This window comes from Trichosurus vulpecula, chromosome 4 (assembly GCF_011100635.1).
Source record: "Trichosurus vulpecula isolate mTriVul1 chromosome 4, mTriVul1.pri, whole genome shotgun sequence".
NCBI classification, from domain to species: Eukaryota; Metazoa; Chordata; class Mammalia; order Diprotodontia; family Phalangeridae; genus Trichosurus; species Trichosurus vulpecula.
The window spans coordinates 170675204-170819382 of NC_050576.1; the positions used below are offsets into that span (position 1 = coordinate 170675204).

The 144179-nt window shown below is 41.6% G+C and overlaps 3 protein-coding genes across 5 annotated transcripts in view; 2 read left to right on the forward strand and 1 right to left on the reverse strand.

The window, feature by feature from the left end:
- Positions 1-16827: 16827 nt before the first annotated feature.
- LOC118847993 (myeloperoxidase-like) lies at positions 16828-34022 on the forward strand. Its single transcript, XM_036756703.1, has 13 exons — positions 16828-16924; positions 17202-17295; positions 17865-18040; positions 18229-18352; positions 18541-18670; positions 19090-19278; positions 20381-20699; positions 23937-24097; positions 24746-25001; positions 28438-28608; positions 31785-32022; positions 32916-33127; positions 33853-34022. The coding sequence occupies exons 1-12, from the start codon at positions 16828-16830 to the stop codon at positions 33121-33123; spliced, it is 2163 nt and encodes a 720-aa protein (XP_036612598.1). The 3' UTR covers positions 33124-33127; positions 33853-34022.
- A 6459-nt stretch (positions 34023-40481) lies between these two features.
- Positions 40482-64078, reverse strand: LOC118848310 (lactoperoxidase-like). Its single transcript, XM_036757155.1, has 11 exons — positions 64013-64078; positions 63659-63668; positions 56464-56581; positions 54930-55059; positions 54201-54407; positions 50648-50972; positions 48355-48515; positions 46264-46516; positions 44369-44542; positions 41703-41943; positions 40482-40689 (listed from the first exon to the last, which is right to left on the reverse strand). The coding sequence occupies exons 1-11, from the start codon at positions 64076-64078 to the stop codon at positions 40482-40484; spliced, it is 1893 nt and encodes a 630-aa protein (XP_036613050.1).
- Positions 64079-135232: 71154 nt separating this feature from the next.
- MKS1 (MKS transition zone complex subunit 1) overlaps positions 135233-144179 on the forward strand; it is a 15353-nt gene continuing 6406 nt past the window's right edge. Inside the window, exons 1-7 of one of the 3 annotated variants that reach the window (XM_036758053.1) lie at positions 135233-135336; positions 136755-136864; positions 139345-139415; positions 141230-141385; positions 142760-142857; positions 143589-143717; positions 143995-144099. In XM_036758053.1, coding sequence (XP_036613948.1) covers positions 135257-135336; positions 136755-136864; positions 139345-139415; positions 141230-141385; positions 142760-142857; positions 143589-143717; positions 143995-144099 — 749 coding nt within the window. In that variant the 5' untranslated portion in view covers positions 135233-135256. Of the gene's footprint in view, positions 135337-136754; positions 136865-139344; positions 139416-140914; positions 140919-141229; positions 141386-142759; positions 142858-143588; positions 143718-143994; positions 144100-144179 lie in introns of those variants that run through there. The other 2 variants (XM_036758054.1, XM_036758055.1) reach the window with 2 other exon arrangements.

Consider the following 144179-nt stretch of genomic DNA (forward strand, 5'->3'; position numbering starts at 1 on the left):
ACCCCATAGTGTTCCATCCCTTCTTCCATTTGACCCCAGACAGCCAGGTGGGCCTCTCTGCATGCTTCCTCACATGTGTTGGGAGGTTGGTTGATCGATCACCTCCATGCCCACCTCCACTACCCCAAGCTGTCCCTGGGTCACAGTAAGGGGTGAGTGTGTTTGTGTATGAAATTGTTTAAAAAGACATTTTATTATAATAAAGTCTATTTTCACAAAACCTTTACCAGATTCAGCTTGGGGAGGGGAATGGAGAATTTATCCTCCTCAAGTTGGTTGACTTTGACTTTTCCTGAAGTCTTTCTTTGGAGTCACATGGAAGCAATCTTGGGTTCTTGATGGCTATGCAGTAGAACACAAGTCTTAGCTGGTCCTCCCAAGCTGGAAAGGCCTAGACTATAGCCCTCAGACAGATGGTGGGCCCACTACCCGAGGACTAACTCTAGTTAAGTTCTGAGCAGTTCTCATCACCAGGTTGGCTATAGGACAATGAACTTTTCAGCCACAGCTATTCTAAAAAAATAGACTTTGTTGGTATTATTTGATTTCATATTGCTTACAATTCCCCCTGTATTTCTCCATCACACAACTCTTGAAGAGACCTGCTGAATTGTAATCTGAGGTGTTGGAGGGATTCCTTACTTTGACAAAATCGAAGTCCCTTGAAGTATTTAAGTTGGATCAGGGAGTTCAAACTCCAGGCATCTAGACTCTGAACCTTGTTGTCCTGGGTCTGTCTGAAAGAACTGAATCATTTTCTTTGGAATCCTGGAAGGGGACGAATGGGAAGTTTTTTCACTTGGGTCCTTTCTCTTAGGTAAGTTCCCTCCCACCCTCCATTCAGTTCCATGACTTGTTCTTGGGGTGAGGGTGGCATTACAACCAGGCTACAGAAAGGTGACTGGGAAAGATACTCATGGGGTCAAGCGGTGGGTCTGTGGATGAGACAAGATGACTTGTTGATGTCCTTGGGTTCATAGGGCTTAGAAATGGAAGAAATTAAGGATTCTTAACTTGAGATCCTTGGGAGTCTGTGGACAGGTTTCATGGGGTCAGTGAACTTGGTGTGGTGGTGGAAATTACATCTTTATTTTCACTAACCTTTAAAATTTAGCATTTCCTTAAATTATTTTAAAACATTCTTCAGGGGAGTCCATAGATTTTGCTAAGGGGGGTCCAGGACACAAATTTAAGAACCCCAAACTAGTCCAGCCACTTAACTTTCACTTTTAAATTTATTTTTAAAATTCTCTTTGATATCTTTTGTTCTTACATCATCATTTCTTCCCCCCCACCATTTCCAAATATATCCCTTCCCAGAGAGCTATCTTTTATATCAAAGAATAAAAACGAAAGAGAAGAAAAAAGCAGTTCAGCAAAGCTAACCAACCCATCAAAAGAGTCTGATGGTGCATGTAATGTTCCATATCCATAGCTTCCACCAGCTCTGCAAATAAGGGAGGACAGTACATTTTTTATCTGTTCTCTTGGGCCAGACTCGGCCATAATAATTGCACAATGCTGTGTTACATGTGTTTGTTGATGATGATGATGATGTTGCTTTCCCCTATTTTCATTACTGTAATAATTTTCCAAGCCGTTATTTTATAGATGAGGAAACTGAACCACATATAAGTGAAGTGACTGGCTTAGGGTCACAGAGCTGGAATTTGAGTTCAGGTTTTTTTAAAAAAATGAATAAATTTGTTTATTTTTAGTTTTCAACATTCACATCTGTAAGTTTTAAATTTTCGCCCCCTCCTCCTGCATGATGGCATGCAATCTGATATGGGCTCTGCACATACATTCCTGTTAAACACATTTTCACATTAGTCATGTTGCATAGAAGAATTATGATGAATGGGAGAAACCATGAGAAAGAAAAAACAATACAAAAAAAGAAAATAGTCTGCTTCACTCTGCATTCAGACTCCATGGTTCTTTCTCCGGATGTGGATGGTATTTTCCATCATGAGTCCTTTGGAATTGTTTTAGGTCCTTGCATTACTGAGAAGGGCTAAGTCTATCAAAATCAGTCATGGCACACTGTGGCTGTTACTGTGTACAATGCCCTCCTGGTTCTGCTCACTTCACTCAGTATCAGTTCATTCAAGTCTTTCCAGGTTTTTCTGAAGTCTGCCTGCTCATCATTTCTTACAGCGCAATAGTATTCCATTACATTTATATACCACAACTTGTTCAGCCATTCCCCAATTGATGGGCATCCCCTCAGTTTTTCAGTTCTTGGCCACCACAAAAAGAGCTGCTATAATTATTTTTGTACATGTCTGTCCTTTTCCCATGAGTTCAGGTCTTCTAACACCTTATCCCCTATTCTTTCCGCAAAGTCTAGCAAGATAACTTGGGGCAAGGTGAGAGGTATTGAGAAAGCAGGGGGTAGGGAAGAGAGAGGAGGAAGATGAGTAAAGCTGGAACCTCGATGGCCCTTTCTGTTCCCTTCCTCCATAGCAGTGGTGGGCTCAGCTGTAACCCTTGCTCCCCCATCCTCCAGGCACATGAAATCCCCTCAGGAAGCTGTGTGTAATCCTAACTGAACTCTTCTCCAGAGTGGATTTGGAAAGACTCACTGTGTTGAAATCACCTTTAGTGAAGGCTGTTAGCCCAAAAGGCAGATGGGCTGGCATCTGTGAGGGGGGAGGAAGGAAGGAGGACTGGGTCAGCATGGTGCTGGCTAATTTCAGGTCCCTCAACTGAAGTAGGGTTGCTCTGGTGGAAAATGACTCTAGAAATCCCAGTATTGCCATCCAGAAGTCATGTTATCCTGGGGGGGGGGGGAAGGAGTTAAGTCTTTACTAGAAGGAAACCTGGCTCAGAAGTCAGAGGACTACTAATCCCATGTTTGACTCACCATCTGTGTCACTTTGGGCGAATCACTCAAGATCCTTGAGACTTGGTTTCCTCACTGGTAATAGGAGAGTTGGACTATGTGGCCTCTGAAGTGCCTTCCAACTCCAGATCTAAGATCCTGACTGGAAAAATATATGTAGGAAAGAGGAATGCAATGAAAGAGCTAATAATTCCAAGCCTTAGGCTTCATAGACCTGAGTCAGTTTTCCAGGGTTTCCATTGTTTTCTTTTTGATTTTCTGGAATCTGAGTCTCTGTCTCATCCAGGTTGGCAGTATAGCAGGTACCCACAGCCCTGATCTCACTGATGACTGATTTGACCTGCTTATTTCCAGCCTGGGTTAGTTTACTCCTCCTTAGGTAGCCTGGTGGATCCCTGCTGTCTATATTGGGGCTCACCATATTTGTGACAGTTTAGTGCAGCCACCTTATTTGCTTTAGGCTCGTTGTAGCTTTCAAGCTCAGGTAGTCCACCAACTTCAGCCTCCCTGAGCAGGGATGATTACAGGTGCACAAACCATGCCTAGCTTCATTATGTTCTAAACTTCATTGCTCCTAACGACTAATTATCTGTTCCTTGCTCTCCTGGCACTGCTGTCATTACCAGATAAACTTTGTCCTCTCCTTCTTGCCCTGCCATGACACACTCTGAAAGGAAGTAATGAAACTGCAAATTCCAGAACTCTGGATTCTGGAAGTCTCTTCCAGTGGGAGAGCAGGTTCTACTAAGCTAGAAATGTATGGTCCTGACAACAGACTGTGGTTGCCATCCAAAGAATGTCCACCTAAATGAAGCTCAGCAACTTCAGAGATTGTTGAGGAATATTTACTAGTTAATGGTATGTGTATATATATAAATATATATATATATATATATATATATATATACATATACAGAGAGAGAGAGAGAGAGAGAGAGAGAGAGAGAGAGAGAGAGAGAGAGCGCTCAGCATTAGGTTCAAAGTACAATTTTCAGAGAAGGAAGATGAAGAAATTCTCTCTTCATCCTTCCATGAGCCTTCCCAAGACCAGAGAGAGGTCCTTTAAATGATTAATTTTTTGGTCATGTGACCTATGAAACAGATTCTTTTTGGATCAGACCTGTGATTCCATTGGCTTATGGAGGTAGCTAGTTGACTCACAGATAAAATGTGGACTTGGGATCAGGAAGATCTGAGTTCCAATCCTTTTTTAGACAGTAGCTATGCAATCTTGGGCAAGCCACTTAATTGCTATATGCCTCAGTTTTCTCATCTGTAAAATGGGAATAAAAATAGCACCTACAAGGTTGTCTGGATCAAATGAGATAATATTTGCCAACCTCAAAGCATTAAACAAAGTTTTGCTATTGTTATTACATCTACTACTGTGGATTCAAAAGAAAAGATACATTATTGTGGGCAATTACACCCACTCCAACCTGACCTAGTCAAAGAAACTATTGAAAAAAGTTTAGGAGTTGAGTAGAATTATTAGAAAAGTTAGAGATCATAGACTTCTGCAGAATATTGAATGGGAATAGAAATAAGTATGTCTATTGCTCAGCTGTGTATGGAACCTTCACAAAAATTTACCATGTCTTAGGGCATAAAAACCTTACAAACTAATGCAGAAAAGCAGAAATATTGAATGCATCTTTTTCTGGCCATAACGTAATAAAAATTATATTCAATAAAGGGCCTTTGAAGTGTTGATTAAAAATTTATTGAAAACTAAAAGAGTTAATCCTAAAGAATGAATAGGTCAAAGAACAAATCTTAGAAAAAATAATTTCATTAAAGAGAATGACAACAATGAGACCATATAGCAACATTTGTAGGATGAAGCCAAAGCAGTACTTGGGGGAGAATGTATATCTCTAAATGCTTATATCAATAAAAGAGCAGATAGTGAATTGAGCATGCAACTAAAAAAAACTAGGAAAACAACAAATTAAAAAAAAAACAAACACCAAAATAGAAATATTACAAATCAAAGGAGGGATTAATTAAAAAAAATTAGCAGCTGGTTTTATTTAAAAAAAACCCAATAACATAAACAAACCATTGGATGATTTGCTTAAAAAAGAAAGAATAATTACCAGTATCAAAAATGAAAAGGGTGAATATATAACAATAAAGATGAAATAAAAGCAATTATTAGGAGATATTTTGCCCTGCCATATGCTGATAAAATTGGCATTCTAAATGAAATGGATGAATATTTATAAAAATATAAATTGTCTACATTAACAGAAGAGAGAACAAAATAGTTAAATAACCCTATCTTAGAAAAAGAAATTGAAAAAGCCATAAATTAGCTCTCTCAGAAAAACACGACTACCACCACCACTTAGGACGAGATAGATTTACTAGCAAATTCTACCAAACACTTGAAGAACAATTAATTCCAATACTATATAAGTTGTTTGAAAAAGTAACAACCAGGTAAATACCAAATTTCTTCTATGACACAATTATGGTTTTGATACCCAGGGAAAGCCAAAACACACAAAGAAAACTAGAGACCACTTTCCCTACTGAGTACTGATGCAAACATTTTAAATAAAATACTATCAAGGAGATTGCAGCAACATGTCACAAAGATTATATACTATGACAAGGCTGGATTTATACCAAGAAGGCAGGACTGGTTCAATATTAGGAAAATTCAAAGCATAATTGATCATATGTGTAACAAAAACAACAAAAAATCATATGATTATTTCATTAGATCCAGAAAAGGCTTTTGACAAAATACATGATCCATTCCCATTAAAAACACTAAAAACACAGGAATGAATGGAGCTTTTCTTAAAAGTAGTATACAAGTAACGTATATCTAAAATAAAGGATAATATTATCTGTAGTCAGGATAAACTAGAAGCCTTTCCAATAAGGTCAGAGGAATATTGTCCTAGAAATGGTAGCTATAGCAATAAAACAAGAAAAAGAAATTGAAAGAATGGGTTTGGGCAATAAGAAACAAAACTATCACCTTTTGCAGATAATATGATGGTTTATTTAGCAAACCCTAGAGAGTTAACTAAAAAACTCATTGAAACAATGAACAACTTCAGCAAAGTTGCAGGATATAAAGTAAAGCCACACAAATCATCAGCATATCTATATATTACCAATGAAACCCATCAGGAAGAGAAAGAGAGAAATTCCATTTAAAATAACTTCAGACAGTAAAAAATACTTGAGACTGTACCTGCCAAGACATACACAAGAAGAATATGAACACAACTACAAACACTCCTCAATCGAATAAAGATAGATCTAAGTAATTGGAGAGAAATATTCATTGCTTTTGGTTAGGCCAAGCCAACGTGATAAAAAATGACAACATAATTTAAATTAATTTACTTATTCAGTGCCATACCAATAAAACTACCCAAGAGTGCTTTCATAGAACTAGAAAAATAATAGTAAAATTAATCTGGAGGAATAATAGGTCAAGAATAATGAGGAAATCAATTTAAAAAAATGTGAAGGAAGGGGGCCTAGAAGCACCAGATCTCAAACTATACTACAAAGCTGAAATCATCAAAACAATTTGGTACTGATAAGAAAAAGAGTGGATGATCAATAGGACCAGTTAAATACACAATATACAGAAGCAAATGAACATATAACCTTGTGTGTGAAAAGCCCAAAGATCTCAGCTACTGGGACAAGAACTTACTATTTGACAAAAACTGCTGGGAAAACTAGAAAGAAGTCTGGCAGAAATTAGGCATATTCCAACATCTCAAGCTGTATACCAAGATAACATCAAACTGGGAACATGATTTAAACATTACAGAGGATGTCATAAGCAAAATAATGAAGCATGGAAGAAATTCCCTGTCAGATCTATAAATAGGGGAAGAATTTACAAGCAAACAAGAGACAGAAAGGTTCACCACAGGTAAAATGGATAATTTTTGATTACATAAAATTATAAAGTTTTTGCACAAACAAAACCAATGAATCCAAAATTGGAAGAAAAGCAGGAAACTGGGGTGGGGAGAGGTGGAGGATCTTTGCAGCAAGTTTCTCCGATAAAAGTCTAATTTCTTAAATATATAAGGAACTAAACCAAATTTATAGGAATAAGAGCTACTCACTAATTGATAAGTGGTCAAAGGATATGAACAGGCAGTTTTCAGAAGAAGAAATCAAAACTATCAATCGTCATGAAAAATATGAATTTAAACAATCCTGAGGTATCACTTCATACCCATAAGATTGGCTAACATGACAGAATAGGAAAATAAGTGTTGGGTGTGGGGGCAGTGTTGGAAAAATAGGTATGCTAATACACTGTTGATAGATCTGTGAGCCAGTTTAAACATTCTGAAGAAAAATCTGGAACTATGCCTAAGAGGCTATAAAACTGTACATACCATTTGACCTAGCAATATCATTACTAGGTCTGTACTCCAAAGAGATTTTTTTAAAAAAGGAAAAGGACCCATATGTACAAAAATATTCATAGCAGCTCTTTTTGTGGCGGCAAAAAATTGGAAATTGAGGGGATGCCCATCAATTAGGGAACGGCTGAACAAATTGTGATATATGAATGTGATGGAATATGATTGTACTAAAAGAAATGGTGAAGGTGATGGCTTCAGAAAAAACCTAGGAAGACCTATATGAACTGATACTGAGTAACGTGAGCAGAATCAGGAGAACAATCTACATAGTAAGGAGCAATATTGCAAAGATAATCAAAGACTTAGTAACTCTGATCATCACAATTATTGACTACAATTCCAAAAGACTCATGATGAAATGTACTATACATCTACAGATAGCTGATGGACTCAGAATGCAGATTGAAGCGTATTTTTCCTCTTTCCTTCTTTTGTCTCCCCCCACCCCAGAATATGGCTAATATAGAACTATGTTTTGCATGACTCCAAATGTATAATGGGCATTATATTTCTTACCTTCTCAATGGGTCAAGGAGGGGGTGGAGGGAGGAAGAGAATTTGCAATTGAAAATAAAACAAAATTGAATTTAAAAAAGAAACTGTGGACACCAAGGACTAGATAAAGAAGGATACCACCATGGACAAACACTGATTCCTAGGATGGTTTGATACATGTAAAGCAACTGCCACAGGGAGGAGACCAAAAAACCTCAGCTAGCAAATACTTGCTCTCCACAAATGGAGACGCCTGGCAACCATAGGCAATATCAATTTAGCCTATAGACTAATTTTCAAAATCCTACAGACCAGGAGAGTGTAAGATTTTGAGCAGAATCACCTCATTATAAAACAACAACAACCACCACAAATGGAGTGAAGAATGCTTGGTGTAAGACACAATTAAGCCACATTATCTCCAAAGCATTTAAAGGTGAAAAAGGAAAGAGAACAACAAATAGATTAAAAATGGAACAAATCAGTGAGAATTTCTATAACAAGCTCTTTTCTCCATTGTTGACAGTAGAGACATTACATTTGAATTCTAATATCTCAGTCCCCAGTATGCTATATGAGAAAGTGGGAAGATGAAGATGGAGAGAACACCGGGACCAGATCAAGACTAATAGAAGATCAGATGAGTAGAAGAAGTTTTGATTGGTTACAGAATAATCCACGTTCTGATGTTCCCAGGGGAAACCCCACAACAGCACATGAGCCACAGAGATAACTATTTGAGAAGCCTTCAAGACTGAACCTGGTCAATGCCAAGCCACAATCTTGAAAGCAGAGGGAGATTCTCTCTCTCTCTCCCCCTCCCCCCCCTCTCTCTCCTCTCCCCATCTCTATCTCTATATCTATCTATCTCTATATTTCTCTATCTCTCTATCTATCTCTACCTATCTCTATCTATCTATCTCTCTATTTATGGAAACGGCAAGATATTAAATATTCAGAATCATAGATATAGATAGGCAATCAAAAAGACATCAATAAATACTAACCTCAGATTGCTACTTCTTCATCTCTATAAAATATTTATAAGAATGATCTACATAGGTTTTAGGGAGCATATTTTGTTTTTTAAAAATAATTTATCATTTTTAAACATTCATTAAATTTTTTTTTTTAATTCTCTCCTCTCCTCCCACCCCTCTCCCACCCACTGAAAAGGCAGGAAATATGGTATCAATTATATATGTGAAATAATGCAAAACATATTTCCATATTAGCTATGTTGCAAAAAAAGCAAGAAAAATAAAGTGGAAAAAATACTTCAATCTGCACTCAGACTCCATTAGTCCTCTGTCCAGAGATGAATAGCATTTTTCATCATAAGTCCTTTGGAATTGTCTTGTATGATTGTATTAATCAGAACAGCTAAGTCATTCACAATTGATCTTTGTTATAATATTGCTGTTTCTATATGTTCTGTGTACTTCTCCTGGCTCTGCTTACTTCATTTTGTATCAATTCATAAAAATCTTCCTAGATTTTTCCTGAAACTGTCCTGTTCACCATTTCTTATAGCATAATAGTATTCATCACAATCATATGCCACAACTTGTTTAGCCTTTCCCCAATTGATAGGTAATTAGTAATTTTTTGCTACCACAAAAAAGAAGTGCTACAAATACTTTTATACATATAGGTCCTTTTCCTTTTTCTTTGATCTCTTTGGGATACAGACCTAGTAAGGTATTGTTGGTTCAAAGAGTATAGCTTTTTTAAATTAAAAAAATTGAATAGCTCTTTGGCCATAGTTCCAAATTGCTCTCCAGAGTGGTTGGATCAGGTCACAACTTTACCAACAGTGCATTAATATACCTGTTTTTTCTGCATCCTTTCCAACATGTCATTTTTCCTTTCTGTCATATTAGCCAATCTGATAGGGGTGAGGTGATTCCTCAGAGTTGTTTTAATTTGCATTTCTCTAATTACTAGTGATTTAGAACTTTTTTTGTATGACTATAGACAGTTTTGATTTCTTCTGAACATTTCTTGATCAGATCCTTTGACCATTTATCAGTTGGGGAATGGCTTGTATTCTTATAAATTTGACTCAGTTCTTTATATACTTGAGAAATGAGGCCTTTGTCAGAGAAACTTGCTGTAAAATTATTTCCCAGCTTCTCCCTTTTCTTCTAATCTTGATGACATTGGTTTTGTTTGTGCAAAACCTTTTAAATTTAATGTAACCAAAACTATCCATTTTACTTCTTGTGATTCTATCTTTTGTTTGGTCATAAATTCTTCCCTTATTCATAGACCTGACAGGTAAAATTTTCCATGTTCCCCTGATTTGTTTATGATATCCCCACTTAATGTCTAAATCATATACCCATTTTGACCTTATCTTGGCATGTGGCGTGAGAGGGTTTATACCTAGTTTCTGTCAAAACACTTTCCAGTTTCCCCAGCAATTTTCGTCAAACAGTGATTTCTTGTCCTCAAAACTTTGATTTTTGGGTTTCTCAAACACTAGATTACTACAGTCATTTAATACTGCGTATTGTGTACCTAATCTATTCCACTGATCCACCATTGTGTTTCTTAGTTGGTACCAAATTGTTTTCATGATTTCTGCTTTGTAATACAATTTGAGACCTGGTACTGCTAGGCCACCTTCCTTTACATTTTTTTCATTGATTCTTGGAGTATACCCTCCTATATTTGATGAAATAGGTAGGATTTCACAAACAGTCTTCTACTGTATCTCCAGCTACACAATCAACAGAAAGATGCAGAGAATATAATATCCCACTGTTGAATTCTTTGTTCATTATAAAAAAGCATTTGACTCAGGAGAGGATCTCCTCCAACAAGATATTTTCCAGGTATATGTTAAACAATATGAGATGCCTTGATGGATTCAACAACAAAGATAATTTATTAGGGGATCTTCTGATCATCGATATCAAGCAAGACACAAAACACAATGACACACCCAACAGCTCGGCAGCTAGGTGGTACGGTGGACTTGGAGCCAGGAAGACTTGACTTTAAATCTGACCTCAGACACTTGTAAGTGGTGTGACCCTGGGCATGTCACTTAACATCTGCCTACTTCACTTTCCTCATCTGTAAAACGGGTGCCATAATAGGGCTGAAATCCCAGGGTTGTTGTAGGGATAAAATGAGATGATATTTGTAAAGCATGTAGCACAGTGCCTGGCATATCATAGGCACTTAATAAATGTTTATTACATTTTTTAAAAATAAGAAAGTACTCTGCTATCATGTACACTCTTCAGTGCTAGACTTTTCAGTATAGAGTTCAAATGGAAAAGGGATTCCCTATAGATGTTGAAGTCCTCCGGGTGCATTGTGTTGGTATCTTCTTAATGAGATAATGCCCTCTCAACAAAGTTCAGCCCATGATCCTCAGAGGAAAAACTAAGTCAATAAACAATGCCGACTATCCGCTTTTCTTGGATCACTTCTTTATACTTAACACTTACTCTCTTGTATCATCGTTTTAAAGTATAGATCTAAACTGATACTATGGATAAATTATGTGTTACCCCTGTTGTTAAACTGTAAGCTCTCTGAGGGTAAGGATTATGCCGTTTTCATCTTTGTATCTTCAATACTGCGTACATTATACATTCTTAATTGTTGAAGTGAAGAATTCAGAATTGGAAGAGGCCATTTTAGAGTTCCCTCTCATTCTGACTTATCCAAAGTCACAGAATAAGTCAGAGGTAAAGCTAGGATGAGAAAACTTGATTCCTAGCCCACTGTATCACAATCTGTTCATAGGGAGGTTTTGGCGTATCACAAAGGCCTGCTGGGTATTGTCATATGTGCCTTATTTTCTTCACTACCCTTTCTCAATTTTGTGACCAGACAGTTGAGGCTACTGGAGTAACCATGACAGGAGAGATGGGGGGAGGAAAGCAGTTTGTGTGTGTGTGTGTGTGTGTGTGTGTGTGCGCGCGCGTGTGCATGTGTGCATAACTGTCATTTAGTTGATGGAGGCAGGAGAATAGATGGATAAACTAACAGTTTGGGGAACACCGGGAAGGGTCAAGTTTCCTGTTCTTTCAAGGCCTGAGAGAGTTGTTAAGTTGTCTCCTCACTCTGGGTCTTTCTGCACTAGCCACAGTGCCATTTTCTCGCCTCCATACAGGTGGCTTCTCCCTATCCCTGCTTGGGCTAGGCAGTGATCATTCTGTTCTTAAGGCTTTCATGGGCGGGGGGAAGATTCTCTTCCTATTATTTCTTCTCTTCCTTTTCTGAGTCTCGTTCTTGAAAGGAAGTTCCTCCTCAACTCTAAGTTAAATCCTTCCCCCTATAATTTAAAATCTCCCTTGTTTCTGAAGGGCAGCTCACAACATGCATTAGAACTGGAGTTCAGAAGACCTGAGTTTCTATCCTGGCTTCACCTACAAGCTGCGTGGTCTCTGTCAAATCACTTATTTTTTTCTGAGCCTCAGTTTCCTTACCTGTAAAATGAAGATCACAATACTTTATTATCTGACAGGACTGTGGTCCTGTTTCAAAGGTTTTAATGAATGTGGCTGAGCTTTGTAAAGTATGAAGTCCTTGCACATGAAAGCTATTGCTCACTGATCACCACAATCAGCATTTGTTATACTCCTGGCAGGTTCCTGAAAATCCACTCTCATGCTGAGATGGTCTGCCTTATCCCAGAAAGCTGGGGTGGGTGGGGCAGGACGGGGTAGAGAAGGAGAGAGGAAGTCCAGGGTAGTCCTTGAAACCCCCAGGCCCCAGATCCCTTCCTGCGGGTGCCTAACCGTCTCATGCCAGACTTCCTGCCTTATTAGCTCATATGGAAAGTTTGGCCAGGCTGAGGCATGAAAGGGCAGATCCCTACTCTAGGAGTCCAGCTCTTCTGCACTCCCTGCTATCCTTAGGATATGATGAATTAAATAGGTCCTGCTCCCCCACATTTTGGAGGGGAGCACACTGCTTTAGGAAGCAGACATTCGAAGTGTCCCCAAAAGAACTCAGAGAGAAGGAGGTTCCACAAGCATTTACTAAGCACCTGTGTGCTCACAGTGTGGTAGTAGAAAGAACCCTGGCTCTGAAATCAGAAGACCTGGGTTCAAATCTCAATTCTGTCATTGATTACCTGTATGACCTGAGGAAAGTCATTTAACCTCTCTAGGCCTCAGTTTCCTCATCTGTAAAGTAAGGAGGTTGGACTAGGTGACCTTGAAGCTGGAGTTCTGTGATCCTACTATGTGCTAGACTCTGGGGATATAAAGACAGTCTTTGCTCTCAAAGAGCATACTACATTCCTGGGTGTGAGTTGGGAGACAGTGGGCAACATGTACACAGGTGAGTAGATACAAAGTAAATTAGAGATGGCACTGGCAGATGGGGAGACTCAAGGGAGACCTTGCGTAAAAGTTTGAACTGAGCTTTGAAGAAAGGTAGAGATTTCAAGAAGCAAAGATAAGGAAGGAGGGCATTCCAGGCAGGCGGAACAGCCTGTGCAAAGACATGAAGGTAGGAGATAGAAAGTGATGTGTAAACGTCAATTGGGAATGTAGTATATGAAGGGGAGTAGTGGGCAAAGAGCCAGGTTGTGATGGTTGCTTCTCTGCCTGGTGCTAAGAAGTATATGAGAAATACATAAATTATCCCATCAATTCCCCTTATGCACATCACTACCATGAGCAGGGCAGATTAGCTGGCTCCTCTTTCTTCCCCTCCACCCCCATTCTAGGCTGCACACTGTCCTTTCCCATTCAGAGCTACCCAGAGGCTCACTGTAATCTGATTTCACCTGTAGCGAAAGGTTGCAGGGAGACACAGTGCCTCTGTCCCTCATCCCGAACTTCATGAGGCATGGTCCTATAGCCCAGTATACCATACGAAGAGGTTGGACAGCAACCTCGTGGAGAAGAGCTGAGCAGATGGAGATCAGGGTATTGGGGCCAGTCCCCAAGAGACCCAAAGCTGGGTGACATCTTCATCACCCTTCCTACACCATTCTTACCAGAGGAACAGAGAAGCCATTTCTCTTTGTCCATTTTGTCTATCTGAAGGGGAGAGATGCACTGTCCTCATACTCAGCACGTAACCAGCATACACAGGTCCTGTTAGATCCCTGTTGGGTCTCCTTCTGGAATGGTGATGGAGGCAGCTTATGGGGGCTGAGCTAGGGAAGGAGTACAACTGTTTAATTTTTCATATGTAGAAACTGAGTCCCAGAGAGGTTAAGAGACTTTTGCTTAGGGGAATGTAAGGCTAATGGGGAATAAGATCTTCCCCACCCATTAATAGGCCTCAGGTGGAGCCCATTAAGGGAAGCTTGCTTAGGGGAAGCTTGCTTATAGGAAGGCTTCCACACCTTTGGGTACTAAGCTAATTAGGCACGGAATCAGAAGGATTGTGATGCCTTCTGGCTGTGAGCCTATTAACCAAAAGAGTATCTATTCTGAGAGATGAGCTTTTGCTTTGGGAGGCTTGTTTAAGAGAAGGATCTTATGATTCTCTAGTTGAGACTCTGAGTGGCTGTATGTTCAGAGCTCCCCAACTGCTCAGAGGTAAAGGCTCTCGATTCAGTGGTGGATGTAAAGTATATAGCAATATTGCTTTGATTCAGGCCTTGTCTGTCGGTCCGTATTTTCTCTGTCTATATTTTATGTAATTAAAGAAGATTGTTGACACATGAAACAGCTGTCTTTCCTAGTAAAGCAGATAAAAGAAGCTACACTAGCAGCCGTCCTGGGTATGCCAGTGTGGCTGTCATTACAGGGAGCCCATGCTGTTGTGGGGTTAGGTTGAACCATGAGTTTTGGAAGGAATGAGGAGGACACAATTCTGGATCCCTCCCTCCTCATATCAATGCCCAACATTTCCACTCCCTTGAAGATTAGAAAGAGCTCTTGGCCTGGGTAATAGGGTCACAGATCCAGAACTGTGAGGGACCTCTGAGGCCATCTAGTTTGCCTCTTTTGATAGTTGAGGCCCAGGGATGTTAAATGACTTGTTCGAAGTACTGAATGTCAAGTGAGATTTGAACTCAATGTCTCGGACTCTAGAGCCACTCTTTCCACCCTGTGCCTTGCTTTTTGGGAGGGATCTTAGGGCACAGAGTCTCCCTACATCCTCCTTCAGTCTCTGCCCTTCATGTTTCTACCCTTCTGATGATATGCTGTCCTCCTCCCCAGCTGAGGAGGGAGAGCTGCCATCTTTGGAGCAGGAGCAGCAGGGTAGGGGACTCCTTTGGTTAGGGTTTTTGGGTGGGATCCTTGCCCAGACACAGAGAAGTTTTTCATGGAACCCAGGTCTCTGCCAGTCTGTGCCCTCTCACAAACCCATCCATATTTCATGGTTTGAGAGCTTGGGCATGGAAAGGAATGGTTTCAGGGTTGAGGAGATTGAGAGGAAGGGGTTGGAGGGAACCAGGGCCAAGGAAGACTATGGCATTGGTATGAATGAGACTGGCCAGTAACCATTTTGGGGAAAGATGGGCAGATGTGAGGGGTTAGGGGAGTAGGAGGAGGGTAGGAAAGAGGGATGATGTAGCCTACATGGTATAGAGGGAATAACACCAGATTTTGAGCCAAAGGCAGTGGGTTCAAATCCTTACTTCCTATGTGATCATGGGCAAGTTAGTTTCTTTCTCTGAGACTCAGTTTCCTCACCTGTAAAAATGAGGGGGTGGGTAATCTCTAAAATTCCTTCTTCACTTTTGATAAATTTTATTTTGACAAATCCAAGTCATGAATGACAAAGTAATTTGTTAGATGAGGTCCTTCCAATGTAATTCTCTGATTCAATAGACCTCGCAACTGCCTTCCCTACCCCCCTATTACTGCACCCAGGACTTCTACTCAGAAGGCCTCTCATCCATCACACTAGTAGAGGTCTTGTTTTCAGGGGTGGAGCTGTTCTAGTCCCCAGGGGGACTCCAGGAAATCTGAACTTTGCCCTGCTCACAGGGAAGGGCTTAGGGGGAAGAGCCCCCAGGTGTGGTTGATTAGGTGGCTGAGGCTAGAGTTCTGTTATTGGGAGGGGGGAGTCACCTCCAGATGTCTGGGGGCCCTTGTAAACTGAAGCAACCATATATGTTCTGTGCAAGGGGGCAGGGGGAACAAGGCTCAGTTCCCCACCCCCAGCTCCCATGTCCTTCCAACTACCAAGGCTGGTAGCCTGTAGCTGGAAGGGGGTTCCTAGGAGGTGTCTGAGTGAGAGTCAGAAATTCCTGACTGAGGCAATGAATGGGAGCTTCAGGTGTGGCGTGAGGAGAGGAGTGACACAGAACAGAGATGGGCATGTGCAAGGAGACCCTGATCAGGAAGCAGCATCGCCGGGGGTGGTGAGGAGCTGGGACAGACTCACAGCTCTCAGAAAACAGGAAAGGGGGAGCTTGCAGCTCCACCCCAAGAGGAGGGGCTACCTCAGACTCTACCCAAGATCTCCATCCTCCCCATCTCCTGTCTGAGGACATAAAAGCCTCTCTCCTAGCCTCCTTAGGATGGAAGAGGAGGAGAGCAAAAGATGAGAGGTGAGTTCTTGGGCTCCTGATCTCAAGGACAGGCTGGAGGAAGAAGATCCAGAGTCAACCTGTTGTAGGGGATAATGTTCTGGCTTTGACATCAGGAAGATCTAGGTTCAAATCCTGCCTTAGAGGTCTTCTAGCTCTGTGCCCTTGGGCGAGTCACAAATTCTCTGAGCCTCAATTTGCTCATCCTCAAAACGGGCATGATAGTAGCACCCAATTCATGGAACTGTATGAAGATCAAATGAGATGCCACGTGTTTTGCAAACCTTAAAGTTTGTAAGTTTGTAAAGCATGTAAACCTTAAAGCCTGTCTTTATATAGGCTAAAATGTAGGCGGTTCCCACCCAGTGGAGGGCAGGAGCTAGGTTCTAGTCTTGGTTATGCTACTAAAAAGTTGGGGAATTGGTTGTCACTTCCCCCTCTGGGCCTCATTTTCTGATTCTGTAAAATGGGGCCAGGGTTGGGGGTTGGGAGAGGTTGATTAGACTAGAGGATCTCTCAGCTGTCCTCTGGCTCTTAAGCCTTATGCTTCCTTGGCTCCACGTGAGGTTTCTAATCCAGCCTGTGGGGGTGGGATGGGGGTGTTTCTTACAGAGATGAAGCTGTTGCTGCCCCTCACTGGGTTCCTGATTGCATTGATCCTGCCCCCATTGTTGTTGGGCACCTCCTCTGGTAACTGACAGAATTGGGGGGAAGGATTCAGTAAGGAGGGAGAGGGGAAGAAGGTATCAGGCTGAGGTGCCTTAAGGAGGGAAGGGGGCCAGTCAGAGACCTCAAGGACTTTCACCTTCTCTAGGGTTTTTTAGGGTAGGGAGAGAGGGTGATGGGGTTCCAAGCAGAAGCAGAGAGCCAAATCCCCAGACTGGGGCAGAGGTGTGGGGTGATGGCATTTCTTGGACAGGGCTAGATATGTGGCCTGATTCCCTTTTCCCTCTGGCTATCTGGGCAGCCAACCCTAGGGAGGTGGATGACTCTGTGGTGCTGAGCAGCATGGAGGAGGCCAAGAAACTGGTGGACAAAGCCTACAAAGAGAGGCGAGAAAGGTGGGACTGTACCCCTGTAAGAGTGTCTTGTGGGGGGGGGGGTGCTGCTGAAGGCAGGAAGGTTCCAAGGCCAGAGTCTAGTTAGAGGTCTGTTTTTCTGAATCATAAATGTGTGGGGGCAGAGAGTTGGGGTACAGGATCTCTCTTGGGTTATCCTCTGCCTCAGTGCATAATGTCCCCTAGCCTAGTTGGATGAAGGTCCAATCTTGTTTGCAAAGATCTCAGAGAAGTTTCCACCTAATGATCTAAGGACCTATTTAGGGGGAAGCAACCAGGTGCAGTAAAAAGTGTCTGATTAGGACTCAAAGGATCTGGGTTCAAATCTTAACTTTGTTACTTCCTGCATGTATGCTTGTAAGACCTTGTACAAGTCCCTTAATTTCTCTGGGTCTGGTTCCTCAAAAAATCAAGAAGTTGCACTGGATAACCCCTAAAGTCCTGACTAGCACTAAATCTATAATCTTATTAACACCCTCCCAGGGAGTTGGGGAGTCAGGGAGGCCCTTCCTTCCAGTTCTTCTTCCTCTTCACCCTACGTTCTCCCTCTCTTCTTCCTTTACCTTGAGCAGAATTAAGGAGAAGATGAGGAGTGGGACAGCAAGTACCAGGGACTTCATGTCCTTTATCAGGCAGCCGACGGCAGGGACCCGGACAGCAGCTAGAGCTGCTGATTACCTGCACGTAGCCTTGAATCTACTGAAAAAGAAGTTTTGGCCATGGCACCGGGGCCCCTTCAACATCACAGGTATTTCCCTGAAGCAGCCTGACTGACCTCAGACCTCCCAGGACTTTGTTGCTGTGGGTTCTGACCTCATTCCTACCTCCCAGAAGTCCATGGGAGCTGTAGGGTGAGAGTGTAGGCAGGAATTGGGGTCAGGGAAGGTAGACCAGTGCCTCCAGTCTTTTTCACAGCTGTGTTCCCTATCACTTCAGATGTGCTGACCCCTCCCCAACTGGATCTACTGTCCAAAGCCAGTGGCTGTGCCTACCAGCATGTCGGGGTCAAGTGTGATGACAAGGACAAGTACCGTACTATCACAGGAAAATGCAACAACAGGTGGGAGACCAGAGCCTGCTAGTCAAGACCTCGTCCTGTAGTGATGACCTATCCCTCCCCTGTTCCCCTCTTCCCACAGTGGGTGACCACTTCCTCTGGAGCACCCCAGGTCCTACCCAATACTGGGTTGCCCTAGATTCCTCCTTCTCTAGCTCAGCCTCCCTAAGCTGTCTCTGTTCACATTCCAGGAGGAGACCCACCTTAGGAGCATCAAACAGGGCCTTTGTACGCTGGTTGCCTGCTGAGTATGAGGATGGAGTCTCCCTCCCCTTTGGCTGGACAAAGGGGACAAAGAGAAATGGTTTCCCTGTTCCTTTGGTAAGAATTGGATGGGTAGGGTGATGGAGAGTCATATGGCCCTGAGTCTTCCACAGATTAGCTCCAGTAACCTCATTTCCATATTCCCTGAGCCCAAGTTTAGACAAGCCTAGTGCCCAGCTTCTCTCTCATTCTACAGAGAGAGACCCCTGTTTATACTGGTGGGACCTCCAGAGCCTGGGAATGGGGAGTCCGGAGGGGCTTTCAGAAGGTCAAAGATGGGATAGCTTGCCTCCTATCATTGCGTCTTCTCATTCCAATACTCCTTTACCCTCCCATTCCCCATCTGTCCTGCTTTCTGTCCCCCAACTCTGTCCTCTACACTAATATCTTCACCCTTTCTCTCTTTTCTACAACATCCCTATCTTCTCTCTCCTTCCTCCTCTCCTCTGCCCTCTTTCTTTCATCCTCACCTCTAGGCCCGAGAAGTCTCCAACCAAATTGTCCGTTTCCCCAATAATGAGCTGACAGAAGACCAGGAGAGAGCTCTCATGTTCATGCAGTGGGGCCAGTTCATTGACCACGACTTGGACCTCACCCCTGAGCCTGCCATGACTGAGAACTGTGAGCACACCTGTGAGCAGCAGCCATCCTGTTTCCCTCTCAAGGTACTGGCTTGGGAAATGGGAAGCTTGTAGATTGTGAAAGAATATTAAAGACCTTCTAGAACAGGAGTTCTTAACCTGGGCTCCACAGGTTAAGGATCCTCTGCATAAACTACAAGAGGTCTTTGAAATTGGATGGGAAGAAAATTTACATCTTGATTTTCATTAACCTCCAGTTGAAATTTAGCATTTCCTTCAATTATATAAAAATATTATTCCAAGAAGGGGTCCATAAGCTTCACCAGGCTGCCAGAGGGGTCCATGACACACAAAAATGGTTCAGAATCCTTAATCTAGACCAAATCCCACACTTACAAATGAGGCAACAGAGTCTTGTAGAGTCTAAGTAATTACCCCAAGTCACATTGGGAGTAAATGCCTGAATTTGAAACCTGTTTGCCTGATTCCAAATATCTTTTTCCTGGTGCCATTCAACATGGCTTTCTGTATCTCTTTTCTTCCCTCTTGGAAAAAGAGGAAAGGGAGAAGAAGAGACACTGATAATGAAGAGAGGTTTCCAAAGGGCTGCTCTCCTCAGGAACTTCCCATCTCCACTAATGGAGGGCCCTTTCTGCTCTTCCCTCTATCTATCTCCCTACTTATTACATTCTTCCCTTGAGAAGGAAATATATTTAGAGAAACTCAGAGCCATGACATAGCTTAGAGAGATGACCTGACTGGAGGTGGAGAGAATGGCCTTTAGGTCTTATACTTCCTCCTTCTGCCCCATCCATTCAAGGCCTGCCCTGGTCTTCTGAGCAGCTAAAGAAGAGGGTTATGTGTGGAGGCATACAGAACAAGGAGAAGAGATGGGGGTGGGTAAAGGGGTGTTTCCTTCCAGCTATAGATAAGTCAGTAAGGCCCCTTTCCCTGGAGGGAACAGGTAAAAAACTGAACAACCAAGATGGTAACTTTTGGTAGATTGTAAACTCCTTGAGGGCAGGCACTATTTCATTTTTGTCTTTGTATCTCCATGCCTAGCACAGTGCCCAGCACAGAATGGTTGCTTAATAAATACTTGTCGGTTGTTGCTTGATTAATTGGGGACAGAGAGAGGGTAGCCTCTGATGGAGTCTCAGCCTAGCCCTGCCTTTCTTTTCATCAGATCCCACCCAATGACCCCCGGATCAGAAATAGGAGTGACTGCATCCCCTTCTTTCGTTCCTGCCCAGCCTGTACAGAAGGCAACATCACCATCCGCAACCAGATCAACTCACTCACTTCCTTCCTGGATGGCAGCATGGTGTATGGCAGCGAGGACCCCCTTGCTCGCCACCTCCGGAACAATTCCAATCAGCTAGGACTGTTGGCTGTGAACTCTCAGTTCAAGGACAATGGGCGGGCCCTCCTGCCCTTCGACAGTCTCCACGATGACCCTTGTCTGCTCACCAACCGCACCGCTCGAATCCGATGTTTCTTGGCAGGTCAGGAGGGAGGGGAAAAGTTGGGAGGAGGAGGAGGCTGAGAGTTCACTTCTGAACCACTGTCCTAGAGATCCTAGCTCCAGGAGTCATCTCCAAAGAATATGTTTATCTGTGGGAACGTCAGTTTTGGATTTGTGTTATAGATAATCAGTGATTTTTCACTTTTCCAACTTGATATTATCCGTTGTGTTTCTCCTTCATGACTTAAGACTTGCAACCCAAGATGCCAAAGGATGGCATCAGTCAGAAAGAGACTCCTTAATGGAAAAGGGCTTAGCATGGTGTCTGGCACATAGTAAACGCTATATAAATGTTAGTCATTGTGATTATGACCATGCCATTTCCTTCTCTTTTTCCCCCCCTTTTTCACTATGGCCAACTGAGGAGGGCAGAATCAATTAATCAACAGATATTTTTGAGGCCCTACTATGGGTGAGGTTATGGAGTCAAAAGGCAGGAGAAAGGAATAGATCCTGGCTAGTCTGTATAAAATTATTCGACTGAATAAGGATTCCCAAAGTGATTTTCATGAGATTTAGTGCTGGGAGGGAGCTGGGAGATTTTTGAGTCCAGAGATCAGCAAACTATGGACCAGGCCAAAATTGACAGCAGTCTTTTCGAATGACCCACAAGCTAAGAATGATTTTTAACAGTTTTAAATAAAACTTTATTGTCATTAAAAATGTAAAAACCATTCTTAGTTCAGGCTCTACAAAAACAGGCAGCAGATTTGGCCCTTAGGCAGTTTACTGAGACCCCCCCCCCCATCTTGTTAAACCTCCTCATTTCAGAGAGATCCAGGGAAGAGAAGTGGGTTTTTTTTCAAGGTCACACAGGTGGCCAAGCCAGGGCTCAAAGTCATGTCTGGTGAATTCTAAATCCAATGTGTTTTCCATGATACCATCCTACCTCATCATTGGGGAAGAAAGGGGAATAAGTATTTATATAGCCCCTACTATGTGCCAGGAACTGTACTAAGCACATTACAAATATGATCTCATCTGGGCATTTACCCATGTCTCCTCCAGATTGTAGACATTTACAGGGAGTTTCCTCATGTTGAATTTCCTTCCTACCTTCCAAAGCCAGGCTGCTGGTATCTGGGGATCTGTCCTCCCCAGCACTGGGATGTTGAGTGAGGAGAAGTAATCACAGCAGGGGCTTCCTCTAGTCTCCTGGGGATCCTAGCACTGGGTCTATTTAGCATGGATTTGAAATGATCTGGAGAAGGAAATGGCAGACCACTCCAGTATCTTTGCCCAGAAAACCCCAAGTGGGTTCACTAAGAAATGGATGTGTCTGAAATGACTGAACAACAACAAAATTGACACTTCTAGAACACAGGTAATAGATTTAGAATTGGATGGGAATCCAGAGACTATGTAGTCTAACCTTTTATTTTACAGATGAGGAAAATGAGACAGGTAGAGCTTGTGACTCAACCAGGGTTACACAGCCGCAAACGCATCCCCTGACTTTAGAGTCGGAGCTCTTTCCCTATATGATGCTGCTACCCTACTAAGGGAATGGAGGGATGCAAGGGATAACATACTTAGGAGTGATGCAGTCTAAAGCAATGGGGTCAAACTCAAATACAAACAGGGGCCACTAAATGATACATAAGGATTCCTGCTAGCTGCATATTAACTTGGAAGACCACATATTAATGTTATCTATGTCTATTGTATTTTTATTTATTTTGTTAAATATTTCCCAATTATAGGTGGCCCAGTGGCTGGAATCAGGAAGGCTCAACTTCATGGGTTCAAATTCGGCCTCAGGCTGTTACTAGCTGTGTGACCCTGGGCAAGTCACTTAAGCCTGTTTGCCTCAGTTTCCTCATCTGTAAAATGAGCTGGAGAAGGAAGTGGTAAACACTCCAGTATCTTTGTCAAGAAAACCCCAAATGGGGTCATGAGGAGTTGAACATGGCTTAAAATGAGTGAATAGCAATCATGTATTTTACTCTGGTTCTGGTGGCACTTAGGGGTGTTGCTGGATATATATGGCCATGTTTGACACCTCTGGTGTAAAGAATACTGAATGTGGAGTCAGAGGACTTAGGTTCAAAACTCAGCTCTGCTGACCTTGGACTTCTATGGATCTTAGTTTCCTGTTCCATAAAATGGACAGTTTGGACCAGTAGAGCTTTGAAGTCCCTTTTAGCTCTAAATCTATGATATACAGCTGTAGAGTCGGATGTGGAAGAAACCAAGTGTCTTGCCTCCATCCAGCTTCCCACCATCATTCCCAAAGCAAGTTCTGAATCAGAATGTGGTTCTGTGGGTTGCTGAAAATTAATATGAATAGCTAACATGTATTGCAATTTCAGGTTCACCAAGCATTTTACATACATTATTCTATTTGGTCCTCATAATAGCACTATGAGGCAGGCTTTAAAATATTATCTTCCTTCTTTAGATGAGGACACTGAGGCTCCAAGAAGTTCCCTGACTTGTCCACAATCACACTGCTAATTAAGGGTCGAGTAAGGGTTGGATCCAGGTCTTCCCTGATTCCTAGTCTAGCCTCCTTTCCCCTGTTTGACCCATCCATGGAGCACCTACTGTAGGAGAAGTACTTGGTTAGGCATCGTGGGAGCTTTTACCCTTAAATCTAATTGTGGAAATAAGACGTTAACTCATGAACAGATCCTTAAGAGTGCAAAGCAGTGAAAGAGTGCCAGAAGATGGCATAGACAATAGGGACTGAGGAGTTCAGGGGGGAGGGAGCTTGCCATGCATTGGGATGACCAGCACAGACTTCATGAGAGAGGTGAGGCTTTGGAGGGGTCCATGAGGATGGGTAGGTTTGGTATAGGGAGAGGTGGCATACTGCATTCTAGGTATGAGGTCCAAGAAGAGGGAGGAAAATGTGTGTGTCTAAGGAGAAATGGGTTTCTCCTATGTTGGTAAGACTAGAGAGGGGGGCAGGTTTATAGGACTTAGAGATTGTCTAGTCTACCTTTCCATTTTCTAGATGAGAAAACGGAGGTCCAGAGAGATGACAGACTTGCTTGAGGCCGGATGACTAGCAATTGCGGGGAACTGGTTCCCGTTAAATCATAGAATCCTTGAATGTCAAAGCTAGAAAAGACCTTAGAAATCATCTGATCCAATCTCCCAATTTGCAGGGGAGGAAAACTGAGGTCCATGTAGGAAAAGGGGTCACACAGCTAGTGAACAACCAGAGCAGCGCTTCCCTGACTGAAATCCAATGCCTTCTTGGGTTCCCCAGGAGACAGCAGGTCCAGCGAGATGCCTGAGCTGACATCCATGCATACCCTCTTCTTTCGGGAGCACAACCGGTTGGCTACATTGCTGAAGCGTATGAACCCCCGATGGGATGGAGAGAAGCTGTACCAGGAAGCACGGAAAATTGTTGGGGCTCTTATCCAAGTAGGGATTTCTGGCACCCACTAGAAGGACCTTGATTCAAGCTTGGGCAAGCCACTCCTCAATGCCTCCCCGTTTCACACTAGAAGCCATTCCTTGACAAACTCAACTCAGTCTAATTTAACAAGCATTTATTTAAGCCCTCTACTGTGTGTAGAGTGCTACTCTACTGTAACTTAAGCAGGTCACATGGACCTATTAATGGATGGGAAGATCTTCAAATTTACATTATCATTACATCTACATACTGGTGTGTAGGGATGGATGCTAGACACCTGGGAAGATAAAATCTGAAGTAAATAACATTCCTTGTCCTCGAGAAGCTTTGTCTAGTATAACCCCAATAAAAACTCATACATAATTATTGCATTAGAAGAGATGCCCAAAATGCCAACTGGAGGCCTTCAGGGGAAAGGTCATTAGGGGGATCAGGGAATGTTCCTCAGGGATTGTGTTACAAACACTCTCTCCGAATCCTTAAACTCAGATAGATATCACTGAGGGAGGAACTCCTGCCCTGCCAAGGGTTCACTGAATCTCTGAGTCATCAGGGATTAGAAGCTCTAACTACCCTGAAGGATGGGAGTTGGCTAGGGAAAGAGAGGTGCAGGATAAGAAGGGACGAGGGGAACTCTTTTGTGTGTCTTTCAGATCATCACCTACCGAGACTACCTCCCCCTGGTGCTGGGGCCAGCAGCGATGAGGAAATACTTGCCTTCTTACCAGGGCTACAATGAGTCGGTGGATCCTCGAATTGCCAACGTCTTCACCAATGCCTTCCGCTACGGCCACACCCTCATCCAGCCCTTCATGTTCCGCCTGGATGCTCAGTACCGCCCTACCGGGCCCAACCCTAGGGTCCCACTCAGTGAAGTCTTCTTTGCCAGCTGGAGGGTTGTGAAGGAAGGTAAGCGGGTTCCCTGGACCCTCCGCTGTGGGAGGGAGGGTAAAGGACAATAGGATTATGAGATTATACTGGATCTAGAAGGAACCTTAGCAACCATCCAATCCCATCCTTTTATTTATAGATGAGAAAAATTTCCTTATAGATAAGGAAAATCTATCTTATGGATAAGAAAAATAAATCATTTATAGACAAGGAAAAGTAAGATACCCAAAGTGGGTCACAGGAAGTAAGCAGCAGGGGCAACATTTGAACTCAGGTCAGAGAAGGAAATGGCAGACTGCTCCAATATCTCTGCCAAGGAAACCCCAAATGGGGTCATGAAGAGTCTAACACAACCGAAACTACTGGACAGCTCCCCTAGCTTCCAAGTTTAGTGATACCCACTGTTGTATTCCCTTCCTTATAGAAAAGATACTCATTCGACAGGGTAAGAGAAAGAGGAGAAGATTCAGTAGGAACGAGATTGGGTCACATATCACAGAAATACAGACTCAGAGTTAAACAGGACCCAAGAAGCCCCCTAGGCCAACTTCCTCATTTTTCAGTCATTCAGTCGTTTCTGTCATATCTGACTCTTCATGATACTGGAGTGGTTTGCCATTTCCTTCTCCAGCTCATTTTACAGATGAAGAAACTGAGGTAAACAAGGTTAAGTGACTCACCCAGGGTCACACAGTGATTTGCCATTTCTTTCTCCAGTTCATTTTACAGATGAGGAAACTGAGGCAAACTAGGTTAAGTGATTTGCCCAGGGTCACATAGCTAGTAAATGCCTAAGGCTGGATTTGAACTCAGGAGGAGGAGTCTTCCTGACTCTAGGCTTGGCTCTCTATCCATTGTGCCACCTAGCTGCCCTTGGTTGAACCAGAGTGCCTCTAAAGTCCCCTTCAAATCTCCTAAGCTATGTTCCATAGAGCCCTGCTGGTCCATTATAGTATAAATGGAATTCTAGGAGAACATTTGGATGATGCTGATATTTCCTACTCCAATGGAGTATAAAAGGGAAGGATCTGGCCACTGAGGGCCCAGTTCTCAGCAGCTTTCACAGGGCACTCTGTCTTATGCAGTCACCCACGTGGATGTTTGGTAAGCCTGCTACTCGGAGTGTGTGATAACATGGAGCACAGGGGTCCTCTTTAGAACATATACCAGTGTTTTGTGATGTGTCCTGTCTGCTTATTGCATGGTGAAGAAGAGTCTTTTGATTGGCTTTTGAGCAGAAACAGTCTATCCAAAAGGCTAAATAGTCCTTTCTCTCAGGCTGCATCCCAGACAGGAGGACAAAATGTTGTAAGCCTCCAGGTAGGGACAAAGGCCTCAGCCTTTTATCTCCCTGCCCAGACCACCTCTCCATCTGAAGGCTAACAACATTTCATCCTTCTTACTGGAACACAGCCAGGGAGAGAGAATCCATCATTAATGAATGGCTTTTGCATGTACCCGGTACCAACTCAGCAGCCAATCAGAAGTCTCCTCTTGAGCACACAGTAAGCAGCAAGAATCAGTCACAGAACACCTATAGGTGCTCTGATACGGAGAGCCAGGTTCCTCTATGTCATGTCATCAGAAACTTCCAGAAGCAAGTGGAGGATCCATATGGGTGATTGCATGGCGTATGTGCTCCTGGGAACTGGGCCCTCATTGGCCAGACGCCTGTGACAATATTGAATATGAACTTAATGTGCCTGCCACAAACAATTAGGATCACAAATTTAGGAGGGATTGGGGGTTGACTTAGTCCAACCTCTTCCAGTAGATGCCCACGAAGGTAGGTACCCTCCCTTTCATTTGTGCTCTTCAGGAAGGTGGATGACCACCTTTTAGGGATTTTGTAGAGGGGGTTCTTAGGTATAGGTTTGCAACAGGTAGCTCTGAGAGCCCTTCAGCCTCTGTTTCTGTGAGGCAGTTAGTGGCAGAGCTAGAATTCAAACCCAGGCTTTAATGCTCCTTTCAAATCTAATGCTCTTTTCAAAACAACATGTTGCCTTCCCATTTTTTTAACCACATCATCAATTTCTGGGATAAGAAACTCCTGCTGAGGGATCCCCCTCTGCCAATGCAAGTTAGCACTTACTTTTCAACTTACATTAGCATTGCCAGGGGCATGTACCCACGGTCAAACAGCCAGTATATCAGAGGTGAGACATACCCTGAGTTCCTGGCTCTGAAGCCAATTCTCTAGCCACTGTACCATGCTTCTTATTACTTATGAAAATCAATGCACCTTCCTCTATTTTGCTCCAGAGTGTGACTGAATCCAATCTAATCCAATCAATACTTTTCGAGCACCCACTAATATGCAAGACACTGTACTGTGCACCAGACTTGCAAAGACAAAAGGAAAATCAGTCCTTGTCCTTAAAAAGCTTATATTCTGCTGGGGGAATATAACATGTGACTAGAAATTAAGTACCAGACAATTTGAAGAGGGAGAGAGCACTAGATGAATGGATCGGTAAAATTAGTTGTTGTTTTTTTTTCTTCAGATTAGCTTAGCAAAGGCTTCCTATAGCAAGTAACACCTGAACTGAGTCTTCGTTTTGACCATTAGTATATGTCAAGCCCAAAAGTATTCTCTGGCTGAATTAACTTGCCCTAGGATCTCAGAGTGTTTTCATTCAAAAGGTAGCAATGCATCTGGAGTCAGAGGCTTGGGTTCAAACCCCACCCCTGCCACTTACCAGTTGTACTGTATGACCTTGGGGCAACCAGTTAGATTTTCTGGGCCTCATTTTCCTCATCTCTAAAATTAAGGAATTGGACTAGAGCAGAGGTTTTCAGTTTTTTTTGTGTGTATGTCATGGACCCAGTCTGGTGAAGCCTATTAACTCCTTCTCAGAAAAATATTGAAAATGTATAGGATTACAAAGGAAACAAATTACACTGAAATATTGTTATCAAAATATTAAAAAAAAGTTCACAGAGCACAAGTTAAGAATGCCTATACTAGAGAGTCTCTAGGGTCCTTTCTAGCTCTTAATCTATGGTCCTATGATCTTTCAATAAGCAAATATTTATTAAGCATGTATACTGATTGAAACTGTGTGTGTGTGTGTGTGTGTGTGTGTGTGTGTGTGTGTGTATTGAGGGTAGTAGAGCGGTAGAATGGGGAAACAAATTGCTAAGAAGTGTGAGGCATGGTTCTAGTCCTTGGTCAAGGAGCCTGCATTAGTTGCTGAAATGCCACAGACCCTGGTCAGTGCTAAATCCTAGCGGAGTGGTGCAAACAATGAGGGAGTGAAGGGATCTTAGCAGAGAGTGTGGTCACTTTGGGCTAGGGTGACTTGTTAGGAAAAAAACAACTGGTTATATCCCCTCTCAGCTTCTCTTGAGGTTTCAGTGAATCTGGGATGTGGGGGGCCTATATGATCCCTGTCAGGGGGGTGTTCTCTCACTGCTAGCCACTAAGGTTATGTCACTCTCTTGTAATTCCCAGGTGGCATTGATCCGATTCTCCGAGGCCTCATGGCCAACTCAGCCAAACTGAACCGACAGAATCAAATTGTGGTGGATGAAATCCGGGACAGGTTATTTAAACAGGTCATGAGGATTGGCCTGGACTTACCGGCTCTCAACATGCAGCGTAGCAGGGACCATGGCCTCCCAGGTGAGAGGGCTTGCCCAATATCATTCCTAGTTCCTATTCCAACCCCATCCCAAACCCTGCGTCTGTCCGCATTCCCATCCCCATCTCATGTCCCAGTCCATTCCCATTCCCGTCTCATCCTCATTCTTGTCCCCATCCCATCTCTGTCTCTAAACCCATCTCTTTTCCCAAACCCATCTCTATTCTCATCCCAGTTCAAATCCTCAACCCCAACTTTATCCCCATATCCATCCCTACCACCAGTGGCATCAGGAACAATGCTAAGACAGGCTATAAGATGGTTAATGTATACTTCAAGGCCCTAGGCCCTCCTTTTCCTCTCTGTGGCACACCATCTCCCTTCAGGTGCCTCATGCTATCTCCCCATCTCTCCTTATCAAAACCTGCTCTTAGGAAAGGATCCGATATTAGTCAATTATACCTGAGTCTGAATAAATCTCTATTATTGGACTATAAATTGTTTTTATTCCCTTAAAGGAATCTTAGACCTTAATCAGTTACTAGGGTGAAATATTAGGGGGCCAGAAAAGGCTGTCCCTACTGCTCCTGCAATTATCTCCTAGAGGTGCTCCATATTTAAAGCCAAATCCATACAACACCGTCGAATTATAGCCAACATTTATATAGTGCTTTAAAATTTGCAAAGCACTTTACAATCTTTATTTCATTTTATCCTCACAACAACCCTGGGAGACAAGAACTATTATTACAGTTGAGGAAACTAAAGCAGACAGATGTTAAGTGATTTGCCCAGGCTCATAAGCAGTCTATGTGTGTAATGCGGGCAGTGTGGGAGGCCAGAGATTTGAACTCAGGCTTCCTGACTCTTGGTCCAGTTCTCTATCCATGTGCCATCAAATTGATTAAAAAAGAGTATTTCATCACTAGTTCATTCTTGGATCTTAAGGCACAGATGCAGTGATATGGTTGTTGTTCAGTTGTTTCAGTTGTGTCTGATTCTTCATGACCTCATTTGGGGTTTTCTTGGCAAAGATACTGGTGTGGCTTACCATTTCCTTCTCCAGCTCATTTTACAGATTCAGAAACTGAGGCAAATAGGATTAAGTGACTCATCCGGGGTCACACTGCCAGTGAGTGTCTGAGGCTGGATTTGAACTCAGGAAGATGAGTCTTCCTGATTCCAAGCCCGGTGCTCCATCCACTGAGCTACCTAATTGCCCAATGATAGGTAAAGGAAGGAACGGAGGACCCCCAAATAGAGAGAGAGCGAGTCATTTGCAGTTATGTCATGGGCAAGTGTAGTTTAGAGTAAGGACAGATGGTCCCCAATTCCCCCGGCCTTTCCCCTTTCAGAAAACCCAGGTGGCCCAGGGACCCACACTAGGTCCTGACCTGAGCAGATGCAGGGGGCCTGGACAAAGCACACTGAGTTCCCCTTCCCCCTAAGAGAAAAAGAGCTTGGTTTGGATGAAAATGGTCACCAAGGTCAGCCCTGAAGGACAAAAAGTTCCCAAAGGCAGTTTGAGAGAAGAAGAGAAAGGGGCAGTCCCTCCAATTTCACCTAGGATCATGGATTAGATTTGGAGCTACAAGGTTCTCAGAGGTTTTGTAGACCTACTACAGTTTGCAAAGCCAGAGGATTTTGTGGTCAGTTTTTACAAAATTCTCCACCTCTTCATTTTGCAAATGAGGAAAGCTGGGCCTAGGTAGGTCAATTGACTTACCTGAGGCCATACAGTCAATCACACAGATACAGGATTAAAATCTAAGTCTTCTGACTCTGTATCCAACATTTGTCCAAGTGCATATATGTGAGACTCAAGAAAACTGGTTATTTTTTTTCACCAGTTAGTTGAAGCTACCTTCTTTTTTTCTGATTCTACTCCACTCCCCCAACCCGCATCTCCCACCTCTGCTTTTCTGAGTCACCGCTCCGTTGATTGGTTCCTTCTCCTTCCTCCAGAATATAGATTGGGGGTGTATAAAGACATGCTATCAGTAGGGAAGAGAGACAGTAGTCATACCAAAACTCCAGATGCTTCTCTGTAAAAAGGCCTTTATTCGCTAATAGGCCTGTGGCCCCTAAGATGGGGCAGGGGAACATTCTCTGGCCTAACTTTCACCAATCCATCTTTAGCTATTAAAATATCTCTTCCCCCGGCCTCCAGTTCTGTTGAGGTCTGTTAAGATCATGGATGAAAACCCATCCCTCTTTTGTGGACCACTGGGGTTAAAAACATACAGGACTTTACTATGCAGTTAAAGAGGAAATAGTGAACATTAAAGCAAAAGCCACAAAGTGTATATCAGAAAGAAAATTTGGAGTCTGAAGATTTGGGTTCAAATCCTGACTCCTGCCATTGACTTTTTGCATGAATTTGGGCGAGTCATTTCTCTAAATCTCATTTTTGTTGTATATAATGTGACGATGGGATTTGATTATCCAAGTTCCCTTCTAACTCTCAATCCCATGAGCTCAAACACTGAGAAGCCTTTCTGAACATAGAAGATGCCTCTCCCCTCTGTACCTTCATGACAAGGAAACGTTGAGGCGGGGTGGGGGTGGGGGTGGAGGGAAAAGGTGGGCAGTGAGAACATAACATGCCTTATGCAGTTTTTACTGATAGGGCTGGGGGGGAAGTGGTGGGGAACCTATGGCTTTGAGGCCACATGTGGCCTTCTAGGTCCTTGGGTGTGGCCTTTTGATTGAGTCCAAGCTTTCCAGAACAAATCTTTTTATTAAGGGGATTTGTTCTGTGAAGTTTGGATTCAAAGGGCCACACTTGAGGACCTAGAGAGCTACTTGTGGCCTTGAGGCTGTAGGTTCAGCACCCCTGGTTTGGGGGCTGGCTTGCTTAGGGTCTGGGACAGGTTCAACACCCAAGAACCTTTCCCTCCTGTAGCCCCGGTAGAGCTCTCTATGATGAGCACCGCATGGTGGCTAGAAAACTGGCCTTGGAGCAAGGAAGACCCAGGCTCCAATCCTGTCTCGGATACTGACTCTGAGCGGCTCGCCTGCTGTCTCTGAGCTTCAGGTTCCATGATTGAATTAGGGCCAATAATACCTTTATTCCAATCCAAAGGTTTCATAAGCCTTAAAGTGCTTTACACATGCAAGTTATTATTATGCACTCTATACAAAGTAAATCTTGCTACTCCGTTGGCCACCTGCTCCATTATGTTCTCTGCACCCCATTCCCCTCTCCCTATAACAGGGTACAATGCCTGGAGACGGTTTTGTGGTCTCCCTCAACCCGAAACAGAAGGTGAGCTTACCACAGTGATGAAGAACCAAGAGCTGGCCAAGAAACTGATGACTCAGTATGGTTCTCCTAAGAACATTGACATCTGGATGGGCGGTGTGGCAGAACCCCTGGAGCCCAATGGCAGAGTGGGGCCCCTTCTGGCCTGTCTCATTGGGACCCAGTTCAGAAAACTCCGAGATGGAGACCGGTGAGAAGCTTGATATTTCAGGAGAGACTTTGATGGTTAGAACCCATGATGGCGCTGGGGCAGAATGAGCATAAGAGATCAGGGCTGAAATCTGGGGTCTGCCACTGACTCATTGTGTGATTGTGACCAAATTACTGAATCTCTCTGATCCTCAGTAACCCTTTCTCTGCCAGATGGGGAACATCACCCCATCTCCAGCTTGGTACTGAGGTTGGTGACTTCACAAGTAGGGAAAAGTCTTGAGCTCCTTGTACATCAAAGATTCTTTATTTCCGACTGTTAGAGCAGACTTTGGTGTGGTACAGAGTGAAAACTGAGACTGAGGGGCAGCAGGGGTTAGTGGATAAGATTCTGCCCTAAGAGGCAGAAAGACCTGTATTCAAAATCTGCCTCAAGATTTGATACTTTCTAGCTGTGTGTCCCTGCGCAAACCACTCAACTTCTGTCTTACTGTTTTCTCATCTGTAAAATGAGGGGACTTAATGGCCTTCTAAGGTCCATTCCAGCTCTAAATAGATCATCCTATGATTTGTTTGCAGGGATGCTTCAGAGCTGGGAATGAGCTTTCAATTTTTTCAACTCTGATAAGAGACCAGAGACTCTTCCAGGCAGCATGTCAGGCCCTGGCATAGATAATGCTTTATAGACCCAGACTTCTATGTATTTTTGCTTCGGCTTTTGTCTACCCTGATTCAGAGATCAGGCTGAGGCCCTGGCTGAACTTGCTCTGACTTGTCACCTGGGTCCCCCTAGACCAAATTGTCCCCATATGTAGGAGGAATAAAGAGCTGAGACAGGGCGAGCCTCTTGCTCGGGGTAGGGTAGGGTGAGGGATCTGGTTAGAGTTCCGGGATCCTTCGGCACTATGGTGATTTTATCTCATTCTGGGACAGGTTTTATTGGGAGAGTGCTGAGGTGTTCAGCTCACAGCAGCGCCGGGCGTTGGCTGGGATCAGCCTATCCCGCATCATCTGTGACAACACAGGCATCACCTCCGTGCCTAGGGATATCTTCAAGGCCAACAGATATCCCAGAGATTTTGTTAACTGCAGCATGATTCCTCAAATGGACCTGTCAGCATGGAGAAACATAACGGAGTAGTCGGGTAGGTAGATGCCTCTCTGTTAGACTGATCTGGGAGGAAGGCAGCGTTTGGACTTGGAGGATATGCTTTCAGTGCCCTCCACCGCCACGCTTTCCTCTCAGCTACAAGCCTGCTCTGGCAGCACTGAATTGCTCATAGTGTTCACATGTGGTTTGTATATATGTGCATGTGGGGTCTTACTGTACTCTGTAATTAAATAGAAATTGTTTTTGCATACACCCAGCTCACTTCTGCCCTTTCTGTCTGGATAGTATAATTACAGGCTTTAAAAACTTAACCGATTGTGCATAAACTAAGAGTAAGTGGGCTACGACAGAAGGTTTGAGGGACCTGCCTCTAAGTTAAGCACTTGATGGGAAAGTACGTGGATTTTGTGACATCTATTTTGGCTGCTCAGATATTCATTTTTTTGGTTAGTTTTTGGTTTACTCAGGTATGGTAGGTTTTGGGCTTTATTCTGACCAGATATGGTGGATAAGTTTCTTAGTGGAGCTGGTCAGGTAGGCCCAGGCTTTCAGGCTCACTGGCAGCTTTCTCATCCAATTTTTAAAAAAATTTATTTTTTATTATGAACTAAACAATTGTCAACAAACACAAACATCTCAATGTACAGAGAACAAAAAAGGAAGACTATATGAAACCATGTGCTTCTGTTCAATAGAGGGTTTTTATTTGTTGCTGTTGATTAAAGTCTTACCCACTTTTAATATTTGTTTTTCCCACAGGAATCTGTCCTCAGCCTCCTTCCCTTAAGGACCAAGGAAGTCTAAGAGGAGAATCTCTATCCCTAGCTGAAATTGTCAGGTATCAGATCCCCATAGAGCTAAAGGCCTCATGCACTGAGGCCAGAGAAGGATTTGGCAGTGGCTTCCCTGGCCATTGGGAAGGGAAGTTGTTTTCCTCCCGTGACCTGAATGGCCAGGTTGAAGTTGTCCCAGGCCTGCAGTCGCCCAGGAGGCAATTCCTTCTCTTGGACCAGGAAACAAGGGTCCCTGTCAGGGAGGGGAACCTGGGCCAGCATGACTGAGATACACCATCTGCTTCTACTGTCAATAAAGTATTACTGAGAGGAGGGCTGGGTTGTCCTTGTCTGTTAGAAGGGCTACTGGGGATAGGGCTGGAGCTTCTGAAAAGAAAGGCCTCTAACTTTGGGCCTCTGACAGTCAGCTCTAGAGGTTCACCTGAAGCATCAGAATGGGAAAGGGGCACTGATGAGCCCCATCTGGAGAGATTCCCAAGAGCAAAAAGAGTTGGCTTGGCAGCCTGAATAAGACTCATTTGTAGGAGTACTGGGGCCAATTCAGGTAAAAGGGAACTTCTCTGCCATGACTCATCATTACCAAATAGCACAGTGTAGTAAAGAACACTGGACTAAGGATAGGAAAACCTGACTTCCTGTGATACATCCTAGCTGTGTGATCCTGGGAAAGTCACTTTACTCCTCTGTGGCCCACTTTCCTTACCAAATCTCAAATTCTCTTATAAAGCAGATATCAGGAAACCTATTTGGCAGGAGTTGGAAAAGTAGATTAATAGGATTAACTAGGTAACAAGATCCAGAAGCAATCAAACACAAATTTGATAAACTCAGGAACACAAATCACTGAGAGAAGGACCTGCTGGGAAAACAGTAGAAATTAGACTTAAACTAACATTTTATACCATTTACAACAGTAAGTTCCAAATGGATACATGGCCTAAATTGATTAACATACATTTACGAAGCACTGTGGTACGGCCACCCAAACCTTAACTGCTTCATACTTCCCATAATATTTGGGCTCTAGTTCAATATGCCTCCTTTTACATGTATAAGTATATGGCTTTGTTTTTCAGAATTTTGTAACAGCAAGGGTTACCCTTCCTCACTTTGAGGAATGTAAATGAATGAACATTTTTGGCATATCTGCATATATACATTTATACATAGCAATATTCATAAGTAAGACCTTTATTCCTCCGTTAGAATCTTTTTGTGTACAAACTTATTCCCCTTCTCCTATGAAATCTGAGTCAGCATTTCATATTTAGAATCTCAAGAGGGTATGGAAAAAACCGGTAAGGACCTCTCTATAAGGCCTTTGATTCCTCACTTGAGAGAATAACCTAAGGCCATGCTCTTGGCACTTATTGGATAATTGGCATGTATCCTGTAAGTGTTACTTGTTCCTTGCTTTTTACTTTCACCCCTATTACTAACCAAAAAAGTTTCTCCCATTCTTTTCAATAATTTTATGGATTAAGTGTTCACCTGGGCCCAGTTGATCCTATTGTACCTAAAATCATAGGTAAGACCCTCCATGACTTTCTTGTTAGTAAACCTTAGATAAATCAGGAAACATTTTACTCTCCAGTTTTTATCCCTTTCAACTATATTTAAAGATCCCAAAGCTTAGATCTGGAAGTTGAGATAACAGATAACACTTTGCTCCACCCATCACCATCTTGGAATCCCTGAAAAAGAGGGGGCATCTCTAATACACATCAATATGAAGCTTTGTTTATATAAAAAGAGAACTCTGTGAAGGCATTTTGGGATTGCCATACCACCAGCCCAATGGGGATGTGAATTTGGAGTACTGCAACACCTCACTCCCATTTCCACTTAGTTGGACCTTAGTTGGACAAAGAATCACATTTAGTCAAATTTTTTTGGGCATGTAAATTTTGGGTGGGGGTTACTAGTATTGCCCCTTCCCTAGTGTAAATACTGTGTAATCACTTGTTTGAGGCCTTTGCCATCAGAAGAAGTATTTCAAATGGATAAGATAAATTAATCAAGATCCTCATTTTTAAGCTTTTTGAGCTCAAGGTGCCATCCTTCCAATCGCTAACATGACAGTCCTAATTTAAATGCCTACAGTATGACGAACGCTGTTCTATGTTCTAGGGATACAGAGACAAAAGTAAAATCACCCCTGTCATTGGGGTGCTTACAGTCTAGCTGGGGTAGAAAATATATACATAAATAGGTATTTACAAAAGAGATACAAGATTATTTGGGGGGTGGGGAGAAAAGGAGAAGGCACTAGTGGCTAGGGGGTAAGGAAAAAGCTTTGTGTAGAAGGTAACTCTTGAATTGAGTCTTGAAGGAAATCAGAGACTTCATGTGGTAAGGAGGGAGTATGATTCTAGGCTCAGAGGCCAGCCATTGCAAAGTCACAGAGATTGGAAGTGAAGTGTTGTGCATGAGGAAAAGCAAGAAGAAAAGTTTGGCTGGACTATAGTGTTTGTGAAGGGAAGTAATATATAATAAAACTGGAAAGATAGGTTGGGTCCATGTTGTGAACGAGTTTAAATGCCAGGCAGGAGTTTACATGTGTTCCTAAAGGTAATAGTGAGCCACCAGAGTTTATTGAGTAGGTGAATAACATAGTTGGGGCAACTGGGTGGTGCAGTGGATGGAATGCAATGCCTGGAGTCAGGAAGATGAGTCTTTCTGAGTTCAAATCTGGCCTCAGACACTTTCTAGCTGTGTGACCCTGGGCAAGTCACTTCACCCTGTTGGCCTCAGTTTCTTCACCAGTAAAATGAGCTAGAGAAGGAAATGGCAAACCACTCTAGTATCTTTGCCAAGAAAACCCCAAATGGGGTCACCAAGAGTCAGACACTACTGAAGAACAATGAAACAGAAAGAATAGGGAGAGGTGGAAAAATAGGTTATAATAGGATAAAAGAACTCCACAATTCTTGATGAGAGAATTGGAACAATTGTGGGAGATAGCAGGAGTAAGAGTGTGATTATCCCTTGTGTGCAGCTAGTTAGAGTGGAGGAGTAGGTCGTAGGAGTTGAGGAGATTAAGGAACTGTAAAGTTAGGATATTTGAGGAAACATCAACACCTAAATATAAAAGGTCACATCATAAAAAAATTGGAAGGAGCTATCTTTCATATCTAGGGTTAGATGAAGAATTCTTAACTAAGCAAGGAAAAAGCAGATCATATAAAACAAAACAGACAATTTAAATTACATAAAATTAAAAGATGGGGAGAGCTCAGCAACAAAATCAATGCAGCTAGGTCAAGAAGAGTAGCTGGCAATTGGCAAAAATATTTGCTTCAAATATGAATGGAGGATGAAATATACACACACACACACACACATCCCTTTTCTTGGTAGATTTCAGGGAGTGGGATGCTATAGGCATAGGATGTTGCATGTATTGTCAGAGGTGGTTGTTGGTCTGTTTTGTTTGTTTTTCTTTGTTTCAAGAGAAGGTTCAGGAGTATTTTGGGAAATGATTGTTTTGTAAAAAAAAAAACTATCTTTTAAACAAAGTATTTTATTTCCCCCAATTACATGTAAAGTCAATTTTTAGCATTTATTTTTACAAGATTTTGAGTTCCAAATTTTTCTCACTCTCTCCCGCCCCTCCCCTCTTTCTGAAAGGGTAAGCAATTTGATATAGGTTATATATATGCAATCAAGTAAAACATATTTCCATTTTGGTCACAGTGGTGAAAGAAAAAACAGACCAAAAGGAAAAAAAAAAACAAAAAAAAATAAAGTAAGTGAAAAAAGTATGCATTCATCTTCATTCAGAGTCTGTCAGTCCTTTATCTGGATGTGTATAGTATTTTCCATCATGAGTCCTTTGAAATTGGCTTGGACCATTGTGCTGCTGAGAAGAGCTAAGTCATTCATAGTTAATCATTATCATACAATATTGCCGTTACTGTGTAGAATGTTTTCCTGGTTCTGCTTATGTCCCTTTGCATCAGTTCATACAAGTCAGAAAAGTGTCTTTTGATGGAGAAAGAAAAGAAAGGAAAAGCGCCCAGTCTGGCACAGAGTAAGTAAGTTGCCTGACTGACTTAGAATCAGAAGACATGGATTTAATTCCTGCCTCTTAAGAGTAACTAGCTCTGTGACCTTGGGAAAGTTGCTTCAACTTTGTGCCTTAGTTTCCTTACCTAAAAAAATGGGTACTAACACTCAGACAAATTACCTCACAGGGTTGCTTTGAGAAGAGCACAATGGGTATTCAGAGCTGCCTTCCCTAAGCAGGGACAGGGCAGGATGTGGATTGGACAGGGGACAGGTCCCCAGGCTTTGGGAAAACTTATTGTTCCTGTGTTAGATTGGCCCTGGCCTGCTGGAGCTGTTCAGAGCACTTCCATGGAAGTAAAAAGCTGTCCTCTCCAGCCACCAGTGACCCAGAGTAGATGGTGTCAGCAGCCTCTAGCCACTGTGAAGCCTTGTAGAAGGATAGGTTGGGTTAGGGATGTGACAGGGCAAAACATAAGTATTAACTTGCTTATTCTCCCAAAGCCTGATTTCTTTCAGAACCAGCTTTGCTTTCCAAGGCCTGGGCCTAGGCTCTAGCTTTATTTGTCTGGCTACTGGACTCCCTCCCTTCTCCCCACCTACATGGACTTTTTTTGGGAGAGAAATTCAGTTTCCAAAGCTCTGTGGTTTTCATATATGTCAGAAGCAAATAGAGTATTTATGATTTTCAAATGCAATGCTTTACAGGTCATGGGGAGAGGCAGTATAGCCCCCCCAAACAAGATGAATCTAATGATCTTCCCTTCCTCAAGGTCCCTCCAAAGGTTGTCACAGCCTAAGAAAGAGTAATAATGCTGACATATTCAATTCGGTTCCTTTCCCTCTCTGCTCAGTGGCATGTTCTCTAGCACTAAGCGGGAAGAAGGAAAGGGGAAGTAGATGGCATTTTGGGGTGCAGTGCTGAGTTGGCGCTAGGTAGGGTATTCATTCTGGCCTCAGGGCAGGGGTTCTTACTTGTGGCCCACAGGCTTCCCCTGCTCACTCTTCACAGGTTTTTAAATAGATTTCAAGGGGTTTGTGAACTTGGATCAGAAAAAAATTACTATCACTAATATTTAGTTTCCTTTGTAATCCTTTTGTTGTTCAGCCTTGTAAAACTCTTCATGACCCCATTTGGGGTTTTCTGGGCAAAGATACTGGAGTAGTTTTACCATTTCCTTCTCCAGCTCATTTTATAGGTGAGGAAACTGAGGCAGAGTCTGACTTGCCCAGGGTCACACAGCTGGTGTCTGAGGCCAGATTTTAACTCAGACCCAGTACTGTGCTACTTGGTAATCCTATGTATTTTATTTTATACATTTAAAAACATTATTCTAAGAAGTGGTCCATAGGCTTCACTGGACTGCTAAAGGAGTCTATGATACCTCCAAACTTAAAACCCCCTGCTTTAGTTTCATCAAGAGCAGCTTACCTCCTAAAGTATCACTCTGTCCAATTCTTACCAGCCAGAGACCCTGAACCCTCTGCCACTAGATAGAGCTCTGGACTTGGAATCAGGAAGACCAAATTCCATCCCAAACATTTACTAGCTGGGTAACTGTGAGCAAGTCACTTAACATCCCCCAGTCTCAGTTTCTTCATGTGTAAAATGAGGGAACTAATTTTATCTTGGTCAGGGTTGTAACGATCGAATGAGATAATACATGCAAAACATACTGTTTAACTCAAAGTGGTATATAAACACTAGCTATGATTATTCCCTGTGTCCCTGGGTTCTTCTTTTTAAAAATAACCTTAATTAATGCTTTTGTCTGAACACCACTGCCATTTCCTCATAACCCTACCCCTTTCCCAAGCTCCCTAAACTGAATTTTCTTTAGTTAATGAGAAGAGCAGCTAACAAAAGCAGCTAGTCCAGTGACCATTTTGGACAATGTATGTATGCAGCATCCTTCTCTGGAAATTCTTAGGTTCTTCTGAATACAAAATATTCCTGTTCTGTGAGGACTTCACTCTTTATTAAGTTTATTACAGAGACTTTTGCATCTGGTCTGTGATGTGTAATTGCACTGTTGAAATCGCAGCTTCAATCAGTTTATTAATCAAGAAATGCTTATGGAGCAGCTACTATACAAGGATGAATTTGACCTCTTTGCTAAAAGAGTGCCTGGTCTTTCCAGGAAGATAAGAAAAGTACAGAAAGAAAGATGCCTAAGCAAATAAAGGAAAAGATGACTAAAGAGAAGCTTTGATCAGTGCTAATTAGCAGTGCCAGGAAAAGCTTTATGAGGAAATAGACTTGGGTTGGACTTTGAAGGACAAACAGGATTTCGATAGGTAGGAAGGATGGGAGGAGGCATGATGAGCACAGGCTTGGGGACAGAGACGGTAAGTGTTAGGGACATTCCGTCAACAGGGTCAACCAGTTTAGCTGGATAAGAGGCACCATTTTGGGAATACTGGAAGAAAAGATTGGAAAAGTAGGTTAGGGCCAGATTGTGCAGGGCCTCAAATGCCAGTCAAAAGAGTCAGGTTTAACTTCCCTGAAATAGTGCCCTGGACAGGGTGGGGCATCTTCTTAATGGTACTTGATGAGAAGGTTGATGTCTTATTGTTGGCATTGCCTCAATGACTCCTAGAGATCCAGGGGGAAAGATCCAGCTTCTCAATGTCTGAGCAGTTCACAAAGTCCTGAGGGTATCTGTTGGCCTTGAATGCATTGATGGGGACTTCTGTGATGTGGGTGTTATCACAGACCAGGAGAGAAAAGGTGACTTTTTTCAGGGCTTCTATCTGCTGTGGGGTGAACACTCCAGGTTTCTTCCAAAAGAACCTACAGGGGAAGAAAGAAGGTGTCCAAATGGCACTCTCCCTGCCCCTTGCTGAGCCTCTGACCAGCCAGGGACCTTACAGGTGGCCCAGCCCAAGTTGTTCCTAAACAGGAATTCTCTCTACAACACAACCAACCAGTGGTCATTGAGCTTCTGTTCCGAAGATCTTCAAAGAGGGTGAACCCATTACTTGCCAAGGGAGCCCATTTCACTTTGGGGTGTTGAACATCAACTCAATATTTACCTCTTTGCAACTTCCCATTTTTCCCTGGTTCTCCCTTTTGGGACAAGCAAATGCAGGGTAATCTCTCTTCTATCTGACAGCCCTTCAAGGACTGAAGGACTTGGGTCGTGGTCCTCAAGCTTGCCTATTGTATTATACTTATGGACTATAATTCACTCAACCTCAGAAACACCCACTTGACAATGGACACACATACTTGGGTGGGTGCTAGTTTGGAAGCCAGAAGGCTGTTGCATAAAGGTGAGATGTTAATAATGGGCCTTAAGTGAAAAACCAACAGATTCTTCCTTGACAAGGGGTGATGTGTGTATGTACCTTGAGGATGGGGCAGACAGGGATAGAGACAACCCTTAGTTTAGAAACCAGTCTGAGAATATCCTTCCCTTACTAGGTTATCTCCTTTCTCCATACTGTGGAGTATAAAAGTCTGTCATCAAGGGGAATAAAAATGAAAGACAAGGAAGAACTTTTATCACCAATCCTAGTGAGGATAAAAAAGTTCCACCCTTATGCCAAGAAGATATAGAGTCATAGGATGTTGAAGCTGGAAAAAGCCTCAGAATTCAAACCCCAGAATTTACAGAAGAGGATAAGCCTAGAGAAGGCAAGAGGCTTGTCCAAGGTAAGCTCTGGTTAGTGGAAGTACTAGATGCCAGCTCTTAGGACTTTCAGTCCTGTTTTCTTTCTGCTATTCTAGGATGTCCCTTGATACTGTCAATATCACTTTTCCCATTCCTTCTGTCTCATCTTTTTTAGCTTGAGGACACTCACCTGTCTCCATCTCTGATCTTTCTGAATTGCTTCCCCAGGAGACAGCTCAGGAGGGGCCCAACTCTGCCCCCTCGCACAAAGGGCTCAGCGATGGCTCCGATCCACATGTCAATGTTGTCCGAGGTCCCATACAGATCCATGAACTTTTGAGCCAGTTCCCTGTTGTTTCCCAACACGACACTCAGTTCTTCTACTGTACTAGGCTGTGAGAGGCCACAGAAGCGTCTCCAGGCACTGTACCCTGGGGATTGGGTTAGGGGGAAGGTAGAGACAGCCAATCAACCGACGAGGATTTATTAAGTTCTTACTATGGGCCAGACATTGTGCTAATCACTGGAGATAGAAAGGCAAAAACATGATCTCGAACCTCAAAGGAGCTTGCATTCTGATAGGGGAGACAGCATACAAAACAGCTACGTGCATACAAGATTGAGATAAAGTTGATGAAAGGCAATCTCAGAGAGAAGGCACTAGCAGCGAGGAAGACTGTGAAAAGCCTCCTGCAGAAGGTGGGATTTGAACTCAGTTTTGAAGCTTCCTTCAAGCAGGTAGAAGTAAGAAGGGAGAATCTTCCAGACAGGGGTACAGCCAGTGAAAATGCCCTGAATTGGGAGACGGAGTCTTGTGTTCAAGGGACATTAAGATGGCACGGGTTTCTAGATTACAGGGTATATGGAGGAGAATACGGTGTAAGAAGACAGGGAAGGTAGGAAGGGGCCAGGCTGTGAAGGGCTTTAAGAGTCAGATATAAAGAGGACTTCATATTTGATCTTGGAGGTAAAAGAAGGAGCCAGTGGAGTTGATTAAATAGAATAGTAATGGGGCAGCTAGATAGCACAATGGATAGAGTACCAGCCTTGGAGTCAGGAGGACCTGAGTTCAAATCTGGCCTCAAATACTAGCTGTGTGACTCTGAGCAAGTCACTTAACCCCATTGCCACCCCCCCAACAAAAAAATAGAGTAGTAACTTATTTCAACTATTTATTTTTGCTAACTAGGCACTGAGCCCTGTTGTTTCTAGTGGCTAAAGAAAGGCAACACCGTCCCTCCAGTCCCTCGGGCTCAAAGCTAGGAGTCATCCTGGATTCCTCACTATTTCTCATCCACCCGTATGCCATCTGTGGCCAAGGTCTGTTGATTTTTCCTTTGTAACATCTCTCATAAATGCTCTGCTCTCTCTTCTGACACTGCCCCCACTCTCATGCAGGCCGTCATCACCTCACACATGGATTACTGCCATAGCATGCTGGTGGGTGCCTGGCACATAGTAGGGGCTTCACAAATCTTAATTGATTGATTACAAGTGCAAACAGGGGTAAGTTATTTGCTCAGGGTCACACAGTAAGTGTCTGAGGCTAGAGCAGCAGAAATAAACTTTTCTTACCTCCTCAGCCCACCCCCCATTCTCCTTTCTTGAGCTCCTCCCTCATCTCTCTTAATCATTTTTAACATTTTTAACTTAGTTTCTTATTGGTACTTAACAGTTACTGTTTTCCTGTTATATACAGTTTCTTAAAAGTATATACAAACTGTTGGGGGCAGCTAGGTGGCTCAGTGAGTAGAGCACCGGCCCTGGAGTCAGGAGGACCTGAGTTCAAATTTGGCCTCAGACGCTTGACACCCTTATTAACTGTGTGACCTTGGGCAAATCATTTAACCCTAATTGCTCTGCCTTCCTCCCTAAAAACCACCCCAAAGTATATACAAACTGTTACAAGAAGCAGCCCTGATGTAGTAAATGGAATACTGGCCTTGAAGCCAGGAAAATCTGGGTTCAAATTTCAGTTCCAACACATAGTAGCTGTGTGGCCCAGGGCAAGTCACTTAACCACCAGTATTTTCATTGACTTTTGAAACTCTCAGGGGAGAAAACTCCCTCTATTAATGCTGATTGTCACCTTCTCTGCAGCTTAAGGTCATAATCGATCCCTGCTTTGATCAGAGCTAGACCTTTAAAAAAATTTAGCTGTGCACCAGAGACGGGTAGAGGATCATAGGATCTTAGAGCCTGAAAAAACTGTAGTCATCTAATCTAATCTGGCCAGAAATATTGTTTTAAGAATGACTTTGAGTGACCAAGTCATTTTGGCTATTATAAATATTCAAATTAACTATAAAGGATGCATGAAGAAAGATGCTATCTGCATTCAAAGAAAGAACTGACAAATAGAAGGATGTATAGAACGATTTTATATACATGCCTACATACATACACACACACACACACACACACATATTTGTGTCTAATGGCAGCCGTCTCTGAGGCAGGAAGGGGAGGAGAAAAAAGGGGAGAAAAAGAGGAAATTTACATAACGTTGTTGCTCATTTAAAAGGAATATCAGGTTGTACATAGTGATTTGTAGTTTTGTGTGCAATCATCTTTTTAAATTGTACCATGTTATGGAAATGCTTGTTTCATTCCATAAATTAAAAAAAATCTGGTCTCATTTTATAGATGAGGAAACTGAGACCCAGACTGGTCTAGGGAATTACCTAAGATTCTCCACTTGTGAAATAGGAAAAGTGGACCTTAAGAACTGACCCCAGCAGCCCTCTGCAGTCTGAGGATGGCCTAGATTCCCAATGATGAACTTGGTATGAGGAACCTTCAGCAGCCCTATATGAAAGGAGAGGGTTGCCTGTTCTACATTCAGGCCTGTCTCACCTGGCATCCCGTGGTCCCGCCCTCTCTGCAAGTTGATGGAGGCCAAGTCAAATCCATGGATCTTCCCAGTTGACTGAAAAAGTTTGTCTCGCAATTCACTAGTGATCATTTTATTTTGCTTCAACATCTTGGAGGGCTTGACCAGCATGCCACGGACAAAGGGGTCAATTCCACCTGTAACATGATAGCCAGAGACATGAACCCTAAGACGCTGTAGGCTCAAAGGGGAAACAAGCCCCAAAAAAGCAGCCTGAGTAGGGAGAAGGCAAGATCTTTACTTTGACTTGGTGACCACATATTGTGTATTGAACACGTGTATTTCGACCTCTGGTTATTCTGACCCCCAGATAGTCAAAGTGACCTCCTTCTCCATCGCCAGCTGAAGAAGCAGAAGGAGAAGAACCTTTAACTGTGGTGCTGGAGAAACATTTTGAATCCTGGGGATGATTCTAGATACACCACCAGAGGCAGAAAGGCCTAGCAGAGAGCATGATAGCCTTGGAAATATGAAGACCTTGGTTCAAATCCTGCCCCTGGCACTAATTAGCTGTGGAAGAATGAGCAAGTCACTCTTTGAGCCTCAGTTATCTTGTGTATAAAATTCGAGGCTTGGACTAGAGGGCCTTCAAGGTCCCTTGTTGCTCTGCATCTATGATCCCATGATCCCATGACTTCATCTTGGCAATAAAGGAAGAGGAATAGCTATGGAGCTGACTCTTTATAACTGGACAGCAGAGACCTAGGGCTCTCTCTATCCCATGCCCTCTTCAAGATACTTCCAAGTCTTAGGATTATTGTCACGTAATCATGGAACGTGAGATCCAAGAGGGACCATTTTTGTTGTCGTTCGGTTATTTCAGTCATGTTTGACAGTTCATGATCCCATTTGGGATTTTCTTGGCAGAGACATTGGAGTGGTTTGCCATTTTTTTCTCTAGCTCATTTTACAGATGAGGAAACTGAGGCAAACAGGGTTTAGTGACTTGCCTAGGGTCATATGGCTAGTAAGTGTCTGAGGCCAGATTTAAATTCAGGAAGAGGAGTCTTCCTGACTCTAGGCCTGGCACCCTGTGCCCCTTAGAGATACCTTAGTCTTCCTCTAATCCAATGCCCTCATTTTACAGAGGAGGAACTTAGGTTAAAGTATCTTTAAAATGATTATATATAGAATATAGAAATCTTTAGGGCTTTCAACTGATGAAACCATAAGTGGTGGTCTGAAGCTATGGACTATCCCTGGGAGAAAGGAAGATTGGGGGAATTGGGAAACAAAAAAAATAATGATATCTTGTATAGCGCTTTAAGGTTTGCAAAGCACTTCATATATGCAATCACATTTGATTCCCCACAATAGCCCTGTAAAGGATCTACTATAGATATTATTGTCTCTATTTTGCAGATGAAGAAACTGAGGCTCAGAGCAGTAAAGGGACTTGACTACAAGTGCACAGCTTGGAAATATCAGAGGCAGGATCTGAAACCAGGTTTTCCTTTCTCCAAGTTCAGTACTCGATGCACTGTACAAAGCCAACCTGATTACACACTGAAAATTGCCTCAAAATTCATTTTTGGATGTGTAAATAACTTCACATTTAATACCTGAGAGGGGAAAAACATCACTAACACTGAATTTTTATCATGGAAAGGTGTTATATCATTTGGATTTTGTGGGATGTCATTTGTGAAACCTTAAACGAAGTCATTGCCCATTGAGTCTTCCCATAGTGCTCAGAGAAATCTGGGGCATGCAAATAAGGGAAGAATCAAGTCAGATACCCTTGAGACCCTTAGTGTTGGGAGCGAGTGGGCAGTCTAGTAATGGTTAGAGCAAGCAGGAGAGGGAGGCAGTAGAAGTGAAAGGAGTGGTGCGAACAGCCCTCCCGGTAGACACTTACCATCTTTTACCAGTCTCCAGGTATTGAAGAAGAGAGTATTCAGAGGAAGCTCTGGTTCTGAGCCCCAGGGCTCATAACGCTCATCCAGTCGGTGGATAATAGACGGGACCTCAGTATGACCGAATCGAAAGGCCATGGTGAAGACATTGGCAATGCGGGGATCTTCTGATTCTTTGTAGCCCGCGTACTTGGGAATCTCCTTCTCTAGCTCCTCCCCCAGCACTAAAGGCAGGTAATTTTCATAGGTGATAACCTGGGAGAAAAGGACCAAGGAGAACAGGTGACAGAGGGCTGAGACCTTTAAGTTTGAGGGAGGAAATCTTTGATGAAGCTTTTTAACAGTCTGTCTCTGAACAGAGATTGTGCTATTGGTGATGGTGAATAGAGATGGTCTGAGTGAGAAAGGACAGCTATTTTATGTTTCTATTGAAGACAAGACAAAAAGGCTAAATTTTCCATAGGATCATAGAGAAGCAGCATGATGGAGTAGATAGGGAATCAGCCCCAAAGCCCAGAAGACCTGGGTTCGGGTCCTGCCTCTGACACATACTAGTTGTGAGCCCCTGGGCAACTCACTTAACCCTTCATTGCTCTTGGCAAAACTCTGAGTTGTAGAGAAAGTGCACACCTGTATTGTTAGAAGGAATTTCCTATGCCAATGAAGTCACTAGCTCAGTCTTTAACTCTATCTCATAGTTGGAGAATATTTAAGCTGGATGAGGCCGCAGATAGCAATCCAGTCCAACAAGTTGAAAAAAGTCCCTGCTCTCAAGGAGCTCACATTCCATTTGGCAGGGAGAGGCAGTGGTAGTGGTGGATACATATATAAACAGATAAATACATGCACAATGATTTGAGGAGGGAAAGACCCCTAATAGCTAAGACTTTCAGGAAGACTTAAGGACTCTGATGAATGCAATTGCTAACTATGATTCTAGAGGACCAGTAATGAATCACACCGCCCACTTCCTAATAACTAAGGCTTTCAGGAATGGCTTCCAATTTGAGATGGAGTGTGAACTAGGGATGTTTGTAGTGCAAATATTAAACACCCCCATTTAGGAGGGGATGAAGCAGGTCCATAGATGTTAAGGGTCTCACAGCTGGTAAGTTGCAGAGCTGGGAAAATCTGAGTGATAGGAGCACAACGTGATTCTGCGATGTTACAAATCCAATGTTTTATTTGAAAAAGAAAGCTGGATGATGAAAGAAGATACGGAACAGTGGCAAAAGAAGAAATAAAAGGATCGAGGGAGGGGATGGAAAGATAGAAAAGGAAATCAGAGGTAAAGAAAAGAGGAAGAAGGGATATGGCCCTGAACTAGGAGGAGAAATACTGGTCCAGGAAAACTAGGGTAAAGGGGAAAATAAATGCACAAAACTAATGCGCTGCTGATGGAATTGTGGATTGGTCCAGTCATTCTGGGTAGCAATCTGGAACAGGGACTGAAAAGTCAACGAATCCTGCATGCCCTTTGACCCACTACTAGGGCTATCCTCCAAAGAGCACAGAGAAGGAGGAAAAGGGATCTGTGGGCACAAAATTATTTATAGCAACTCTTTTTGTAATGATGAACTAGAAACTAAGGGGATGCATATCAGCTGAGGAAGGGAATGTAGTTGCTAGTGTGCTCTAAGAACTGAGAAAAGGGCTGGTTCCTGAGAAAACCTGGGAAGGTTTGTAGGAATTGCTGCAGAGTGGAGTGAGCAGAACCAACAGAAAAATGGACCAATAGCAACAATATTGTAAAGACGAACAACTTTGAAAGACTTAAGAACTCTGATCAATGCATCACCAGCTATGATTCCAGAGGACCAGTGATGTATCATACTACCCACTTCCTGACAGAGAGGCGATGGATTCAAGATTCAGAATAAGAAATATATTTAAGACAGGGGCAATAGAGGAATGGACTATACGTATTTGTTCCAAGAGTTTTGTTTTTTCTTCTCCTTTTTTTCCCACTGAGGGGAGAATAGGAAAGGGAGAAAATAAATGCTTACTAATTGAAAAGAAAGTTAAATAAAATAAAAATTACATTTAAAAAGACTATAGCAGAGCAGATGTGAATATGCAATCTCCTTCCCTACCTGTGTGATTGCACCCACAATTTTCCGGGCTTCCTGGTAGATTTTTTCTCCATCCCAATGGGGGTTGAGCCTCTTCAGCTCTTCAGCCAACCTGTTGTGCTCCCGTAAAAAAAGGGTATGGAAGATTGCCAGCAGAGTCTGTTCACTGCCCCGGGAGTCACCTAAGGAAACCAAAGAAATTTTTGGATTCTCCAACAGTCATAGGAAGAAGAGAGGTGAGGCAGGAGAAACAAAGGGAAATCACCTTAGGATTTAGGTTCCTTATCACATGGGCCTTGCTTCTAAGTCATTTCAATTCCATTTGGTTTGTTTTATGGACTAAGTGTGCATGGCAGTGGGGGATATGAAGACAAAAATAAAACAGTCTCTGCCTTTAAGGAGATTGCATTCTGCTGGGGAGTGTGTGTGGATATATAGCATGCACACAGATAAGTAACTACAAAATAATTTTAGGAGAGAGAGAGAGAGAGAGAGAGAGAGAGAGAGAGAGAGAGAGAGAGTGGGAGAGGGAGAGCGAGAGTGAGAGTGAGAGAGAGAGGGAGAGGGAGGGAAGGAGGGAGGGAGGGAGACAGGCAGAGAGAGAGACAGAGAGAGAGGGAGAGAAGAGGAGATGAGAGGAGAGGAGAGGAGAGAGACAGGGAGAGAGAGGGAAGGAGGGAGGGAGACAGGCAGAAAGAGACAGAGACAGAGACAGAGATGGACAGAGACAGAGAGAGACAGAGACAGAGACAGAGACAGAGAAAGACAGAGCCAGAGGCAGAGAGAGACAGAGAGGGGAAAATGGGAATAAGGGAAAGGCTCTAGTAGGAGGTAGCACCTAAGCTGTGCTTTGAAGGAAGGAAATATGTATTTATTACATGACTATTATGTGCCAGACACTGTACTGGGCACTATTACAAATATTATCTCATTTAATCCTCACAACAACATTTTACAGTCAAGGAAACTGAGGCAGACTGAAGTTAAATAATTTGCCCAGGATCACACAGCCAGTAAGTGTCTGAGGTCTGATTTCCCTTATGTCTAATGGCCAGTAGGCCAGTGTGAGTAGAAAGGAGAGTGAATAGGAGAGAATACTCTGAAATACGACTGGCTATAAAGCTTGTTGGGAGCCAGTTGGTGGAGGACTTCACATGTCAGACCAAGGATTTTGTAGTTTATCTCTTGGAGGAAATAGGGAGCCACTGAATATTTTTGAGCAGGGGAGTGACATGTCTATGTTTCAGAAATATTTCTTGGGCAACTGCGAGGAGGGTAGATTGAAAAGGAGAAAAACTAGAAGCACGGAGACCATTTAGAAGGCTATTACAATAGTGTTGGTGAGAGGCGATAAAGGTCTGAACTAATTTTCTTCTTATCTCATCTTCTTCCTTTCTAACCCCACAATAACTGTACCCTGGGTATTCCAGACCTCCTATTAGGTGACCCACAGGGAGCCTCTCAGCCTGTCTCAGTCAGGCCATTGTCTCAAAGCCTCTCAAAACACACCTCTGCTTTCTTCAGCTCTCTTCCTTGGGATATCTCTATTCTTCTAGACTCCCTCAATGTGATTTTCTCCAGTTTTTATCTGGAGCCCTGGGGCTCTTAAGACAATTCTTGACCTTATCTACCACCTCCTGACAGCATTGAGAGTCAGCATGGTACAGAAAGATAGTACAATATAATGGTCAGGGCATTGGACCTGGAGTTAGTAAGACCTGCTTCAGATACTTACTAGCTGTGAGATCTTGGGCAAATCACTTAATTTCTCTATGCTTCAGTTTTCTCATCTGTAAATAGGGGGTTGGATTTGATAGACTTCCAGTTTCCTTGAAAGATCTGGTTCATGGATAGACCTTAAGTTTCCTTCTTGCTCCAGTTCTATCATCCTGACCTATTCTTATTCTAAAGGCCAACTGGGCATTTGACCAGAGCCTGTGGGATAATCTGCCCTATTTCCATTTTCCCTGGATATAGGTGAGAAGGTAACAGTAGGGGCTTTTCTCCTCCTAAAAACTGCATGTGGCATCATGGGAATTTTCCTGGTCTGTTTTATGGTTGGTAGACTGCCCCATTTCTTGTCCTTGCACCACCCCTTACAATGTCCTCCCCCCTCCTTTCTCTTGGCCCTCATTCTCTGCTTCTCAGTAGGTGTAGCAGTCCATATGTCCCAGATTTTCCAGGATAGTCCCAATTTCGGGAAAAGAAAGTAGACTTTTAGTGGGGTTTTACAAAAGGAGTATCTGTCTTTAATCAGATGATGGACCCCAATTTTTGGTTTGGAAAACATGGGCACTACGTCAACAGCACTTACCAGCCAAGAAGCAGGGGACCCCAGCAGTGGCATTGATGAATTTACAGGGACTGGGATTCTTGTTGTCAAAGGGCAGGAAGGCCAATCCATTGTCAGAGAACTCCTCGTTGACTGCCATCAGGCCCAGGGGGCTGCTTGTGTTCCGGAGTTTGTTGGCTAGGAGTGGTTCAGGCCCATAAACCATGCTGGCATCCAGGAAGGAAGTCAAGGCATTGATTTGCTCTCGGGTCATTGAAGTGAAGGGGTGTGTAGGGCAGACAAAGCCAGCCCGAAAGAAGGGCATGCAGGGTCCTTGTTTACTCAACTTGGGATCTCCAGGTGGGAACTAAAACAGATAACAGGAAGTACCTTAGCAGGTTTGGCAAGACTGTGGGCCCATCCCATCCTGTCAGAAGCCCTCATTTCCAGGGGTAGAAATAATAAAGCTTGTGGGTTTTGTATATATTTATCTGTATACAAGTCACATGGGTTGCCTTCCTTTCTAAAGAAAGCTCTTTGAGCTTACATTTCAATCTTGCCTATGTATTCACAGTGCCTAGCATAGTGCCTGGCACATAGTAGGTACTGATTTATTGATTGATTTAGCTCATTTAAGAATTTTATCCATAAGACCATGTTTCCTAAACCCTGAGGGCCACAATTTACATTAGTGGTCCCACATATATAATGGTGACCTTGGTTGATGTGTTGGTTAGTTTTATTCTGAACTCTTTTTTTCTCTCTTTCTATTCTTTATTCTAAAGGGTGGCTCTCTGGGAGGGGGCAGGGGGTGATGGAAAAACAAAAGACCGGTAAAATGTTCCAAAATTACATTGGTGTTCTATATTATTCAGGTATGTGAGTGGATGGAGAGCTGATGATTTCTGTGGCTCAGAGGTCCCCATTTTTTTATGTGAATGAGCTCCTTTTCATAGGGGAAAGGGAAAGTATGAATACAATGGAAAGAACTCTGGTTTTCAAGTCAAAAGACTCCAGAGTTCAAGTATTAGATCTTCCACTTACTAGCTGTGTGACCTTGGCCAAATTAGCTCCCCTCTCTGAGCCAAAGGCTCCTCACCTATGAGATGAGGTCACACAAGGTCATGCAACTCTTCAAATAATCTCTAAGATGAGGAGGTTGGGGCTCATGTAGTTAGATGAGTGAATGTCAAGGTATCCTCCAACTCTAAGATTCCATGATTTCTTTCCCTGAAGCCTTCTGATCACCATGGGAGGGAGAAAGAAGGACAGAAGGGTTGGGCTGAAAGGGAAGTCCTTGAGAAGGATGTGTGAATCTGGCAGACACAAGCAAAGGGACACCGTTCTCAGCCATAATGCCTTCCCTGCCAGGAATCCTAGCAAACTCCACAGAGGTGGGAAGTGGCATCAGCAGACGGCTTGAGAATAACAGAATCACAGAATTTCAGGGTCGAAAAGGAATGCAGTAGCTCTCTAGTCCAATCCATACCTCCAAAGGAATTCCCATTACAACAACCTAGAGAAGGGGTCATTCAATCTTTGCTTAAAGATCTCTAATGGGAACTGGAGAATGGGGAGAATCCATCACCTCCCCTCCCCCTTTAGGGAGCAGCTTTAGTTGTTAATTTTGCCTGATTTGGGGCAACTAGGTGGCACAGTGGGTGGAGCACCAGGCCTAGAGGTAAGGAAGACCTGAGTTCAAATCAAGCCTCAGATGTTCAACCTGTGTGACTTTGGGCAAGTCACTTAATCCTGTGTGCCTCTGTTTCCTCATCTGGAGAAGGAAATGGCAAACCACTTGAGTATCTTTGCCAAGAAAGCCACAAATGGAGTCACGAAGAGTCAGACATGACTGAATAACACCAACAACAATTTTGCTTCTTTGCAACTTCTATCCATTGCTACACTATCCAAGAAGAACAAGGCTCTTCTTCCGTATAACAGTCCTTCAAATAGTAAGAGGTAGCGTTTAGAAAATACTTTAAAGTTTGCAAAGCACTTTATGAACCCAGTCACGTGATCCTTAAAACTGCCCTGGGAGGGGGTAGATGCTATTATTTATCCCCATTTTAAAGATGAGGAAACTGAGGCTGAGAGAGGTGAAGTGATTTGCCCGAGGTCCCGCAGGTAAGTGTCTGAGGCACAATTTGAACTCAGGCCTCTCTGTTGCTACCTAGTTTCCTCAAATACATGAAAGGGACGGAGGAAGGAAAGGAAAAAAGACATTTATTAAGCTCCTACTATATGCCAGGCACTAGAAAATGCTAAGCACTTTTTACAAATATTATCTCATTTGATCCTCACAACAACCTTGGGAGGTAGGCGCTATTATTATCCCCGTTTTACAGTTGAGGAAACTGAAGCAGACAGTGATGAAGTGACTTGCCCAGCGTCACAAAGCTAGTAATTGTCTGAGACTGGATTTCAACTCAGGTCCTCTAGACTCCAGGCCTAGAATTCTTCCCCATGAAGACCGCTCTCGCGTCCCTTTTGAGTCTTTTCTTCTACAGCTCCTTCAGCTTGTATGGCACAGACCCGAGGCCCTTTTCCATCCTGATAGCCCAACTCTTGGCACCCTGCAGATGATCAGAGGCTGGGTGGTATAGTGGGTAGAGCACTGGACTCAGAATCGGGAAGACCTAGATTCAAGCCCTGCCTTGGATAATAACTGTGTGTGACCAGGAGCAAGTCACATGGCCTCTGTGACTCTCCATTCCCTCACTTAGACAATGAGGGTAATGATGGCACCTGCTTCACGGAGGTGTTGTGAGACTCAAATGACACCATACAAGCCATGAAGGGTTATATAAATGTAAGTCATCATCATTATTATTGTTATTCCTCCATTATCATCATCATCATCACCATCATCATCGTCATCACCACCATCATCATCATTGTCACCACCACCACCATCATCATCACCCTCATCATCATCACTACCACCACCACCATCATCATCATCATCATCATCACCATTGCCACCATCATCATCATCATCACCATCATCATCGTCATCACCACCATCATCATCATTGTCACCACCACCACCACCATCATCATCACCCTCATCATCATCACTACCACCACCACCATCATCATCATCATCATCACCATTGCCACCATATCATCATCATCATCATCACCATCATCATCGTCATCACCATCATCATCATCATTGTCACCACCACCACCATCATCATCATCACCCTCATCACCATCACTACCACCACCACCATCATCATCATCATCATCATCACCATTGCCACCATTATCATCATCACCATCATCATCATCACCATCATCATCGTCATCACCACCATCATCATCATTGTCACCACCACCACCATCATCATCATCACCCTCATCACCATCACTACCACCACCACCACCATCATCATCATCACCATCATCACCACCATCATCATCATCATCACCATCATTGTCATCATCACCATCATCACCATCATCATCATCATCATCATCACCATCGCCACCATCATCATCATCATCATCACCATCATCACCACCATCATCATCATCATCACCCTCATCACCACCATCATCAGGGAGGGTAATCCCACAAAGAGCTTACCATGATGGGGAAACAGTTGTCCTCTTGGATGCAGTGTTCGTCACATTGCTCTTTGGTGTACTCACTAACCATCAGCTCGGTATCCGGAGCAAAGTCGAGGTCATGGTCCACCCACTGTCCCCACTGCATGAGGATCAATGACCAGAATGGGTCAAAATCATCATCCTCATTCAGATAGCTGGCTATCTGATTGGACACATCTCGGACCTAGGGGAAGAGTAAGAGGAGAGGGCGTGACAGAAGGGAAGTGACTGATCTGGTGTTTGGAGGATGGAAAGCATAGTGGGGCTAGACTGGTCTGGCCACAAGGCACGTGGTCCTCAAAGTGCCAAAGATATGATGGGCTCTGGGTGAGGGGGGCAGGCTGTGCCCGAGGGTCCGCCAACTCCTCAGACCGGGCAGAGAGACAAAACTTATAGGAAAACAATGAACAGAGAATTCAGGGTGCAGGAGCAGGATGAGTGATCAGGATGGGGGAGGGAGGCAATCTGCCACGTGGAACACAAGGCATTCTAGCTGTATCCAGCTGGTCAGCTGCCTCTACCTGGCTTAGTTCAAATCGATGCTTTTGGTCTTTGCTTCCACCTACTGGAGCTTTAGGAAAATTGAGCAAGAATTAAGTTAAAACGGCAGTCATTTACTCAGTCTCAACATCCTTCTCCAGCCCTTATTCATCTATTCAGTTTTCTGTCTCTTTCTCCATGCGTAAAAGTGAATTCTCCTTCTTACCAGTGGGAGCTGGAAGCCATTCCTCTTCTTCCCAGGAGTCCACCCATAAGGCTGAGAAATCCCATCTTCATATTCTGCAGGCAGCCATCGGGCCAATGCTCTGTTTGATGAGCCTAGGGTTGGGTCCTTTCTGGGATGGAGGAAAGAACATAGTTCTGTCTTCATCCAGGCCCTAACAGCCTTAGACAGGTCTGTTATGTAGTAGAGTAGAAGGGCTTGGGGGGATTTAGGGGGTGTTCCAAGTGCAGGATCCTGTGAGGAATAGCAATTCACAGTTGCATGTGGAACTTTTTGTGCCTGAAGCAAGTGGTGGTGGTGGTGATTGTGAGGAGGGGGTGAGAGTGGTTTGCCAGGGAGGAGGAAGTGGTGCAAGGTTTCTATATGGCTGAAGGACTGGCCACTACTGTGGAGAGAGAAGGCTGAGAGGGTGGGGGTAGCCACAAGGAAAAAGAAATGATTCAGAAAGAGGCCACTGGCTCTGCTGGGGGGCAGGGTGTGGACCAGGTAGAGGGAGAGTTGGGGCTATGAATTATGGAGCATATACTAAGAATAGAAGGAAACTTTGAGTCCACCTAGCTTGAAATCATCCATTTATAGTCCCAGAGAAGACAAATAGATTGCCCAAGATCACACAAGTGGTAAATGGCAGAGCAAAGATTCAAACCCTGGTTCTTTTACTCCAAATCTAACAGTCTTTCCACCACACCATACTGCCTGCAACTTCCACTTTTCCTGGCGACAGAGGGAGAAAGTGGCCCCTGAATTGTGAGCACAAGGGATGGTCCAGGCAAGGCAGAAGGTGTGGGTCCCTGGATAGTTCTGTGTGTTTCCTCTAAATTTTCTGCCCTGAAACACAGCTTTAATGGCCCTACCTTAGTTATGTTTTGGCAATGAGAGCTTTAACTGCACAGAACTGTTAACTGTGAGGATAATTCAGAATTTGAGTTCTGATTCTATTTACTAGCCATGTGATCTGGGACAAGTCATTTTATCTGGAGGGGAACACATCTTGAAGCTGGGGTTCATTTTAACATGGATTTTGGGATCCCTTTGCCTTTGTAGAGATCCTTTAAATAATGCAATTTGTCAATGTTCAGTTATGAATAACTCTTTGTGAGCCCATTTGTGGTTTTCTTGGACTGGTTTGCCATTTTATCCTTCAGCTCATTTTACAGATGAGGAAACTGAGGCGAATTGGGTTAAGCGAATTGCCCAGAGTCACACAGCTGGGATGTGTCTGAGGTTACATTTGAACTCAGGTCTTCCTGACTCCAGGCCTGGCACTCTATCCATTGTGCCACCTAGCTTCCTGGAATAATACAATAGTCTCCACTGAATATTTCCTATCATAGCAACTCTGTCTGAGAAAGGGGAAGAGGTCTGGAGTGCTTCACTTAAGCCCTGTTTTCCAGAAGGTCTGGTCCCTGGCTGAAAGGTGGAGGGAGCAATAGAGGGTAAGTGGGTTATGAGGAAGGGCAGCTTAGGTATCTTTCTGTTTGGGGGAGGAGCACTTTTCCCCTGGGTCCCCATTCACCTGTTGTTGCATTCTCCAGTAATGGTCCTGTAATTGCTGGTCCAGTCACACTTCACTGTTCGGGTCACCACGTTACAGCCTACCTCATTAGAAAGCATAAGCAGTTCCAGGCTGGGTTCTGCAAATGAAAAAGGCCCTTTCAGAAGAAAAAAAAAGTACACCTGACACTCCTCTAAGTTTAATCTGTGTTATTAACATTTCTTCATCATTTTCTTAAATCTAGACAATCAACAAAACAATAAATCAAGCCCTGATTTGTAACACTCAGCTCTTAAGCAGCACACCGTACTGGAAAGGAGATATTTTTGGGGCCTGGCAAGTCTAATCTATTCTCAAGTGTACTGGCTTCCCCATCTGCTTCTACACACACAGGCGGTAGAAGATATGATTTAAGGAGGGCAGGGTTGGTGGCTACAGATATCTGTCCCACATTGTCTATTGGTCTTCCTTTATCACAAGACCTGAAGGTCCACCGACTCTAGATTTAATGGAGTTACCAAGCTATTCTTCCAGACCACCAATATTCCTGGGAAATTAAGCATGCCTTAGTGTGAATCAAATCCTTTCCTTCCTAACACCTGCCTGAGTTAGCTGCATAGGGGATGGGAGACTGATGATTTGGGGATGGGAGGTGAGCAGGGGAGGACTTCAGGCTATGGAGAAAGGAGGTCTTGGGTGGATGGCTTTGTGGAGCCACAGAGCAAGAGCATGAAAAGTCTAAACAGGAAGCCCAGGAGACTAGAGCCCCTTTCTTTCTGATATTGCCCAAGTCTTTCCCTGGCATTAACAATAAAGGAGGGCAAGGGAAGTTAGTAACATAGGAAGAATAAGTGTAATACCGTGGAAGGAGCAGACTCTGGAATTAGAATTTCAGAATTGTTTGGAGATGTTTTTTGAAAACAGAATCCAAGATGTGTGTTTGGGTGGGGGCAGGAAAAGACATTGAGAGTGACAGGCTGTCTTTTGTCTACTGGGTGTTGTCTTGGAAAATAACCCTAACCTTTCCATTTAGTCATAATGCAAAAAGAAACAAAACAAGACAAAAACTAAAAAAAACCCCAACCACCCTCTCTTCAACACCAGCCCCCACTCTGATTTGACCTTTAAAAAATTAAATATGCACTAAAAGCAAACTTTATGTATTTAACAGACAAATATCTGAGGGGGGATTAAATCTTCTTATCAAAGCCATGAATTTCTTAACCATTTAAGGGGACTATGGTGGAAAAAATACCACATTTTAAAGGTCAAATATGTAAGTGATGCTACCAGTACAGCCTGCAATATTAAAGATCCCAGAGTTTTCTCGTAGGCTAACAAATCCTATTTGAAGTTTACTTCTTCAGAAAAATTAAATGATTTCTACATTTCTAAGGATCCATCATTTTCCTTCCTTATTCAAAAGACTGGAGAAAGCAGAAAATGGAGAAAAAGAGGAAAGCACCAGCTGTTACTTCTAGGCATGCAACTCCCCATAGTTAAAGCAAAGAAATCCCCTCCTAGTGGCATTTTTATGACATTTTGAAGGGAAAATTAGGGTACTTTTCCCTGGGTGAATCATCCTCTCAGATCCCCTTTGTTTGGAAAAAATAAATTTCACTTATCAGGATAGGGACTAGGCCTGTGATTTCATTGGTTTAGGAAACTCCCAGGTGAGAAAATTCCCTTTACCAATGCAGGGTAGAACCTTCCCTGTAATGTGATGTCTTAGAGAGTGGTCTGGGACACTGAAATATCAAATGATTTGGCCAGATCATACAAGTAGTATGTATCTGAGATAGAATATGAACCTAGACCTTCCTGACTATGAAGCCAATTCTTTATCCAAGCTGCCTCTCATCTCCAGCAAAATAATCTTAATTAATCTCTATCTATAATAGACTCTATAATCCACTCTGGATCTTCCTGCATTTTAGCGGACATAGGGCCTTCAGTTTCCTTTTTCCCAATAAAAGGCATAGGGATTGAATTAGATGATTTCTGAGATCCATTCCAACTGAAACCCCAGTGATTCTTTTTTTTAATTAGTTAATTTATTTATTTTTAGTTTTCTCCCCCTGCCTTTGTCCCCAAGATGGCCTGCAATCTGATATAGAATCTACATATACATTCCTATTAAACATATTTTCACATTAGTCATGTTGTATAGAAGAATTATAATGAATGGGAGAAACCATGATAGAGAAAAACAAAACAAAACAAAACAAAAAAGAAAAAAGTCTGCTTTGCTCTGCATTCAGACTCCATAGTTCTTTCTCTGGATGTGGATGGAATTTTCCATCCTAATTCTTTTGGAATTATTTTAGGTCCTTGCATTGTTGAGAAGGGCTAAGTCTATCAAAATCAGTCCTTGCATATTGTGGCTGTTACTGTGTACAATGTTCTCCTGGTTCTGCTCGCTTCACTCAGCATCAGTTCATATAAGTCTTTCCAGGTTTTTCTGAGGTCTGCCTATTCATCATTTCTTATAGCCCAATAGTATTCCATTGCATTTACATACCACAACTTGTTCAGCCATTCCCCAATTGATGGACATCCCCTTGATTTCCAGTTCTTGAATACCACAAAGAGAGACGCTATAAATATTTTTGTACATGTGGGTTTTCCCATTTTATGATCTCTTTGGGAGCCCCAGTGATTCTAAGGATCCATCTGCCTTTAACCTATGGTTCTAAGTAGGTGAAAGTGAAATGTAGTATGCACAAGTATTAAAAGTATTAAGCATTCATTCAATGAACATTGAGTGGCCATTAGAGAAAAGAATGCTTTTTGCGGGGAGTGGGGTATCAATATCAAGTTCTGTTCTACAAGAAGAGCCCTCCTCCCTTCTCCCCTCCTCCCCAGAACCTCATGACTTTGGGGAGGGGGGCTGTACCTGTGACATTGTTACTGGTCACCAAGTTTATGTGTGCTTTCTGGTCTAGAATCTTGAGGCACTCCTCCCACGTCTGGGCCTTGCGCAAGACTTCCCGAGTCTGGCCTGTGGCCTGTTTGAAGATTTTGGACAGTTGAAGGGGAGTGGGAATGCTCTCCAAGACTTTCTTCACCCTACAAGGAGACAAGATGATTGGCCATCAGTTAGGAGGAGAGGCCCAGTGGCAACAGGCCCTGCTGCAGGGAGCTGGGATTACTCTATTCACCATCAGTAAGGTTATAGGTTGTTGTGTGAGTGCTTGCTACACAAGAGGGTTTCCTGCCTGCCCTCTTGGATCTCTTTTGGGAATTCCATTCCCTTCCTCCTCAGCTATCAGTGGGATTTCTGTTCTGCCTTCGGAGCCATGATGAAATGCAGCAGTCTGCATTTTTCATCGGAGCTTACTTAAATAAGCATTCACTTCAGGTATCTCACAGGACAGGCTGTTCCTTAGGCAAGGCAACATTACTCTCCAATTTCTTCATCTATAATATTGGTGATGTGAAATTTCTGTCCTTAAGGGAGACTGTGACATCCAGCAGACATACACAAAGTGCTGTAAAAAAGGTACTTTGGTGGTCCAACTTACGTCTTTGATTTTAGCATTAAGAAAAAACTAACACTTTATCTTGGAGAAGGAGGTATTTTGAGCACATGGCCTCTCATAGTAGGTCACTCAATAAATGCTTTGCTTCTAAAGCCTTATATGGTCTAAACCCAACCTATCTTTCCAGCCTCAGTGGCTATGATTCCCCCTCCTTCACTCTGCAACTCAGCTCACCTGGCCTTCTCTCTGTACCTCATGCACAACACCTCACTTCTCATTTCTGGGCCTCTTTCTTGGCTATTTCTCATGCCTCTCCTTGTCTCTACCTCCCAGAGCCCCTCTTTCCCTTTAAGGCCCAGCTCAAGCAACTTCTGCCTGAAGCCCTTCCTGATCTCCCCATCTGCTGGCTCCTTGCTTCCCAAGCTACTGGTTATTTAAGTACTTTGTAGATATTTGATTTCATCACTTTATATCTATGCTAGTTACATTTATATATGTCCTGCTGTGTCTTTCCTGTTAGAATGCCAACCCCTTGTGAATAGGAATTGTTTTATTCTTTGTACTTTGTACAAGCACGATGCCTGACATCTAGTAGGTGCTTTACAAACACCCTTGTTGATTGATTGCTAAATATATAACATGGGGATACTATTAGAAATTTGCAGAGCCCTGTTTCCTAAGTCTTAGAAACAGGGTAGCCAAGCCCAGCAGCCAGGAGGACTGCCTTACAGATGATTATACTCAAATTCCCATCCTGTCCTCCAACTAAAAAGTTCCCAAGAATATGTTAATGGAAAAACAAAGGTCCTTTTTGTTGCTGTTTAGTCATTTTTTTTCAGTCATGTCTGACTTTTTGTGACCCTTTGGAGGTTTTCTTAGCAAAAATGCTGGAGTGGTTTGTCACTTCCTTCTCCAGTTCATTCTATAGATGAGGAAACTGAGGCAAACAGGATTAAGTGACTTGTCCAAGGTGACACAGCTAGTAAGTGTTTGAGGCCTGATTTGAACTCAGGTCTTCTGGTGTTCTATCTACTGCACCACAATTCCAAAATACATAATCTTACTGGCTTTCTTCAACACTTAGCCAAAATTCCACCTTTTGCAGGAGGCTTTGCAGCAGTACCCCCCACCACCAGTGTTTTCCCTCTGAGATTACCTTCCATATGCTCTGTATATATCTATATGTACATAACTGGTTGCATGTTGACTCCCCCATTACATTGTGAGCTCCTTGACAGCAAGAGCTGTGTTTTTGCCTTTCCTTGTTTTTTTAAAAATTAATTCATTTAAAAAAAATGAAGATCCTCCTCTCCCTCTCTCCCTCTCCCTTTCCCTTCCAAACCTCATTTCATAAACAGGAAAAGCTAACATGGATAGCCCAGAAAAACAAATTCCTTGCATTGTTCATGTCCAAAAACAACCTGTCTTAATCTGTACTCTGAGTCTATCACTGTATCTCTATCAGGAGGTGGGAAACCTGTCCCACCATGAATCCTCTAAAATTGTGGTTGGGCATTATGTTGATTAGAGTTCCTAAGGCTTTCAAAGTTGATTGTCTTTACAAGGTTGTTCCTGTATAATTTATTCTTCTGGTTCTTCTTACTTCACTTGACATCCATTCATACAACTCTTCCTAGGTTTCTCTGAAACTATTTTCCCTTTCTTTGTATCATCAGAATAAAGCCTAGTACATATTAGGTGCTTAATAAATGCTGGTTGACCAACTTTATGACAAGGTCAAGGACAAAGACTCATTTTGTCTCCTGATTGGTGGTTTTTTTTTAGTCTGGCCCCACATGAGGTAGGTAAGTCTGAAGTACAATGAGCTGGGATGGGGGTGGGAGGCACACAACCTCTATTCCTAACTCCTCTCATGCTTCTAAAGTAGGGGATCCTTTTCTGAAAACTGACGCTTTCCTTATCCTACTTCCTACATTTTCTCTCTTTTCCTTTCATTTTCCCACATCACATACACCACCTTGTGTTCATCTTTATTCACATGCCTGGGACACTTGATACACAGAGACTTTGACTTATCTGAATTAGGGATAAGCTTAAAAATCGAGAGTATTTAGGTGTGGTATCAGTCTAACATGCAGAAGGATTCTGAGAGAGACACTTTTTGGGGGAGAGTTTTAAGAACAGAATGGAAAAGCACAATATAGGTCTGGATTTCTTACAGATATAATTCTGCCCAAGGGCAGTGTGTTGTCAAACATTCTCTTCATACTCAAGGGTGTGCAGGGAAATATTTAGCAAAATAAACAAAAATGTAATAAAACAGAAAACCTTACACTTAAGAAATAAGTCAATATTTGGCCCACAGGGATCTTTGTGTACAGTTTAGTACCTTTCTATTTGAGTCTGACATCACCGAACTGGATGACCTCTCAAGAAACCTCAAAGACCTGGCAATGTTTGTGATTCTTACTTCTGACAGCCACACACCCTAGTTAAAGCCCTTATCACTTCTACTAGACTATGACCACAGCGTCCCAGTTTGTCTATCTGCTTTTTCACCCAGTCTAATTCCTTCTGCTCACAGCTGCCAAAGTGATTGTCTTTATTGTCTTCTTCTTGGCTAGGGCAAACACACCTATGGAACTTGAGAGTTCTGATCTGAAGACTGATTGAAGACTCCCCTACTCAATAAATTCCAGTGACTCCCTATTACCTCCAAGAGCAAATGTAAACTTTTCTGTCTAGCATCTAAAACCCCAATCTACCTTTTCAGCCTTTTTTTGTTACACATTGCCCACTTTTATATAGTCCTGTCAAACTGGCCTTCTTACTATTCCTCACACAACAATCTCCCATTTATCAATGAATTAGCTCCCCCACCCACCCTGCCCTGCTCCCCATATCTGGAATTCACTACTTCATCTCTGCCTATGGAAATCTCTAGGTTTCTTCAAGATCCACTTTCTCTATCAAGCGTTCCCAAATGACTAGTGCCTCTCCCAATTGCTTTTTTAAAACTGTGAATATCTATTCATGTACATATTGTCTCTCTCAATAGAATGTAAGCTGCTTGAGGAAAGGGTCTATTTCACTTCTGTATATTCCTAGCTCCTAGAAGGGCATGTAGTAGGTATTCAATAAATTTGCCAAATATTAAGTATTATGGGGATGTTCAAGAATGATGTAAGCTTATTCTCTATATGTTGTCAGCTGGTGAAGAGGAGTATGTGCTGTCCCCTCCTCCATCCCTGCTCACTTACTTGTTCCGGCCAGCCAGGAAGGCCTTGTTAACATGGCTCTTGGCTTCATTCACAGCTTCATGGATGACTTCTGCACTGCTGCTATTTCCTTAGAGGGCATGGTAGAGGAAAAGAGAGAGGAGAAGATTAGTTGTGGTCCTGAAGGCCCCTGCAGCACCTAACACTGCTTCTTTTTCCACCGCTAAGATTTGGAGTTCAGTTTGCTTGACTAGGAGGTTGTGGGATTGAAAAGAGCAGGGGGGCCTGGCAAGATGGCGCATCCCCATAATCCTTGACATTGAGGAAGCCGACAATGGTGGATCCCTTGGGACTCCTGAACTGCAGTTAAGCTAAAGCTGGCTGAGTGTCCACACCAAGACAGATATGGTGACCCCCTTCTCACCCTAGTACAGGGTCACCAGATTGCCTAAAGAGTGGGTTGAAGCTTTCTTGAGTATCAACAGTGGGATTGGACCCATGAGCGACTGGAGATTGTTAGTTTCTCTCTTTGTATTTTTAAGCATCAAGCACAACGTCTGGTATGCTGTAGGAATTTAATAAATGTTCATTGAATTGAACTGGATTGAATTAAACTAGGAAGCTGAAGGTTAAGGAAGGGAAGAGAACAATGAAATTTAGGCTAGGATTTTCCTGGTTTCCCTCTGAGATGGTCCCAGTGCCCCAACCCACAAGCAGGTCTCACAAAGAAATAGGCTAGCCTGGTCACAGAACTCCAGCATAGGGGGAATGGGATAGGCAGTATGCCTATGGCCTACCAAAGGGAGATCTGGTGCCAGGCCAGGCCAGGCCAGCCAGGGGGCATGTATATGCTTAAAGGAGGTGTTTACCATTGGTTACAGACTCAGTAGGTTGGCTCAAGGTCTGTGCAGATGCAGGAGATTGGATCAAAAGCAGTGATGCCAGGAGCCCAGCAAAGGGGAGAAACAGCTTCATCCCTGAAATGAAACCCCCCACAATTCAACAAGAGTTACCTTTGTCAACCCTGCCCCAGCCTTCTGAGAGGCTCTAAACACCCAAAAGAATCTGGCAAAGCAGAGAAACACCAGAACATGGCAATGGGAAAAGCAAAAGGCTCAGAGGAGCATCAAAATGTCACTCTACTTTGCACCTTCTGCCCTGCCTGGTTTCACCTCCATGGAACAAGATGGCCCTAGGCCAGGTATCTCCTGGTGTCCCATCCTCCTCCCTTACCCATGCTTTCATGCCTTCTTTTGGGTATTGTCTCCCCTTTTAGATGGTAAGCTTCTTGAGGGCAGGGACTGTGTTTCTTTTTACTAACTGTAATCTCTGCACTTAGCATAGTGCCTGGGACATAGTAGGTGCTTAATAAACATTTGTTGGATTTAGATTAATAATAGTAAATAGCTACTATCTATGCACAGTGTCTCAAAACCTTAGTGTATTAAGACTTGAGATGCCCTGTACAGAGTTTTAAGGTTTGCGAAAGCACTTTAGAAATATTACCTCATCTTATCCTCACAACAACACTTAGGAAAATAGAGGTTAAGTGACTTACCCAGTATCACACAACAGGTAAGTATTTGAGGCTGGATTTGAACTCAGGTTTTCTTGACTGCCAAGTCTATTGCTCTAGTCACTACCTACTACTACTACTATCTAGGTACTACTACTAGCTACTACCTAGCTGTCTAATTTAGATTAGATTTAGCGTTGGGTCACCTAGGCCAACACCCTCATTTTTCAGATGAGGAAACCAAGACTCAGGGAGGTGAAATGACTCATTTAAGGTCACACAGCTGCAGCAGAGCAGGGATTTCAACCCAGGTCATCTGACTTCAACTCCATTGTTCTTTACTCTATAAGGAGGGAGCAGTATTTGGGGACAATCCAAACTTAGATTCACAATCAGAAGCACTCATCACGTTCGTCATCTTCATTATCACACCAGCTGGCAATTACATAGAGCTTTCAGTTTCGCAAAATGCCTTACAGACATTTTTGAATTTTAATCCTTACAACAACACAGTGGGGTAAGTGCTACTGGTATTATCCTTATTTATAGATGGGGAAACTGAGTCTGGGAGAGATTAAGCGATTTGCTCAGGGTCACCAAATTAGCAAGTTTCTGAGGTAGAATTAGAACCCAGGTCTTCCTGACTTCAAGCCCATTGCTCTAACCACTACACTACATTTTCTCTCAATGAGTCCTCCCAGGTTTTTTTTTTAAATTAATGCCATATATGTGCTAAGTAACTACTGTGAGGGACTCAAAGAAGAGTGAGAGACAGTCCTTGTTCTTGAGAAGCTTGTCCTCCAGCTGTGAGATGGGACGTGGACAGAAAAGGGTAAGCAACACCATCAACCAACCAACCAATAGTCCATGGCCAGTGCCAAATGGGTTCAGATACAGGTGTCCAGAGAAAGGGGTTGACCTTGATCCAAAGTTCAGCTGCCAGGTACCATTTGCATGGTGGCTGCATCAGCCTGCCTACTCTTCCTACTCTCTCATATGACTACCATCAATATTTCTTAATGTCAACCTCTATAATCCCCATTTCCCTGGATTTCTTGGTGTCACAGAGTATCATATTGTCTCCCTTCTGCCAAGGGCACACACACACCTGTATACTTGCAGAAGTCTTTACTAGCAAGCCTGGTAAAACAGAGACAGAAAGTAAGGTCCTTGCTTCCCACAACCAAGTACCAATATAGTACTTTAACTAGCCATTATGTTGTTGTTCTCAGAGAAAGTAAAAGTTGATAATTTTTCTATCCTTGATATAGCTCTCTGCTCCTCCCGATGCTCCCTAGTTCATCATGGCTTCCTACCATTGGGTCTTTGGGGGAGGGCGTTAGAATGTTCCAAAGTCTTCACTCCCTATTGATCAAGAGTTTCTATTTCTGGGAAGGTTCTGGCAGAGTGCTGTGTCTTGAGGCAAGGGTTGGCATTGGAGTCGGACGACCCGAGTCTGATTTCCACCCTTACCGCCCCCTGTCTGATCTTGGGCAAATCACTTACTATTTCTCTGCTTAGACTTCCTCTTCTGTGAAATAAAGGAATTGGACTGGGTGACCTCAAGCCCCTTCAATTCAGTTCCATAAACTAATTAAGTGTGAACTTTGTGTAAGACTTACCTTCTTTGTATGTACGACTTTTTTATATGTATATATCTCACAACTAGAGTGGGAGCTTCTTGAGGGAAGACTTTCTTGTACCTCCTTGTGTCACTCACAGCAGTAATTTAGCACATAACTGGTCAACTTTTCTGGAAGGACTTATTGAGACGTAGCAGGGGATGTTGGTTAGCGAGCTGGCCTCTGAGTCAGGAAAGCATTGGATTCAAGTTCCACTCTCACTATGTCTGACACATACTAGCTGTGTGACCTTGGGCAAGTGATTTAACTTCTTGGTACCCCATGCGTTTCTCTAAGATTTTAAGTTGTGGCAGAGAAGGTCAGTAGAGAGAGTTCCTCGTATAAAGAAACTACAGATCAATCCTTATCGATACCCTCTGTGCAAGGCATCATTTTAAAGGATATGAAGATTAAAAAAAAATATCAAAGAGTCCCTCAAGGAGCTTACATTCTAGGGGATTGGGAGGATGTGTTGGTAACCAAAAATGGGCTCCTTAGCACTTAGTCAACAAGTGCCCTTGAATAGTTTGGCTTTTTCCCCTGAACTAACTGAATGCTATCTGTATATTGGATTGGAGTAAGCTTGTCAGCCCCTTCACCTTGCTTCCCTTGATGAAGCAGATTGAAAGAACCTGTGCTTTCCCAGTCAACCCCTTCACCTTGCTTAAGCAGATCGAAAGAACCTGTGCTTCTCTGGCGTGCCGGCTACACCCCCCGCAGAAGCTGCTAGCCGGATGGTTAAAAACAGCTTCCGTTGGAGCCAGAGGCTGCTACGGCTACAGCCAAAGCTGAAGCAGGAGCTGCCGGTAGCAGAGCTGACCTATGTGTGGATTGAGGAGTGCTGAACAAGGACTTGAAGCCAGTGGGTAATCTTTTTACCATAGAGGGGAAGCATGTATATGATTTTGCTTTATACCATCATGCTTCTCTGTGGCCTCCTGGTTACTCTTGTGAGGCAGACTTATTGGGCCTGGAAGCTTTTGATCAATATATCAAAATGGGGATGCTGATTTGTGGGTTTGTTACTGTGGAGTTTAAATACATGCTTTGATTCTTCTGCCTCCTATCTAGAGAATTCCTTATATCTTGCAGTTCCAAACCTTTCAGACCTATATATGATCGTCTTTGAAATTATAAATTCTGCCCTCATACTACAGAGGGGAAGACAGTGAAACTCAACATGTAAATACAAAGCACTTATAAAATGATAAAAAATATTTGGAAGATGGGGGGAAGACCATTAACAACTGGGACCACCAAACTGGCCCCAAAAGACCAAAGGGCAGGATTGCAGGGAATCAACTTGGGGGCTGGCAGATCAGGAAAGGGGCTTGTGACCCTGGGACAGTCTGCTCTAGAGCGTTAATATTTGTGGGTGGGCAAAAAGGCTGGTCAGGACATTTAATGGAAGCATAGTGGAAAGAACACAGGAGTCCTGGCTCTGCTGCTTGTAATCTGCAGGACCTTAGGCAAATCCCTTTTCTCTGGGCCTCAGTTTTCTCATCTGTAAAATGAAGCAGTCAGACTAGATGACCTCTGAAGTAATAGTTCAGAACTTTTTGAGTATGGGATCCCCTCTTTAGGGTCCAACTATTTCATGGACTTCCTTTTGATAGTTGTATTGTCCATTATCCATTGTTAGAAGAAATACAAAGTGGCAAAAAGTTCCTGGAGATTCTTTTTTCTTTTTGGACTGGTTCTGTGCCTTAATTGGTATTCAAATACCTGGGACTCCCAGTGAGGAATCTCCCTCTACCATTGTAGATCAGCACTGATCTGCAACTATCTTAGAGAGTTGCCTGAACATTGAGAGGTAAAATAATCCATTCAGGGTCGAACAGCCAATTATGTATCTATCAGAGGCAGGTCTGGTATCAAACTGAAGTTTGAGTAATTAAGTCTGATGAATAATTATCATCACATTTTAGAACATAATCTTTACTTTCCTTCCCTGATCCTCTCCCTTGGGGAAGTGAAGCTTATTCCATCTTTGCCTTTTGCGCAAGTTGCCTCCTTCTCAAATGTCTAGAATATTTTCCCTCCTCACCTTCAATTTTGTATATATTTATTAGGTAGGCGGCTCATCGAGCCTGGATTCTGGAAGATCTTCAAGCAGACACTTACTAACTATGTGTCTCTGGGCAAATCATTTAACCTCTGCCTGCCTCAGTTTCTTGATCTGTAAAAGGGGGATAATATTAGCAAAAACTCCTCCCATGATATTTTCCCTCTCTTGAGCTTCCCAGAGGCTCTCCATTGAACCTATTGCAACACAAGAAATTTGTTTTTTTCAGGAACAAAATTAAGCATCTTCAGGAGACCAACTGGACCTGAGCTTGTAATTCTATATAAGTTAATGAAGACTCTGTGCAGGGAATGAAATTTGGAGACTCAAGGGCTAAGAATATCAATGAGCCAAAGGCTTTTATTATCCCTTCAATTTGAAGAGGCTACTCAGCTATTGTCGTTCAGTCACTTTTTTCAGTCATGAATGACTCTTTGTGACTCCATTTGGGATTTTCTTAGCAGAGATAACGGAGTGGTTTGTCATTTCCTTCTCCAGCTCATTTTACAGATGAGGAAACTGAGGCAAACAGGGTGAATTGACTTGCTCAGGGTCACACAGCTAGTTAGTGTCTCAGGATAGATTTGAATTCAGGTCATCGTGACTCCAGACCCAGCACTCTATCTACTGGCCACCTAGCTGCCCCAGGTAACAAGTACTTTTAAATTTAATCTATCCTTCTCCCAAATGAACAAATTTAAAAAAAAGACAGAAAACCAAATTCCATAATACATAGCTACATAACTGGACAAAACAGATTCCCACTTGCTGGTTGTGTGACCCTGGTCAAGTCACATAAGCTCTGGCTTCAGCTCCAAAATGGTGATAACTGTGTGAGCCCCTATCTCGTAGGCTTGTTGTGAGGAACAACTGAGAAAGCGTGTATAATTTTGTCACCGATCAGTCCTTTCAGTTTTGTCCAACTCTTTGCGACCTCATTTGGGGTTTTCTTGGCAGAGATACCAGAGTGCTTTGCCATTTCCTCCTCCAGCTCATTTTACAGATGAGGAAACTGAGGCAAACAGGGTTAAGTGACTTGCCCAGGGACACACAGGCTGTAAATATCTGAGAATGGCTATGAACTTAATTCCTTCTGACTCCAGATCCAGGGCTCTATCCACTGTGACTCCCAGCTGGCCTATGTAGTTCAGTCATGCGTGACTCTTTGTGACCCCAGTGGGGGTTTTCTCAGATCTTCCTGATTCTAGGCCCAGTACTCTACTCACCAAGTCACCTAGCTGCCCTATCATATGTAAAGCATTCTATAAACCTCAAAGCATTATATAAATGTCAACTACTGTTATTATTGTGGGGCAACTAGGTGGTACAGTGGATAAGAATGCTGAGTCTGGAGTGGATGAGGAGTAATCCAGCCTCAGACACTTACGCTTACTGTCACTTAACCCTGTTGCCTCAGTTCCTCATCTGTAAGATGAGCCAGAGAAGGAAATGGCAAACCACTCCAGTGTCTTGCCAAGAAAATCCCAAATGGAATCAAGATGGGTCAGACATGACTGAATCAACACAATAACAATTGCTGTATTATTTTACCATCCAGTGGCTTTTCAGTTGATCACTGTGTACCCTTTCTGTTTTAAATACTAAGAGCCCATGACCATTGTGGTCAGCATAGCATCATGGTACGAGGGAAAGAACATGGAGTTTGGAGTCTTAGGATTTGGCTTTGAATCCCACTGTTACTACTTACTACTTTATAGTTTTGGATAAGTCTCTGGGACTTAGTTTCCACATTTGTACAATGAGGGAGTTGGATTAGATGACATCAGAGGTTATATTTGGGGTACTTCAGCAGAAAAATGTGTGATGCAGAGGTTGGCCTGGGCAGTAAGGTCATAGCCAGGTCCTGAAGCTTCTACACCAAGGTAAGCAGCAAGACACTTGAAAGCAGAACAAAGGAGAGGTCACCCATTCCCAAGCCATGCCCCAGGATTCAGATGGTCACTTCAAGGGCTCTGGCTACCCAATTTACCTGAGGAGTGACTCAGTGGAAAAGAAATCTGATAACAAACTACAAATGTCTAGAGGGGGTTAAACGCAAGAGATCCAGCAGAATCCTTCCCTGATCCCAAACTGAAGGAGTTTGCCCAAGAATACTAGAATAGGCTAAAAGAAAATACAAACTAAGATCCCCATGGACTGCTCTGTTATGACAGAGGGAAATACATTCTGTACTGGGCAAGGAATTCAAGACCAAAAAAAAAATACCCAAGAAGAAAGTAAAGCTTTTATTTACCCTTTCTATGCTATAAATTATTCTCTAGCCTTAATCACAGGGTCTGAGACTTCCAATGGTTTGTTAAATACACAATATGATTCAGTAGTTCTGAATAAGCCAAACCAATATGACCCAGTTTGGGACTCAGAACTGCCTGATCACATGTTCGATGGAGACCAGCTGGGAGCAGAAAGAAAGGTTCAGATATAGGTCCTGAGAGAGACTGGGAGCATTCCCTGTGGACTGTCAGTTCTGGCCTGGACAGCCAAGAGGTCAAGTAACATCTAGCCTCCTGCTGGCAGCCGTCCGCTCAGGAAAAGAAGGAGTAATCCTGACTGTCTGCATTCAAACCACCACATTCAAAATAAAGCAGGATGTCTCTACATATAGGATCAAGTTCTCAAACCCTGTTCTTGGAATCAGGGGACCCCCCAGGCTCTTGTCCTCTCCCTTGTCACTAACCAGCTGTGTGACCTCGGGCAAGCCACTGCCAAGTCTCAATTTCTTTCATCTATAAAATGAAAAGTTAAGATTAGATTGTCTCCAAAGTCCCTTCCAATGCTGAAGTATTCTATGAGTTAAGTCTCAGATTCAGGGAACTCACTACTTTCTTCTGCCCACGGTGGAAAGGAGTTCTTATGGTGGCCAGAAAATCTCACCCAAGGAAATGCCAGGCCAAGGGAAATCCATCACCTCCCTGAGAAACAGTAGGGAAATGTCATTACCACCCCTAGAGAAATGAGAAGAAATTAGAATTTGATAGACTTACTTGCCAGCTGCTGTGGACTCCTTCAGGCCACCAGAATGGTTGCTGTGCTCAGGGAAGCCAGACTTTTATACCTTCTGGCAACAGGTACTTTCTTGGAAAAGGCCCAGAAGGAAAGATACAGAGCCGGGAGTGGGGGGAGTTGGTCTGGCTTTGAGGAGCAGCTCAGGTTCAACAGGAAACACCCAGTGACTCTGGGCAGATACACGAGGAAATGTGCCAGGCTATTAGTGATTGGTTGCTGCAATGCTATTGACTCCAACTGAAGGAACTCATCATGCTAGCATGTTCAAGGTTAAACACACATACATCCCTATCCCTCCTCAAGGAAGGATTTTCCCATTTTCCATTTTCCTGCTTTTCTACAAAAGGAGAATTGCTTTTCCAGTTAGGAATGTTTTATTATCTTATGACCATAGTTATCATTTTACCCTTCTCTTGTCTTTTACTTATCCCTCATTGACTTTGCTCAACATATTGCTCAATCCAACCAATTGTCCTTCTACCCCTGAAATACTGAAAATATTGAAAGGCAACGGGGAAAAACTCCACCCTGGAAGTCAGGACACCCGGGTCACACAGGAGTCCATCTTCTGCCTGACTTGGACAAATTACCTCTTTACTCAGGGTTTTAGTTTCCTCCTTTTCCAAATGAAAGCATTCAATAAAGCATTCATAAATAAATAAAACTGGAAGAATCCATAAAAGCAATCTAATCCAACTCTTTCATTTTCCCAGATGAAGAAACTGAGACCCAGAGAGGTGAAGTAATTTTCATTAGGTCACACGGGTATAGATCAGAAGCAGGATTTGAAAATACAGGCCCTCTTACTCCAGAAATCATGTTCTTTCCATGCTTTCATGCCACCTGGTCCAATTCTTTGATAACTCATGCCCTCTGACTTCAAAACCTGTGGTCTCTCCATTCTGTCATGGGGTCTGGTCTAGTTCTAACATCCTATGACTCTATGACTTCTCCAGACTGGCCCCACTTCAAAAATGACTTTCTTGGAACCAAATATGGCAGCCAGATACCCGGCTGTACACAGCATCCCAAACATAGTTCTAACCTTATGTACCGGCCAGCATGGCTTAAACAACTCTATTTAAAAACTGTCATTTTTCCTTTTACTTGAAGTATCTCAGTACCCTTGCCCTCTCCCCCTTTTATTCAAAGCATACAGTCCTGTCACTAGAACCATGATGTTGTCCAGGAGTCAAAGACAAGCTAATATAAAGAATGCTTATATAACCCTTCAGTTCATGCTCTTGAGTCAATTTATACACTGTGTAAATATCTGAACTTTATAGATATTCACCCCTCTCCGATGTGATGTACTTTGTTTTTTTTTCTCTATTTACTCATGCATATAGGATGCTTCAGTGTGATGTGTTTTGTTTTTGTTTTTTCCCTATTCACTGATGCATATAAGATACTTCAATCCTTTCAGGAAGGGAGCTTCTTCCTTAAGAAGCAGCATTTTTTAAATTGATTAGCCATTTTTGAAAAAACAGAAAATCTGAGCAATCTTGCCTGAGAAACAAAGTTTCCCCCCTGCCCCCATAACACCTATGACTTTTAAAAATCAAAATGTCAGGTTGCATTATGGAGAATGACAAAAAGGTTCTCTCTAGGAATAAAAGTTTGCAAATATTCATCTTGATAAAAATGTTCAACATTCAAAATTTTGTATAAAAAACTCAAAAGGGGGCAGCTAGGTGGCACAGTGAGTAGAGCACCGGCCCTGGAGTCAGGAGGACCTGAGTTCAAATTTGGCCTCAGACACTTGACATATGTACTAGCTGTGTGACCTTGGGCAAGTCACTTAACCCCAATTGCCCTCCCAAAAAACAAAACAAAAAAAAATCTCAAAAAGCCTTGGATCGTGTTATATTCCTACAAGAAATGAGATCTTTCTAAGAAAGCAGATCTTTCTAAGAACCAAAGGGAGTGGAGGATCAACATCTTTTCATCTTCCTCAGTATGAATTTCAGCTCCATAGGCTTCTCAATTGCTGTAATTCCTTAGCCATGGGTTTTATAAGTTTACAAGTTTTTGGAGTAAATCCTTTGTGGTCTATTCTTAGATGCTGTCCAGGCTCTTTTTTAGATCATGGCTTTCAGGTAGACCAATAATTCTTAAATTGTCACTCCTGGAGCTATTTTACAGGTTAGTTTTCCAATGACGTATTTTACATTTTCTTCTGTTTTTCATTCTTTTGATTTTGTTTGACTGGTTCTTGATATCTCAGAGAGTCATTAGCTTCCACTTGCCCAATTCTAATTTCTTAAGGAATTGTTTTCTTCAGTTAGATTTTGTATTTCCTTTTCCATTTGGCCAATTCTACTTTTTAAGGAGTTGTTTTCTTCAGTCAATTTTTGTCCTTCCTTTTCCAAGCTGTTGAATCTCTCTTGCATACCTCACATTTCTTTTCCCAATTTTTCTTCTACCTCTCTTATTTGACTTTTAAAGTCCTCCTTGAACTCTTCCAAGAAGGCTTTTTGGGTTTGAGACCTATTCATATTCCCCTTTGAAGTTTCAGATATGGGTATATTGACAACGTCTATTTCTTCTGAGTTTGTGTTTTGATCTTCCCTGTCCCCATAGAAACAGTCTATGGGCCAAGATGGCGGCTGGAAAGCAAGGACTTGGGTGAGCTCCCCCCACCCCATGTCCCTCCAAAAACCTATAAAAATGACTCTGAACAAATTTTAGAACTGCAGAACCCACAAAATAGCAGAGGGAAGCAGGGCTCCAACCCAGGACAGCCTGGATGGTCGCTGGGTGAGGTCTATCGCACACGGAGCTGGAAGCGGAGGGGAGCAGAGCCCAGCCTGTGCCCGGACCAACCAGAGCAGGAGCTGGGTGGAACAGGCCCTAGTGTCCTGAATCACTGAGCTGTGACAGTTACCAGATTTCTCAACCCACAAACACCAAAGACAACAGAGAAGGTTAGTGGGAAAAGCTGCGGTGAGTGAAAGGAGTTCACAGTTCAGATACACCCCTTGGGCAGCGGAGGTAGTGCAGCTACAGAACTACAGCTGCAGTTGCTTCTGGCCCCAGACCCACCTGGTAGGAGGAATTAAGTGGCAGATCAGAGCAGGAGTGCAGAGCCTACTTAAGATCTGAGTCAGGTCTGGGTTGGCAGTTCTTAGGGGAGGAGGAGTGCTGGTGTGGCAGAGCTGGCTGTATAGAAATAGCTCTGAGAACAATAGCGCAGCCCCTCAAGCTTGGAACAAAGTACTCTTTACTCTACAAGCAGTTATACCCTGACGAAAAACTCAAGGGTCAAGTAAGTTGGCTGGGAACATGGCCAGGCAGCTAAAACACACTCAGATTCAGTCTTAGACTTTGGAATCTTTCTTTGGTGACAAAAAAAGACCAAAACATACAGCCAGAAGAAGTCAACAAAGTCAAAGAGCCTACAACAAAAGCCTCCAAGAAAAACATGAACTGGTCTCAGGCCATTGAAGAGCTCAAAAAGGATTTGGAAAAGCAAGTTAGAGAAGTAGAGGAAAAATTGGGAAGAGAAATGAGAAGGATGCGAGAAAACCATGAAAAACAAGTCAATGACTTGCTAAAGGAGACCCAAAAAAATACTGAAAAATACACTGAAGAAAACAACACCTTAAAAAATAGACTAACTCAAATGTCAAAAGAGCTCCAAAAAGCCAATGAGGAGAAGAATGCCTTGAAAGGCAGAATTAGCTAAATGGAAAAAGAGGTCCAAAAGACCACTGAAGAAAATACTACCTTAAAAATTAGATTGCAGCGAGTGGAAGCTAGCGAGTTTATGAGAAATCAAGATGTTATAAAACAGAACCAAAGGAATGAAAAAATGGAAGACAATGTGAAATATCTCCTTGGAAAAACCACTGACCTGGAGAATAGATCCAAGAGAGATAATTTTAAAATTATTGGACTACCTGAAAGCCATGATCAAAAAAAGAGCCTAGATATCATCTTTCAAGAAATTATCAAGGAGAACTGCCCTGATATTCTAGAGCCAGAGGGTAAAATAGAAATTGAAAGAATCCACAGATCGCCTCCTCGAAAAGATCCCAAAAAGAAAACTCCTAGGAATATTGTCACCAAATTCCAGAGCTCCCAGATCAAGCAGAAAATATTGCAAGCAGCCAGAAAGAAACAATTTGAGTATTGTGGAAACACAATCAGAATAACACAAGATCTAGCAGCTTCTACATTAAGGGATCGAAGGGTTTGGAATACAATATTCCAGAGGTCAATGGAGCTAGGATTAAAACCAAGAATCACCTACCCAGCAAAACTGAGTATCATGCTCCAAGGCAAAATATGAATTTTCAATAAAATAGAGGACTTTCAAGCTTTCTCAGTGAAAAGACCAGAGCTGAATAGAAAATTTGACTTTCAAACACAAGAATCAAGAGAAGCATGAAAAGGTAAACAAGAAAAAGAAATCTCAAGGGACATACTAAAGTTGAACTGTTTTATTTACATTCCTACATGGAAAGATGATATGTATGATTCATGAGACCTCAGTGTTAGGGTAGCTGAAGGAAATATGCATATATATATATATATATGTGTGTGTGTGTGTGTGTGTGTGTGTGTGTGTATATGCATGTGTGTATGTATATATGTATGCGTATATATATATATATATACATATGTATATATAGACAGAGGGCACAGGGTGAGTTGAATATGAAGGGATGATATCTAAAAAAATAAAATCAAATTAAGGGATGAGAGAAGAATATATTGAGAGAGGGAGAAAGGGAGAGATAGAATGGGGTAAATTATCTTGCATAAAAGTGGCAAGAAAAAGCAGTTCTGTAGGAAGGGAAGAGGGGGCAGGTGAGGGGGAATGAGTGAATCTTGCTCTCATCGGATTTGACCTGAGGAGGGAATACTATACACACTCAATTGGGTATCTTACCCCACCGGAAAGAAGGAGGAAGAAGATTACAAAAAGGGGGATGATAGAAGGGAGGGCAGATAGGGGAAGGAGGTAATCAAAAGCAAACACTTTCAAAAAGGGACAGGGACAAGGGAGAAAATTGGATAAAGGGGGATAGATTAGGAAGGAGCAAAATATAGTTAGTCTTTCACAACATGGGTATTGTGGAAGGGTTTTACATAATGATACGCATGTGGCCTATGTTGAATTGCTTGCCTTCTTAGGGAGGGTGGTGGGGGGGAAGAGGGGAGAGAATTTGGAACTCAAAGTTTTAAAAACAGATGTTCAAAAACAAAAAAAAAGTTTTTGCACGCAACTAGAAAATAAGATACACAGGCAATGGGGCGTAGAAATTTATCTTGCCCTACAAGAAAGGAAGGGAAAAGGGGATGGGAGGGGAGTAGGGTGACAGAAGGGAGGGCTGACTGGGAATGGGGCAACCAGAATATACACCATCTTGGAGTGGGCGGGAGGGTAGAAATGGGGAGAAAATTCGTAATTCAAACTCTTGTGAAAATCAATGCTGAAAACTAAATATATTAAATAAATAAAATAAATAAATAGATACATAAATAAATACAAAAAGGAAAAGAAGAACATAAAATTTATAAAAAAAGAAACAGTCTATGGTCAGTGTTCTTTTTTGCTTCTTGCTCATCTTCTTTGCCTGTTTCCTGACTTTTGAAGTTGAGCTCTGCTTCTGGGGCACAGGGGTCACCATCCCAAGCTTCTTGTACTGGGGGCCAGGGGCATTGGCTTTGTGTGCTGGGGCCTCAGGTGCGTGCAACTCAGGAGGTTATAGGCTTCTGGCAGCTTACCTGGTGCTGAGCCAGGGTTCTAGTGGTGGTGTCTGGCATGTGCTGAGGCCAGGTGGGATTTTTCTTCATTTCCCCAGGGCATGTGAGGGTCTGGCCACTGGAGGATGCCTACCTGCCCTCAGCTGCGCTGAAGCATGGGGAGGTTCTCCAAGCTGGAGTCTGCTGGGTTCCCCTAGCTATGCTAGGATATGTGGGGGTCCTGGTGTTGGCGTTGGCCTCTCCACCACCTTGGTGCTCAGGATGGCCCACTGCTTTGCTGAGGCGGGGCTTGTTGCTGGCTTGCTGGGGCACTTCCTGTCCTGGAATATGCTCCCCTTTTACCCAAGTGAAACAGACCCTTTTTACCAATCATCCAAATTTCCCCAGTTAAAAGATTGCTTCACTGCATCTTTCTGCTGGCTCAGATGTTCCAGGGTTTTTGCTGGGGTGCTATTTTCTGGTTTTTTTTAGGTCAGTAAGGGAGAGTGACAGCAACTAACTGCTTATTCCACCATCTTGGATCCCAGATGGTCTATTCTTAGAGAGACAGGAGTTGAGGTGAGTAGTTGATGCCCACCGGCTTTTGAAGTAAATCTAGACCATCCAATTGAGTCAATTGCCTAGCTCATGTGGTTGAGACCTGTGACAGCGTTGTGGAGGACACCTAAAAGACAGGATAGAGGTTGAAAATTAAATTCAATTCTGATCATAAGTCCAATTACTTCCAAGATAGTTTGGACATGTTTATTTTGAAGTTTGACCTTTTCTTAATGAGTAGGGAAGAGGGGCAGACGGGGAGGGTTATTTGCCAATGGATGTTCTTGTCTTTTTTGTTTTGAGTACATACATTGTACATACCCGGAGGATGTTATGATGAATATGTGGATAGACTGTCACTACTATTTAGAATTCCTGACCCTTCAAATCTGTTTGCTGACTTAATATCATTAACTGTTTATCATGGGATCAGAGGATCACAGATAGAGAACTGAAGGGACCTTAGAGATTGTCTGCTCTAACCTCATCATTCAACAAAGGGAGAAATTGAAACTTAGAGAAGTGAAGGAGAGGTCATAGGATCAGATTTTAGAGGCCGAGTCTAACCCTTTTATTATACTTATGAGGAAACTGAGGTACATAATGGCCAAGTGATTTGCCCAGGATTACAAAGCTAGCAAGTGTCTGAGGTGAGATTATGAAATGGGGTCTTCCAGATTCCTCATTTGGGGCTCTAACTACCATACTATTATGCCTCTAGTGATTTGTGTATGATAGGGATTCTTAACATTTTTGTGGGTATCATAGACCTCTTTGGCAATCAGGTAAAGCCTACAGACGCTTCTTCAGAATAATCTTTTTCACAATTAAAGGAAACACTAAATTTAAGTTAGAGGTTAGTGAAAATAAAGATGAATTTTTCCCACTTAAGTCCACAGACCCTCTAAAATCTGTCCAAAGACCCTTACAGAGGTCCATGTTAAGAACCCCTGGTCTAAGATTACAAATCATCTGCACCTGTCATTCAGTGAACCACAATTATTTCAGTCAGATTTGCTTAGTATTGATAAATTCTTCTTGTAATAGCATGACAACTCTGGTGTGCCCTAGGAAAAGATGTCATTTGTCATAATATGTATCTTGTGTGAATGATTTGAAGGTGAGTGCCTCTCTAAAGGGCCCAAGGGAAGGGCCAATTGGAAATGGCCTTTATTGACAGGATGGCATGGTCACTTCTCATAACCTTACCATAACCTTTGGCCAGGCACACCAGAAGATGGGAGAGCCAGTGACTGGCACACAGTGTTCCGAGAGGAAGAAGGCATTGAGGGGTTTAAGGCAAGGAAAGAAATAGATGCAGGCCATGGCTTGCCCCAACAAATGTAGACCCCAAAGTACGGGAAGCCAGAGACTCTTCCAGTCTGTGGAGGTTGGAGGTGAGGAGCAGGACTTTGGGACAAGTTTAAATGAAGATTTATACACATCAGTGGGACTGATCTATTCTTCTGTGTGTGTATGTGTGTATCCATTCTTCTGTGTGTGTATGTGTGTATCCATTCTTCTGTGTGCATATCTATTTTTCTGCATATATATATACACATACACACACCATATACATACACACATATACATATATACATATATACACAGATACACACACACTCTCACACTGGTCCATTCTTCTGTACCATTATATATATACATACATATTTACATATATATACATATACACATATGTATATATATGTATATACATATATACACATACCTATGCATGCACATATTACACATGTACACAGACACACATATATTTTAAACTTTACCTTGCTGTAATAAATTATTGTTAAACCTATAATTCAATCATTTGCCAAATTTTATAATTTCTACCTCCAAAACATTTTACTTTGTCCCTCTTTTTCCATTCACTTTTGTTTAGGCTCTTGTCTCCTCCTACCTGGACTATTGTGGTGGCTTCCTAATTGGTCTTCTTGGCTCAAGTCTCTTTCCATTCCATTCTTCCTCCACACAACTGTCTTAAGTGCAGGTCTGACTATGTCACTCCCCTACTCAATAAACTTCAGTAGCTCCCTCTTGCCTCTAGAAGCAAATATAAACTCTTCTGTTTAACTTTTAAAGCTCTTCACAACTTGTACTAACCTGCCTTTTCAGCTTCATTACTTCCCTTTCTGCTCTGTGGTTCAATCAAATCGGCTTTCTCTCTGTTGCTCACCCATGACACTCTACATTCTGACTCAGTGCCTTTCCATTGGCCACCACCTGTATCTGCGTAACCCTGCCCTGTCCTCCCTTCCCCCACCTATTGCCGGAAGCTGTGGGGCTGGGGCTTGCCCTATCCCTTTTTACTAAGAAAGCCCCTGTGATTTCTGAATCCATGCACATGGCCAGGGTTCAGTACAAAGGAAAGCTGGTCTCTAAGAGAGGTTTCAGGCTCATCCTTATCACATTCCATCAAGGAGAGAATCACTTAAAATTTAGATTTACATCATATCTAGGGTTTCCCCCAAATGGAAGGAGAAGAGGTAGAAAAGTATTCAATGTACAACGTAAATCAGGTATAAGACACAAAAGAAATGCTTAAAATAAATGATTCACAAGTACACATTAATAAGATTTAAATCTATAGCAGTTACGTATAAATATTGATATACTCTTCTAGGAGGTTGATATGTAAAGCATCAAAGTATGAAGCGTATTGTGGGATTGCTCAAAAGGCATTTCACCTTCACCTCCACTCTGCACTGTCCATATAACTTCCTCCAGGTCCATGGCTTCTGGCAAGATAGTCTAAGATTCAAGCCTTATCCTTCTTCCAGTCATTATCTTCCCTAACAGTTCTAATAGGTGCTAAGGGCTTATCCTGAAGTGCGACTGGCACCCTTTGAGGACTCAGGAGCTCCCAACATCTCAAAACCACAAGATTGCCTCTAAGACTGTTCAGTAACCTAGACTCAGAAAAGAAACATAAAAAAGAGGCAACCAGGAATCCTAAATCCTGATTCATACTTCCCTGGGAGCACATGGACCAAACATTATAGGATCATTGATTCAGAGCCAGAAGGAAATCTCAAAAATCCAACCTCCTCATTTTACAGACAAGGACACTGAGACCCAGAGAGGTACAATGATTTGCTTAAGGTCACAGGGATAGTAAGTCGCAAAGTCAGTGTCTGAACTCATATATTCCAAATCTGGGGCACTTACACGACACAGCAGATAGATATAGATGCTGGGTCTGGAGTCAGGTAGACCCATCTTCTTGAGTTCAAATCCAGCCTCAGACACTCACTGTGTGACCCTGGGCAAGTCACTTAACCCTTTTCTGAAAAATGAACTGGAGAAGAAAATGGCAGACCACTCCAGTATCTTTGCCAGGAAAACCTCAAATGAGGTCATGAAGAGTTGGGCACAACTGAAAACAACTGAACAATAAAGTCTGAATCTAGCACTCTTTCCCCTTTACCATCCAAATGCAATGATTTTTTTTCAGTCCTCTTTCTCCTTGTTCTCTCAGCAGGACATTCCCTATTGTTGGATTCTCTCTTCATTGGTTTTTCTCCCACCCTTCTAACTACTCTGCTGTATTTTTTATTACCTCTTTCAGTTTCCTTGATGGCGGTATTCCTCCAGTCTGTCCAGTCTCCCTGAGCAAACTTATTCTCTCCCATGGCTTCAAGTGTCACTTCTAAGCAAACCGCTTCCATATCTATATCTTCAGCCTCGACCTCTCTTCCAAGCTCCATATCCACATCTTCAACCGTCAAAGACATTTTCACCTGGCCACCCCATTAGCACCTCAAACTCAACACATAGAAAACCAATCTTATTTTTTTCTCTGAACCTTCTCCTCGTTCTGACTTTTCTTTTTCTGTTAGTCACCACCATTCACCCATTCCCTCATGTTTGAGACCTTGGTGTTATCTTTGATTCTCTCCTCTTCTCTTCTTATATTTAACTAGTTACATAGAATGAGTCTTAATTTTGTCTCACAATTGTGCCTTGCATCTCTCCCCTCCTTCCTATTTCTACCTTCTCCTCACTAGTATAGCCCCTCATTACCCACTTGCCTGATTTATTATAACAGTTTCTTAATAGCTGTGCTTTCTGTACTTTTTCCCTTCTACAATCCAATTTTTATGCCATAGCTAAACATGTTTGCATGGTTATAAGATCACAGGATGATAGATTTTGAGCTGGAAGGGGTCTGAGCAATCAGTTAAATCAAGCCTCTCATGTTACAAATGAGGAAACTGGGAACCAGAAACCTTAAGTGACCTGAATAAGTTTAGATGCTTAGGAAAGCTGGGATTCAAAGTCAGTTTCTCTGGCTCTAGATTCATTACTTTTTTACATCAAGTTGCATGTGACTCAGCTTAAAAATCTTCACTGGCTCCCTCTTGCCTACAGAATAAAGTTCATATTCTTTTGTCTAGAATTGTCTAGAATTTGGTGCTATCCAAACTCTCCAGCTTTACTTTGCATTATTTATTCCTCCCCACATGTAACCTCTAGCTGACCTGGACCTCTCTCTGTTCCCTGAACATGCCCTCAGCTTCCCTATCCCTGTTCCATTGTTCACAGTTCCCTATATGAAGAGTAAATGATCTTGAAGGTCCTTTCTAGCTTTAATGATCTGTAATTCTATGAACTGGATACCCTCTCTCTTCTTTGACTATTGAGTATCTATCTATTCTGTAAAATCCAACTCAACACTCCTCCAGGAAGTCTCTGATCCGTTTTGTCAGTAGCAATCTTTTCTCTTGGACTTCATATTACACTGCTATAATACTAGCTTCAATAGCCTCTCCTATAGAGACTACAGGTATTTTTTACTTAGGCATCTCATTGTTCTTTATCCTTCGTTCTCAAAGAGGACCATGACACCAGGAAGGAGATGTTATGATTTGCAAGTGAAGTGGACTTAAGTGAAGGAAGAGGGCTGTGCAAAGTCACCAGCCTCACTCTCTCCTCTGGAGCCATCTGGATCCAGTTGCAAGATATAGATCAGGATGACTGCACATGGCCCTAGATGCAGTGGGAAGCCTTGGCCTTTTTAGGCTAAGATCTTTCCCGGGTCTCAGTTTGTCTGAGGAAACATACATTCAATGATTAAGGGTAGGTAAAAATGGGGCAAAGAAAAACAAACAGACAGACAGACAAATAAATAAACAAATAGATAAATAAATAGATAAATAAATAAAATCAACCAAGGAGGGGAAGATCCTCAAGGTTTCTGGTCAAAACAGAAACAATTGTATTTACACTCACTTTGATCCATCAGAATCCAAACAATGACCAAGTAAGGCTTAGGCTGGGACCTATTGTTGGTCAATCAATGACAGCCAGAGTGATTTGGGTTTAAGGCATGGTCCACACAAAAAGATAAATCTAGCCATAAATCCAGATGTCTTGCTAGGTTTCATAGATCAAAATTTATATTCCTTTGGACAGGACACCCACAGGTAAGGGTATGATTCCTTATGTGGACAGAGGGAGAGTAGGTAGAGAAGGGAAAGGAGGGAGGGAAGGAAGGAAAGAAAGAAAAAGAAAGAAAGAAAGAAAGAAAGAAAGAAAGAAAGAAAGAAAGAAAGAAAGAGAAAGGGGGGAGGAGGGAGGGAGGGAGGGAGGGGGAGAAAGAGAGAAAAAGAAAAAAAGAAATTAGAAAGGAAGGAAGGAAGGAAGGAAGGAAGGAAGGAAGGAAGGAAGGAAGGAAGGAAGGAAGGAGCTGTGTTGCCCAATTGGAACTGGCCAGTTAGGTCCCCAGGGGGGTGGCTACTACTACTCACAGGTTGTTGTTTGTCCTTTGTTCTCAAAGACGACCATGGCATCAGAAAGGAGATGTCTATAATGTTCTCCTGGCTCTGCTCCGCTCACTCAGCATTATGTCGTGTAGGTTTTTCCAGGTTGTTATGAAGTCCGCATCATCCCCAGAGCAGAGCCAAGAGAACATTATACACAACCACAGATATATGGATTCCATGAGGACCAACCCTGACAGACTTCGCTCTCCTCAGCAACACAAGGTACAAAGACAACTCCAAAGGACTCATGATGGAGAATGCTATCTACATCCAGAGAAAGAACTATGAAGTTTGAATGCAGATTGAGGCACACTTCATGCTTGCCTTTTCCCCCCCTTTTTTTCTCTCTTTTGTTTTTGTTTTTGGGTTTTTTTTTGGTTCTGTTTCTTCTTTCTCATGATTCATTCCATTGGTCATAACTTCTCTACAACTTGACTAGTGTATAAATTAATTCAATGGGAAGTTATACGTGGTAGTTATATGAGATTCCATGCTGTCTTGGGGAGGGAGGGGAGAAAATCTGGAACTCAAAGTTACGTAGAACCATGTGTTGTAAACTAAAAATAAAAATAAAAAAAAATTAAAATAAATAAATAAATGAAAATTGGAAAAAAAAAAGAAAGGAGATGTCATGACTTGCGAGTGAATTGGATTTAAGTGAGGGAGGGCTGTGCAAAGTCACCAGCCTCACTCTCTCCTCCAGAGCCATCTGGGTCTAGTGGCAAGATGAAGATCAGTATGACTGGAGATGGCTCTCACTTAGGCATCTTAAAGTAAGTACTAAAGTAAGTTACTATAGGTATCTTAAAGAGGCAACAGACTCGAGAGTTTGACCATTTGCCATTCTGGAGGATTGTCTTTTTTTTTATCATGTGACTGAAGGGAGATTGAGTGAAATATAGAGAGAAAGAGGAAGAAGAGAACTTCTTTCCTGAAAGAATTGTTTTAATTTTTATGCGGTGAGGAAACATAAAAAAATCTTTAAAAGACTTTGCTATCTTAAAAGAGCTGAATGAAGGGACTGGGTTTTAGAAGTGAGGAGAAGTCAAGAGTAGTGTTTAATAGCTAACTCTGGCTGTTATCTTTCTCACAGCTGAAATATTATTAATAATTATTTATGTCTTTATTTTATTATTTATTATACTGCTAATAAATTGTGTAGCTAATAATTTGATATTTATTTAAATCTAGGAAATTAGAAGTTTGTACATACAGAAAGATAATTAAAGAGGCAGCTAGGTGGCGCAGTGAGTAGAACACCAGCCCTGGAGTCAGGAGGACCTGAGTTCAAATCTGGCCTCAGACACTTGACACACTTACTAGCTGTGTGACCTTGGGCAAGTCACTTAACTCCAGTTGCCCTACTTTCCCCCCTCAAAAAAAAGAAAAAAGAGAGAAAGATAATTATTTATAGGAAAGAGCCTTCTTCAGTCTGTTAAATAAATAATATTTAATAGCCTGGAGTGGCAGTGAATTGATTAGTGAGTTTGCAATCTTAGTAATTAACAGGGACATACACAAAGGTAACTGTGAATTACTTCAGAATTTTAGATGATGAAAATGAATAAGGAAAAGCATGCTGTATCTCTGCGCAGCACACACACCCCCATTCCCCATCTAGCTTGCTCTCACCCCACCTGTACACCTCCTCATAGCACCACAGGCCTTGTAGTTGAATCATCTATATTTTTATTTAATCACTGACAATGTCACTTCTCTCCTCTCCCCTCCCTTCCCCTCCCCTCCCCTCCCCTCCCCTCCCCTCCCCTCTCACCTCCTCTCTTTCTCCCCTCCTCTCTCTCTCCTCTCCTCCCCTCCCCTCTTCTCTCCTTTCCAATATGATTAAGGTAAAATCAAGGAAATAGAGAACAGCTAAAAACAGGTCATCCTCTCCTTCTTCGGATACCTTGAGAATCAATCCCTCAATGCCCCCAGCATAAACCTCCTCAGTGTATCCTTAGCCTAATAATAATCAATATATAGTGCTTACTACGTGCAGGGCACTGTGCTAAGAACTTTTCGATTATTGGCTCATTTGATCATCATAACAACCCTGGGAGGTAGGTTCTTTTATCCCCATTTTACAGATGAGGAAACTAAGGTTAAGTGACTTGCTCAGGGCCATGCAGCTAGTAAGTATCTGAGGCCAGATTTGAACTCAGGTCTTCCTGATTCCAGGCCCAGCATTCTATCCACTTTGTCACCTAACTACCTCCAGGCAAATCCAGCTGTTCTTTCCATCTTTGTATTCTTCAGTAGTACCTCCATTTCTTCATGGAATGTATCAGAAGCCTTGATGTTAGAATCCAGATGTGGTAACTCCATTGACATTGATGGAGAAGAGTTTGTTGTAAAAATATTTACTCATCTTTTCAATTTTTTTCATCTATTGTCTGTCCATTTTCATCCTTAAATGAACTTAAGATGTATGGCAAACAAACCCCACTAGATTTGGACTCAGAGGTCCCAGGTTCAAATCCTGGGTCTGTCACTTACTAATTGTGTAACCTTGGAAAATTTGTACAATTTTTTTTCTGTGCTTTTTCACATACTGTCTCCCCCATATCCTCCATTCCTTTATTTCTTCTACCACATAGAATCCTTAGTTTTCCTCAAAGCTCAGTTTAAGCACCACTTTCTCCATTTCTTAGACCTACCAACTGCTAGTGCTTCTACCCTACAGATTACCTTGTATTTATTTTTATGTGTGCATGCTGTTTTCCCCAGTACCTGGAAGGTAAATGTCCTGAGGGTAGAGATGTTTTTGATTCACAGTAGCCTGTTAATAAATGATTGTTGGTTGACTTACCTATTCTCTCTGGGTCTCACTTTGCCCATCTATAAAATGATCAACTAGGCTGCGTGACTTAAAAAATCCCTTCACCTCTAAATCTATGATCCTATGATTTTAGTTATTTGAGTCTTTCATCAAGCTTTCTGCAAACGAGTTTTCCCCTCCATTAGTTTTTGCCTCAAATAATCTTCCACCATTTTCCTTTGTAAGATTGTACAAATAAGCTGACATTCTAAATGAATGTTCTTTTGGCTGTCACATCTTTTCCCCTGGCTTTATTATAATTGATAATATATAATACAAAGGCAAAATGGTTTTCAAGGAATGTTACATTTATGAAGAGGGATGATGTGAGAATTCAACCAGGTCCAAAAATTTGTTTTTTACAAGAAACAGCCTTAAAAGGAAGATGCAGACAGAACCTTCACCTGGTCAAATAATATAGTGGTACCCAAACCATGTTTTGTTTTTAATTGGTTGTTTGGTTAATTATTAGAGCTAACTTTTATTTTATTTTTTGGAGGGGGAAGGCAGGGCAATTGGGGTTAAGTGACTTGCCCAAGGTCACACAGCTGGTATATATGTCAAGTATCTGAGGCTGGATTTGAACTCAGGTCCTCCTGACTCCAGGGCCAGTGCTCTACTCACTGCGCCATCTAGCTGCTCCACTAACTTTTATTTTAGCACTTAGACTGGGCAATGGTATCATTTTCTTTTGTCCTTTTTCAGGTGTAGGAAAGGTATCCAGCTTATCCTGCAAATTTTCCAGTTCATTTCAGAGGTAGGCCTTCTTTACTAGTGCTTTCTCAGCCTCAACCTGCTCATTCCACTTGGCCAGCTTTTTTTTACCTGCTTATAGCTTATTTCTTTTGTATAGTCATTCAGAATAGCGAACAAATTAATCTTTTGTCCTGAGGTTGTGGATCTGTGACAATATTTATGCCTCTTTCAGATTTGATTAACTTCTTGGGATTCTATTTGTAGTCTGAGGAGGTACCAAGATGTTCTACTTTAAGAGACCCTGACCTGTAAACTCTGTCAGGAGGCGGGTCCCAGAAAACTGATGAAAAGTTGTCAGTAAGCAAAAGTGTCCTACAAGTCAAGAATATGCTAAAATTTCCTTTCAGAGCAAGGAAGATTTGTAGGAGAGGAAAGAAAAATGCTTGGGATGGTTTAAGGGTGGTCCCGTCAGGAGTTAGTTGAATAGGAGATAGTGAGGTACAGTGATTCTGCAATGAAAAAAAACCTGCATTCAAATCCTGCTTCTCACACTACCTGTGTGACCATGGGCAAGTCATTTACCCTCTCCAGCTCTTAGTTTCCTCATCTGTAAAATAAAAGAATTTGGAATTCAAAATTTTAAAGATGAATATTAAAATAAATAAATAAATAAATAGGTTTTTTTTCAAACCAAAAAATTGAATGAGAACCTGTGTACAAAAATTTTTACAGCAACTCTTTTTGTGGTGTCAAAGAATTGGAAACTGAGGGAATACCCATCAGTTGGGGAATAGAAGAATAAATTATGTTATATGAATGTGACTATTATGTGACTATATTATGTGACTATTGTGTTATAAGAAATGATGAAGGGAATGGTTTCAGAAAAACCTAAGAAGACTTATATGAACTGATGCAAAGTGAAGTAAGCAGAATCAGGAGAGCAATTTATACAATAACAGCAATATTGTAAGGATAATCAGCTTTAAAAGACTTAACTCTGATTAACACAATGCCCCGCCACAGTTTCAAAGGACTCATGATGAAACATGCCATGTACTTCCAGACAGACAGTCGATGGACTCAGAGTACAGATTGAAGCACTTTTTTCTCTTCCTCACTTTTTCTTGCTTTTTTGGGGAGGTGAGGTGGGGAAGGGATGTCCAATGTGGAAATTTGTTTTGAATGACCATACAAATTTGTAATGGGTTTTATTTTTCTTGCTTTCTCATTAGGTGGGGGAAAGAGAGGGAGAGAATTTGGAATTTAAAATAAAATTGAATTTTAAAAATTAATCAGAATCATTGCCCCAAGAGCTTTTGTTTTGTGGGGTTTATTTATCAATATTTACCATATTAGAAATTAATATGTCTCAGTATTATTATGAAAATAGATTTAACTTCAAGGATCCCCTGAATAGGAATAAGGACTTTTGGGGTTCCTGGACCACACATTGAAAACTGCTGACTTAAGGAATGCACAAAGAAAAGAATTATTTCACCACTGGATACAGCTTCCAACCCTAGAACACAAAGAAAATGAAAGGTAACTTAGAATAATCAATGGCAAAAATGAATCCTTGCACAAAGGGATCTAGGGTGCAAAGTGCTTTCTCTCTCTCTCTGTCTCTCTGTCTCTCTCTCTGTCTCTCTCTCTCTCTCTCTCTCTCTCTCTCTCTCCTTTTTCTTTTTTCCCTTCCTACTTCTGGTTATGTATATTCTTTCCTCTTTTCTCTGTTTCTAATGTCCCATTAACAGTTTTTTCTTCCCAGTGGATCTTCCCTTTCCCTCTAGAATGATTACCAATCACTTCCTCCCTCCTACAAACAAACAAACAATTCAAAGATACCTGTTATTTCTTCTCTAGGGATGGGGGGTGGAGGGGTGGGAGGAGGTGAGGGGTATGTGGCAAGGCAGAGAAAGGGATCAAATCTCCAAGCATGCGTATTTTTTTTTGGAGGGGGGAAGGCAAAGCAACTAGGGTTAAGTGACTTGCCCAAGGACACACAGCTAGTAAGTGTCAAGTGTCTGAGGCCACATTTGAACTCAGATCCTGCTGATTCCAGGGCTGGCACTCTATTCACTGGGCCACCTAGCTGCCCCTAGCACAAGTATTTTTGACAGACTCAGAGACAGGGTTAGAGAGTCGGCCAACCACGGAGATGAAAGCCAAATACAATTATATGTAAATTAAACCTTTTAGAGTTGTTGCTATTATCATTATATTCAAAATCCTGCCTAGGGAGGCTGGAGGCAAAAGGCTTGGGTCAAGTTAGAGTCAATGGGGAGCTGGAAAGGAGTGGGGTGACTACGGAGGACTTGGTCTTAATGCTCGAGGTGAAATGAGAGTTCCTTTCCAAACTCTACGCTTCCTGTGAAAAGACTGTAGAGGAGAAGGAAAGGAATCCTGGGCTTCTGATAACAAAGTCTCCTCTGTTCCCTGAACTTGACATGCCATCTCCTGCCTCCTTATATCTGCACAGGCTGTGTCTGCCCTGCCTCCCAAGCTTGGAGTATATACCCCTTCTTCATGCTTACCTTTTAAGACCCTTATCTACCCTGAAGCTAAGCTGAGGGGCCACATCCTCAGTGTGTCCCCTTGTTAATAATAGCTAGCATTTATGTAGCACATTAAGATTTACAAAGTACTTTAAAATATGATTTCATTATATACTCACCACAACCCTGGGTTAAATAAATGAATTGGTATTTTCATCCCCATTTTACAGATGAGGAAACTGAGGCAGACAGAAGTTAAGTGCCTTTCCGGGGTCACACAGCTAGTAAACGTCTGAGAGCAGATTTGAACTCAGGTCTTCCTGATTCTAGGTCCAGGGCTCTATCCACCTATTGAGAGTGATCTCCCTCTCATCTAATTTTCTTAGAGCATTTTGTCTGAATCTCCTCTTTGCCCCCGTCTTCTCTTATAGTCCTCTATATGCAGCTTGCATTTCTCCCCAACTCCCCTAAATCCATCCCTTCATCCAGTTATGGAATGTAAGCTTTCCAGCAGGGTCTGTGCCATTTTAAAAAAATCTTTGTATCCCCAATGTTTTACAAAGTAGTTTGCACATAGTAGGAACTATGTTGGTTGCACAAGCATTGTTTGAATTTACTTGATTTGTATGTTTTGAGAGGACTTCATAGAGAAGACACATGCAAGTCCCAACTTCAGTTTATGCACATACATATACATACATATGTGCATGTAAATGTAACAATGACACATGACCAATGCTGAGTCCTGGGGGTGGGCCACTCTGTCTCCATGCGCTAAGGGCCATAGCTCGGAAACACAGCTGAGCTCAGTCTTCCTAGAGAGGAGTCAATCTCTTTGTATCATACTTTTTGCCTTTTGAAGCTTGTGCTTCAGAGCCCCAGGGAAAATTACTGAAAGTTTAGATCAGGTGTCCCCAAAAGGGATAGTGGAAGGGTACTCGATGCATAAGGTAGAGGAGATATAGGACATCTATTTATTTCCTCAACACAAAAGAAATGTCATAGTATAAGATTCCAAAGCAGTCATTGCCAAAGACTTAAAACGGGAGACCATATACCATAGTTCTTGTTATGTTCTCTCGGGACAGTCATACTTAAACCCTAGAACACAAATAAGATGAAAGGTAACTAATACTGATCAGTGGCAAAAACAGATCCTTGAGCTATTTGGGATCCAAGGTGGAAGGTTCTCTCTCCTCTCTCTTCCTCCTCTACCTCCCTCCTACTTTGTCCTGTCCCTCCTTCTCTGCCCAGCTTGGGCAGCCCATTTACCTCTCATTCCCATTTCTGCTTAATGCCTACTTCTTACTTTTTTTCCTCTATTTCTAATCTCTCACCAACCTTATTTTCTTCCCAATATATCTTCACTTTTCCTTTTGCTCATGCAAATCTGAAATATAAAATCACAAAATATCATTAAAAATCTCAAATCATAAAACATCAAAGCATGAACGGTTTCTTTGTCAAAAAGTATCAGTTTAAATTTTTTTCTGTTCTGAATTCTTGCCCTCCCTCAACCATTGAGAAAACAAGAAAAATAAACCTGATTACAGATGTGTATAGTCTAGCAAAACAAACTCTCATATTGGCCATGCCCAAATGGAAAAAAGTATGCTTCAATCTGAACTCTGAGTCCATCAACTCTCTCTGGAGATGAAAAACATATATGAATCATTTCAAAACATTACACAGCAACCATTTCAACTTCATTTTGGCTCCATGAGGGTCAATAGCTTCTTCAAGGGCCATGTCTTTTGGCACTCTTCGTCAGAACTTGGGTTCATCCTTTTCTGAGAAGTGTCTAAGGGCAGAAGGGTGTGTATCACACAGTAGACCTGGCACCAACTGAGGAACCCAGGAGCCTCTGACTTCTTAAACTCACATGGCTACCTCTAAGGTTGAAAGTGCCCATCTCGGGGCTGCTGCTTGGCTACTTGTGTCTGGGAGAGAAACACAAAACAGAAGAGGCAGTTGGGTCTTTGAGAGCTATTCTCAAACTCAACATGATCAATGGACAGTCATATGTGACCAGATTGCCATTTCTGTTCAGACTGGGGCAAGGAAGTCCATCTTTCTCCAACCTTTCATGTTCCAAAATTTAAAGGAAAACAAGAGACAGAGACAGAGAGACAGAGACAGCGACAAGGAGAGAGACAGGAGCAAAAGCAGAGAGACATACACATAAAGAAACAGAGAGACAGGTGGAGAGACAGAGGTAGAGAGAGAGACAGAGGCAGAGGCACAGAGAGAAGGACATATACACAAAAAAATAGAGAGACAGAAAGAGAGACTGATGGAGAGACAGAGGTAGAGGCAGACAGACACACACACACACAGAGACCAACAGAGAAGCCAACAGAGAGAGACAGAGGCAGAGACTGACAGAGACAAGGAGAAAGAAGCTGGGGGGAGGGAGGAGAAGGATAGAAGAGTGGACAGCTCTTCCTGGTTTAGTGGTCTATCCTCTCAATGCAGGCATTCTTTGCTGTAATCACAGGACTCAGGGACTAAAGAAGGAAATTATTTCTTCATCTCAAAATACCCAGGTCCTTCAGTCCTGAGACACATGTGGTAGGCTGGAAGAAGCCAGAACAGCTCAGCACGTGTTCTTTGGATGGCCCTTGTAGTCACATTCTCGTACATGTTCATATTGTAGTATTTTGACTGTAGTATGCTTCATAAATTGGTGTACTCCAATCCAACTATATACATATGCGTGTATATACACATGTATATATGCATGTGTGTATATCGACATGAGTGTAAATATGTACTGCATATATAAAATGAATGTGTATGTATGTATATGCATGTATATATATATGGAGAGAGAGAGAGAGAGAGAGAGAGAGAGAGAGAGAGAGAGAAAGAGAGAGAGGCAGAGTAGCGTAGTGTAGTGGTAAAAGTACTATATTAGAAGCCAGGAGGTCAGGTCTGTAGTTCTGGTTCTGTCATTTATTAGCTGTGTGAAAGAAGATAAATGATTCATTTTCCTTAATAGATATAATGAACCCTACCTATTGAAGGAAGAGGTGAAGTGGAGGCAATTAGCTCCAATTCTAGTCTTCATTCAGAAAGAAGGGAAGGAACAACAAGCTAAGGTGCTCTCATCATCTTTTGTTGGAGAAGTGGAGAACTATGAATGTGGAATGATGCATACACTAGCAGACTTATCTACTGTTTGTGGTTTTTTTTAACCATCTCATTAGGTGTGGTAGAAAACAAGACATGGCTATGATATAAAATCAAGAGGCTTCTGTCCATCCATCTATCTATCTACCTATCTACCTATCTATTTATCTAATCTATCTATCCATCCATCCATCTATCCCTCTATCCATCCATCCACATATCCATCTATCTAATTTGTCTAATCTATCTATCTATCCACCCATCTATCTATCCATCCATCTATCTATCATCTATCTATCTATCTACTTATCTATCTACTTTAAAGAAAGTGCTCTTTAGGGAGAGAAATGAGAAAATCTCTGTTCTACTATCATTCCTCTAGTTACCTAGACTCTAAAGCTCAATCTTGCTTCTTCTCTCTCCACATTCATCTAGTCACCAAGCTCTATTTATTCTTTCTTCACATCTCTTGCATCTCATTCTTTCATTCCATTCCTGTTGACATCCCCATAGCTTTGCTGTCATTACTACAAGCTTTCATGATAGTAATACTGTTTTAACTGGTCTCCCTTTCCCTATTTTCTGTCCCTTCTAGACCATCCTCTATACCATATAAATTTTCCTAAACACCATTTTGCATATATTATCACCTCTACCCCTCTATCCTTTGTTCAAAATTCTTCACTGGCTCCCCATTGCCTACAAGGTATCCTCCACAAAAATCTCTCCCTCTTTTCCTTCTGTCACTTTTCGATGCTAGCCCTTTTCTTTACTTTCCTCTCAATCCTGTGTTTTAACAGATCAGATCTACTCATTGCTCCCTGGATCCTCCATGCTCATTATTGCCTCCATGATTTTGTTTGGCCATTCCCCACCCCCATCCCCTTCTGGCTGAAATGCCATCCCTCTTCACTAGCCCAAGACTTGCATTGCTTTTTAAAGCACATTTCCTCTAGGAAGATTTCCTCAACTGTCCTAGGTATTGCTGATCACTCCTTCCTCTAAATTCCCCTATCCTTTATTATCTGTTCTATTTTTTGGCACTTAGCACATGCTGTGTTACACATTTATTTATATCTTTGTTCTGTCTCCCTAAGTACACTGGAAACTCCTCAAAGGCAGGGGCCATGTTTTGTGCTACTTTGAATCATCAGGGCATACTGCCTAGTTGTCAGTTGACATTTGTTGCTGCAGGTGGTGGTAGTGGGGGAGGAGGAAGAAGGGAAAGAGGAGGAGGAAGAGGAGAAAGAAGAGGAGAAAAATGAGAAGAGGAAGAAGAAGAGGAGGAGGAGGAGGAGAAATAGGATGAGGAAGGGAAAGAGGAGTAGGAAGAGAAGAAAGAGGAGGAGGTGAAGGAGAAAAAGGATGAGGAGAAAGAGGATGAAGAGAAGAAAGAGGAAAAGGAGGAGGAGGAAGAGAAGAAGAAGAAGAAGAAGAAGAAGAAGAATAAGAAGAAGAAGAAGAAGAAGAAGAAGAAGAAGAAGAAGAAGAAGAAGAAGAAGAGGAAGAGGAAGAGGAAGAGGAAGAGGAGGAGGAGGAGGAGGAGAGGAGGAGGAGGAATAGCAGACCCCTTGAAGATACTCTTGGAAGCCATTTTAAAAGCTTATTGAGATGCTGTGGCTATGCAAAATACAAAAAAATACCCTTCAGTTCTGTTTTTTCTCCTTTTTCTCTGTTTTATAATCATTGACTTGAAATTCCTTACACAGATGAGCTGTGGAGTAGGGAACACAGAGAGCCAAGGAAGGCTGGGGGCCACGTCAGGTCCTTGATGGTAGGGATTTTTTTCCTTCTTTGATTTTGTATGCCCAACACTTAGCCCATAGCTGGTATTAATAAGTACCTATTGATTAATTGATCAGAAACTCCATTAGGTCATAGATTGAGAGACGCTGCTTTAGACATTTCTGAGTGGCCCTTTTAGAATCCCAAGTGACAGGATGAGAAATATTTCCTGGATGATCCAAAAACCCCAGTTGCTTCAGAACCTATCATTTCCCCACTAATCTCACACAGTCACATTCTTAGGTCGTGACATCGGAACAAAGTCCCTAACCATGGCCCTGGGGAAGGCAGGACAGGAAGCCAGTTCCCGGCTGACTAACCTCCATATTGCAGTTACTATTGAGTCCAGGATGTGTTTTAAACCTGAACTTACTGTAAAGGGTTGAATTATCATTTCTTTCTGGCTGAATGCCAAGGGCTCCACCCAGCTTGTTTTTGTGCCACAAGGCAAACTGATGTTTTGTGAACTTGTTAGAATGGGGTGAGGCACTAATGTGCTTCCTCTCTCTACTTCCCTCCACACACCAAAGGGTCAAAGAATCACAGAATTGGAAGAGACCTTGAACAGAGTCATAGAGTTAGAGCTATTAGGTATCTTAGACACCACTTAATCCAACTTCCTTATTTTATAGATAAGGAAACTGAGGACCATAAAGTGAAAATTACTTGCCCAAGGTCACACAGCTAGAAGGGGTCAGATTGGGATTTGAACCCAGGTTTGAAAGCAGAGCCAGTTTTCTTCCCACTACACCACATTATCTCTTGTTTTCTAGTCTAGCTTGGGTGTGATTGGTAGTAGCCCCTCATTCTCATAGTGATAGGGAGGGAAGAGGTTTGGGGGAACCGGTAGTGAGAAAAAATGTCACCAGCCATGCTAGCCTATTTTTCCTTTTCTGTCCTTTTGTAGGCATGTGAGCAGCCTTTGTAATATGTTCTTCATCTTGAAGTGTAAGAACTTGCCCTGGAAATCCCTCAAGTTGCTCATTATACATTCAATTTCATTCCTTGGTCTCTTGGGTACCTTTAGTATATTCTGGATAGACATGCAGTGATGGCTCCTGAGAGAGGTCCTGATGATGGCGGCAGTGATGCTACCATCTCACATGACTGTGTAGTGATTTACAGTTTATAAAAATGCTTCACAGACATTGTCTCATTTGAACCTCATAACAACTCTGGCACATATGTAAGATGGCTATCACCACCCTCACTTTTTAGAAGAGGAAACCACTGTTTTGACCAATGAGATGACTTGGCCAAGGACACACAAATGGTAAATGACAGAGCTAAGGCTCGAATCCATAAATTTCTCCACTTTGACTCTGCTTCTCTGGGGAAGCTGATTTTTCCCATCAGCTCAGAATTTGATTCCAAGAATGGAAAGTTTCTTGAAACTACTAGGCTTGAGTGTGTTGAGATATTGATACAAACTAAAAATAGCTTATATTTATGAGATGGTTTATACAAATTATAATTATTATTTTTATTTTAGATGTAACTTATATACTCAGGCAGCTAGGTGGCACAGTGGATAGAGTACTGGACCTGGAGTCAGGCAGACTGATTTTCCTGAGTTCAAATCTGGCCTCAGATACTTACTAGCTGTGTGACCCTGGGAAAGTCACTTAACCTGGTTTGCCTCAGTTTCCTTATCTGTAAAATGAGCTGGAGAAGGAAACGGCAAGCCACTCTAGTATATTTGCCAAGAAGACCCCAAATCAAGTCATGAAGAGTCAGACATGACCGAAATGACTAAACAACAGCAATATATACTTGGATACTTTCACAGTATGAATGTATATACATACTTGTGTGTACATACATAAGGACTGCCCATCATATGAAGAAGACTTTGGTGGAAGACATATATGTATATTATACACACATATATGAGGATCAGACATGTGTATATACATACATATGTGTATATATGAGGATTGCCCCTCATATAAGGATCAAACTAGATACATAAAAATAAACAAATGTGTATATACTATATGTATCTATGTACACACAGACATATATATAATATACACACAGAGGAAGACTTTAGGTCAATACAGGTGGGCATTTTCTTTGTAATTTTTAGGCTTAGATTACTTCCTGGATCATTGAGAGGGTAAGTGACTTGCCATGGTCACATGATGTGCCAGAGGTGCTATTTGGATGCGGTCTTCCTTATTCTGAAGCTGACCACTATGGCACGCTGCCTCTCAAATATACGTGTCTCAAAAATCTTAGCACTTTTATGCTATTAAAGTTTTAAAACTGCACTAGGATTTTTAGAAAACCCTGTATGATGACTTTATAATACAGTAATAATTATGTAATACTGTACTTTCTCACAATGATCTGAGGTAAGTAGAAAAAAGGGCAGCTAGATGGCTTAGTGAATAGAATTCCAGGCCTGGAGTCAAGAAGATTCCTCTTCCTGAGATCAAATCCAGCTTCACACACTTGTCCGTGTGACTCTGGGTAAATCACTTAATCCTGTTTGCCTCACTTTCCTCACCTGTAAAAAAAATGAGCTGGAAAAGGAAATGGCAAACCACTCCAGTATCTTTGCCAAGAAAACTCCCAATGGGACCATGAAGAGTTGGAGTGAGTAAACAGCTAAAGGCAGTATAAACATTATTGGGATGAGAAGGAAAATGGAAGCCTTCCCTTTCCATTAGCCAAAATCCCTGTCTCCATGAGTAAAAGACATAATGCCTTTGGGTGGATACATAAACACAGAGTCAGTAGGTGGGGTGGTAAATTGTCTGATTAGGAAGAGAGGAAGAATATAGAGATGAATTCAGAATGTATCTGGTCCCCATCATGGAGCCAACTCCTACTTAACTCATTCCTAGTGGGGAGAGCCCCTAAGTCATTTTTATGAAAAGTTGTAAAGGTGCAGTCCACTATCTGATTAAATCATCCTGTACCATAAGGAAATATTCAGTCCTTCAAGGGGCTTAGGACCAGAAGGAATCAGGAGCCCCCCTCTCACTTTAGGGGGAAGTAAGACAACCTTCCCAACAGTGGAGAGGAATGAAATTTGTTGGAAGTCATGCTCTCCACAATCGCAGGAGCCCCCCGCTCAGTGTTTCCAGTTGTCGATGCCATTGATGGCTTGAGTCGCCTTTGTTTTTCTGGGAGTGGGGTTGAAGTACTCTGTACCTGTGATTTCATCTCTGTAAGGAACTCGATATGGAAATTCCCCACCCAATGACTACTTACTTATCTTTAACTTACAGTCTCTTTGTGTTGATTGGGTCATTGAGAGGTGAAATTATCTGGGCTCACACAACTAGCAGGTATCTGTTTTTCTACTCCGAGGCCTGACTACTTATCATCTCGGGTGATGATGTGCTGACCTTTGGGCTGCCTTTATAGAATCCTAAAATCCCAGAGTTGGAGGGAACCTCAGAGACCAACCTACACCTGAACAAGAACACTCTTTAAAACTTCCCCAATACAAGGACATCAGCCCTTTGCTCAAAGACTTCTGATAAATACAGCACATTCTACCATGGGACTACTCTGCTAGGAAGTTTGTTCTGAGATAGAAAACTACAATGTCCGCTCGTTGCTCCCACTGAGGCAGCGAGGCGGCTCCATGTCTAGAGCCCTGGGCCTGGAATCAGGAAGACCTGAGTTCAAATCTGTCCTGAGACACTTACTAGCTATGTGACCCTGGGCAAGTCACTTAACTCTTTCTGCCTCAGTTTCCTCAACTATAAAATGAAATGAATGATATCTAGCTCTCAGGGTTTTTGTGAGGATCAAATGAGATAATATTTGTAAAGTACTTGGCACATATGTAGTAAATACTTAATAAAGTTGTGTTCCCTTCCCCCTTTCCCTGGTTTTGCCCTGGGGCCAACTGGGACAAAGCTAATCCCTTTTCTACATGACTGCCTTTCAAATACTTGGAGACAGCTTTGATGATAGAAGCATGGTTAGACATGGAGCCCTGAGTATTCTCTTTCCCAGGTCCTTCCTATTGATCATCTGATGACATCTTGAGATCTTTCACCACCCTCCTTTCTATCTTCACTGTGTTCTCTAGTTTATCTTTGTTCTCAATATATGGTTTCCAGAACTGAACGCAATATTTCCAACATGCTTACTCGGCTGGTAGATCAGGCAATTTCTGAAAATATAGTTTACCTAGATTTTATTTTTTTACAGACTCTAGAGAGAACAATTAACTAATTTTAATTTAATTTATTTAAATTAACAAAAACCAACTTTACCTCTGTATACTCCTCCCCCCAAAGGGAAGGCAGAAAAGAAAAATGAAACCCTTATAATAAATATGTATAGTCAAACAAAACAAATCCTCATATTGACCATGTCAAACAAAACAAAACAAAACAAAACAAAACAAAACAAAACAAAACAAAACAAAACTGTGCCTCATTCTGCACCTTAAGTCCATCACCTCTTTATCAGGTTACCACCTGATAAAGGTGGCATATTTCATCATTGGTCCCCTGAAATCATGTTTACCTAGATTTTAGTAAAGCATTTGATAAAATCCCTTATAATATCCTTGTGGACAAAAAAAAGAAACATAAAACCTATGCAATAGTATGGTTGAGTCAACTCAGAATTTGATGAATAACTACACCTAATATCTGGATGGGTGGGTGGATAGATGGATGGATGGATGAATTGATGGATGGATGGATGGATAGAAGATAGATGGATAGATAGATGGATGGATAGATAGATAGATAGATAGATAGATAGATAGATAGATAGATAGATGGCACATTTATTAAACCCTTACTATGTGTCAGGCACTGTGATGAGCACTGAAGATACAAATTAAAGCAAGTAAGAGAGTCCCCATCAAGGAACTCCATTCGAAGAGAGAAGAAAACACAAAGGAAACTAGAAATCGGGTGAGAAGTACTGGTGATGTGGCTGGCAATGTCCTGGAAAGTACACTGATGTCTAGGAAGGCCTAATACAACTAAAGCCATCCTATCATGGCTCAGAGTTTTTCCAGGTGAAGCCCCATTCTCAGGTGGGGAAGGAGTGGAGAAGATGGCTTGGAGCAGAGTGTAGACAGCATAGTTTCATGATTTGCTTTCAATGTGGAAGGGGATCTTTAGAGTTGTGCCCCAGAAATCTGTGCTTGGCATTATAGTGTTTAACATTTTTGTCACTGAGTTGGATAGACATAAATATTGTACTTATCAGATTTGTATGTGTATGAGACAAAGCTAAGAGGGATAATTAAGCTGGATAGCAGGCAGGCTATAAAAGATGGAACTGGAACTAGTACGAGGCTATGGTAGTTTTTCTTAGGGCATTGACGTGATGGGAGGAGAAGGGAGCTTCCTTCCCTTGGCAGTTCTCCAGTCTCATCACTTGTCTTACAGTCTTCCACTGGCCTTTATTCATCATAGCATTTCCCTAAACCATTGCCTGACACATGTCTATTCCTCTCCCATCAGACTGGCTTCCTCTCAGGGGTTTGGGGATAGGTGGTTAGCTGTGCCTTGGGGACATGGGCCAGGCTCTAGGTCTGCCCAGGAAAGACTGTTCTTCTCTCTGCATGACTGCACCTGTTAGGAAACCCAGTCCTGAGAACCTGTGCCACAACTCTCCCAAGGGACTCCAAAGACATTTATTCTCACAGATAAGAAGCCTGTAGTCTCTTCCTTCTGCTGCTACCACTGTAGGATAGTGACCCAGGTTCTCTCTCTACCATAGATTGGTATCTTGGGGATTTTTTCCTCAAGCAGACCTTGAGTCCAAGGATCAATCATAATTGGTGTGTAAGAAAAACAAAGAAAACAAGAGAAACAAAGAATCAAGAAGGGGTAACAAATGTGAAAATTTTATTTTTAAATTTTACATATCCTTGAGAAAATGCTGGTAGGAATCCGTATTTTTGCTTTCTTCAAAGCTTGTTCAAATCTGTTACTGATTTACACCCAAAGATTGAGAGTTATGGGATTTGGGGTTCTAATTGGATCTCTGTCACTAAAGACTTGATTGATTTTGGGCAAGTCATTTTACCACTCCATCCAGATGGCTCCTCCATCTTCAAAATAGGGTTGGGTGGGGTGGTTTAGGCTAGAATTCAGAGGTTCTTAACTTGGGGAATCTGTCAATTTAGTTTAAATTTTTTTTATTATTTCAATCTAATTGTTTTTCTTTAAAATCCTATATATTTTATTTGTTTTTTAAATAGTATTTTATTTTTTCTAATTACATGTAAAGAAAAGAATTAACATTCCTATGAAAATTTTGAGTTTCAAATTTTCTCCATCTCTCGCTTCCTTCAACTCCCTAAGATGGTAAGCAATTTGACACAAGTTATATATGTGCACTCACATAAAACATATTTCCATATTAGTCATGTTCTGAAAGAAACAACAATGTTGCTAGCAGCTGCTGTGGGGGCATAAGACCAATAACACCAGAACACAGGAGGGCTGCTAGCACAGATCTGATATGCTTTTCTAAGGAAAACAACTTTAACAGGTTTACAATCTCACTTTAATCAAACATATATATATATGTAATATATATGTATATTATATATATGCATATATATACATATATATATAATTCACTTAGCTCAGAGGAAAAAGTCAGCACCCTGAACTTCAGAGCAAATGCAAATAGAAATTACAAAGAGAGAAAATATAAACAGAGCAAATAACACAAATCAACAGACAGACTTCTAGCTGTCTGACCAAAGAGATACATACATGGTTACCAGAGAGAAAAGCACCAACATCTGGGTTTTCAAAGCTGGGGGGATCCTTAATGGCTACCCAGAGTCTCCACACCAACACTCTTCCAATGAGCGAGCCCCCAAAGGCAAAATGCTAACATCTGAGTTTATACACACTTCTTCAGGGTCAAAGGGTGTCACAATCATGTGACTCAAACCCGTGTGAACTAGGTCTTCCTTTAACGTAAGCAGGTCGTGAAGACTCCCGATTCAATCAAAGATTCCTTAGTGCAGTGAAGCACTCCAAAACAAAGAAAACAAAAAGTCCACTTTGCTTGCCATTGCATTTGAAAAGCAAAACTCATCAAAGGTACTTGATTACCTCAGCATTCCAAAAGAGAAAACAGTAAAAAAAAAAAAAAAGTCTCACCCTAATTACTATAACAAAGAAGAAACAGACCAAAAGAAAAAAACACACAAAAAAATAAAGAAAATGAAAATAACATGGCCTTGATCTGCAGTCAGACTCCATCAGTTTTTTTCCTTGCCTGTGAATAGCAGTTTTCCTTGTGAGACCTTCAGAATTGTCTTGGATCATTGTATTGCTGGGAATAGCTAAGTCATTCACATCTAATTATCATCCAATGTTGTTTTTACTATATTCAATGTTTTCCTGGTTCTGCTCATTTCATTTTGCATCAGTTCATGTAAGTCTTTCCAGGTTTTTCTGAAATCTGCCTGCTTGTCATTTCTTACAGAACAATAGTATTCAATTACATTCATGTACTCTACAACTTGTTCAGCCAATTGATACACATCCTCTCAATTTCCAATTCTTTGCCACCACAAGGAGAGCTGCCATAAATATTTTTGTACAAATAGGTCCTTCTCACCTCCCCTTTTTAAAATCTCTTTGGGATACAGACCTAGTAGTAATCTATATATTTTGATTCATTTAAAAATAGTATACTGAGGAGTTGTTAAGATTTCCCATATCCTCAAAAAAAAGTTTAAAAAAAAGATTTCCCATATCACAAAAAGGTCCAGGATGCAAAAAAAGGTTAAGACAGTTTCTAAGAGCCCTCTCTACTCTGACCTGGGAAACTCAACATGTTCTTATGTGTACAACTGCACCCTGAGTAAGTGACTGTTCCTTGAACAAATTTTGTGGTATTTTCTGGTTTGGAGGGGTTTTTGGTCTACCACTCAACTCTAAATTTCCTCGTTATTTTTATCCCATAAAAATTTTTCTAAGGAAACCTGAAGAGGCAACACCTATTTGTAATCTAACATTGGATCATAACCAGTAGAAGGAAACAAAAAGACCAGTCAGGAAGTATATCTGTATCATCCAATGCCTGGAATACACTCCCTTCTCATGGCAATCTTTCAGGGTCCTTGGACTCCTTTGAGGCTTAACTTGGATGTTTCCTCCTTCCAGTGGGGTGCTTGTAAATGTTTAATAACAGTTTGTCTGTGGGGAAAATAGTAGGACACTTTCAAGTTTAATCTGCATTATCACCATTTTCTCCATCACTTCCTTAAGTCTAGGCAAGCAACAAAATGATACATCAAGCCTTGAATTGTAGTTTTCTGATTTCTGAGATGTCAATGCTCACACTGCAAATTTAACAATCAGCTCTCTAGAGACAAGTGAAGGTGGCTCTAGCATACTCCTGTCTCCTTTCCTGTTTCCTCTACCTATTATTTATTGTCTCTTTAAATATTCCTAGGGCTCTTTGTTTGGTCTCTCCTTTGCCCCTTCATTCCCTATACTGTATTAGACTTTCTGGTGTACTCAGCTCCCTCCTCCTCTCTCCCCTCACCTCCCCACCCCTACCAACCTTCAGATATAAACTAGATTCTTTCAGAACAGGGACTACATTGTTTCTGTCTTTATGACCCTTAGTAACAAGTCAAGTACCTTGTCCATAGTAAGGGTTTAATAAATATTTACAAACTGTTAAATCCTGGAAGTGTAGTATACATTTCATCTGCAAATACAGGAAAGGCTGAAATTTTTTTGTTTTTTAATAATAAATTTATTTTTTTATTTTTAGTTTACAACACTCAGTTCCACAAGTTTTTGGGTTCCAAATTTTCTGTCCCTCCTTCTCCTCCCATCTCCCACCCAAGATGGCATGTAATCCAATGTAGGCTCTACATATACCTTCACATTTAACTTATTTACATAATAGTCCAGTTGTAAAGAAGAATTATAACCAATGGAATGAATCACGAGAAAGGAGAAACGAAACCATAAAAAGAAGGAAAAAAAGAGAGCAAACAATTTGCCTCAATCTCCATTCAGACTCCATAATTCTTTCTCTGGATGTGCACAGCTTTTTCCATTATGAATCTTTTGGAGGTGTCTTTGAACTTTGCATTGATGAGAGTAGCCAAGTCTACCAAAGTTAGTCCTTACAGGTATGTGTATCTGTAATAGTATATAATGATCTTTTGGTTCTGCTCCCCTCACTCAGCATCAGTTCACATAAGTCATTCCAAGTTATAATGAAGTCCCCGTCTACTCCTCATTTCTTTTGGCACAATAGTATTCCATTACATTTGTATACCACAATTTGTTTAGCCATTCCCCAATTGGTGGTCATCCCTTTGATTTCCAATTATTTGCCACCACAAAAAGAGCTGCTATAAATATTTTTGTACATATGGGTCTCCTTCCCATTTGTATGATCTCTTTGAGATATAGCCCTAGAAGTGGTATTGCTGGGTCAAAGGGTATGCACATTTTTATAGCCCTTTGGGTATAGTTCCAGATTGCTCTCCAGAATGGCTGGATCAGCTCACAACTCCACCAACAATGTAACAATGTTCCAATTTTTCCACATCCTCTCCAGCATTTATCATTTTCCTGTTTTGTCATGTTAGCCAATCTAACAGGAGAGATGTGGTACCTAAGAATTGTTTTGATTTGTATTTTTCTAATCAATAGTGATTTAGAGCATTTTTTCATGTGACTATAGATATCTTTAATTTCTTCCTCTGAAAACTGCCTGTTCATATCCTTTGGCCATTTCTCAACTGGGGAATGACTTGTATTCCTATAAATTTGGCTCAGTTCCCTATATATTTTAGATATGAGGCCTTTATCAGAGACACTAATTGTAAAGATTTTCCCCAATTTTCTGCTTATCCAAAACCTTTTCAATTTAACATAATCAGTTATCCATTTTGCATTTTGTAACACTCTCTATCTCTTGTTGGGACATGAATTCTTCCCTTTCCCATGAATCTGACAGGTAAACTATTCCATTCCCTCCCAAATTGCTTATAGTATCAGCCTTTATTCCTAAATCATGAACCCATTTTGACTTTATTTTGGTATATGGTGTAAGATATTGGTCTATGTCTAGTTTCTGCCATACCATTTTCCAATTTTCCCAGAAGTTTTTGTAAAGTAGTGAATTCTTAACCCAGAGGCTGGATTCTTTGCTTTTATCAAATAGTAGATTGCTGTAGTCGTTGACTACTGCCTCTTGTGTACCTAATCTATTCCACTGATACACCACTCTGTTTCTTAGCCAGTACCAAGTAGTTTTGACTACTGCTGTTTTATAGTACAGTTTAATATCTGGTATGGCTAGGCCACCTTCCCTAGAATTTCTTTTCATTAATTCCTTTGATAGTCTGGACATTTTATTCTTCCAGATGAATTTTGTTGTTATTTTATCTGGCTCTGTAAAATAATTTTTGGTAGTTTGATTAGTATGGCACTGAATAGATAGATTAATTTAGGTAATATTGTCATTTTTATTACATTAGCTTGACCTAACCATGAGCAATTGATGTTTTTCTATTTATTTAGATCTGACTTTATTTGTGTGAAAAGAGTTTTGTAATTGTGTTCATATAGGCCCTGGGTTTGTCTTGGCAGGTAGACTCCCAAATATTTTATAGTGTCTATGGTAACTTTAAATGGAATTTCTCTTTCTATCTCTTGCTGTTGGGCTTTGTTAGTAATATATAGGAATGCTGAGGATTTATGTGGGTTTATTTTATATCCTGCAACTTTGCTAAAGTTTTTTATTATTTTGAGTAGTTTTTTACTTGATTCTCTAAGTAAATTATATCATCTGCAAAGAGTGATAACTTAGTTTCTTCTTTGCCTATTCTAATTCCTTCAATTTCTTGTTCTTCTTTTATTGGTAAAGCTAACATTTTTAGTACCAAATTGAATAATAGGGGTGATAATGGACATCCTTGTTTCACCCCTGATCTTATTGGGAATGCATCTAGCTTATCCCCATTAAATATAATGCTTGCTGACAGTTTTAGGTAGATGCTACTTATAATTTTGAGGAAGACTCCATTTATTCCTATGCTTTTTAGTGTTTTTAATAGGAATGGGTGTTGTATTTTGTCAAAAACTTTTTCTCCATCTATTGAGATAATCATATGGTTTCTGAAGGCTGAAGTTTTTTAAAAGGAAATTTAATCTCATTTTATCACCAACCCATTTTCTATTTTTTATTGGGGGGGTGTTGGTTAGGGAGGATATCAGGTTTAAGTGACTTGCCTAGGGTCACATACCTAGTAAGTGTCTGAGGCTAGAATTGAACTCAGATCCCCTTGACTACAGAGCCAGTACTCCATCCACTGTGTCTTCGTGTTTTCTGTCTCTTAAAGAAGCAAATTATTTTTATTGGCATATTTTGTTTTCACCTCACATTCATTTCTTAATATATCTTTCTCCAGTTTCCTACCCAGTGATCCCTTCCTGGGAACAAGATCAAAAAAGAAAGAAGGAAAAAAAATTAGCAAAACAAACCAACTCCTTGTGTATGCAACATTCTGCATCCATAACCCTCCACCTCTACAATCAAGGGAGGAATGTGTTTTCTCTTCTTTAGAGCCAAGCTTGCACCTTCTAAATAGACAGGATTCAGTTTCAGATTTTGTTATTTCTGTTTACACATGTCATCATTGGGCATGGGGTTTTCTTGGTTCTGCTTACTTCACTTGGCATCATTTCCCATATCTTCTTGTGCTTCTCTGAATTCTTCATTTTAGTCATTCTTTACAGCACAGTAATATTCCATTATACACATGAGCCACCATTTGTTTAGCAGTTCCCCAGTTACTGGACATCTATCTACTTTGTTGGTGGTTCAGAAAGACTACATTCTTCAAAGATTTCTTTCTAATGACTAAATATGTAAAATATCTGAAGAGCTGTTTGATACCATATGAGGATACTGAGACTATAGAAATGGTGAAAGAATGTGCTACCAGTCTTTAATCCCTTTTTCCTAGCTTCCTCCAACATACAGTCAAAGAGCTCAGCAAATTCAAAGAATCAGCATCAATTAAGGATAAGAAAAAAATCATCTAATGCAACCTCCTCTCCAGTGCAAGGATCTCCTTCATAACATCTTAGATAGGTGGTCATCTTTTTGAAGCAGCTTATTCCATTGCTTTAATTCTTAATAATAATAATAACAATAATAATAGCATTTATGGAGCTTTTTAAATTTTGAAAAGCACTGTACATGTGGGATCTCATTTGATAGACTCACAACAACCCTGGGAGGTAGGTTCTATTTAACATATAAGGAAACTGAGGCTGAGAGAATCTAAGTGACTTACCCAAGGTCACATGGCTATACAAAGCCTGGAGGTGGGGATTTGAACTTTGGTCTTCCTGACATCAAATCTAGCCTTCTTACCCACTGCCTCTTCACTTTGCTGCCTAAAAAGTTTTTCCTTACATTTTCCTTCAAGTGCCAAAATGCATTTCCCTTTGACTTCCATCCATTGAAGCTATGGTAGTTCCCTCTGTGGAGCCATATATAACAAGCTTGGCCTGCTTCTATGAAACAGTCCTTTAGATATTTGAAGATCAATTCTCCTAAAGTCTTAGATCTCTCCCCCAGACCCCCTCCCGAAACTCCTCTTTGCTTACTCTTACTCTTGACTCTCTTAAAATGTTTTCATTTCCCATGTTCATTCCCTCTCTATTGCCTCTAGATTCAGTACTCTTTGTATTATAACCACCACTGCCACTTCAAATTGTCTCAAGGAGCTAGCTCTTGAGTTGTACTCTTGACTATTATTAGCCAAAATTAGTTCCTGCTAGTAAAACACTAACCACTCCCTTCTCCCTTCTGCCACTAAAAATCATTCTGTTTTATTGATTCATCTCCAGGGTGCGAGAGGGTGGGTTTATTTTTCTAGGCTAAGAACATGCCTCCCATCTCTCTCCCCCTTGACCATGAACCTAGAGACACAGATTATTCAGCCTTTGAGAGATGCTGGAAATCACACAGAGACATTCAGAAGTTTTGAGGTCAGAGTTGGGAGAGCAGGTTCAGATGTGAAAGAATTCACGTAGACCTTCTCTTTGGACAATGAGAGCTTTATTGGTGTAAAAGCACACAGGCCTGAAATTTGGCAAGGAACTAAACAAAGGCCCTGATATAGGAAAAAATCCAGACTTATATAGGCAGAAAGCTCTACAGCAAGTAGGATGGCGATGTAATTTTAGGGTTTCTTATGGGGGTTGGAGATTTAGGGGCAGGATAAATACAAACTAGGTGAGGAAGGTGGCTGCTTACAAGATAAGGAAAAATTGTCATGACCCAGGATGAGGAAGATGAATGACATGATAGGTGACACAGGATAAGGGGGACAAAAGCAATTCTTTTGGTACAAGTTGCATGGTATTTCAAGATAAGGGGGAAAGGGCATTAAGACACCCTCAAGTTACAGGATGGGCTACAGAATGAGCCTCAAACCGCCTCATGGGGCCTGGGAAAGTGACTCTTACTATTCCTTTCAACCCTTAGGGGACCATTTGTATCCATATCAACAGCTATGTCCTTGTGTTAGGAGGCAGCTATGTGACTCAGTATTTAGAAGACTGGGCCTGGAGTCAGGAAGACCTGACTCAAATCCAGCCTCAGGCATTTATTAGCTATGCGACTCTGGGCAGGTCACTTAACCTCTGTTTGCCTTAATCCAGCGGAGAAGGAAATGGTAAACCATTCCAATATCTTTGCCAAGAAAATTACATGGGCAACATTAGCATGCCATGGTCCATGGAGTCACAAAGAGCTGAACAACAACAAATGAATGACCTTGTGAGTTTTCAAAAGTCAGAACAGAGAGGTACCAGGAGTCAGGGAGCTGGAGTTAACGTCAGATTTTATGGCCAGCTAAGAGTGAGGAGCAAAGCTGAAGGTATACATTCAAGGCAACCTTTAGGGAACAATGTTGGTTCATCCAATGGCTATGCCATATTACAGAATGAACTTGGTGGGGCAAAGGCAGTAAGTGCGATCTCACTCTTCCCCAGAAGTGAAGCAATAGAGGTAGAGAGTATGAACCACTTCTGCCCCCCTAAATTGAGGAGGGGGGAGATACTTTGTAATACCCCATTGTGAAAGCTAATTGATGTTAATTGCTTAAATGATACTGGGGAGCTATTCACTGGCAGAACACACTGGAAATGGGAATTGAACAGATAGCATTAGAAAAAGATGCCTCAACCCCTCATGGGGTACCCCTAGCTCCCCCTACCCCTGAGGGGAAAATGTAGCCTTGCTCTGACTCATCAGTGGGAATGGGAGTTGGGACAGGATCCCCAGAGATGATGAAGATTGCATTGTAAAATTCCATCATTTTGCACATGAGTAAACCAAGGCCTGTAGAAGGGAAGTGATTTGGCCAAGGAAACAGTCAATTAGGGAGTGAGTCAGAACAGGAACTCAGGACTTGGCTTCTGCTCCATTACACTGCACTAGTTCCTGTGGCTCGGAAACATTCTTTTATTCATTCACTGCTTTTTGGACCTTTCAAATTGCATGTCCCCTAAGCATCTTAAACTCCACATGTACAACAATGAATTTGCTATCTTTTCCTCCAAACTCATCTCTCTTCTGAATTTCCCTATTAGTGTTAAGGGTGCCACTATCTTTCTAGTCATCCAGGTTCCCAACCTTAGTGTCATCCTGGACTCTTGGTTCTCACTTGCCACACATGTTGACTCAGTTGCCAAATTTTGTCTGATCTACCTTCACGACATAGCCTGCATCCGGCCCTTCACTCTCTGTGACCCCATTTTCTTGGCAAATATATTGGAATAGTTTGCCATTTCCTTCTCCAGCTCATTTTACAGACTGACTCTGAGATAAATGAAGTTAAGTGACTCGTCCAAGGTCATATAGCTACTAAGTGTCTGCAGACTGCTTTTAATGCAGGAAGATGAGTCTTCCTGACTCCAGGCCCAGCACTCTATTTACTGTGCCACCTGGCTGCCCAATCTACTATATATAATTATACGTTATGTACAAATTATTTTATGTCAATATGTATTATAACATATATTATGTGTTATAATAATATATTACTATATAATTATATATTGTAATGTATATTACATTATTATAATAATTTATAGCATATAACTTTGTATAATTATAGACTATAGCATATATTAGATATTATTGCAATAATATATTACTATCTATATTACATAATTATATATTACCCACAGTGTACAAACCACTGTGCTAGGAGCTGGTGTAGACACAGAGATAAATAAGGCCTCTGTGGATCTTATAGGAGGGGATGACATATCCACTGATAAATATAATATTTGTTAGACTATGACAAGTATATATCACAATTTTATATTATGTATTATATACTACAGTCAAACTACCCTTACTGTTCTCTGTATGTGGTGCCCCATTTCCCATCTCTGCCCTTTGCACTGGCTGTCCCCCACATATAAAGTGTACTCCCTATTCACTTCTGCCTCTTAGGATACCTCATTTCCTTCAGGATGCACCTTAAGCACCACCTTACACAGGCCTTTCCTGAGCCTTTCAGCCACTAGTGTCGTCCCCTTCCTTACTCCCCTCCCCTTATATCTGTTTTGCATGTATGCACCTTGTATGTAATCAACAAGTGTGGGAAGCGAGAACCAGGAGACCAGGAGTTTTGTGCATGTTGAGTTTTATATATAGCCCTGAGTGGGCTTCTCTCTGGACTGGCTCACTCACCTGCTTTCTGTGTTGGCCCACTCATCCCAGCCTGCCTTCATGCTGAGACAGATTGGCAATTTATCTGTAAGTTATAATCTTAAAGCATTACCTGGGACACAGAGGTTAAGTGTTTGCTCACAGTCGTATGACTATTTTGTGTGAGAGGTGGAAGTTTAATCTGGGCCTTCCTGACTCCAAGGCCTAGCCTCTATCCATTATGCATCTCTGCCCATCACCTTCCTACATGGCTAGACATTTAATAAATACTTGTTGAATTAAATGGAATTGAATTTATTGAGTGCCTGTAGTATACAAACCATTATGCTAGGAGCTGGTGTAGACACAGAGATAAATAAGGCCTCCATGGATCTTATAGGAGGGGATGACACATCCGTTGATAAATATGGTATTTGTCAGACTATAACAAGTGTATAATGATAGTTAAAAAGCGCCTATTTAGAACTTTAAGATTAGCAAAGCTCTTCACATATGTTATCTCATTTGTTTCTCTCGATAATAGAACCTGGGAGGGCGGTTCTATTACTGTTCTCATTTTAGAGATGAGGAAACTGAGTCTGAGAGGAGTTAGGTAGCTGGTCTAAGGTCACACAGCTAATGTCTAAGGCGAGATTTGAATTCAGATCTTCATGACTCCCAATTGGGCACCCTACTGACTGAGCCACCTAGCTGCCATAAGGTATTAGAGAAGTATTTGATCGTTGAGTCGTTTTAGTTGTGTCTGGCTCTGTGTGACCCCATTTGCGGTTTTCTTGGCAAAGATACTGGAATAGCTTGCCATTTCCTTCTCCACCTCATTTTACAGATGAGAAACTAAGACAAACAAGGTTAAGTGACTTGGTCAGGGTCACATAACTAGTAAGTATCTGAGGCTGGATTTGAACTCAGGTCCTCCTCCCTCTATCCACTCTATGCCACCAGCTATCCCTTAGAGAAGTATACAAAGTGCTATCAAATGATATCTATATTGGGAGAAAATCAGTTTTCCAATGAATTATGCATTTAATTCATGTAAAAATAGCCCTTTCAAACAAACAAGGGCTACTTCCAGCTAAGATTATAAGGAAAATTATTTGGTAGGTAATGTCTGTTAGAGCCTTCTTGGTTAATAACACATGTAAAGAACAAGGGGTCAAGCACCCTTTCTCCCTAAGGGGACCCAACTCTGGGTTCAGACAGACTAGGTTCAGCCCCAGAGGAGTCTGATCTCCAAAAGGAGACATTAGACTTTTTTCTTTCTTTCTGGTTGAGTATACTCCCATTCTAGAGTTTAAAGTTTAGGAATGGCTCATGTCTGTGGACTCCTCTAAAAGGGATTAAAAATTTTCCTTCCAAATGGTAAACCACTCCAGTATCTTTGCCAAGAAAACTTGAAATAAGATTATGAAGAGTCAGACATGACCGAAATGACTCAACAACAAAAAATATTATTATTTTATAGGTCCATTTGGAATTTATGATTGTTGTGATTTTTTAATTAAAAACATTATCCAGGAAAAAATTATTTCCTTTCCAGAAAGTTACTTAATGTACACAGTTGATCAGGTATAGGAAACCTATTTATTTCCTTTTACACAATAGAAACACTTAAATCACAAAGGACTCATAAGTGTGCATCGGCAAATAACACTTTTAAAACCTGAAACACTAACTCATAATTTTTATTATACCCTCCTAGGAAGCTGATCCTTAAAACAATAAACTGTGGAACATATTGCGTGACTACTGAATTTCACATTCACTTTGGACCTGTTTAAGTACCCAAGTACAGGGTCTTTGCTGGCAAACCAGGCATGCCAGGCTGATCTTGCCACCTGTGGTCACCTTTTCCTCCAAGAAGATGTGTCGGAGATCTCATCTTCCTGGACAATCACTACCTGGACCTAGGAATTCCTGACCTCTCAAATTCACGAGGTCTTCTCCAAGGTCAGAAACACATCCAACTCAGTAGCACCACTCTTATCTGTGCTCCAGAAAAGAAATTCAAAGCAGCAGCTAAGATCTTGAAGTTCAGTCTCAGGTTTACCTACAAAAGGCCATGTGCTGTCTCGGAAGGTAATAGGGAATTCACTGGAGGTGTCTAATAGGTACCTCCTTACTGCATGTCTTCAAGCGTATCATAGATATAGAACATATTTCACTCATATTGTAAGGGATATTTTTGTTCAGTAATGGGTTGGAGTTTATGGCCACTGAGATCTTAATCATCCAATAAGCATTTCTTAAGCATCTATAATGTGAGAAGCAGTGTACTAGTCACTGGGGATGTAAAGATAAAATCAAAAACAGTCCCTGATCTCAAGGAGCTCACAGTCTAACAAAGAGAGACAGCATGCACATGTATAGGTTTAGGGCTAGGGATTGGACCTAATATTTCATTGATATTGGGAAATCCCAGGTGAGGAAAGTGCTTCTTCCAGTGAAGGCTAGTGGTATTTTCTCTGCAAATTATAGTTTTAGAGCATTTCCTTGATCATTGAGAAGTTAAGTTAGGTACCCAGGGTCACACATGTGAGAGGCAGAACTTATCTGTAAAACCAGCTTTTCCTGGCTTTGTTAAACCTGAAAATTTGGTTGAAGGAAACAACAGAGCTAGGTGATAGAAAAATCCATGTTGTTTATTATTTTCCCTTAAAGCATAGCGGAGCTAGCTTACTTGTACGTACAAGGAGTCAGAGCATAGGCTCTGGCTGCCTGAACAAAGCAATGAGAAAACTTATATACGTTATTTTAGCAGAGCTGGCAAGCCTGTATGACCTCATTTTTATGACCCCCATGTATGTTTAACCATGATACAAGAAGAGGATTTTCCTTAATGAAATAGATTGTAAATACAACAAATTAGATAGTTGTCAAAGTGTCAATTGGATTTGTAGCCCCAGGATCTCTGTGTTTAATTGGCCATTAACATTCCACCACATAGTATATGCCCATAAAATATTAAGATAAGGAAAAGTCACATAATTCAAGATAGTGTCTGGGCTCAAGGTTTTCACCCTTAATGACCATGGACAGAGCAAGAAATGCTCCATCTGGATTTGTTGATACAAGAGAACAAAGAGACTGTTAGGATCAGGCTTTTCTTCTGGTTAAGTAGTTCAGGCCCTGAGTCTTATTGAAATTACAAAAATGATATAAAATAGTATAATATTTTCCACAGCTTCAAGGCTAGCTCTGTCTACACTATACCATATTGTCTCTCATATATTGTTACAAGAGATGTCATGAAGACTGACAAGATGTGACAATTGGGTAGACATGTGTGGTGAATGAGAGTGTAAAGGATAGAGGATGACCTCAACTAGCTTCGGGCAGAATTTTTATTTGTTCAGGTGGTGTCAAAGACAAGCAAGACTGACCTTGGGCAAAATCGTGAAGTGGATGAAGCAGGCCACACCTCCCTATTCTTCTCTCTCTGCACTTTCCTTCCCCTCTACTCTGATGGGAAGCAGATAGTAAAAAAAAGTATCTGGAATTGTGTTTTTCCCATCTTCCTGGTGTCAGGGGCAAAAGATTTGCAATCTTTGTGAATAGAAGAATGACGATGCTTTTGGAAAAAATAAAGAAATTCAGATGAGGGGTTGGTTTGGGAGCAAAGATAAATAAGTTTATTTTTGGACATATTGAGTTTGGCATGTCTATGGGACATACAGTTTGAACTGTCTTGCAGGCAGTTGGTGATGTGGAACTGGAATTTAGGAGAGAGACAAAGACTAGAAATAGAGATCTAGGAGTCATCAACATAGAGAAGGTAAATAAATCTGTGTGAGCAGATGAGTCAGTACATAGGAAGCCCTCGAATACCTTGGGAAAAGTGGACAACAATAATACAGAAAATATTTAAACAAAAACTTGTGAAATATTTTTAAAAGTATATAACCTACTATACATAGGCAGCTACCCTTGGAGTTTATCTATGATTACAGGCTGCATCCTGGATGGAGATACTACAAAAGACATTAAAGAAGCACCATCGAAGGTAGAGGAGAGCTAATAAATTAGAGGACAGAGTATCCAGGAGAAGAGGGTGGTCAGTGGTGTCAAGTATGGACAGATCAGAAAGAATGAAGACTGAGAAATGGCCATGAGATTGGGCAATTGAGACAGCAATGACTTTGGAAATGGCCATTTCAGTCGAGTGATGAAGTGGGAAACCAAATTATAGAGATTTTCTAAGAACGAGGGGAAAAGAAGTGAAGGCAATGTCTGTAGACAGCTTTTTCAAGGAGTTCAGCAAAAATAAAAAAGAAGAAAGATAAAGAACGATAGCTTGTGGGGATGATAGGGTCTAGTGTGGGTTTCGTGAAGTCGGGGAAAATAAAATGCTAGTCATCAGTTTAATGTTGCCATTGGGAGCTAATATACATTCAAATATGGTAAGCTTGTAAAGGATAAGAAAGACATCTTAAGATGAGTATTCCCTCCAAGCTGACAGTCTATTGCATGTGACCTCAACTAGCTTTAGGTAGAATTTTTATTTGTTCAGGTAGTGTCAAAGACAAGCAAGGCTGACCCTAGGCAAAACTGTGAAGTGGATGTGGCAGGCTGTCACCTCTTCCTCTGCACCCATTCCTCCCCCTTTACTCTAAGGTGAGGCTAATAGTAAAAAATATCCAAATTGTGTTGCTCCCACCTGCCAGGTCTCAGGGACATAGAGTTTTAGAGTTGGAAGGGATCTTATACAGGGGACTCCAGTTCAAATTCTACCTCTATTTGGAAGTCGTCGGGCAAGTCTTAAATTCTCAGAATCTGTTTTGGTAAAATGAAAGTGATGACCTTGCACTCTTTTCTGGCTTTAATCAGAGACTTCTGAGATCATATTGGTCTGAGGACACACTGTACCTTGACTCCAACTTAGATATGTCATCTTGGTTCTCTTCAAGGACAAAGGATGACAACCAAGCAAATCGGTGATCCTGGTCCAATGAACTCATTTTATTTTATTAATAAGTTCATTAAATCTAGAGCTGGAAGGGAACTCAGAGACCACGTAGTCCAACACCCTCATAAGAAATCTGAGACCCAGGGAAGTTAAATAATTTGTCCAAGGTCACTCAGGTAGTAAATATCAGAGGGGAAATTTGGACCCTGGTTCTCTAACCTAGACCTGACTTTACTACATTGCTTCTCTTTATTTACCTTTTATTTTTACATCACAATCACTTCAGGATATACCCCTCACTCTCCTCCATATACTAATTAGACCTTCCTCAAAACATGCAGTGCAAAAGTAAACAATGCAGTTGCTACAAGGGATTATCTGTGTATGCAACACTTCAAAGAGGGAGGCAGCATGTCTACAACCTTTACCATCACCTCCCTCAAGCCCTAGTGGAGACAGGACCCTATGCCCAAGAGCTCTGGAAATAGTTGTGCCCCCACCTCAGTCATTCACCCTGCTTCCAGCCTAACTGGATGCCAAAGGCCAAAGGTACAATTCCTGTGGAGAAGGGGCCCACTACTACCACCACCAACTGTGAACATATTGCTGCTGGGCAGGTAAGCCCAATATCGCAGTAGCATTATCCTCCCCAACACCCCTAGACTAACAGCTTTTCTTTCAGCCCTGTTTCCAGTATAGTAACATCTATTAAAAACGTTCCTTAAGACTTATATGAACTGATGCTGCGTGAGGGGAGCAGAATCAAGAGAATACTGTACATAGTTACATGTATAATAGAATAGTACAGTATGGTAACATCTATTAAAAAATGTTCCTTAAGGCTTATATGAACGGATGCTGAGTGAGGGGAGCAGAACCAGGAGAACATTGTACACAGTCATACCACATTGTGTGATGTCTAACTTGGATAAACTTGGCTCTTCTCAGCAATGCAAGGTTCTAAGACAACTCCAAAAGGTTCATGATAGAAAATGAGATCCACATCCAGAGAAAGAATTATGGAATCTGAATGCAGATCAAAGCATACTATTTGCTCTCTCTTTTTTGTTATGTTTTGTTTCTTCTTTCTCGTGCTTCATTTCATTGGTTATAATTCTTTTTTACAACATGACTAATATGAAAATATGTTTAATGTGAATGTATATGTAGAGCCTATATCAGATTGCATGCCATCTTGGGGTGGGAGGAGGGAAGGGGGGAGAAAATTTAGAACTCAAAAGCTTGTGCAGCTGAATGTTGTAAACTAAAAATAAATACATTAATTTTTTTTAAATCTCAGAAACATGTTCCTTAATTTTGGTGGTTCATTGATATGTCCGATCAGTTGTGGGCAACAGTTTTGCCTGCAGTAATACTACTAATCTAACAGTTTCTTTGTTGAATTCCAAAGGATGTTTTAGTGTATTTTTGCCTGTTTCCAGCTACGGATAGCTTATCACTGGGTTGAGTCTCCTGCCCCCTCCAATTGGTTGCTGAGCCAGAAAAGCGGATGTTTGGGGGGTGCCACACTGGAATAGAGGAAGAGATGACTTCTGGATATTTGATCTTTTTGGAGACTGCTGACACAATGTGTCTAGCCCAGAGGTAGAAAAAGGATGAGTCTTACCCTTCCTCAGAATAATGGCAGGGCTAGGACTTTGGCCCCTTCTACCCAAGAAGTATGTGTATTCACTTAGCCAGGTTTATACTTTAGGACCTTGACCACCATTCCTCTCCTATCATGCTTCCTTTCCTCACACATGGAACTAAGGAGACAGCATTATGTAGTGGATAGGACCCTGAACCTGGAGTATGGAAGACCTTGGCACAAATGCTACCTCTGATACCTAGCTGTGTGACTTTGAATAAATCATTTAGTCTCTGTGACTCAATTGCTCCAGGTGCATGTAATCCTGGACTTAAGTCTGAAATATGAGCATAAGACTCTCCTCATTGGTGAAGAGGAGGATGACTCCATACTGAATGCCTGAGTGAGGGGTGGAATTGGTGGGAGAGGAAGAACCTTCTTTCTTATTTCTAGAGAAGATAGATAGTTCAAAACCCTCTTTAGGGTGAGACCCAAAGAGAGAGAAAAAAAACTTTGGGAAGCAGCAGATATATAAGAAGAACTGGTGCCTCAACATGTCCTTGGTTTCCAGCCTGTCTCCTTAGAGCCTTTGGGGAATTTTCCCTTGGGTGAGACTGGTTATATCTTGCTCCCTGTGAAAGAGCTCGATTACTCTGTATTGTCTGGAATACTCTAATCTGTATAATTTCTTTTGATTTCTGTTTGCTAGCTACTTGGATAAATGGATTTACTCATTAGTCACTATTTGTGATAGTCTTTTGTGTAACTAGTATTCACTGGGAAGCGGCCAAGCCTTCAGATATAAGCTTGGGGCACTCCTTCACTTTTATGGTATAGTGATCAGGAAAGTGGCTTGAATCTAAAAATAGTTTCCTTTGATTAGCAATATTTAGTGGGGCAGGTATGTACAATTACAGTCTGGTCATTATAGTTCAGTTGTTTTCAGAGGCGTCTGACTCTTCGTGACCCCTTTTGGGGTTTTCTTGGCAGAGATTTTGGCAGAGCCATTTCCTTCTCCAGCTCATTTTACAGATGAGGACCTGAGGTCAACAGGGTTAAATGACTTGCCCAGGGTCACATGTCTAGTAAGTGTCTGAGGCCAGATTCAGACTCAGGAAGATGAGTCCAGGCCCAGCAATCTATCTACTGCACCAAGTAGTTGCCCCTTCTTTAAGGAGAGCAAGGTCTCCAGGCTCATGGCCCCTTCTCCTAATCCCCTTTAGGCAGGAATTAACATCTTTCTTGTAGAGGAATGGGCAAGATCCCCAAGATGTCTATGAAAGCCTATTCTCAAAACAAATTTAGACAAACCCATGTGGATATACACACATAAACTACATGGGTAATACACATGTCTTATATGTAAATGAATATGTTCAACTTGATGGCCTCAAAGTCTACAAAAGTCTATAAAGTCTATAAAAGTCCTTCTACCTCTAAGCCTATAATCCTGCACTCCCATGATTCTTATAAACATCAAAATGTCAATGAAGGCCTACCAGTGCTAAAGATAAAGGCAATAAACAGCAGAGTGGTCCAGGTCCAGGTCTAGGTCCATAGCAGCAGGATCAGATTTGTGATGAGGAAGAAGCCCCCAGAAATTGATTGCATATGGATCATCATGCTTGGCTTTTAATTGGTCTGTACTCAGTAAAGATATAATGTTAATTGGAAAATTAGCAAACTTGCAAAAAATAAATTGTTTATGTCCCAGTAAGGCTTAAATATTAGCCTTCTAATTATATCTTACTATTAGTGATGAGTTACTGAATCCAGTTTTATTCTAAGACTCTTTATTGCTTAACATTCCCTTTTCTATATGGGAATAAGTTACCCATTTTATACCTGATCATATCTATATACTGCGTATCTTTTTCTTAACTTCTCCAAAATCTTTTGACTTTGAACCCATAACCATTTGATAATTAGCAACTCTGTTAATAGCATCTTTTACTGAAGTAACCAAGGTGGGAGTGAAGAGCCTCTTACCTCCCCTCTTGATAAGTCAAGCAAACTGTGATGGAAAGTAAAGAACAGAAATTAACATAGGTGAACAGCTCCTGTGGCCTTGGCTGGATGGTGTCAAGCTACCCACTGTGCCAGATATATAAAATGAGGATTTGTCATCTGTAAGTTTATGGAAAATAGCAGCTTCTTGTGAATAATTCTGTCTTCTTGACTGTGTCTAGGTATTCTAGGTATTCAATACATGCAACCTGGGATATATTTCATAGTTTCTATACTTTCCTTGAAAAGTCTTCATTGGGCAATAAATCTGGGCTCCTCACCTTTATGTATTTTCTAGTACTAATGATCTGATCTGATTTTTTATCCCTAAAATGAACTCCTCTGTTTAAGTACACATCTGCCAGACTCCATCACTTGCTCGATGTTTCTTTAATGACATATTGTTCAATGGATCGTCACCTTTGGGGGATTTTTTATTGCATTTTGGATCTTTGCCATGTCATAGTTACATTCCATGAATCCAATGGCATATATCTATTATCAGCTTTTATTATTCTCTGTAAAATGGCATCTGTTTGTTCAGGAAGTATTTCTACAGATTTTTAACGTGTTTATCGTGTAGCCTGAAAATATTGATCAGACTCCTTCCTCCTTTTTGATAAGGAAGTATTTATCTTTCCATAGCTGTCTGTGTATGGTAAGCCATATACTTTAAAAAATATTGTACAAGTTTTTGTTTAAACATTTGTTGTATCATTGTTGTCCATTTTTCCCAAGGTATTTATCAAGACTGGTATTTCAGAGGTGTTCATTGCTCTAAATCTGTTCCCCTCTTTGAAGTCTGGTTTTTGATCTTGTGACTTTCTTGACATATACAACCGTAGCTCGCTCCTTGAAAATTATATGCTCTGTGTGTCTCATGTGGCGGTGACCCATTTATTTGTAAGTGTCACACTCGTACATCGGCTCTATTTTAGTATCCCTATTGTTATTTCCTTATTTTCATCTTTTTGTTGGAGTTTAGAGAGAAATGATCCTGACACAAGCTGCTATCCATGTTACTATTCTTTTATATTTGATGTTTTGTGGACTATTGTGTAGGGTGAATAAAACTATTGCTTTCTGCAAGTGAATAAGAGTACGTTAACAAGTAATGTAATAAGTACTATTATATAAGTGCTATATAAGTAAGTAATATAATAAGTACTTAATAAGTAAATAAGTTTAACTTCTGTAGATTCATTGAAAGCAGCTTAGGGCCAATTCTAGTAGAAGACAGGATGATAGAGATTGTTGTCAAATTGTTATTATTCTAAATACAAAAATTTCTAGCTCAGAGAGAAAGCTGTCCACATTGGCATAGTCTCTCCCCACCCTGACCCCTACTCTCTCAGACATATCTCTACTCAATTATTCTACGATTCTTTATTGCTTTTCATTCTCTTTTCTATATGGAAATAAATTACCTATTTCATACCTGACAATTTTGAGGTAACCTTTATAGGAATCTTTTTTTTATTATTATATTTTTATTTATTTTGTTACATTTTTCCCAATTACATTTTGATTAGGTTAGGGCCATATTTGGGAGTGTTGGGGGATGTATGTTTGACATTTCTGGTTTAGAACACTGAGTGGGTAAATGACTCGCCCAAAGTCGTAGCCTATTTGTGCTAGAGGACTTCCTGCTCCAAGGCCAGCCCTAACCACTACCCCATGGCTACATGGACCAAGTACTAGGTGTTTATGAACAAAGTACTCCAACAGTTTTAAGTACTCATCATTAAGTTCTCATTTCAACAATTTAAGTTAAAATGAAAATGCTATTTCCTTGACTGTCCATTTGGTAAATTTGACCTTAAGCTGACTAAGCTGGATGTATATAAAACCATTTCTACTCTTATAATGCAGATTAGTATATACACTGAGATTCCACAAGACTATTGGCTGAAGGTGTAGAATGAATAAAAATGATTTTAAAGATAGGGAGATACCTTATTCTTTTTTCTCTTCCAAAAATTGGTTTTAAATGAATGTATTTGCCCAGCAACACTATCATGCCCCATACCCTTAAGTATTCTACAGGAAAACTCTCCCACACTTGGAGGATTTTAGCATAAGATTGAAAAGAGCAGCTGGTATACTCTTTACAGGAATCTTGAAGAAAAAAAGTATATATATATATATATATGTATATATATATATATATATACAGTTTTGTGTAAATATTCCAGAACAATAATCACTAATACTGGTAGCTTAATCTTTCACTGGAATTACTCCATTCCTTCCTTGACCATATGCCTCAAAGACTGAAGGGGCTTTCTCCCTATGACCAATATCTTAATCCTTTAGTTGGTCAAAGAAGCATCATTTCAGGAGACAGGGAAAGTAATGATCTTAACTAGAAAAGATATTGCTACTTTTATTTTTAAATATTTTTAATTTTTCTATTTTTATTTATTTTTACATTTATAAACTGTCCCTCCTTCCTATTCCCACTCAAAAACAAGAAGAAACCCTTGATCACAGTAAAATGAATTCCCACATCATCTGTCTGAAAACGTTTGTCTTTTTTTTTCTCTGCATTTTAAATTCTTTACCTCTCTGGCAGAATGTAAGTGGTGTGTTTCGGCTTCAGTCTTCTGGACTCATGGTTTGTCACTGCTTTGATCAGAATTCTAAAGCTTTCCAAAGTTGTTTTTCTCCATAATGTCAATGTCATTATATAAATAATTCTCCTAGTTCTGCTTACTTTGATTTTCATCAGTTCATAGATTCCCAATCCTGCCCCTAGAGAATTTCAGTCAATAAGCATTTATTGAATGCTTACTATGTGCCAGGCACTGTGCTAATCAGGAAATACAAAGAAAAACAAAAAGACAGTCTCTGATATTCTAATGATGTGTGTGTGTGTGTGTGTGTGTGTGTGTGTGTGTGTGTGTGTGTGTTTTCCAGACTCATTTGTCTACTTCAGATAAGAATGAGATTCATCTGCTTGCATTGTCCTCCGTGCTGTATACTTTTTTCTTTCATTCTTTTCTTCAAGACTAGGTCTTCCTATCTTGCCCAGGCTAGAAATGCAGTGGATACTCATGGGCAAGGTCTTACCACTTATTAGCACGGGAGCTGTGATCTGTATGTGACTTGATTGGCTCACTGCTCCCTATGCAACCTCAACCTTGCCCCCAGGGGCTCACCACTCATGCCATGGATAACTCACTGCCACCCAGAACTCCTAACCTCGAGATCTGCCATCCTCAGCCTTCCTGATAGCTGGGGTTATAAGTCTGTACAGGTTTGTGCCACCGTGCTCATTTTATTCTCTTCAAGAACCCCAATTGTGAGAAATATCAAGTTCCATACCCTTCTTCCTCTTTATATATTCCTCCTTTTACTCTCTTTTCTCTTTCCCGTCTTAAAACCCTAAATGTAACTCCCCTGATATCTTTTGAAGACAGATAGGGTTCTGAAGGAACGGCTGTTATTCTCCCACTCTTAAAATGTTAACATTAGATCATTATGCAGCTCCTTCCAATTGCTCAAATTAAATTCACCTTTCTAGGAGTCTCTGAATTATTGAACTTGTTTTTTAAAGTTCCTATTCAACTCCAGTTGTCTTTTCATCAGAAATTCTTGAAAGCCCTCTATTCCATTAAAGATCCACTTTTTCCCTCATAGGATTATGCTTATCTTTGCAGGGCAAGTTATTCTTGGTTATAAGAATGTATTTGTTGTATTTCTTTTGCCTTCTGTGATATTGTATTATAAGATCTCCTCTCATTTAACGTAAAAGCTGATAGGTCCTATGTGATCCTGACTTTACTTTCTTTGGTCCTTGAATTACTTCTTTCTGGATGCTTACAGTATTTTTTCTTTAATATGGAAGCTTTGAATTTTGGCTACGAGATTCCTAGGATTTTTCTTTTGGGGGCTTATTTCAGAAAGTGGCAGATTTTTTCTATCTTTCTCTAATTCAGTCATATCTGGGCAATTTTCATCTATGGTTTTTCAAAACAGTGTCCAGACTTTTAGAAAATTATTTCAGGGAGTCCAATGATTATTAAATTATCTCTCCCTGACTTTTTTCCAGGTCATTTAAAAAATATTAGATAACTTAAATTTTGCAATTATTTGATTTTGTTATAACGTTTTACTTTCTCATGGAGTCATTGATTTCCATTTGATCTATTCTAGTTTTCTGGGAGTCCATTTCTTGGGTAAGGTTCACCACTTTTGCTTCTAAGCTATTTATTTTCCTTCTAATTCTTTCCTATAGAGCTTTTATTTTTTGAGCTTTTATTTTATTTCCATTCCTTGCTTCATTTTGTCTAATCATTTAGTTTTTGTAAAAAATACTTTCTTTTACTCTTTGAGTATTTGCTTGAAGTTTTATGAAGTCATTTTTATCTTTTTGATGGTCATTGGACTTGCTATAATTTTTTATATTGGTTAGTGTTTTCTTTGGTTTACTCACCTCTCCCACTTTAATTCCTAAACTGGGGCTTTGTGACAGGGCCAGCACTTTTGGGTAGGGTGATTGGCCCAGCTGAGTCACCTGGATTCCTGCACCGATCTCCACCTTCTGGGTTAGGCATGCCTGGATATTTGCAGATTCAGAGTGCTGTATCTTCAGGGCCCTCTCTACCATATCAAGGTAGGGTGTTAGGTACCTTAAAGCCCCTGGACCTGGGTGCTGTAGTCTGAGGATTGGGGCATCATGTTTATCACTGTCTTTTATCAAGGTTTCCAAAGTCCAGACCTTTTTGGTTTTATGACTACGCTGAGGCTTACTTGGGAGAGCATTCTGCTCTTAATAGCTTCAGACACAGAATCTTATAGGCTATGTCCCTGACCTATCTTTGATGGTGCTGGGAAGCTGTCCTATATTGGTGGTGACTTTGCTGATGGTTCCCTTCTTATTGTCTTTAGGCTTTTGGCTGTGTGAAGCAAGCTTTTCCACTTAATCGTTATAAAGCGAGATGTCAGTTTAGGTGAGCAGTTTTAAATGAATTGTTAGTAGCAATATCATCACATTTTGAGAAAGTTTGTGCCAAAAAAATGAGTACAACTTAATAGTAAATAATTTAAGTTATAAACAATGTTTTAAAAATAATGTTATGGAGGTTCTTTTTAAGTTATAAATATGAAGTATAAATACATTCATCAATAAACATCTGTTCACTATTTTTATTTCATCTGCTGTTTTACAATTATAATTTTATTTAGATAAAATGTGAGTTCCAATTATCTGCATAGATTATTTTATGAAAGTGGGGTGTACAACCATTTTTTAAAAGAGGTTGTCACTACATAAAGATGAGAAACCACTGGTTTAGACCAGGGACTTCTTAGAATGGGAGAATCACAGGAGAGTATAAAATAGAAAGTATGTAGGAGGAATAATAGTGGGCATCAGCCTCGGGAAATTGATGAGAATGAATGAATAAATGAAAAAAGTATTTATTAAGCACTTACTATGTGCCGAGTACTGTACTAAATGCTGTGGGAAACAAATATAAAAAAGAGACAGACCTTGCTCTCAATGGGATAATATACTAAGTGGGAGAGATAACATAGAGAGAAGATTTCTACTACATGGTTGATAGAAGGCTGTGGTGTTTCAAAAAGTGTAGCTGAAGGGCAGATGGCAAGTTCCAGTTTCACTAGTGTACTTTGGTTAGTCAGATGGCTATGGCTTGGAGCATGGAAAGTATAGTAGCATCGCAGATGGCAAGATCATTTTGCTCTCTTGATTGGACACTGGCTCCCCTATCCCCTTCCCTGTAAAAGGGAACGCAGAGTCCCTGAACTGGCAGCTCCAGATTGGGAAGAAAGTTGGGGAAGAAGGCAGCCTTGTGGTTCTTGCTTCCCACTAAGCACCCAATATCTGGAGTAAGCAAGGAAAATGAAGAACAACATTAGGGCACTTACTTCCCTTTGGGACCACTAGATGGAGATCAGGGATCTGGAGGTAGGGGGTGGGGGTGGGGAGAACAATGTAAAGAGAACCTAGGATGCTGGAGAGTAACTGTATTTGGCTAAAATGTGAATGTTAATGTATTTGAGGGGGATTAAACTACCTAGCATCAAGGGAGAGTGACAACAGTGATGCTATTTAGAGATACTGCAGAACTAACAAAAAAAGAGGAAAAATATATACATACATATAAAGACCTAATTTAACTGTGTAAAAGTGATATTAATTATAGTTATTTATGTGAAATGTTTATGCATAATTACCATCTAGCACAATTATTGTAACATACTATATATATATATATATATATATATATATACACACACACACACACACACACACATGTATATGTATTTTTTTTTAACTCTACCGAAAGGCTTGGTTTTAGAGCAAAAGGAAACCAGACTTGAAGTATGGTTTGCCATCCAGGATGCATTTGCTTCTGACCTGGGGAAGAGTTGTGTGGGTAAGAAAGGCAGAAACCAAATCTGTGAAGTAAGGTATTAAGAAAGAGGCAAGTGCTTTATAAGGACAAGAGAGGGAAAGGAAAAAGGAAAATGTGTATCAATGAAATATTTTTTAAACGCAGAAGAGAATAGAAGGAATTTTCTAAGGGAACGCAGACAAGAAAAGCAGTGTTGGTACTAATGTGTAAAACTTAATATATACTTAAGAAAAAACAAGCTGTATAGAATAGAGATTCAGGGTTTCTTATACAACCCTCTCTTTTTTGTTCGTTGCATAAGGAAATGTTTGTTGATGTTTGTCAAGTTTATAATTTTTTTAAGTAAAAAAAAAATGAGGACTGGCATGTTTTCATTGCCTGAGTGGGATGTGCAATGTGCCTGAGATGTGCCCAACCCACAAGATCCAGCTCACCAGTTTCCATCTGTTCCTAAAAGAATCCAAGAAAGTTGAGCTGTGATAGCATACCTCAGAAACCATCTTGAAGTATTGTTGGTCAATAGCATTATGGGAGGGGGATGGTATCTATTCTCACTCCAATTAATCACAGAAGGCACAGACTTCTCAATTGAATCAACAAACCAAAAGTGAACTGGGGATGAATTAGTCCTTAATCAGTTTGAAAGGATCATAAGAACTGTGGATCACTGTATAAAAGCTAATGCTGCCACAATTGAACTTATTTCGTGATTGGTTGAAGAGAATCAGTCACTATCCACTGTGACCAGAATTCTTTTTTTTTTTTTTACTTCTTTTTCCCCCTTTAAATTAATTTATTTAATTTTAGTTTTCAACATTCACTTCCATAAGCTTTTGCGTTTTAAATTTTCTCCCCCTGCTCCTCTCCCCCCTCCCCAAGGTGGCATGCAATCTGATAAAGGCTCTACATATACATTCTTATTCAATATATTTTCACATTAGTCATGTTATAAAGAATTAGAATGAATGTGAGAAATCACACAAAAGAAAAAACAAACAAAAAAAAAGAGAGAGCAAATAGTATGCTTCAATCTGCATTCAGACTCCATAGCCTATCAAAGTTGGTCATCTCATACTGTAGCTGTTACTGTGTACAGTGTTCTCTTGTTTCTGTTCATTTCACTCAGCATCAGTTCATCTAAGTCTTTCCAGATTTTTCTGAAGTCCACCTGCTCATCATTTCTTATAGCACAATAGAATTCCATTACATTCATATACCACAGCTTGTTCATCCATTCCCAATTGATGGGCATCCCCTCAATTTCCAATTCTTTGCCACCACAAAAAGAGCTGCTATAAATATTTTTGCACGTGTGGGTCCTTTTCCCATTTTTATGATCTCTTTGGATGTAGCCCTAGAAGTTCTGGGTCAAAGGGTCAGAATTCTTGAAAGGAGAATTGAATATGAATTTTGAGTGACAGCAATGGCTTTAGCCCAAAGCTCTACCTTCGGTGTTTGGGATCTACCTGTACAGACCAGCATAGGGAGCAGGATTAAGGAGTCTAGAATCCAGGTGCCTATCAGCTACCACAAACAATGGAGGGCTGAACGAGGGCCAGAATGACTGACCTCTCTTTCCACATTACCATTTCGGTGTTTCTGTTTAACCTCTGAGGTCCAGAGCTGAGGCAATGGACATATACAGAGATAAATACAAACCTCCCCCTTTATTTTTCTTCCGTCTCCATGATATGGTAAAACATCTGGTCCTTTACTGGACTATCCCCCAGATACTTTAAAGAAGTGGAGTGATTGACAAATTCTTTGGAGCTTTATCTTACTATGTTCAGTAAACTATGAGATCACCGAAAGGTCTGTGTTGCCTTTGTCACAGAGGGCCAGATGGAACTAGGAAATTTCCTAGATACAAGGTAGGAACAGAGACCATGAGTTTCCTATAGTTGTCTAATAATTCAGAGCCATATTTATATTACCCCTAGAATCTAGGGCCTAGATTGATACTGAACCTGGGTCAATGAAGGTTTCCTCCTCGCCCAGAAAGCTGAAGCAGCTAGGGCGAGTGGATTGCCACCCTAGCCGCCATAGCAAGCTGCTGCTTCAGCTTTCTGGGCAAGGAGGAAACCTTTACTGTTCATTTGTGAAGGCACATGGGAAAGTTTCCCTCCCTGGTTAATTAATTAACAAAGTGACAATATGCTTTTCTGTAAGCTTACAGTAAACAGAACCCAAGCCAGGTCTGGGTTGCACTATCAATGCAATGTCTCATATTACCTAGGATGCCTGCTTAGTGCATCCCTAGTTAACACCAAGCCTATCATATGTTGGGATTCATAGGGGGTATTGTGACTTTTTTTATTTGTTTGTTTACTTGCTTTATTTTGTTTTGAGCAGGTTTGCTTCAATGACACATTGGAGTCATATGGGGGAGAGGATTCTCTTTGTGGATTTTGTGTGTGTGTGTGTGTGTGTGCTATTTTGGAGTAGAAGAGGATTTCTTTTCCAGATAAATTATTTTGCTGTTTTAATTAAAAAAAAAACTATTCCTGATTCTAATTTATAATTTTTTCTCTACTGGAATTGCTTTCTCCCACCCAGTTGGTTTTTTACATTTTTTTGTCATAAATTTTAATTTTGTTTCACCATGGAAATTTCCTCATTCATAATCTACGGGCTCTATTTCATAGGATACACATGCCTTGTACTTACAACTACCTTAGATTATTAGTGTGCTAAACTATGCATTAATGATAAGGCTGTTACTCCTTTGCCCATGGTGCTGACATACCGGATGTTGCTTTCTTATTCGCATGCTAATTGTTTGCATATATTTTGCAGCTATTGCTTGTATGCATACTGTGTCTCTTGCTTTGCGGTGGTACTTATTTGCATATATATATTTCATTGTTTTTAATCTATTACATGTTGTTACATTTGGCTATTTGCTTTTTTATTATTTATTAGTTTTAAAATTCAAGTAATAGTAAAAGAAAATGGAGGCTGAAATTTTAAGAAAGGTTTATATTGCAAAGAGAATAAAGACATAAAAAGTCTCTTAATCCTATCAGTAGGCCATAGGTGTGAAAGTAATGTTGCCGTAAGGTCAATGAAACAGGTTGTAGAAGACTTGGTGTTGTATAATGATTATTAACAGACTCAGATTGGGGTCTAACATTAGGTCTTTTTTTTGCAAATGAATTAACAGACATAATTCACCTAAATCATAGATTTAGAGCTAAAAGGGACATTATTAGTCATCAAATCAACTCCCTCCTTTTATAGGTGAGGAAACTGAGGCCTAGAGAAGTTAAATGACTAACCAAGGTGTAGACCCTCCCCAAACCATTTTGAACCCCCAAGACCTGGGAAAGGCTTAGAATCTGGATTGGCCAATCAGGAGAGGCCTACTCTGAGCTTAATCTACCATAATGCTTTGCAATACTCTGGTATAATAGACATGCCTTGTTCTTTGAGTAAACTCAAAATGCCCCTTCCTGTGTCAATACTACAAGGCCAGGTGAAGCTGACCAGAGCATTCTTCTGTTAATAAATACCAGGGACAAGGCGCCTTGACCAGACACTACCTTGAGTATTGGGACTTTTCTTATCTTAATATTTTATGGACATATACTATGTTATGTCATGTTAATGGTAAAGGGAACACAGATATCCTGGGTTGTAATTTCAATTGACACTTTGTCAACTCTCTTATCTTATTGTATTTACAACCTATTCAATTAAGAAAATTCCTTCCTCGTATTATGGTTAAACATATATGGAGATCATATATTTGAGTGACACAGACATCCTAAGTGGGGATTGTTCTAAAATGGATTTAAGTCTTCTCATTCTTTTATCAGACAGTCAGAATTCAAGTTTTGACTCTGTGTACATGTATCTGTTAGCTTTAAGGGAAGAAACAATATGAATTTATGTAATCACCTTGTCTGTTTGCCTCTTTTAACAAAACTCTCAGGTTGACAAAGGTCATAAAACCAGTAAATATTTGAGGTAAGATCTAAATCCAAATCTCCCAACTCCAAGATTAGCATTCTATCCATCAGGCCAAGCTTCCTCTCAGATGTTGCCTACTGATGAAAGTCTTATATCACCAAGCATCCCACCTTGCATACAGTAGACATTTAATAAATGTTTGTGGAATGGAAAAAAAAGAAAGTCTTATATAGTGGTCTCCAAAATGAGGGCTGTAGCCAGCACCACAATTTGTTTTGTTTGAGTATGCATATTTGTTGTAAGGGTTTTGTTTTTCTTCCACCGCCCCCATCCCATGGGCAATGGAAAGAATGGAGGTAGAAGAGAGAGAAAATTGATTTCTGTTAGTTTTTAAAAGGTTTGTATGGCCTTTCATAAGGTTGAATATGCTTTGAGGTGTCAGGACAGGTATTTGCATGCAAGCAGAGGACCTGGCTCCAAAAGACTGTAGGCTCCTTGAGGACAGAGACTGCTATGTTTTTGTCTTTGTGTCTAGCTCATAACAGGGGTTTAGTAAACTTTTCTTGACTTGAAAAACAAAAAGCAAAGCCAACAATCTGTGATTAACCAATCCAAGGTTGAGAAGATGAGTTGCATCCTACCCTCCCAGGAATAGCTAATTGTGGGGCTTGTCTCCCATCTAATAAACAAATTATCCCCCTGAACATTCCTCAACTATGCCTTCGCCCTCTGCTGGGCAAACTCTCAACCTCCCCGCTTCCAGGCTGAGCCTCGGCCCCTCTGAGTAGTTATAACCTAATGGCCACCAGAGCACCCATAACAGCATCTACAAAGGCGCTATTGGTGAAAATCCCATCCCTTCACATGGGTATCTCCCTCCTCTCCTCCCAGATCCCCTTAAGGATGAAGCAAGTACCCTAGGAGAGGGAATTTCAGAGCTAAAGTGGTCCTCAGATAACACCATTTTTGGCCCACGAGAACAATAATCAAGGTCACTTTGGTGGAGTGGAATCTCAGGAGCGGAGTTCCATGAATAACCTGCACTGGCCCGTAATCGTGAGAGGTCCTCTGTTCAGCTTCCCCTCCACCCCAGTCAAAAGAATCTGGAGGACTTACTGGACTTTCAAGGCAGCAGACTCCGATGCAGCTAGAAATGTTCCACCTTTGTGGCAGCAAATGTACCTGGAAAAGTAATTCTTTTCTTGAAGGTCTTCTTCAGCTGTTGCTGCATCCATGAAGTCTCTAAAGTCACTGCTAGAGGACTTTCGATATGACCAAAGGGAAAGTGTGGTGATGGGAGGGTCCAAGGGATTGATTCAGTATCTTTCCTGTTAACACACATCGAGTCTGTGTCAGAGGCATGACTTGCACCTGGTCTCCTTGACTCTAAGGCCAGCCCTCTAATGACTTCACCAAGCTGTTCCCCTTCTTAACTCACTTAATATGGCTCTAATGGTGCTTAAAAATAATATAATAGTAGTTTTAAAAATTATTTTAATATGTATTTTTTCCATTGTTACTAAAGCTGTACATTTCCCCCAAAATATTCCTCTCTATCAAATTGAATGGCTGTTTTTTAGTAGGGAGTTCATTCTGGTCCGCTGAGACACTAACACTGAATAATATTTTTCTGGTCTTTAATAAGTCAGAGCTTCGAGACTTGGTGGCTCAATCACCAAGAACTAGCTTAGACCCTGAAAAAAAATCCTGGTTTTAAAAGAACACAATCTCATGAACTTTTCACTTCCTCTAAAGCCTTCCTGATGACTTCCTTGTTTTTTCTTTCTTGTATGGTGAATAAATATACAACATTGCTCAGTGAGTTTCTTGTTAAATTTCCCAAGAACTCATTCCCCTGTCTTGGTACATGTCACTGCCTTGCCCTGGCCTTCTTGGGAATAATGCCTCATTTGTTCAAGGAGTCAAGTGCATGGAAAACCAGGCTGAGAATTTCAAAATTGTTCTGAATGTTTTAGTGACAAGAGTAATCTATAAGATTTAAAACCACAGAGCAGCCTGTATCCCACACTAATCCTTCGGAGACAAGTGTATTAGCCCTTATTTGGGGAACTAGAATGTTCTGGATAAAAAAACGATCCCAGGACCAGGAAGACAAAAACCTTTCTTTCATTCAGTGAGTTGAATAGCCCTTTGGGCAAACCACCTTTGGCCCCCTTACTATTTGCACTTTGTTTGCATTGGGCTATAAGAGTTAGAGCTGGAAAGAATTGTAAAGCCCTCTAGTCCGGTCTCTGTATTTTTTATAGATGAGGAAACTGGGGCCCAGGGAAGTTAATTGATTTTCTCAATGTCATTTGCGGGGCAGAGCTGGAGTTTGAACCTGAGGTTCTCTGCCTCTAGAATGAGTATTCACTTTACCCTTCTGCATTTTCTCTTTCCCACTGGGTTTTGCTCAAGCTTATGGCTCATCACAAAATGTTTCAGTCATATTAGTGCTCACTGGTAACAGCAGGTAAAGTGGAAAGAGAAATGCATTTGGATTTTGAGGCCTAAGGTCTAGCCCTAGTCCCTCCCAATTACAATATATCTTCGGAAGAGCACTGGATTGGAATCGGAGGACCTGGGTTCAAATTCAAACCCTTCATTTTATGGTGATTCCCATACTGATCAGTTAACTTTTGTTTTGTTCTTTACCCTATTATTGTTCTCTTCTCATTCCTCACCCTAATTACTTTGAACTTGTTTTGTATGTAACTTGTATTTACTTATCTGTGTACACCCCTCCATATCGTGTAAATTGCTTAAAAACATAATAAAGATAGATAATTCCTTTAATTGGAGAAATGTTAATTGTTCATTGGTAGGTCAAGCCAATGCAATAAAAATGATAACTGACTAAATTAATTTATTTATTCAGTGTTGTGCTGAACTCTCAATTTATAGACCTAAAAAAATAATGAAATTCATGGAAGGAACAAAAAGTCAAGATTCCCAAGGGTAATCATGAAAAGAAGTGGGAAAGAAGATCAGTTCTCTTAAGGAACAGATCTCCAAGGATAGCAGCTGAGCCAGAAGCTCAAAATAGCTGGATAGCATCCAGTTGAAAATCATCTTCATTTGGCAGAACGGCATCTGATAGATACTACACAACCATCAGACTATGCTTATCAGAGCAGAATCCAGCAGAGTTAATGAGACTAGCAACAAGCAAACCCAGTGAGAGCAAAGTAATGAAGTCATTAGGAGATAGAAGTGGCCAGGCAGAATCAGGGGCATGAACTGACTCCCCCATGCATGTACCCTAGCACCTGTTTCCCTCTGTTTGCTTCTCCATATATGTACCTGGATATACATGGTTTTTTTTATGTGTGCCCCTCCTTGTTTATTCTTTACATATGTAGGCCCTTTTGTCTCACTGACGTATATATTTCTAAGACAGTTTGCCCTGGATCATGGTGGAAATGTTTAGTTTAACCAAGTCCATGATAGAACTTTTTTTTAAACTACTACAGCGTTAATTAAAAACCTTTGTTTTGAAGTTTTGTTTCCTCTACCTGACTATTAAAAATAAATACATTGATGCACAACAGAGCAATAATCATTAAAAATGACTTGGTACTGGTTGAAAAGTAGAAAGGGGGATCAGTAAGACAGATTAGGTGGACAACATACAGAAATTAACTTACACAGTAGCATGGTGTTTGATAAGCCCAAAGACCCCAGTTACTAGGGGAAAGCCTCACAAAAACTGCCGGGAAAACTGTACATCCATTTGGCAGAAATCAGTTTTAGACCAGCATCTCATATCATATACCAAGATAAGCTCCAAATGGATACATAAACTAGATTAAAAAGGTTACATCATAAATAAATTAGAAGAGCAAGAAGAAATTACCTTTTGGATCAATGGATAGAGGAAGAGGTCATCACCAAATAAAGGATAGATAGGCTCATACAAGATAAGACAGACAATTTTGATTCTAGAAAATTTAACAGTTTTTGTGCAAGCAAAGCAAATGCAATAAAAATTAGAAGGGAAATGGGTAACTGGGAATAGATCTTTGGAACAAGTTTCTCTGATAAAGGTCTCATGTCCAAGATATATAAGGAATTCATTCAGATTTATCAGAGTAAGAGCCAGTCTCCAATAGATAAACTATCAAAGGATACGAACAGAGAGAAGAAATCTAACTTATCAACCATCATATGAAAATATGCTCTAAATCACTAATAATTTTAAAAAATGCAAATTAAGGTAAACCTGAAGTTCCAACACATCTATCAGACTGACGAAGATGACGAAAATAGAAAATGACCCACATCGGAGGGGCTATAGGAAAATAATAATAATTAAAATAATAATAAGGAACATTTACATATTACTTCCTATGTGTCAGGCACCATGCTAAGTGCTTTACAATTATCTCATCTGAGACTCCAAACAACACTGGTAAGTTCCCTTATTATCACCATTTTACAGATGAGTAAACTGAGGCAAACAGCGACCGACTTGCTCAGGGTCACGTAGCCAGTAAGTGTCTGAGGCAGATTTAAACTTAGGTCTTCCTGATACCAGGCCCAGCATTCTACCTACTATGCCACTTAGTTGCTCCCAACAGACACACAAATGAACTGTGGATGAACCTATGAATTGTTGCAGCCATTCTGAAAAGCAATGTGGAGCTATCCCAGAAAGTTTTCAAACTCTGCACACCCTATGATCCAGCTATACCACTACTAGGCCTGTACCCCCCAAAAATCAAAGAGTGAGATGAGGGATCTTAAAAATATTTGTAATAACTCTTTCTGTGGTAGCCAAATATTGGAAACTAAGGGGATACCTTATTGGGGAATGGCTTAACAAATTGTGGTATGCAAATGTAATAGAATAATATTGTGCCATGATAAGGAATTATGAAGCGGATTTTTCAGACAAAATTGGGAAAACATCTATGAACTGATATAGAGGGAAGTGAACAGAAATAAGAGAACGAATTATTGTTCTCAATGATAACAGCATTATAGAGAAAAGGAACTTTGAAAAACTTGAGAATTCTGATCAATGTATTGAGAAAACACAATTCCAAAAGAATGAAAACAAAACCCAGTATTCCCCTCCTGACAGAAAGGTAATGAACATAAATGCAGAAGGAGACATACATTTGAGAACATAGCTAACTTGAGAATTTGTTTTGCTGGATTGGACAGCTGTGTACAAAGGGCTTCATTTTGGGGGTTTTCAACATTTTTCTCATTTGGGAGTCAGTGGGAGCCACAGATTAATTAAAAAATGTTTCTTTGAGGGGGTGGAGCCAAGATGGCGGCTGGTAAGCAGGGACTAGAGTGAACTCCGTACTCGAGTCCCTCCAAAAACCTATAAAAAAAATGTTTCTTAATTGAAAAAAAAAATTTAAAAGAAAAAAAACAAACAAAAAGGAAACTGAATGCTATGGGTGAATAATGACCAAGCTTGTTTCCTAGAATCTCCCTCCCTTCTTTTCAGAGGTTAATGGGACAATGGGTATGAAGGTACATACTGTCAGTCTCTGTTGGTGGTTTGGTTATTTTTGCTGAACTCTTTGTTCCCCTTTTCTTATTGTTATGAAATCAAGGTAATATAAAAATGAAATACAAATTAAGCTTTTTTTTTAAAAAAGCTACTTGAGGGCAGTTTTTTATTTTTACTTTTCTGTATTTGTACCCACACCAAGATTAGCACAGTGCCAGCAAGTAGCACATGTGGCTCATAATAACAGTTAGTTCTTTAAAGGTTTACAAAGCACTTCACACGTATTATCTCATTTTATTCTCACAAGCACCTTAGGAAGTAGGTGTTTTGTTGCCCCCGTTTTACAGATAAGGCAGCCAGAGGTTAAATGACTTGTCCAGGGTCACACAGTATGTGAGGCGACATTTGAACTCAGGTCTATCCCGACTCCAGACCCAGTGCCCTAGCGGCTTCATATTGGCTTAATTTTATTGATTGATTGCCTATAATCTGGGCGTCCTAAGGAAAATCACTTTACCTCTGTCAGTTTCCAAAATGATGGGGTAGCATTAGATGCTCTAGCTGAGGGATTCTTAACTTTTTTGTGTGTCTTGGACCTCTGAGCAGCCCGATCCAGCTAACCCAAAAACCGCTTCCCAGAATCCGAAATTGCTAAATTTCCCCTTGGGGTTAGTGAAAACAAATGTGTGTCCCCTGACATCTATCAGGGGTCTTACAGACAACCCTATTCTAGATTCTAGATCGCACTCCCCAGCTGGAGAGAACGGCCCCTGGCCATTGGGGGCGGGGAGCGGGAAGGGTGGGGGGTGCGGCCTCTAAACGCAGGCGCCTGCCCCGCAAATCGTTCTTGGCGTAAAGAGAAAGCCAATCAGTCTATCCCGAGCTGGGATTGCGTCATCGTCCCGCCCTGCACCGGGGCTCTTCCGGCGTGCTCCGTTGCTAGGGGAACTGAGGGCGCGCGAGGGCTCGGTTTCCCCCGCGCAGGCGCAGTAAGGCGGCGGCCATGGCTGACCGAGGCTGGAATACAGATACCGGGGAGGCCGTGTATCGCTCCCGGGACCCCGTGCGCAACCTTCGGCTCCGGTACCGGCTTCCCCTCGTCCCCGCCCCGCCCCTCCCCTCCCCCTCTGCCTCTCCTCCACGTAACATGTGCTTCGAAGGCCGCCTCTCGCCCCGCCCCGCCCCCATCCCCGCAGCATCCCTGGAGCGTCGGAGCAGGGCTACATGGGGGTAGGGTAGTGTAAGGCTCGCTTAGCCCAGGTTCGAGCCCTGCGCTCTCCCCAGTGTGACTTTGGGCAAGTCACTTGTGTGTCAGCCTCACTGCCCTCTTTTGTAACATGAAGAGATTGGACTGCAGCCTCTGAGGTCCCTTCCAGCTCGAACCCTGTGAGCCTAGGAGCTGCGCCTGGTAATTCACAGGACATCATCCTCCTTGTCAATCATCATGTTGATGATAATAGCTAATGTTTGAATAGCGCTTACCATGTGCCAGGCACTGTGCCAAGCACTTGACAGTTTTTAATCTCATTTGGTCCTCAAGACAGCCCTGGGAGGAAGGTACTTTTATTATCCTCATTTTACAAATGGGGAAACTGAGGCAGAGGTTTTTTGTTTTTTAAGGGACTTGCCCAGGGTCACACGGCTAGTAAGTTTCTGAGGCCGGATTTGAACCTAGGTAAGACTGAATGGAGTCTCCCAGTCAGATCCCATGATGGCAGTTACATTGGTGAAACACAGTCGGGGCAGAGGATCTTTAGGGAGGCCCCTGGAGAGCAAGACCTGTTTTCAGTTTTGTCTTCTTGGCATCTTGCACCTGGTGCAAAGGACCTCACTGAGTTAAGTGTAAGATTTTTTCCGGCTTTTTTAAGTCCTAAAATAAAGTCCATCTCCTCGTTCATTTGTGGGGGTGGGGGTGGAGCAGTGGGGAAACAGGCCTGGGGAGAGGAGCAACCCAAAGGCCCCCAAAGTGACTGTCTAGCAGAGTTCAGAATCTGGCTCCCGAGAATCAGTGAGGTGCAGTGAAGCATTCTGGAGTCTGGAGACCTGGGTTCCAATGGGGCTCTACTGTATGAACTTAAACCATTCTTCTCCTTTGGGCCTCTGGCTCCTGTCTAAATTTCTATGCCCCCTCTTCCCAACGTTTTGTAGTCACATGGTTCCCATCTCTTGGTCTTTGGGGCCCATCATATAGACGCTCCTTCCCTGGGACCTGAGTCATTCTCCCTCCTGCCTTGCCACAAGCACCCTTTCCTCTCACAGACATAATTTCCCTCAAGCCTGTCTGTTCCTACCACAGTTCCTGAATATGCTGTTACCTATGCCTCGTTCCCCCCAATCACAGACTTTGCTTTAACCCTGTTCTAGCCCCCCTCCCCCCACACATTCCTGCAAAGCCTTGCTTTGCCTAGCTGCCCACTCCCATTTATGGTATCTTTTCCAGCTCTGTGATATGGCCACCCCATCACTTTGTTGTCTATACTAGGCTTCTCTCTCTCTATCAGAGTTCATCTCCAGAGAGTCACTTCAGGCAGCCTCCTCTTCTGCCAGTCATCTCCCCAGCTGGCAAATGACGCTATAGACTTGGCCACCTTTAACCCACAAACATCAGCCGGTATGTATTCATATGATGATATAATTGGTTGGGAATTTGGGGAGGGTACTGGGAGTAGGTGGTATTTGAGCTGTGCGGGTAGCCATTCCTGTTCACCTTCCTCCTGCCTCCCAGGAAGAAGTAGTGACCCGAGGTCTCAGATTCTCTGCTCTCGTCCTGGACTCCTTGGGACTTTGTGCCTTTGAGGAGGTCGGTCTGCTCTGCTTCCTCAAAGAGGGTTTGAGGAGAAAGAAGAAATACATTGTTTACCAAAAGAGTTCTGAATGGGCACTAGTTGTGGCCTAGACACTTGTACCACAACCTAGTCAGTCATCAAACATTTATTAAGCAACAGGTCATTGTCCTGAGAAGAACAAGATAGCCTCTGCTCTCAAGGAGCTTACAGTCTGATGGGAGACAGCCTGCAAACAGCTTTGTACAGACAAGCTACATACCGGATAAACTGGAGATAATCAGCAGAGGGAGGGCACTAGAATTAAGGGGGCTTGGAAAAGACTTTTTGTACAAAATGGGATTTTATTTGAGACTTGAAAGAAGCCAGGAGACAGAGATGAGGAGGGAGAGAATTCCAAGCAGTGACAATGCCCAGACTCAGTAGATGGAGCAGCAAAGAGGCCAATGTCATTGGTTTGAAGAGTCTCTAAAGAGAAAGGAGGGTGGGGTGTGAGGTGTGAGAAGATTGGAAATGCTGGAGTGGGGGTGAGTTATGAGGAGATTTGAACACAAAGGATCTTCTATATCACGGCTCTAGAACCTGACTGTCAGAGTGCATGCCACTGCATAGTTCTAAAAGGTTCTGTAATGATGTGTTGCCCATTTCTGAGAATCAATTTTCTCTTCTATAAAATATCCACCTTACAGAGCAGTTATGATCAAATGAGATAACGTATCTGAAAGTGTTATACAAAAGTAAGAAATTCTTAATGCCTTCTCATATACGTGACTTTGGGTAAATTTCAATGTCCAAAAACCTTGGAAAGTGTGCTAGATTTGGAGTCAGAGAACTTGGGTTTAAATTGTGGCTCTGCTGCTTACTGACTGTGCCACTTTAGATAAATAATTTATCCTCTCCGGGCTTTGGTTTTCTCCTTTGTAAAACAAGAAAGTTGGACTAGATTGCTTTGGGGTCCCTTCTAGTTCCTCATCTCTGGTCCTTTGAACCCGACTATATAGCTTTAACATGCTTACTGTGCAACAGCATTTTGGGGACTTGGGGAAGTCCCCCTTGTGGAAGTGGACAGTGTTCCTCTTTGTCTCAAGCTGAAACTTAAGATGGATTTTCCTACAGAAACAATGATGGTTAAATTATTGGTTAAATGGATTTTGTGGAATAAAGAGAATCTTACTCCTATTTTTAACATTTCTATAGGAAAGTGAGTTCCGATTTCCAAATAACTGACATGTAGATTGTTAGCAATTGGGGGCTGCCTATGAAATTCATCTTTGTGAGTCAGGTATACATCTGAAATTTTCATCGGCTAAAGGATGGAGGAGGAACACTATTCAGTAACGAGAGTCTTCCTTTCTTGTTTATTTCTCTTGTAAAAATTCCCCAGGGGAGGAGGAAGAACATATATGAAGTGGAAAGAACATTGGATTTGGAGGCCCAGGTCTTAGCTTCTGTGCCTGGCTCTCCTGTTTACTACTGGCCTTAGTCAAGTTTCTTTCCTTCTTCTGGCCTTAGTTTCCTTACTCTTAAGTGAAGGGATTGGACTAGATCAGGAGTTCTAAATCTGAAGTCCATGAACTTTAAAAAAAAGTTTTGGTAACTATTTCAATTAATCTATTGTATTTTATTTGAGGCATTTAAAAATATTCTGAGAAGTGGTCCATAGGCTTCACTAGATTGCCTACTAGATTGGTGCAGAAAAGGTTAAGATCCCTCAACTAGATGATCCCTGAAGGATTCTTCAACTCTGAATCTGTGATTCTAAGTTTCGTCCTCTCTTGTCTCCCCTACTGTACCCCTCCTCCCAATCTTTCCTCCTCTCCCCTCCCTTCCCCAGATTTTAAGTGACTTGGACATTATCGAGCATTTGTCTTTGAGGAGACTTTTCTCTTTGAAAAAGGTGAGAGTAGACCGGATAGGACTGGAGTCTTCTTGGAAGTAATCATTTTGCCTTCCCTCAGCTCCCTCTTTCTGTGGGTACTGTGTTTCTTCTCTAGGCGTTTCAGCTCTAGGCATGATCTGGTAAGCTCAAGGGGCTAAGATTCTCCTCCAGCAAAAACACGCAGTTTGAGGAGGGCCAAGGTGTTACTGTTTGACACTTACCACTGAAGTTTACCTCCTGCCACCCAGTTGGAGGTGAAACTTGGGTAGTGAGGAGAAAGACGTGGGAGGCCTCTGCTCACAGGGTCATAATAAATGTTGGCCAATTAAGAGTCTCAAAGTGTTTGGCTGGTGAATGAAAGCAAGTACTTGGTTGTCCTCTGTAGAAGTAGAAGGGAAGAGGCAGCTGGCTCCTTCTGCTGTCTTGTAGGTGGGCACCGGAGAGATGAAGGGGATGAAGAAGAGGTGGTGGTCGGTTGGCAGGAGAAACTCTTTAGTCAGGTGAGTCATTGGCTTCGATTCCCCCCTCCCCCTTCATAGCCATGACTGCTGACTGGAGAGACTGCTGCTGCATCCAGGGAGGTTATCAGCAGATCCACACACAGTGAATGGCTATCTGACTTGATGAGCCAGCTCCGAGTTCCCACTTGATATCGCTGAATCTCAGGAACCTCATTGGCCTCTAGTCCAACCCATACATGAAGGGAATACCTACTGTAACCTACCAACAAGTGGTCGGCCAGCCTCCACTTGGAGATCTCCTGAGGCAGCCCCTTCCCCTTTGGGATAGCTCTCATTGGAAGATTTTTCTGACATCCAGCCCAGGTGTGCTTTTTGTAACTTCCACCCACTGTTCCCGGTTCTGCCCAGTGAGAACAAGTCTGCTCCTTTCTCCACAAGACAGCCCCTCAAATATCTGAGAATGCACTGAGTCTTCTCTTCTTCAAGCCAAATATGCCCAGTTCCTTCAACTCATCCTCCTATGATACAAGGATCCTTATTTTTCCTCTTCCTTTTCTTTCTCATTGTCCACTTATTGGTCATTCCTGGTAGGAGAGGAAGTGAAAAGGAGGGAAACTTGTATCCCACCCATCACCATTGCATCTAATGGGAAAGAACATATAGAGGAGGAATCTCAAGGGTTTTCACCCGAATGAAGTTTGAAGATGATCTGAGATTTTAGTCATCCATGCCCTGTCCTATATTCTTTTTTATTTGTAACAAAAATATATCTAAGTTTTATTAAAGCCTTTTGTTTTCACCACACATTTATCTCCCAATGAGAGGCAACATGGTGTAGTGGATAGAGAGCTGGCCTCAGAGCTGGGAAGACCTGGGTTCAAGTCCTGCCTCTGACACATCCTGGCTGTGTGACCCTGGGCAAGTCACTCAACCTCTCAGTGCTCTGGGCAGCTCTCTAAGATGAGAAGTTCAAAGAAAGTGCTGACCTGCATTAAGGTAGGGAGTTTCCTCATCCAGGAGTTCCCCCACCAATGAAATCCCTCCCTAGTCCCATTATTTCTACATATAACTTACCCACCTTGAAAAAGAAAGAACAGAAAAGCACTTCAGCAAGCCTGAGCAACGCATCAGTCATCTCTGCCAGTTTATGCCCTGTTCTACCCCCATAGTCACCTGCAAGGAGGGAGATTCATTTTTTTCAACTCTTCTCAGTGGCTATGCTTGGTCATTATAAGTGTTTATATAGTAATTATATAGTATTCACTTTGTAGTCATTGTGTATATTGTTCTCTTGTTTTGATTTAATTTACTCTGCATTTAAGTCTTATACTTTTCTGAATTCTCCATATTCATTGCTTCATATGTTCAAATAACATCTGTTACATTCATGTAGCACGATTTGTTTAGTCATTATCTTATCCCTGGACACCTCCTTTTTTCCATCTTTTTGCTCCCCCACAGAAGTACTGCTTTGAATATCTTGGCATGAATGAGACCATCCTCTCTGTCATGATCTTCCTTGGAGTTTTTGCCTAGCATCAGGTCCTCTGCATCAAAAGATGTAGATTTCTTAGTAACCCTTTCAAGCTTAATTCTAAACTGTTTTTGTGCCTAGACTAATTCACCATTAAATGCTCTGCTTGCAGTGTATTAGTGTGCCTATCTTTCAGCAGCCCTTCCAATGTTATTTCTGCTCTATTCACATTCTTTAGCTTGGATAACTGAGAGTTGACTATATATAAATGTGCCAAGGAGAATAAATTTCTGTAGGATCAGTTTCGGTGAGAAACAACACAAATTTCGTTTGAAGGTTTTCTCACTGGACACCTGTTCTCTATCCCCTGTGCTTGAAGTTTGAGGTGGACTTGTACCAGAATGAGACAGCCTGTCAAACCCCATTGGATCATCAATATCGCCAGGAAATCTTAAATCTGGAGGCTTCTGGGGGCAGGAAGAATCGCCGGATCTTCACCTACACTGATTCCGATCGCTACACCAACTTGAAGGAGGTATGTTCTTCATTTTGCTGTCTTCAAACTTTTCTCCCCTTCTAGCTGCCTGTGCCCTGTGTGGAGATTCTAAACCTGTAGGGATGTGATGGGCACCCCTTCTAGCCACTAGGATGTATTTGACTGGAGCCTGATGTCTCCTGCTCTGGGGTAACAGCCAGGTTGGGATAAAGTGACCCCAGTTTGCAGAGGGTGTGGCTACTGCTTTTCTTCTTTATTAATGTCGATCCCATGTCTAAAGAGCTTGGGGGAACCAAGATAGGTATGTAGATTGCAAAAGGGGAGAAACATTTCTCAAGCTGTCTCTATTCTGGCACAAGATAAAGATTGGAATGTGGAACTCCATCAGAAGTTAAGCTAAGATTCTGTTTGGGCATTTAAGAGAAATCCAAAACAGCTGTGAGACTGTGTCTAGGCCACAGTTCATACTTATGTCCTTGCACTGAATTGGTACTACATATATCTGTACTTGTTAACATGTTTTTTTGGGAATGTGCATGTCGTTGTGTGTGCACGCACACGCACATGCACACGCATGCGTTCTTTCTCTCCATTGAGACTAAACTCCCACACAGGGACCGTGTCTTTTGCTTTTCCTTTTAACACGTTATATAATAATTATGTTGTTCTTAATTTACAAAGCATTTTCCTCATAACCACCCTGGGAGGCAGGGAGTTAGTCAAATTACAGGAAAAGAAACTGAGGCTCAGTGAGATTAAGTGACTTGACCACAGCATCATAGAACTAGCAAATGGCAAAGCTAGAACTCAGTTTCAGGTCTGACCCAAATACAGTGCTCTTCCAGTCTGCCATACTGTCTTGGAATGTTGGGTGGAGTGCTCTGTACACAGTAGGTGTTGAATAAGTGCTGTTGGTTGAATCAAATGCTATCCTCAGGATAGCTGTGCAACACGGCATGAATTATCTGGTTTGGGTCCTGGGTATTTTCTTTATGAAAATTAAAATAAAATATGATTAATGCTCAATTTATTTGTGTGTAGAAATCCTGAAAAGGTTTTTATCGTTAGATGACTTTCCTCACTCCCTGATGAAATAGCATGTTACTGGGTAACCTCACCCTGCCTTTGGGTGGCATGTGCTCAGAGGATGCAAACTGATTATAATATTAGCATAATCCAGACTTAGTTAAGAAGGCTACTGTGATGTCTACATTATGAGGCAAAATAAAGCCAAGGGGAGAGCGTTTGTGGATCACTTGTGCCACCTCTTTCCTCATTACCATAGGTAATTAGTGACTGTTTACTAGACCTAGGTCCTGGGATTGGGAACAGAGAACAAGAATATTCCCTTGGTTGCTCAGCCTCAGGTTATCATGAGTAGATGGGTGACATATGGCTATTGTCTTCTCCTAGCACTGTCAGAAAATGACCACCTCAGACAATGAGGTGCCCTCATTCCTGGTTGAGCGGATGGCGAATGTCAGGCGTCGCCGTCAGGACCGACGAGGGCTGTGAGTACAAACAGGTGCCAGAGGGACATGGACTAACTTGTTGAAGCCAGCCTGGGCTTTTTGCCCCCTGAAAGTGTCTCCTTTATCCTCCTAGATATGAAACGGAGAGGTGACCATGCTGTTGTCCTGAGCAGACCAAATCTAGACTAGTGTATCCCCTCCTGGGGGCCACATTTTAGGAAGGCCTTCCTTTAGCTGTGGGACAGCCAAGAACTCAGACACGTTCTAGCTGTGTGACCCTGGGCAAGTCACTTAACCCTATGGGCCTCAATTTCCTCATCTGTAAAGTGAGCTAGAGAAGGAAATGGCAAACCTCTCCAGTATCTCTGCCAAGAAAACCCAAAGTATGGTCACGAAAAGTCAGGCATGACAGTAATACCAGTCAGGGAGGCAAAGGGCCTAGAGGTCATTTTATATAGAATTGGTTAAAAGAACAGGGAATGTTTAAGAACAAAGGACTTAGAGTGGGATGTGACAGCTGTTGTTGAAGTAATTGAAAGTATCACATGGAAGAAAGACTAGATTTATTCTGTTTGGTCCCACAAGGGGCAGACTTAGGCTCAATGGCAGAAAGAAGTAGAATTGTCCCAAAGCGGAATGGATGACCTTGGGGGGTAGTGGGTTCCCTCTTCTAACTCTCTGGTGCTTCCAGGCTTTATTTTGCCCCACATCTCTGCCCGAAGGAGCCTTCGGGGATAGGTAGAACAGTGTTCCCATGATGTTTCCTACAGGGAAGGTAATGTACTCAAGTCCCGAATTATCACCTGGAAGCCAACAGAAGAATTCATTAGGAGCAACCATGTCATCAACACACCGCTTCAGACCATGTACATCATGGCAGACTTGGGATCCTATGGAAAGTGAGTGAGACCTTTGACCACACTGCCCAGATACCTGTCCTCTCTTTCCTTCACCTATAATATTTGTCTATGGGAAAAGAAGATCGTCGTCACTGTAGGGGGGAGTGGGAGGAACTCTTGCCTCTCTCAGTTTTGTTTGGAAGACTATTCACTGAGGTGATAGTTACACTCCAAGGGAGATTAGAAAGGTGCCTGCCCCTCGGCTGTTCTTGGCCTTCTACTGTTCTCCCCCTCTGTCCTTGGTCCTGAATGTGAGTCTTCATTTCCTGGTCCATAGGCTCGGTCAGAGTGATTGTGAACAAGTCCTGTGCACTCTGAAAGTGGACAGTAATGGAGTGATCACAGTGAAACCAGACTTCACAGACAACAAGGCGCCTTACCGGTGAGGAAAGGGGGGAGGGCTACTGGGGAGAGGGCAGTGGGCTGAAATCTTTTTCCTTGACCTCATTTTTTGATGCAAGA

Bases quoted from the DNA above. Each gene is read 5' to 3' on its own strand.
- LOC118847993 (XM_036756703.1), top strand. From the start codon at position 16,828: ATGGGGGTGTTTCTTACAGAGATGAAGCTGTTGCTGCCCCTCACTGGG. The intron at 16,925-17,201 runs GTAACTGACAGA...CTATCTGGGCAG, and splicing joins GTTGTTGGGCACCTCCTCTG to CCAACCCTAGGGAGGTGGAT. The intron at 25,002-28,437 runs GTAAGCGGGTTC...TGTAATTCCCAG, and splicing joins CTGGAGGGTTGTGAAGGAAG to GTGGCATTGATCCGATTCTC.
- LOC118848310 (XM_036757155.1), bottom strand. From the start codon at position 64,078: ATGAAGCTGTTTCTCCCCTTTGCTGGGCTCCTGGCATCACTGCTTTTG. The intron at 48,516-50,647 runs GTAAGTGCTGTT...TGGTTTCCTTAG, and splicing joins GGTCCCCTGCTTCTTGGCTG to GTGACTCCCGGGGCAGTGAA. The intron at 40,690-41,702 runs GTGAGTGTCCTC...CTTCCCCTGTAG, and splicing joins AAGATCAGAGATGGAGACAG to GTTCTTTTGGAAGAAACCTG.